The sequence below is a fragment of the Stegostoma tigrinum genome, chromosome 23 (genome assembly GCF_030684315.1).
Source record: "Stegostoma tigrinum isolate sSteTig4 chromosome 23, sSteTig4.hap1, whole genome shotgun sequence".
In the NCBI taxonomy this organism is placed as follows: Eukaryota; Metazoa; Chordata; class Chondrichthyes; order Orectolobiformes; family Stegostomatidae; genus Stegostoma; species Stegostoma tigrinum.
This window is the reverse complement of record NC_081376.1, coordinates 16,755,897-16,900,075: the sequence shown is the minus strand read 5'-3', so window position 1 is coordinate 16,900,075 and position 144,179 is coordinate 16,755,897. Positions and strand designations below refer to the sequence as shown.

At 41.5% G+C, this 144,179-nt stretch overlaps 1 protein-coding gene across 2 annotated transcripts; it reads left to right on the top strand.

Moving 5' to 3' along the window:
- The first annotated feature begins 29,578 nt into the window (after nucleotides 1-29,578).
- Nucleotides 29,579-117,151, top strand: LOC125462601 (ATP-sensitive inward rectifier potassium channel 12). Of its 2 annotated transcripts, XM_048552807.2 has the most exons (3): nucleotides 29,579-29,588; nucleotides 32,107-32,236; nucleotides 113,447-117,151. In XM_048552807.2, exon 3 carries the CDS (start codon nucleotides 113,624-113,626, stop codon nucleotides 114,920-114,922), a length of 1,299 nt encoding a protein of 432 aa, XP_048408764.1. In that variant the 5' UTR covers nucleotides 29,579-29,588; nucleotides 32,107-32,236; nucleotides 113,447-113,623; the 3' UTR covers nucleotides 114,923-117,151. The 2 variants fall into 2 exon arrangements, with proteins under 2 accessions (XP_048408764.1, XP_048408763.1); XM_048552806.1 differs by lacking the exons at nucleotides 29,579-29,588; nucleotides 32,107-32,236 and adding an exon at nucleotides 45,049-45,377.
- The last annotated feature ends 27,028 nt before the right edge of the window (nucleotides 117,152-144,179 follow it).

Below are 144,179 nucleotides of genomic sequence, written 5' to 3'. Positions count from 1 at the left end.
GTTACAAATACTGCTTTACCTTTCTCAGTTCATATCTGTCTCTCAAACTCTGACTCTTTCCTCAGCTTTTTCAATTTATAGACTTGTTAAATAAATGGCCAACGTGGAGGCAAATGAAATATATGAATATCTGAAGGTGAATAGTTAATCACTTTGTTAGCAAGAATGGAAAAGCTGAATATTTCTTATAAAGGGTGAAATTTGTAAATGTCCATGCATAGATGAACTTAGATGTACTTGTTCAAAGAATGCAGAAAGTTAACAAATGAGTCAAGCAAGCAATTAGGAAAGCAACTAGCATTTTTATTTTATTGAGAGATATTAGGAGTCAAGGAATAAAGAAATCTTGCTACTGTAGTCCAGAGATTTAGTGAGACCGCGTGTTTAATATTTAATATTCCTGGTCTTGTTGAACTGCTAAAGAATATTTACAGATTCTGGTGAGGTAGGAAAGCATTAACTTTTATATAAGAGCTATCTTACGATAATTTTTCCTTATCATGAGGGCTGCAAAAAATTTGTGTGACATTGCATCTCTTCCTGTTTTGAGATATGCTATCTCATTAGTAACAGCCAGCCTTAACCCCTTGTATTTCAGCTTTAGCCTCCAAATTTAAGAAAGGACATACTTAACTCAGCATAGTCTCTGGAATGAGGAAGGAATGCCACAATGAAAGTGAATTGGGCCTACGACACCTGGAGTTCTGAAGAGTGAGAGGTGATCTCATTGTAACATGCAAAAGAGGGAACACACAAAGGTTTATTGCCTGGGGAATCTAAAACAGAGTGGCACAGTCGCAGGATAAGATGCCGGTTAATTAAACTGAGAGAGGGAGTAATTTCATTGCCTAGAGTGTTGTGAATTTTTGGAAATGCACACCCCAGGGAATTGTGGATGAATATATTTAGGTCTGGGGTGACCTGATGTCTGACCTCTCAGAGATCAAGGGATATTGGAAGAGCCTGGAAAGTGGAGTTAGGGCCAAAGATGAACCAAGGGTAGAACCTGAAAGGGGTCTGAGAGACGCGGGCCGTGGTGAGATTTGTGCTAGAATCGGGAGAGATCAGTGAGGCCTATTTGGCACTGGAGAAATCTTGCTGTTTCTTTTTGATTTCTTTTTTTTAATTAGCCTGATTAGGGATGTTATTATTTACCTCTGGAGCAGAGAGGGACTTGAACCAGGTCTTTTGCTGAGAGGTAGGAACACTACCATTGCTTTTGAGAAATGCTGTGGTGAGTTTCACCCTCTGCAGCAGCGAGTTGCTGCGTGAGGGAAATTGTTCCTTTTTAGAAGTCCTGTTAATAGCCCAACTCACTCCAACACTATCCGGCTTCCTACCTTACCACACAAACTATACACTGAAATGGAAATCAGAGGGGGTTCCTCTGATTCAGCTCGCTGCTTACTCTGAAGGACCTCCACACTGTGTACGACCAAACTGCAGCTCAGATTGTGACCCCCAAGCACCAAGTTCATCCCTCAACCAATAACATTGGCATTTGCCATCCTGGCACCTCTCAGATACACTGGCAGGGCATTCAGACTTGCATTGTAGGGTGCACCAGCTCCTCACATTTGAAAGGCTGCAGCAGGGACAGACACCCAGCTCATGGCTGGGACCAGGCTGCATCACAGGGCTGTTTGTTGGCTCCCTTAGCTTTCACTCACTTATGACCTACCTGTATGCTCACAGCATCCCTGCCCTGCTTTTCATTGCCTCTTAGCACTCTCACACAATCAGGCAGCTTGCCTTCCCTGTCGGCAGATCACATAGAATACAGGAAGAACTAGTCATTTGGATACAGAACTGGCTCAAAGGTAGGAGATAGAGGGTGATGGTGGAGGGTTGCTGTAATCGTGTGACCAGCAGTGTGCCACAGAGACCGGTGCTGGGTCCACTGCTTTTCATCATTTATATAAACGATATGAATGTGAACATAGGAAGAGAGTATCTTGTAATGGGAGAAAAGGTGTTAGAGCCAGGACTCCCTCACACCACAAGCAGGCACAACCAATTTTGATGGAGTCAGTGAACCTGCTTCCTTTTTTCATTCTCTCCTTCTCCCTAACAAGTGACAGATATAGAGTAAGAAAGTATAAGGTTCACAGCTGCATGTTTGAGTGTTTTTAGCCTTAGACTCCATTCATTGCAGACTTACCTGCATGTTCCTCTGCTCACAGTCATTAAGCCATAGGTAATTGATTGTAACTTGTTCGTTGGCAGCAGAAAGTGTGTAAGGCATTCAGCTGATTGCTTGCAGCATCTCCTGCCAGATGTATAATTGAAAATTGCCAATAATAGAACTCAGAAAAGCAATCGGAAGGCTAGGGCATTTTCATTCAATTTTCAGATCTCAGTTTATGAAAGTACCTTGACTGTATTTTGTAGCCATGCACATGTAATACTGCTGGGCATTCTATTGATTAGCATTCTGGCAATGGTTAGACAATGAAGACCAGCTCATTGCTTTGCTAATAGAGAAATTCAGCACTCATGGGATCAATTGTCAGATGCTGCATCTCCCATTCATTAATTAGCTGCATCTTTTATGTGTGTACCTGAAAAGATACAAACCAGCCTTAGGCTTGAATTTCTGCAGTGGCTTTAAAAACTCAAACAATGTGATCACTGAAGTGGCATAGTCAGCTGGCGCACGGTGCTTTTATCTCTGTAACTTACTTTGAAACAAGTCGAAACAAGTAGGATGAAAGGGTTCTCTCTCTGCCAGCTGTAGGAAAGAAACGTGAGTCATCCGAAACTCAAAATCTAATGGCTGTAATTGACGACATAAAATTATGGTGCATTTTATAATGCAGAAACAGGCCATTTGGGCCAGCATGTCTGTGTTAGTATTTAGGCTGGCACCTCGTCTCACTCACCTTAGCCTTTTTATTTATTAACCTATTTTTATAATCAAACCGTTCAGAGATTTTATCATACCTCGAGAGCAGGTGGGCCCCCCCCAGACCAGTATGGAGACACAATCACTGTATCGCAAGAGGGCCCCACCGTAGCCTACTGCTAATCCTTTGTACCTGACGGTTTTACCGAGCTCCCTCTTAATAAGTGCACATAATTAGTAACAACTGAGCTTGTCGGAAATGAACTGAACTTCAAATTCTTGTGGAGTTTCCAGCTGCTTTCAGTGTTTTACTTGTGACTGCAGTTCCAGCTCATTCCGCCTTCTGAATAAGACTATAAATGGTGGACTCATCTGCTGTCCCAAGTGAAACCTAAATGATCCCAGGACACTATTCCAAAGTACAGCAGAGGAGTTATCCTGGTGTCTAAGCCAACATTGCTCCCTCAATCAACATTGCAAAAAACAGCTTGTTTGATCATTATCACATTTCTACTTGTGCGTTTGCTGTATACAAACTGGCTGCAGTGTTTTCAAAATTGCAACTGAAGTACATTTCAAACATGGTTCACTGACTGTTTGGGATGTCTGGTGGCATAAAGTACACTACATAAATTCCAAGTGTTTCTTTTCCTTTTTGATTTTAATTGTAATTGTGGATATTCCTATTTTGGCATCTAAGATCCAAAAGGATCATAAATTTTGTAATTGGAGGTGTCCTCGTCTTCCTTATACCTTCCCATTATAATAATCAAGCTTCAAGATCTGACCTGGTAAACCTCCAGCATAAAGTGAGGCAATCCCAGATTTGCCCATCTGTCTCGAAGTTTTAACTCTGATTCTGCCTCCACAGATCCTGTCCGACCTGCTGAGTTTCTCCAACAATTTCTGTTTTTATTTCAGACTTCCATCATTCGCAGTTCTTTGTCTATTGAAATATCTAGCTGTATTATGCTTTGCAATGGAAAAAAGACAACATTTTCAATAATTTGTCAAGCTTTAACTGTCCACAGCTTTTTCAGAATCCTGGGTCAATGTGGTGCATCAAAAAAAAACTTACACTTTCATTCACAACTTCAGGATGCCTTAAAGAGCTTTCAAAGTCAAGATGATGAAGTAATTTGAGGTGTTGTCACTGTTAGGATATATGAAATTCAGTTTGACAGTCATTAATCCTATTTCTTCCAATCCATGTGAAATTGAACTGATTAAAACCAGGAAGATCCAGGTTCGCCAATCCAGGACTCAGCTTGGTAGGATTAAAGTCAAAACTCTTTGGCTTGTTAAAAGTAAAATGAGGTCTCTTATCTACCTTGGTTATACAGAGCACAGAATAGAGCTCACCTTTGACTCATCATCTATAGACAGAATCGAAGAGCAAACGACAGCAGATGCTGGAAGCCTGAAAGAGAAACACAAAATGCTGAAAATACTTATCATTTGGGGAATGGGAAATAATGTTAACCTTCCAGGTCTATGGCCATTTTATACACACAACCTACTGTGTATTTCCAGCATTGTCGGTTTTTATTTTAAAAAAAGGTCACTTGAGCGGTGTACTGAAGGTACAGGTGGAGTGCAGGGGGCCGATGTTTCTTCAGAAGATTGGGCTGCCAAAGTACTCAGTTATGTCTAGAAATCAAGGTTGATTTAGATAGAATGTTCCCTCGAAGACTAAATAGTTACAGTGAACTTCAGACTGGATAAATAATGATATCAATTGAAGCTGCACAACAGAGCTACCAGAAATGCAAAGGCGAGTGTTTATCTCCACCACTCTCTTCCAACTATGTTTCACATCCTGGGAATAGAATATTTACAATGGGCTTGTGCCTAGCAGTGGAGAATCTTCCACTGACCAATCTGTCTCGTGATGGAGGGACTTACTATGGCTAAATTAAAGATACTGGGATTTCAGAGGGTTTTAGACTTAGAGGCATACAGTTGTGCATTAGGGAAACAGACCCTTTGTCCAACACGTCCATGCTGACCAGACATCCTAAATTAATCCAGTCCCATTTGCCAGCATTTGGCCAATATCCCTTTAATCCCTTCCTATGCATGTACCCATCCAGATGCCTTTTAAATGATGTAATTGTACCAGCCTCAACCACTTCCTCTGGCAGCTCATTCCAAACACACACCACCCTCTGTGTGAAAAAGTTGCCCCTTCAGTTCCTTTTAAATCTTTCCCCTCATCTTAAACCTATGCTCTCTAGTTTTGGACTCTGCTACCCCAGGGAAAAGACTGTGTCTATTTACCCTATCTATACTCCTCATGATTTTGTATACCTCTATAAGGTCACCCCTTAGCTTCCAAAGCTACAGGGAAAATAGCCCCCACCTATTCAGCCTCTCACTATAGCTTAAACCCTCCAACCCCAGCAACATTCTTGAAATTATTTTCTGAATGCTTTTAAGTTTCACAACATCTTTCCAAAGCAGGAATGAATACGGTATTCAATAAATGGCCGAACCAATGTACTGTACTGTTGAAACATGACATCCCAACTGCTCTAGTCAATGCAATGATAAATAAAGGCAAGCATACCAAACACCTTCTTCACTGTCCTGTTTACCTGCAACTCTACGTTCAAAGAACTATGAATCTGCATTCCAAGGTCTCTTTGTTCGGCAACTTTCCCCAGGACCTTACTATTAAGTGTATAAGTCTTGCCCTGATTTGCCTTTCCAAAATGTAGCACCTCACATTTATCCAAAGTAAACTCTAATTACCTCTGATCAAGGTGCCCTTCTACTCTGAGTTAGCTTTCTTCACCATCCACTCCATGACCAATTTTGGTGTCAACTGCAAACTTAATAACCATACCTCCTATATTTACATTCAAATCCTTAATATAAATGATAAAAAGCAATAGACCTCGTACTGACCCTTGAAGCACACCACAATCAGGTCTCCAGTTCAAAAAAAACAACACTCCTCCATCGCCTTCTGTTTCCTTCAAGCCGAATGGCTAGCTCTCCCTGTATTCCATGTTAAGAATGTGGATGTAGCCAAAGTAAGAAATATTCCCTGGGAACAGCTTGGCAAATCATAGCAAGAACCTGCTCCAGGGGTCCATGGAGAACACTTGCCCCTGAACTTTGGGCTGAAAACGCATTCCAGGACTGGAGCACAAAATTTAAACCCATCACACCAGTGCAATATTGAGGGAATGCTGACCTGCCTGGAGTGCTCTCTTCTGGTCTAGATGTTAAACCAAGTCCCCACCTACCTCTCAGCTGTACGTACAAGAACATGTGGCCCTATTTCAAAAAATTATCTCTCATGATCTGTCTGATATTTATCCCACAACTAATGTCACAACACAAAATCTGGTTGTTATTGTGTTACTGTCTGTGCGAGATTGGTGACAGAGTTTCCCATAAGGCACGAGCAACTATGATTCAAAAGTGTTGTATTCCCGTAAAGCACTTTGGGATGGCTGGTGGTAATGAAAGGTGCTATATAAATGCAAGTCTTTCTTTATTTGCATGATGACATTCCTCTGTTTTGTGGAACTTGTTAGATGTTGAGCAGTGCGAGACCTTGAAGGTTGAAAGATCCAGGTGGCAGAATCAAAACGATCTTACAAAGTGTATTTTTACAATCAAGCCCACAGGTGAAGCTTAAGCAGTTAACTTACATCATCTGGAACCCTCCCCTGATGGATTGAACTACCATCTTTTGACTCTGAGTGCTGGTATTATTTGGTTTAAAATAAACTGTGTAGGGGGTGAAAATTACCCCATGTCAGTTAACACACAGAGTGGTGTGCGTCAACATAAAGTAATTTAAGGCATCGTTGTTAACAGACAATTTTTTTTTATCTGTGTGTAACATATAGTAATGTACAGAGCAAGCATTAATAGCATTTTCCATTGTTAGTATCCATTTAAAGAGGTAGTGCCCAAACACTCTCACCACCAGCAGGGGCTGCCCCAAAGCAAGTGTGAAATGGACTGACTGGTGTAGACTCTCTAGCATAGATCTATGTAATACCAGTGAATGGTAATGTCCCCTATAAATGTGCCATTAAGTGTTAAGTTGTGCACTCTGGGAGGTAGAGTGGCTCAGTGGTTAGCACTGCTACCTCACAGCGCCAGGGATGCAGGGTTTGATTCCAGCCTCAGGCACTATCCTTGTGGAGTTTGCATATTGTCCCCATTTTTGCATTGGTTTCCTCCCACGGCCCAAAAACATGCAGGTTAGGGTGGATTGTCCGTAGTGTCCAGGGATGTGTAGCTTAGTTGGGTTGGCCATGGGAAATGCAGGGATAGGGTGGGGGAATGGTGGGGGTTCTGGGTGGGATGCTGTTCGGACAGTCAGTGTACACTCAATGGACCAAATGGCCTGCTTCCACACCGTAGGAATTCTATATGCTCACGAGCTGCAGTGGCACAATGTGGCTGAGTTTGTTGCTGCACTTGGGGGAGGAAGGTGGAGAGTGGGCAAAGCAATTGGCAGCCTTGGGAAAAGATGTTCATGCCAGAGGCAGTGCGCGAAAACACTTTGAGTCTCTGTGGATGACAACTTTCAGTTTTTTACATTTTAAACTTACTATGCTCGATGGCAGAGTTTGGGCAAAAATTAGTCAGTTTTGTGTGAAATAGTGCTGAGTAAATTATAATCAAGGGAGTCTGCTGGGATGTTTGACCAATCCCCAAGATACAAAGGACTATTCCAATGTGGAAATGGATTGTGTGCAGTGAAGGTCAAAATGCAACAAGCAACCCAACCTTATTCATGTGATGATCCAGCACATCTCCAGCAATGGGAGGGCGTGGGTTACAGTTCCCTCCCTGAATCCTGGTTAAAGTTAGATGGGTAGAAGACCTGTTGATCAAAGTAGTTGACGAATATTGCTTTAAACTGTAATTGACAATTTCAGCCTGTTTTCCTTCCCCTTTTAAAGACTTAGAGATTTAAATAACTTCAGATTATGACACTGAAACATTATCCACCATTCTAGAATATTTAGTTGTACTTCATAAATTTGTTACAGCTACACTATGGGCTCAGGTCCTTGGAGTAACATCCATTATCGAATGCTTTGCTTATTTTGGATTTCCATCTCTGTAATTCTTGTCTCACCCACTTCCTTCGGTGATCAACCTGGGGTTTGTTAGAAATGAGGGCAGGCCCTGTGAATCACACCCACCATTTTTAAAGTTCTCCAAAACCAGTCTGACTCTGTGACAATCCAACTGTATGAAGATAAATGTTAAACTTTCCTGTGAGAGGACCTCTGCTCAGCGTGCAGCCTCTCAAGCGCTCTCAGAAGTTACACATTTTAACGAGATCAAGAACTCTACATGCCCCTCAATCTCCTTTCATTAAATATTTTTCTCACCTTAGAAATCAAAGCAGAGAGGTTAAAACCATACACAGCACTAAGTACATAAGTGTGGTATCACCTCAGCCCTACATAATTGCAAAAATAATTCCTTACTCTTTTGTTCACTTGCAATCGAAACTTATGTACAAATTGCAGTAAGCAATTTGGAAGGCAATCTACATTTTAGAAGCTCATTACCAGTTCTTAGCAAATAGCTGGAAAAAACCCACACATTTAGAATCGTAGTGTCATAGAAATATACAGCATGGAAACAGACCCTTCAGTCTAACTCATCCATGCCGACCAAATATCTGAAATTAATCTCGTCCCATTTGCCAGCATTTGGCCCATACCCCTCTAATCCCTTCCTATTCATGTACTCATCCAGGTGCCTTTTAATGTTGTAATTGTACCAGCCTCCACCACTTCCTCCGGCAGCTCATTCCATACACACATTAGCCTCTGCCTGAAAACATTGCTGCTTAGGGCCTTTTTAAATCTTCCCCCTCTCACCTCAAATCAACGCCGTCTAGTTCTGGACTACCCAACTTGGGAGAAAACCTTGGCTATTCATCTTATCCATGCTTTTTATCATTTTATAAATCTCTATAAGTTCACCCTTCTGCCGCTGATGCTGCAGGGAAAATAGCCCCTGCCTATTCAGCCTCTCCCTTTCGCTCAAACCCTCCAATGCTGGCAACACCTTTGTCAAACTTTTTTGAACCCTTTCAAGTTTCACATCTGAAGAATGTCACTGCGTGTGGGCAAATAATACTTCTGATGAACAGAGATCATCTATTGCAGGTAGACCATTTTGTCAGAACATTAATATGGTGCTGTGGCCAGCTAGCCTTCAAAGGAAGTGTATCCTTTTCCCACAACATGCCACGACGCAGAAGCAGCAGCACCAAGGAGGAGCTGGCGAGAGTTAAGCGACCATTGCTTGAACTTGCATGAATTCAGCTTTTCTCTCCCAGTGGGACTGCCTTCAGTGCACTGCTGTTTGTATGAAAGCCATTGATTTTTGAATATAAGTAATGACCACACAATGAAGGAGATGTGCCCTTGCTGCAGTGATGACTTTACAGTGTATATTTAGCATGATGCACTGTCAAGTCTGTTCACAGCATTGCATAGAATTTATTGCGTATCAACAGGCTATTTGGTCCGATAAGGTCTATGGTGGTGCTAATGCTTCACATGAGCCTGTTCTTACCCTATTTCATGTAACCCTATCAGCATAGATTCAATTCTTTTCACTCTCTTATGTTTATCGTGCTTTTCCCTTCAATTTTTTTTAACTCATAGTTTTTGACACAGTCTTACTATCTCCACAAGAAAGTGAATGAAATGCTGCGACTCACCAACACATTCAAGCATAAGATTGGAACTATGGAATGGGAGGGCAGGAAGTCATGCTATCATCTGTGTGACTCCTACCAAATGGCAGATGCGCTGCCAAACTACTTGTACCGGAACTAACGTGGCGTATTATTACTGCACGAGTACTCCTTTGACATTACAGTACTGGGCTTCCTGAGAGGTGCACTGCAGACCTGCTTGTGATTCATCTGGACACACTTCCCAGACCCAGATGGTCATGATTTGCCTGCCAGGAATAGCCTACCTGTCCTGTTGATAAGAGCTGTCTTGCTTTTGGGAATTTCTCTTAGAAATAGACACTGCAGTGTGGGATGTTCAGCCCATTATGTCTGTTTCTTGAAAAAGCTATCCAATAAGTCCCACTCTCTCCTGCTCATTCTCTGAAGTCCTGAAAAGTGTTCCTTTTAAAATATTACCCAACTCCCTTTTGAAAATATTGAATCTGCTTCCTCCACTCTGTACACCAGGTCATAATTGTGTCGAGAAAATTTGGCATTATTTCCATTCTGCTTCATCTGACAATTAGCTTGTGTCTTCTTCACCTGATTGCTGACCCTCTTACTAGTGGGAAGACTTTTGCTCTCCACCTGCAGTCCACCAAAACCCATCATAACTTTGGAACGACTTTACTCAACAAAAGATGTTCATGTTTGCCACAGACTTTGGCACTGGGTCTGTGGGAACTTATTTATTCTCAACTTTCTCTGATATCATGATTTGAGTGACAACGCAAAGGGAGAATTTGAGGATCTACCAGCCACTAAACATTCCACTATTAAGACACACCAACCATTTGATCCTCCATGCATTAGAAACCCCATCAATTAGATTCTCAGCTGCTTCGACAGCCAGTCCATTGTTCAATTGTTTGTGGCCTCCAGAGGACAATGTGTGAATAAAATCTCTCCTAGTTAACACTATTATTGTTTCCCAAAATTCACTTAGGTTCAGCCAGGCAGGTGCAATATGTGAGGTGTTGCATTTAATGCCACAGGTCAAACCAGGTCCGATACTCTTGGAAATTGTCTTCTTATACACGCCACTGTTAACCAATGAACTAGACTGAGGGTTGCTGATCCTCCAGATTTGTAATTGCATCACACAAATGCCAATCAATAACCATCTCCAACAACAGAGAATCAAATGACCTCACTTGATATATAATGGCATTCCTGCCACTGGAACCCCCTCCGTCAATATCCTAGGGTTATTATTAACCAGAAACTGAACTGGAACAGCCAAATAAAATCTGTGGTTACGAGTGTAGGTGAGAGAGGCTATGAATTCTGCAGCAACTAACTCATTTCCTGACTTCCCAGTGCCTTGCCCACCCTCTACAATATACAAGTAAGGAGTGTGATGGAACACTTAGCACTTGCCTGGATGGGGGCACCTCCAACAACATTCAAGAAGATTGACACCATCCAGGACAAAGCAGTGCGCTTGATTAGCATTACATCCACGACCTTCGACATGCACTTCTCCTCCGTTAACACACAGTGTCGATAGTGTGTACTGTCTACAAGATGCACTGCAGTAATTCATCACTGTCCTCTTACAGCACCTCCCAAACCTGTAAACTCTACCACTTAGAAGGACAAGAGCAATAGATGTGTGGCAACACTACTACCTATAAGGTTCTCTACAGGTCACTCATCAACCTGACTTTGAAATATATCACCCATTCCCTCAGTGTTGTTGGGTCAAAATCCTTGATCACAGTATTGTGGGTCCACCTACACTCCAACAACTGCTACAGTTTAAGTCAACAGATTGCACAACATTTCCCAGGGCAATTAGAGATGGGCAATAAATGCTGGCCCAGCCAATGAGGTCAATAACACATGAAAGAATTGTTTAAAAATGAATTGACCTGTACAATGGGTGAATCTCCTGGATATAGCCATGAACAACCCAGGACATAAATCACAGTCCTTCGATCAGACCGATGTTCTGTGCCCTGCGAGTAAGAAAACATTCCTCATGGAAATCATGCATTTTCATCCAATCAAAGGACCATCATAGGCTGTCACCATCGGCAACAATTATCGTTGTCATTGTCTCTATATTATCAAACATCACTGATTCTTTTACTGATTCTTTTGGGATTTTCCAGTGGTAATACTGTTAACTAAGATGTTGACCAGTTTATCTTAACTGAGAAAGCAGTTTCTGGGATAGAGCAGTATAAATACAAGGCCTTTGTGCAATATAATTACAAGTACGTGTTTCAAACTTTTCATAACCGTACAGTCTCCTGCTGCAATATGCGCTGTGATATCAACAGACCTTGTACATATCTCTGCCCTTTTGCAGTGAGGCTGGTGAAGTCTCAGTCACAGCGAAGTCTGGTAATTCACATCAAAAGCAATTTCTGGAAACTTCACCAAGCCTCCGGTTTGATAAAGGAATTAAATAATCGCCACCTGCTGGGATCTAACCACATTACAATTGAAAACTTAGCAGTGAAAACAAACAACTTGTATTTCTGTGGTGTCTTTTACAGTCTCAGGCCATCTGGCCACTTTTTACTGGCAACATGGTAACCTTGAAGTGAAGCCACCATTATCATGAACAAATGCAGCAGAACAAATGCCCGCAGCAAACCCCAGAAACAGATTAGCTACAATAACCTAATTAATAATCTTTTAACAATCTAATTTGGCAATTGAGATTCTAAGTCCTGTTAAGTCTGTGGTGTGTTCTTTTCATTTAAGTGGTACCTTGAGGTTTCTGAAGATATTGTACCATAGAAATACCAACTGCAAACCAAATTGCAACTAATGCTAACGTGTCAGATTAACATAGGAATATGACATGGCACTTTGCTGTGAGAAGGTCAAGGTGAAATAGCCTAGCCAACATTCCAGGATCATCCTGCACTATCCAGAAATTAAAGGTTAAGCTTCAAGACACTGTTACAAGCAATAGCGGACAGCAAAATCATGGAGGAATTAAAAGGTATATTTTTAAAACATACTTTCTGAACATCTTTGTTTATTCATGATAAACATGCTGAAGATAGTCAAAAACAACTGTTTGACTGCATGAGTAGGTTGGAGGTGGGATGTCATAGCAACCTAAGAATAGGTCGTTCAGGCTCTCAAGCCCATGCTGCTATTGAGTCAGATGTTGTCTGTATTATAACCAGATCTGCAAACCTTGGCTAGCAATAGTCTATCGATTCAGATTTAAAATTATTGATTGATCTAGCCTCTATTATATTTCAGTGGGAAAGAGATTCTGGCTTCCAGTACCCATTTGCATGAAGATATACCTCCTCCCTTCTCCCCTGAGTAGCCCATCCCTGATTTCAGTGGAAAAGGAACTTTCTATCTATCCTGTCAAATTGCTGAAGACCACAATAAAATTGCCACTAAGTTTCCATGCTCCAGGGTATATATGTTTGGTTTTTGCAATGTCCCACATAACCTAACCCTTTACTGCCTGGTTCTATGACAATAGCTTCAGGAATGTACCAAACCAGAGTTGGAAACCCTGTTGTCCCTGAGAGGGCGAAAGTGAAAATCCAGTGGCGATTAGGAAAATGGCAACAGATTAGATCTAATTATAAATCAAAAGAATGCTTCAAGTGCTTATACAATGGAATGCTACAGTTGGGAGCTATATAAGTATGATAAACAAGATAATAGTGCTATAATTTAGCAGTGATGCAAAAGGCACCTAAAGCACACATTAGAGATAAAAAGGAATGAGACTTGCACTTAAGAATGTATGAGTCATGTCAGATTAAACTTTTTGAATTAAAGCTAACTCAAAAAAGCATTTTATATAACGTGCATTGAAGATCATGACTTCGTTAAATGCGCTTTGCTTATAGCTAAGTGTCTGAGTTAAGTCCTGCCTTCTACTGAATGTGCGTGTAAGATACCAATTCTCTATGAATCATCACCTTTACATGGTGGGGAGGCTTCCAATAGTCCCCTCATAGATGCAGGCAGGAACTCCCTGCTCTAAGTAATACCACCCTTGGTGACGAGGGTGGGGAGAAGGTGCCAGATCAGGTGTGGTCCAAAATGTCCTCAACAGCAGAACAGGTGAAGGAAACCTATGCATCTCACTGGCCATGACGGCAGAAAAGGGCAAGGTTGTCCTGGTCATCTTGGTTCAACATGTTATCAAAATATGATCACCTAACTGTCAAGATCACGTGGGCTATGATGGTATGCCAAGGCCTCCATGTTAAACAAAATCACGTGCAGATCTCTACCAAAGATCATTTGCCAAGTCACGTGGGGATGGAGAATTTGTGACAGGCGTCAGGGTTGTGATTCTGGGAGTCCCGAGTTAAGAATCTGCACACAATGACAGGGAGGTCATTGGGAGACTATGATGGGGCAAAGTTGTCTTTGGGGAGCAGCATCTGAGCCTGAACACTCCTCTTCTGCATGCCCTCTGCTTCCCACAAGGAGTGCCCTAAAAATAGGTTGTCCTACTTTCTCTGGCTGAGGAATCACACCTTGTTGGATCACCGACTTAGAGACAAAAACTTCATGGTTTTGCAGCTTGTAATGTTGAAATATTCATGAATAATCTCAGGAGTGACCATCCAGAAAGATGAACTGCAATTTTATCATGTCAACTATCAAGTCTCCAAAGTGACATTGCTAACCTCAATGGTACTTGCCTTCCTGGAGAAATTAGGGAGAGGAATAACAGGGATACACCTTTGAGGGGCAAGCAAAAACTGACAGTGTCTAGAGAGATGGTTTTAGCACCGAGGATAGGATCATGGATCCACTACCAGAACTTCCTAATTGTATAAATGAAAGACTCATGACACTTGCTCTGTGGTTTAACTATAACCAATATGCCACCATCATGAATCTCCAGACACGCGAACCTAATAAAAGTGTAAAGCAGAATTATTCTATTCTGATTGTGATGAAGTTCCTCACTGCCATTCCAAAAAACAGAAAAGATCATTATTTGGGGGACTTCAGTGCTACAGTTTGCTGTGATTCCATTAGGGAAAATAGGTTGGGAAAACCAAGAGAAATGGAATTCTCCTTCCAACAAAATGTACTCAGCATGGCCTTGTGATAACTGATATCTCTCTCCGTCAGAAGAGCAAGTATAAAAATATCTGGATCAAAATACTGGCCTCTCCTGGATGATTTAATTGTTTGGGTCAAAGAACTAAATGATATTTGTATCAATTGATAAATTTGGGGGCTATTGCTTGTTAGATAGATCACTGATGTGTTCAGTCAGTGAAGTATATTCATCTAGCACCAAGACCAAAAGTCCAAGAGGAAGAGAATTCATGTCTCAGCCCGAAACAGCCTGTCAGAAGAGAGAAATATTCAGTGCAGCTCATGAACGGTCTGTGAAATCTTCATAGATCCACCTTAATTCTGAAGCATTGGGTTTGAAAGGTGCTGTATAAGACAATTGGTGAATTTCTGCAGTGCATTAGGCATAGACACACACTGCTGCGACTGAGAGTCAGTGGTCAGTGGCTGCTTTGTCCTGGATGGTGAGAAGTTTCTTGAGTTTTGTAGAGGCTGCACTCAACCAGGCAAATGGAGTGTATTCCATCACAATCCTGACTTGTATGTTGTAGATGGTGAGTACATTCTGGGGAGTCAGGAAGTGAGTTACTCCCAGAAGTATTTCTAGTCTCTAACCTGCTCTTGTACCACAGTATTTGTTTGGCTATGAAGGCACAGCTGCTGATAATGACATTATACCATGGGCAACATCAATAGGCCAACATGATGCACATTAAAAATGTCTTGTCTATCATTTTTACATCAGTTCCTACCAAGAAAAGAGGAATTTTCCTCTTCAATGAAGGATGCCCTCACCTGTTAGTTAGATTCCGGAGCCACAACCTTTCAATGTTACATTTTCTCTACCTTCCTGCCACTGGCTGGTATTATAGAAAGATACTGGGTTTGGAATTATACTTGCATACCTCATATATTGGTATGTCAATGTTAAAAGAGAGAAATTACCCTTATAAAGATATTTCATAACAGGATATTATAAAACAATTTAAAACCAGTTAAGCACTTGTGAAGTATAGTCACTGTTCTAAGGTAGCAGTGAATTTGCACATCAGGACATCAAAATGAAGTCCTCAACTCTTTGAAGAAGTGGGATGGGACCTTTATGCCCACCTGAGAAGGGAAGTGGGACCTCAGGACCTTTTACAGTGCAGCACATCCTCAGCTTCACTGTGAATAACCGCTTAGAACATGAGCTCCAATCACCAAAGTGGAGCTTGAACTCACAGCCTTGTTACTCAGAACCATGACTGACACCAACATTTCAGGTGAATAACTTTCATATCTGACACATGAATTCTCACCCAGCTTCATTTTAAGCCATATGTTGTGTGCAAAGAGTAGGCTCGTAAAATATCAAACTTTCTTAAACAGGCAGATAAACCATGTGCTAAGCTCACAGATTCCTCATATATCCTCCAGAAATCTGGTTTCTGCAGATAATGGAACATCTCTGACCATTTGGGCCCCTATCTATGATTCTGAAGATTGCAACACAATCAGCTGAAATGTATTAGTGGGATGATCTCATTTGTGCTCAGCGTTTGTTGCAAATTCGCCAGTCACCAGTCAGGTCGTAGTCTGAGGGACTGGGAACTCCCTTTGAGAGAAAGAAAGCAAGTTTTGCATTTATGTAATATTTTTCACAAAATCAGGATTTCCCAAAGTCTGTTAAAACCAACTTTTGAAGCGTATCCATTGCTGTAATCCTGGAAATGAAGCATTTAATCGACACATCAGATCTCACAAACAGCAATGCCAAATGACCAGATAATCTACGTTTGTGAAAAGCTTGGCTCTTCTGTTAAGGTTCTGAGTGATGGGTGCCATGAGCGAGAATTAGTCTGAACAGTTGCAGGAATTACAAGGAGAGTATGCATGGACCGGGAAGTGAAGCAGGGATGAACTGTGTGAGCAGTTGTAGGGACACTTTGGATTTGAGGCAAACAAACTTGGGAACAGCAGCGGCATGCAAATGATCTACAGAAACATGATCTCCAGAGGAAAAGTACAGATACTCTTGTACTAGCACAGCAAGTATATCAGCAGCGATTTCAGTGATTGAAAACACTTTCATTTGTCCCATGAATGTACAGGCAATAATGTCACCTAAATCTACTGTGATGGGAAATTTTAAAGAATGGATCAACACAGACAGATTCATAAAGGCATTTGAATTAATAGCAAACTCATATAAGTGGAACAAAGAAGGTGAATCTGAATGACTTGGAGTATCACTGAACAGTTATTCATCCAAATGCATCCTCTCACTCATAAAATTGACAATCGAGGATTGGAAATTGTAAAAATGTGCTGAAGACTAAATTTCAACTTCAGTGGCAGCAGAAAATGGGCAATTGGGAATCAGCAGCCAGCCTCTGTCAACCCCCATCCAATACTTGTTTGCAATGGAAAATAGCATTGGGGAAGGTGAGAGATTGGTTCTGCACTGATGATTTGCAAGTACCCATTTGTCCTGTCACCCAAGATGAATTTGATCTTTGATATATCTGAAACATAAAGGCAAAATTGGAGGGCACTGTTGAAATCTCTTTAATGCGTGTAGGGAATTGACCATGGAGTGAGAGTATACTTGGAAATACCATTTAGACGGGGAAAGTGCAACAGTTTAAAAGAATCTCTATCTATTGATGGAAAGGCTTTGATTTCTAGGAACAGCTCCCAGTTGATCTAAAGGCAGGTAATAAGGAAAACTGTAAGACTCCAAAGCATGTAACCATATGAACTGACCATCTTCTGACCAGTTAACTAGATGGGTGTTTCCCTGCAGGGTTAGAATTCCAGGGTCAGCACCACAACACTAGGCCCCAAGGACCTAGCAGCAGAGATTTCATATACTCCAGATAATAACCAGGACATGGTTTGCAGCATAAGCATAGTTCATTCTGCCCAGTGTGTCTGTGCTGGCCCTCTGAAGTAGCAATTCGTCTAGTGTCACTCCCCTATCTATTGCCTGCAGCCAAGAAAACCTTTATTTTTCAAATATGATCCAGTTTCCTTTTGAAAGCCTCAATTCACCCACCCTAGAGGCCAAGTATGCCAGATCCTAATCACTCATTGTGTTAAAAATGTTTTATTCTCATGTTCATCCAGCCTCACATTTTATTATCACTTTTTCTTCTTCTCAGTTACCTTAAATTTCTGTGCTTTCGTCTGTGGCCTTTCCACCAGTGAGAACAATTTCTCCCCATCCACTCTGGACAGCGCCCTCATGATTTTGAATATCTCAAGCAGATCTCTCCTCAACCTTTTCTAAGGAAAATATGCCCAACTTCTCCAAGCTTTTTACATTGTTGGAGTTCCTTATCCCTTGAACCATTCTTCTGAATCTTTTCTGCCTTCTGTCTAATCCCTTAATGTCCTTCCTAAAGAATATCCACGGGTTTATACAGGTTAACATACTGTCCTTAATTTTGTGATCTGTGCCCCTACTGATAAATCCCTGGATGCAATATGCTTTATTAACAGCTCTCTCAACCTGTCCTGACTCTTTGAGTGGTGTATGCACATCAACAGTGAGTTCTCTCCTCTTCTTAATTTAAAATTGTATACTTTGTCTTAGAGGTAGGAAGACATAGTGTGGATGACACAAAGAGTCTGCAGAGGGGTAGAGATAAGTTAAGTTGGTGGCAAAAACTTGGCAGATGAAATATAGTGTGGGAAAATGTTAGGTTACACACTTTGGCAGAAGGAATAGAAGAGGTGAAAGTTATTTAAATGGAGAAAGACTGAAGAAAGCTACAGCATGGAGAAATTGAATGTCCTTGTGTATGAATCACAAAGTGCCCCCAAACTAATTGATCAGGGAAGTGGGAAGGCAAATCGATTGTTGGCCTTTATTTTAAAGGAAGTGTAGTATAAAAATAGGGAGAACTTGCTTAAACTATACAAAGTTCTAGTTAGACCACATTTAGAATACTGTGAACAGTTTTTGTCTCCTCGTCTAAGGAAAGATAAACTGGCACCAGAAGAAGTCAAAAGGAGTTTCATTATATTGATTCTGGGTATAGAGGGATTTTCTTGTGAGGAAAGGTGAAGGGAATTGTTCTGTGCTCACTGAATTTAAGGAAATGAGAGAAGATTTCCTTGAAACATAAATACATTTTCAGGGGGCTTGACAGTGCAGATGCAGAGATGTTGTTTCCTCTTGTGGGGGGATTCTGGCACCAGAAGTCAAACACACATAGTCAGGGTTGTTCATTTAGGTCAGAGATGATAAGGATTTTTTTTTGTTTAAGAGGGTAGGGAATCTGTAGAATTCTTTACCACAGAAGGCTGCCAATGCTGGGTTGTCAAGAATATTCAAAATGTTCCATCATCTTTTATATAATAAGGGAATAAATGGAGTTGAAGATAATCAGATCAGCCATGATCTCATTGAATGGTTAAGCAGTCTTGATGGGCCAAATGACCTAAATCTGTTCATATGTCTTATCCAATTCACTTAATGAACATAATTTTTTTTAATTTGATAAATTTATCACTAAATCTGTTTTCATCACCCTTTCAGGTTACAGAATTTCACTGCAGAAATGCCTCTCCTCATTCTTTGTATTAAAATATGTAACTTGATGCTACTCTACATTAAATATATCTGCCATGTGTTTATCCATGTAGCTAGTCTGTATCCTCTTCAAGCCTATCTGTTCTTATCCTCCTCATTTCATTGCTACAGTTGATTTTTGGCTTGTTCTTCTGGCTAGACAAGAGTTGCAAAGGAGTTAAGAGAGGGTCAGTGCTTTGATTTTGTCCCAATACTGAGCAAACAATTGGGACAATTTGCATAATGAGTCAGTGAATGGAAATTGAAAGTACATAGCTCATTTTTTTTTATTGTCAGAGCTCCAACAATCCATCACATGATTATTCCATCCCTTCTACCCACCAGTCAGGAACACATTTCTATTTCATATTTGATGAAAGTCAAGCGTTTCAATTACTTAAGGAAGAGTTTTAGACTTCATACTCCACAAAGTGAGAGCCATGATTTAGGAACTCTTGTTTGTCATTTATGTAACTCATTTGGACAAGAATACAGGAGGCATAGTTGGCCGATAACACCACAATTGATGGTATTGAGAGTGAAGAAGATTACAAAGAGGTCTTGATCAATTGGTTCAATAAACTGAGGAGTGGCAGCTGGAGTTTAATTTGGATAAATGCAAGGTACTGCATTTTGGTAAAACAAACAAAGGCAGAACTTGTAGAATTAATGTTAGGGCCCTGGTCTGTATTGTAAAAATAAGAGACCAAAGGGTTTACGTACATAATTCTTTGAAATTTGCATCGCAGGTAGATGGGGTGATTAAGAAGGTGTTTAGCACGCTCACCTTCATTGCTCAGATCAGTGCATAGGAGTTAGGATGTCATGTTGAGGTTGTACAGGATGTTGGTGGGGCCTATTCTGGAGTATTGTGTCCAATTCTGGTCATCCTATTTTAGGAAGGATGTTATTAAATTGGAGAGGGTTCAGAAAAGACTTAACAGGATATTGCCGGGTAAGGTGGGCTTGTGTTATGAAGATATGCTGGATAGGCTGAGACTTCTTTCACTGAAGCATAAGAGGTTGAAGGGTGACCTTATGGAGATTTACAAAATTGTGAGGGGCATAGACAAGGTGAATAGCTAAGGGTGCTTTCCCTAGGGTGGGAGAGTTCAAAACTAGGGGGCATGTTTTTAAGGTGAGAAGTAGTTACTCCTAAGCGTGAAGAAAGCTGGGCAACTGTTAGAAGGGGGAAAAAGCAATCAGTGCAGGGATCCCCTGTGGCCGTTCCCCTGAAAAACAAGTATACCGTTTTGGATACTGTTGGGGGGGATGACTTACCAGGGGCATGCAGTAGGGTACAGGTCTCTGGCACAGAGTCTGTCCTTTTTGCACAGAAGGGATGGGGGGATAGGAAGAGAGTGATAGTCATTGGGGACTCAATAGTTAGAGGGACTGATAGAAGGTTTGCCGGGAACGAAAGAGACTCACGGTTGGTGTGTTGCCTCCCAGGTGCCAGGGTCCGTGATGTCTCAGATCGTGTCTTTGGGGTCCTGAAGGGAGAGGGTGACCAGCCCCAAGTCGTGGTCCACATAGGCACCAATGACATAGGTAGAAAGAGGGATAGGGATGTCAGGCAGGATTTCAGGGAGCTAGGGTGGAAGCTGAGAGCTAGAACAAACAGAGTGGTCATCTCTGGTTTGTTACCCGTACCACGTGATAGCGAGGCAAAGAACAGGGAGAGATTTCAGCTGAACACGTGGCTGCAGCAATGGTGCAGGAGGGAGGGCTTCAGGTACATGGACAATTGGGGCTCATTCTGGTGAAGGTGGGACCTCTACAAACAGGATGGTCTGCACTTGAACCAGAGGGGCACTAATATCCTGGGTGGGAAATTTGCTAGTGCTGTTCGGGTGGATTTAAACTAGGTCAGAAGGGGGATGGGAAACTGAGGTGTAGTTCTAGTACACAGGAGGATGAGTGTAGGGAGGACATGGACAAAATTATTCTGGGCAGGAGTGAAAAGAACAGGGTGGTCATTATGGGAGACTTTAACTTCCCTAACATTGACTGGAAATGCTATAACTCTAGTACTTTGGATGGATCAGTTTTTGTCCAATGTGTGCAGGAGGGTTTCCTGACTCAGTATGTCGAAGGGCCGACAAGAGGGGAGGTCACACTGGATCTGGTACTTGGTAATGAACCAAGCCAGGTGTTTGATTTAGTGGTAGGTAAGCACTTTGGAGAGAGTGACCGTAATTCAGTTATGTTTACTTTAGCAATGGAAAGAGCAAGAGTTATAGATGGGGGAAGGGCAATTATAATGCGATTTGGCAAGACTTAGGAGGCATAGAATGGGTTAGCAAAATGCATGGGATGGGATCAATCAAAATGTGGAGCAGGTTCAAGGAACAGATATTGCATGCCCTTGATAGGTATGTCCCTGTCAGGCAGGGAGGAAGCGATAAGGTAAAGGAACCGTGGTTTACTAAAGAAATTGTGTCTCTTGTTAAGCAGAAGAGGGAGGTTTATGTGACGATGAGACAAGATGGTTCAGATGAGGTGATAGAGAGTTACAGATTAGCTAGGAAGGATTTAAAGAGAGAGTTAAGAAGAGCAAGGAGGGGACATGAGCAGACATTAGCAGGTAGAATAAAGGAGAACCCTAAAGCTTTCTATAGGTATGTGAGGAATAAGAGGATGACTAGGGTAGGAATAGGGCCTGTCAAAGGCAGAAGTGGGAAGTTGTGTGTGGACACTGTAGAGATTGGAGAGGTGCTAAATGATTATTTCTCATCTGTTTTCACTGAGGAAGAGGAGAATATTGTAGAGAAGATGACTGAATTACGGGCTACTAGAATTGAAAGGATTAAGGTTAGTAAGGAGGAGGTGTTATCAATTCTAGAAGGTGTGAAAGTAGATAAATTACCTGGGCCAGATGGAATTTTTCCAAGGATTGTCTGGGAAGCTAGGGAGGAGGTGGCGGAGCCTTTGGCCTTGATCTTTGAGTCCTCATTGTCTACAGGTTTAATACCAGAGGACTGGAGGGTTGCAAATGTTGTGCCCTTGTTCAAGAAGGGCAATAGGGATGACCCAGGTAATTATAGACCTGTGAGACTTGTGTCTGTTATAGGAAAAATTTTGGAAAGGATTATAAGAGATAGGATTTATAATCATCTAGCAATCAACAATTTGATTGGAGATAGCATGGATTCGTCAAGGGCAGGCCGTGTCTCACAAACCTCATTGAGTTTTTTGAGAAGGTGACCAAGCATGTGGATGAGGGAAGGGCAGTTGACGTGGTGTGCATGGACTTCAGTAAAGCCTTTGATAAGGTTCCACATGGTAGGCTATTGGTGAAAATACAGAGGCACGGGATTGAAAATATTTAGCCTGGAGTACGGTTACTAGTGGTGTGCCTCAAAGATCTGTTTTGGGACCACTGCTGTTTGTCATTTTTATAAATGACTTGGACGCAGGCATAGGTGGATGGGTTAGAAAGTTTGCAGATGACACTAAAGTTGGTGGGGTGGTGGACAGTGTGGAAGAATGTTGCAGGTTGCAGGGAGACTTGGATAAACTGCAGAATTGGGCCGAAAGGTGGCAAATGGATTTTAATACGGATAAATGTGAGGTGATTCACTTTGGGAGGAATAATAGGAAGGCAGAATACCGGGTCAATGGAAAGATTCTTGGTAGTGTGGATGTGCAGAAGAATCTTGGTGTCCATGTACATAGATCCCTGAAAGTTGCTACCCAGGTTGATAGTGCTGTTAAGAAGGCTTACGGTGTGTTAGGTTTTATTGGTGGAAGGATTGAGTTCTGGAGCCGTGATGTCATGCTGCAACTGTACAAAATGCTAATGCGGCCTCATTTGGAATATTGCATGCAGTTCTGGTCGCCCTATTATAGGAAGGATGTGGAAGCATTGGAAAAGGTGCAGAGGAGATTTACCAGGATGTTGCCTGGTCTGGAGCGCAGGCACTATGAAGAAAGGCTGAGGGACTTGGGTCTGTTCTCATTGAAGAGAAGGAGGCTAAGAGGGGATTTAATAGAGACAAGATGATCAGAGGATTAGATAGAGTGGACAGTGAGAGACTTCAGCTTGTACAAGGGGGCATAGCTACAAATTGAGGGGTGATAAATTTAAGATAAATGTCAGAGGCAGGTTCTTTATTCAGAGAGTGGTAAGGGCATGGAACGCCCTGCCTGCCAATGTAGTTAGCTCAGCCACATTAGGGGCATTTAAATAGTCCTTGGGTAAGCATATGGATAATTATGGGATAGTGTAGGGGGAGGGGCTTAGATTAGCTCACAGGTCAGTGCAACATCGAGGGCCGAAGGGCCTATTCTGCACTGTATTGTTCTATGTTCTATAAAAAGAACATGAGGGGAAACTTTCTTTACACAGAGAGTGGTTCATGTTTGAAATGAACTTCCAGGGAGGTGATAGAAGCAGGTACAATTACAATATTTAAAAGACATTTGGATAAGTACATGAATTAGAAAGGTTAAGAGGGATATGGGCCAAGTGCAGCCAAGAGGGACCAGTTTAATTTGGGAACATGGTTGGTGTGGACTAGTTAGATCGAAAGGTCTGTTTCCACGCTGTATAACTCAACTAATATGCAGTGACTGGAAAGTAGTAACTTTAGAACTGTTACTAATGTTGCCAACCAACTATCACAGGAGCTATCTGAGTGGCAGTGTGTAAAAGTATGACTACAGGTATGAGGTCAGCTCTTCTCCCCATTCTACACGTTGGTTAAATTAAACATGACCAAATCCACCACTGACGGGACTTGCACCCTGCATACTCACTCCCCTGCCGAGGCACATTCAGGTCATTGTCCTTGCCATGATAGTTCTTTCAATTCAGAGATATTCCTTGGAAGACAAGTCCGTCACTGCTGAAATGATCAAAGGATTCAACCAGTGGCAATGGCACAAACAGCACTGAGATAGTAACAGTGAATTGTTGTTCCAATACAGATCTCAATAGCTGAGCTGGGCTAGGCCATTTGACAGCAAAGCAAATGAGTTTAATTTCACCAGACTGCAGGAGTGAATGTGAATATTTTCTCAAGTGGAAGCCACAAGGGTAGAGAAAGTGCCTGAAACAGAAGTGAGCAGGCAATGTTGGAAATCCAGGAAAGAGGGTGGGTGTCCTGAACTTCATGGATGAATAGCAAATTGAGTCCAGATTTGAAATTTAGGCATTTCAGCAAAAAAGAGAGCTTTCCTGTTAAAACTGGAATACTTAATGCGGCAAAAAATTGGAAGTCTTGCTCCCAAACACAGTATGTGAAATTTTTGCTGGGGTGGGAAGGATAAGGATGAGGTGGGGAGTGTTGTGAGTTTACAGAGGTTGTATTTCACTCATGTACTTTTTGCAGAGGCAGCTATTCATGTAATAAGCACACGACTCTACTCCTCTGAGACTGTGATGGCCTGAAGCACAAAGTGTGCAAATTAGACCTGGTAGCAACAGATCAGAACTTTGAGGATTTGTTTCGATAGACTGGGATCCTTTTTGGAGGGCTAACATACCCCTTTTGAATATGTGTCAGGGTATCTTTGAATGAGATCAGTTGTCCTTGGAGGGGTGGTCAGTGGCATTCGGGGGATATAAATTTCCATTTGGGATTGTTTAGGCAGGTATGAATATGTATAAAATACACATAAAATCATGGAACCATGAAGCTCGTCAAAAAAACTGTCAAAAACAGCAGTCAGATCTTGGACAAAGAACTGTCAAGAGTAACTGTCAAAAATACCAGTCAAATGTGTCAAGAAGAAGTGCTGAGCTGTCAAGTTATTTGAACGTCCCGTCCTTTAAATCTCTGAAAAACATCTGGGTTGAAAGAAATTGCTAACTGTTTCCACTCTGTCTGTTGACATGGGCCTGTGAGCTTCCATTATTGAATGAGAGCTAAATTAATGATTTCACAACAAAGGTTGGTGGGTGAGGAACCATACGCTGACATGGTTTGAACCAAGTTGGAACTGTGAAGGGCCATAAGGTTGGAATGAGAGGCTTAGCTTGGCACAGGAGTTATGGGGTATTATGGAGGGTGTGGGGCAGTGTCGGCACGAAGATATGAATATTGCGTACACACCATGAGGCGACATGGGTTGGTACGGATGGGGCATAGATAGTGTGGGCAGATGTGAGGGATTAGGGTTAGAGAGATGTTTTATATTTTATTCTTTCTTTTTGAAGCTTCAACATTGAGCCAGTGTCCAGAACTAGGCTTTTAGTTTCGCCCAGCTCTACACCTGGTGACTTCCACTGTTGTCCCATGAAGCCCCATTACTCCAGAGAGAAAGTACCAACATCCAGCCTGGGTCAGGTTTGCAGAGCTAGAAAATGTCTCCACTCTGCCCTGGGGTGAAAATCCGTGGTTATTTTTATCTTCTTTAAAAATCTTTAAATTTAAAAACAAAATGTAGAATATAAGCGAAGATCAGGGAATACACACAGGATATGAGCATGTTGCAAAAGGGGTTAGCGATACCAGAAGGGGTAGTTGACAAGAAGAACAATGAACATTTGGGAAAAAAAACCTTCTGGAGGCACCAGTAAGATATGGTTGTCAAGCTGGAGATGGAACTGTTAGAAAACTGATATGTTTTTCATAATAAGTTTAAATTTAATTCTTGCCTCAGCAACAATCAAAAATTGTACACTTTGATTTCAACAACCTGGAGAAATCTTAAAATACACTTATTTCAGTGAAATATTGTAAGGAGTCTACCATGCAAATTTGAAATATATTTAAACATTGGGATCAGGTCAGTGATATATTTAACTGACAACATTTTTTGCATAGTCGCTGGAAATTCAGGATGTACACTTTTTTGGAACATTTTTTCCAGATATAAGAGATAGAAATTTGTTTGAACTGGGTCAGTTGGAAAACTTCTGTTAAAGTAAGAAAAATTGTAAAATTTTACAGAGATTTGGAGACTGTTTGAATCCAAAACAGGCCATTCACCTTAAGTGGTCCATACAGATGATATCTCTTATCATCTTTCTTGATGTAAGCTGATCACAATATCCTTCCCTAATATATTTGCTGAGCTTCCCCTTCAACGCTTAGGGCGCTTTCCACAGGTTCCCCATTTGGGAGTTAGTTCTGTATTCTTTTCTGTTTAAATCATATTGTCCTAAATTACAAATATTGAGTTGTTTTGACTGTAGCGTGGCAATTCAGTGGTTAGCACTGCTGCTTCACAGTGCCAGGGACCTGGGATTGATTCCACACTCGGGTGACTGTGCGTAGTTTGCGTTTTCTTCCCATGTCTGAGTGGGTTTCCTCTGGGTGCTCCGGTTTCCTCCCACAGTTCAAAGATGTGTAGGTTAGGTGGATTGGTCGGCCTAAATTTCCCATAGTGTCCAAGTTTGAGTAGGTTAGGTAGACTAGCCAGGGGAAATGCAGGGTTACAAGGATCGGGTTTGGTCTGGGTGGGATGCTCTTCAAATGGTCAGTGTGGATTCGATGGGCTGAATGGCCTGCTTCCACACTGTAGGGATTCTACGATTCTGTGCAAAGAGCTGGATAAAACACTTCCAGTTCTAATTATCACTTTTAGACTGTTTCCTCGCCCTTTGATTGCTTAATAAAAATATTTGATCATTTAAATTTAGATGAAGTCTGCAAATAATGTTCTAATTATGTGGTGGTTGTGTATGGATTTGCTCCCTGAAAATCCTCAAAACACCTGCAAAAAAAACTCCCTCACAGGACGACCCATGGGAGAAATGGAACAGATGGTCTCACCACTTATAATCTGTCACCTCATCAACCTCCCAGCAGCACACCAGGAAGAGAAAACCTCTATGATTGATGGGGCAGAGAGCTATTAGAAAAGTTAGTGCTGGCAGTGAGGGTCTTTGCCAAGGAAGGCTTTACCAAGAGTTGAAGTCCAGGGGGCCTAGAGCTGGGACTGGGAGTCTGACAGCTGGGTCTAAGGAACTGAGAAATAGGGTGGGTGGAGCTAGAGCTGGGACTGGGGGCCTGTGAGCTTGAAGCAATGGGAACAGGAGTAGACCATTCAGCCCCTTGCTTCTGTTTACCATGCAATGAGATCATGGCTGATCTGTGACCTAACTCCACATAGTTGCCCTTGGCCCATATTCCTTAATACCTTTGCTTAAAAGTATCCATCTCAGATTTAAAATTAGCAATTAATGCAGCACCCACCACCACTGATGAAACACTTACTACTCCTGTGTATAGAAGTGCTTTCTAACACCTCTCCTGATGGCCTGGGCCTAAATCTCTAGTTCTAGAATCCTCAACTAGTAATAATGGTTTATCTTTATCTACCCTGTCTTTTCGTGTTGATACCTTGAAGACTTCAATCAGACCAGCCCTTAACCTCCTGAATTCTGGAGAAAACAGGTCTAATTGTACAATTTCTCCTCATATCTTAAAACCCCTGATGTCTAGGTATCTCTCTTGTAAACCTAAGTTTCATTCATTCCAAGGCCAATACATCCCTTCATGGACCAGGGGCCAAGAGCTGGGTTTGGGGTGGGGGAGTGTGGGTGATAGATAGAGATTAGGGGGCCAAGAGCTAGGTTTGGAGCAGGGGAGTGTGGGTGATAGATAGAGATTAGTGGGCCAAGAGTGGGGTTTCGGGTGGGAGAGTGTGGGTGATAGATAGAGACTAGGGGGCCAAGAGGTAGTGTTGGGAGGATCAAGAACTGGATCTGGGAGTCAAGAACAAGGCCAAATGCTGAATCTGGGGAGGCAAAATTTTAAACCTGTCAACAAATGAGTACTCAGCTAACAGGAATCTAAGACAACTTCAAATTTACTGAAGTAATAAAGTCTTTGCAAATAAATGTGGAATGTCTAAAACAAAGTTGCGTAAATTCAGGAGCTCCTTTGGAAAAAATGTAGTAGATCCTTCAACAGTGAATGATGTCAATTGTTCAACTTAAATCTGGGCTTGTGACACAAGATGCAGTAAATAATATTAAAACTTGCTCGTTAAACATTTCAGCTTTGCGTATGTGCGATGGAAATACATTTGCTGTAACCTTACTGGATAACAGAAGGTATGTTTAGGGTGATGACTTTTCATGTGTACGGGTATGTGTCAGTTAGTTTAAAAAAACTATCGTTAATTTTTCGTTAATTCCGTTTTATCTTGTACGAGTTTAAATCCTGTGGTGTCTTGGGAATTATCGCTGTCTTTGTGTGGTCTGGCTTTAAATTTAAAGGAGAGTTAATCATTGTTGAGGATTTTGGTGGCTCACTCTAATTCTGCTTGTGTGTGAGCAGAAATACACAGTCATTGTTATTACCTGACAGTATCAACTAATAAATTAATTGGTGAGAGTGAAAAAGTAGCTCTGAAGAAAATCTCAAGAGGAGTCCTCAAAAAAGAACTATTTTGAGTGCTTGTCTGCAACAGTCTTTTCTATTGACTTAAATAAAAAATTACAAAGCATAAGAGGGTTGAGTACTTAGTTAACTCCTGACACCTAACTGTGATTTTCCATCAGACAATCTGTGTGTTTCTAAAACCCTAACAAAATCTCCAAAAAAAACGCAACCATTTAGAAAGCGAAACTTCACTCACAGGAGCGACCTAACAAATAAAACATCAAGTCATCAAAGCACTTCTGTCCTTCTGTTGTACCTTTCACAATCTCAGAACATTTTACAGCCAGTGAAGTATTCTTAAAGAGTAGCCACTGTTGTAATGTCGGAAACGCAGTGGCCGTTTTGTGCGTAGCAAGATCCCCCAAACAGCAATGTGATAATGACCAGATAACATTTCACAGATGTTGGATGATGGTGTCAGACAGTACACCATGCTCTTTTTTTTCAAATAATGGCGTGGAATCACAGACATTGGCCTGAGAGGTAAGATAGAGGCTTTAATCTTATCAAAAGGCAGCACTGGGTACCAGCATGGAACATGTGCCCGACTCATAGAAGTGGCATTGGACCCATGAGTTTCTGACTAAGAGTACCAGCCCTAAGCCATAGATGATGCTTCGAAAGAGCCAAAGACTAGCCTGCAAAGAGATGAAGGAGACCTGCTATTTTTGGAGAGTGAGAATGGTAAGTGATATTGAGAGTCCGGGAACTCCATACCTAGCACTTGATGGCAACAATTCCACAAAGAGGTTGCCACCATGAAGGGTAACTAGAGATGGAGAATAATACTGACTTGGCTAGTGACACTCCTATCCCCAGAATGACATTTGCAAAAGTCAGTAACAACACCTGTGATGATGAAATCCAAAATGCTGTACAATATTTTGCAGAATGTTGGAAAAATTTGAGATGGGGAAAAAGGACTGATAGGGTTTTTGAATTTTCCAGGTGCTGTGGATATCATGGGTCCTAAGCCTCCCTTGTCTTCGAATGCCTGCCAGAACAACTCTCAACAAGCAGCTTCCTAATTGGCTAAGTTCAGACTCACTGTTCAACATAAGTAACGTGTGTATGTCTGCGATAGTGTAGTCATTTCAATAGCAACTGCAGTTAATAAACTTCAAGACATATGTCTGAACAAGAATCTGAGTCTCTGATGTATGCTATGTGGATTAACACACAGAAAACCATTAAGCATATCAGATTACGACTACTGCATCCAAAGCTCACACACCAACCACTCCTGGAGAGAGCAGTACTATATTTTACTTGAAAGTGCAGAAAAATGGCTGAGCTTGCTTCATTATTAGCACTCTCATATGTAATATATATCCCCTCTGTCTCGAAAGTTCTTTAGCCCTATCACTCTTGATGCCATTCACTTCAGTTTCAATATAAAGCATTCAGTCACCAATTTATCCTCATCTTGTCACTAACTGAAAGTGACACATGCTTATTTTTGGTCAACAATTTAACAAACAGGTGTACATGGCAAATAAACTAAAAGTGTGGTGTACACCATGTGTTACTCTCAGTAACGGGGCATCAAGTCACGCCTAGCTGTTATTTTCGTGCAAATGTCCCACTTCCAGCAGGGGTGAGATAGACCTTGAAATTGCACCTACCCCTCAGCCCTCCTGAGTTTTGGCAAGCCCCACCCTGGGGCAACCAGGACAAATCCTTACCTAATATCATCCAGCAGAGATGTCTAGGCAACAGTTGGGATTGTCAGGGCTACTGCAGTCAATGTAATACCACCAAAAGTTGTTGTGCTATGAGAAGCTAACTCACCAGAAACCTATGATAATACCTGGTCTTTGTAGTTCTACTTTATGTTAAATTCAAGGAAATCAATAACCACTTCTGAGAACCAGGTGGATTGTTTTGACTTATTTGCATGGTCAGAGTCAGAGGCTGAGAGGAGAACTCCAAACAGCAACAACTACTTACATTCATAGAGCACCTTTCAAAGTCATTGAGCAGTAGTTGGATTATCAGGAGTAACTGAAGGCATTGAAGATGCTTTTGAAGTTGGTCAGAGAGCAAGCAAGACAGATTGAGTTTAGGGGGAGAGTTCAGAGTTAAATGCCACTTTAACTTTACCCTCTATTGAAGGATGTGAGTGAAGGGAATAGAGAGTTGGAAGAGCTGACAGCATGTGAAAATTGCCAAAATATAATGGCATGACACCGTGCAATGGATTATAAACAAGGAAGAGGATGAGAATGTTGACTTTGATGTACTGAAGGCTGGATGATGAAGGAGGATACAATGGGAGGGTGGTAGTTATATGATTGCTGGCAGGACAAAGGCATTTCACATTTTTTGGAATAGAAAGGTTGTGAAAAGCTCCTTGAGCATATCATTGGAGTTGATACTGAAGGTGATGAATGTGTGGATGAGAGTGTTTAAGGTCTATAAGAGTTTGAGCTCAAATAGAGAGTGTGTAGTGCTGAAAATAGATCGGCTTGCTGTTGGGAATGGGGTTTTGAGTTTATTTTTGGCTCAGGCTAAAACATGACACTATTAGGTTAAACCTAAACAGACAGTGAGGGAGGGGAATGAATAATGTGGCCTCAGGTGTGAAACTATTGGCAGGGGCAAAATAAGATGACTTTGGTTTTTATAATATTAAATCGGCAAAGTTTCTGGGTCACCTGAAATCAGACAAGAGGCGAAACAGATTAACTGCAGTTATGGCCTCAAGGATGGGAACAAATAAGTGGCGTTGGTTCTTAATATTGTGCACGTGGAAACTGATCCATTCTCATAGTTGTTGCTGAAGGGAGACTTTTAGACGTGAAGTAGAAGTAGTGGGAGAGTGTGGAAGTTGAGGAGGGAAGTTATTAAGAAATGTAGCTGAGAGCACTTATAAAAGGACTGTGAAGATGTGGGATGAGAAGCTGTCACAGCAGCTGAGATATCTGGATTAGAATATGTAAGAATGGGACTATGCAGGGCAGTGCCTTGGAAGAGGATTATGGAGCATGAGACTCTAGAACCTAGAGTAGTGTTGATAAAATGAGAAGGGTAACAATGGAAAAAAATGCATTTAAGGGTTAGAAGTGAGAAAAAGACATTCATGCAGGTGTGATATTTTCCCTATACATTTTACAGGAATGTGGGTGGTGTCGGAATAACCTTTCTAGATAAAGGAGCATTTATTCCCAACTATCTACAATTCTAAGGATTAGAAAGGAAGATTCACATCTGTCACGACTTCGGTACATCCCAAAACAGTTGACGACCAATGACAAGCTTTTGAAATGCAGCAACTCTTGTAATGTAGGCAACTCTGGGTGAAGTATTCATATAATTAGATAGAACAGATATTTACTCAAGTACAGGTGTGCTTTAGCTTGAGTCAGCATGAGTAGGCTTCTATTTAATCTTCATCTTAAGCTTCTACAAATCAAATTTCCAAATTTGGCAGTGTAAATCTGAGTTGTTTTCTATTACTGCTTAAAAATGCTTCTGGGTTTCAGCAATATCAGTTGTGGATATTTCCTTATGAAATGCCTGTTATGAACACTCAGTATCTGATGTCAGACAATGACCATACATTTCTGCCTCACTTGGACAGGACAGATTGAAGCCCCACACAGGCTGCTTAGATCTGACTCCATCAAGGTCATCATTGTGATGGGCATCATCAGTTCCAGTCAAGCCATGAGATGGGATGCCTTGGGACAGCACAGCATTGTGATAGCCAGGTAATAGTAATGCCTCTGCCAATCACAGCCAATTCGCCATCCAATCTGCATACTCTTCTCCTATGCATACTTTGCTGTGATTGTTTGAAATTTGGTGTTCTTTCATCTGTCCTGATAAATACAAGAAAAGGTTAAGCAACATTTCCCTCTTTGCCAAAATGTACAAAATCTAATCAATCCTTACTCCCACATTTCTTATCTTCGAAGGACCTTGGATCGATTTGGAGTGGACAACACATTATGGTAGGGGCCCTGAGGATCACTATCATTTCCTGACAGAGAGTTTTTTTTTAACCCTTGCCCCTTTTGCTTCATTGTCTATTGTCAACATCACTAATAAATGATAATGGATGAATGTGTGCACTGTCTTTTTATATTAAGGACAGGCTGGATCATGTATCAAGGAAACTAAGAAGTCACAACTGATAATCTTCCGATTCTTGATTTCAAAGAAAAAAAAGTACTCATTGTACATACAAAACCCATTCTGTCATTCAATCACACCTTATATAATTTCACACCCTACTCAAGAATGCCCTCAGATTTGTAACAAATATATAATCTTTTCTCTTAGCTACTTCCAAAAAAAACCCTCAGTTTGGACCATAACCATCCTATTTTCCACCTCTTCAATATTTTGACACTTCACGTGCTCCCCATCACCACCACACATTTTTAACAAAATCCGTGAAGAATATTTCCCCTGATTGATTGTAAACTTATGCCACAATCACCATGACCCAACCTTGTGGCATCACCTGCCAAATTCACGCCCAGTTTTGGGCTTGTGGCTCACTGTGCACTGCTGATGTTCTTGGCTACTTACAGATTGTCAGGGGAATGGCTGGGGGAGGGAAGGCTTGTCTTTTTTTTCTTTCCTGTTGATGTCATCATCTTCCAAAATATAAAGACAACCCTTTGGAACTTGGTTCAGGGAAACAGGACAACTCTGTGCAGAAATCCTTGCCTTGACAAGATCCACATGCAACACACCACACATTGATGAAGTAAGCTGGGTAAGATATTTGGTCTTGAAATAGATACAAGCCTTGCTTGGAAAAACTCACCTGTTTGTAATGCTGTTTTCATCTTATATTATTGACAAGCTTGATGTGGACAGTTAGACAAGCTAAACAGATCTTTACCCTTACTAAATGTGGTATTTATTTTTGGTTTGTCTCAACAGGTTTTTTTTTGCCTTTGATTGGTGCCTCAGTTTCAAATAGGTTAATGTTTCTGTTAAACCTGCATTGGAATTTGATTTAAGTATATTATGCATCCGTATGACAACATTGTCAATGGTGAATTCTCGACTTGCATCTCTCATGTGACCTCAAACCACTTTGTGTGACTTGTAATTCACGTTAAACAGTACTTTAAATTTCAGTTTCTTAATATTGTAGCTGCTTAAAACAAGATCAGTTGATTACCTAAGGTTGTTTCACAAGATGATTCCTCATTTTCTCAAGCTTATCCTGTTTTGCCTCTTTCTCTAGTGAAATGTTGAGGTGGAGAGCTGAGCCTTTATTCCATTTGCAATATAAAATTATAAAATCCTAAGCTTTGTGCATTGCAATGAAAAAAAAATGGATAAAGTACAAATTGGTGAGCTGAGGGAGAAAACTGACTGAGAGTAACAAGTCCACATCAGCCATGGGAAAATGTAGTTGGAGGGAAATTGAGGAACCAACGTATTTGTTTATAATGTACATCTTGTAAACCAAACTGGGTCGACATGGAAAAGCAAGGCTAACGTTAAGTTTTAAGAGGGTGGAATGGAACAAAGTATTTACAGGTTGTTCATTATTGAGAAGCCATCATTTTTTTGTCATTGAAGGTTGCTTCACACAAACAAGCTGTAACTAAGGATTCTTGCCTATTGCTATCACTGCTCAGAAGTTAAGGCACATGCAAACCACTAAGTTCCAAGTGACTGGGGGAGAGGCATTCCCTGTGCATTAAAGTTTTCAGATGCATGCCATCAGTTGAGTTTATCTCCTGCATTGTAGTCAGATATAAGTAAAGTAGCTGTCTTGCCAAAAAGGTCATTTTCAACATAGCCAATGCCACCATGTTCTGATGGTTAGATATATTTCTGCTCATCTGGGAAGATAAACCTAGAGGTTTGAGTCACGCCTTTCAAGAATGGATGTAGAATATACCCTTTACATGTGAGCAGAGACAGAAGTTTGGAACTCTTTCTTCATAATTGGACGTTCATGTTAGTCAATAGCTCATTTCCAATTTATAATTGATCAACTTTTGTTAACTGTGGGTATTAAAGGATATTGGGACATTCCCACATACAGAATTTGTTCACAGTTTAACCATCATCTCATTTAATGATGAAAAGGGCTCAAGGAGCTAAGAACCACCCTCCACTCTTGAGTTCCAGTATTTCTGCAGCCATAGAACCCCTCCAGAAGCACTTTCTCAGAAAGGCCGCTATCTCTTCCAGAAGAAAGTCTCCCTGCTTATTTGAGTTTCCGCTAAAATACAGTCAATTGTAAAAACCAGACTGCAGTAGGAACAGGCAGAGACATGCAGGTGTGGCATGCCTGCACTGCAAGGGGAGGCTGAAACTAGGCTATCATGAGAAGCTAGAGCATACATCCCAAAACTGAAATGTGTGTTTATAAGGTGGGAAGGATGAATGTTTGGAGCTGGGAGAAGTAAGAAAATTTGAATAATTATCAATTAGCAACACATAACAGGAATCCTACATGCTGACAGTCCTGTTAAGCCAGCAGAAAATTGATGAAGTAGAAATGCAGAACAATGTTCTTGCTACCAGACTTAATTGGTGCCAGGAGCAGAATACATAACACAGTAGCAACAACATTCATTCATTGCCATTGGTTCAAGGCAGGGGGAGGGGGAGTGCGCAAGGTGAGATGGTGTCTGCACATTGTTAATTGTGTAAGACAGTTTCCCTTTCCCATGAGGTTTCTGACTGCTTTCTAAAGAGTTAATGATTTTCTCTGTCCTCAACACGCTGCCCCTGACACTCACATCTGCTGCTCCAATTCTCTCACCAAGCGGATTCGTAACCATCCCCATACCTGCGCTGAAAAGTGTTTCATAATGAGTTGAAACTGACACTAATTTCATGCAGCAGACCCCAGGTTTGTAACTTTGTTTTTTTTGAATAACATTTTGCAGATTAAGTTTTGGAGTTACACAAAGCCAAGGGCTGGCAGACAGTCAGCACCCAGACGGGTACTCAGCAAATAGGGCGAGTTTGGAATGTGTCTGCCAGACTTTTTTATATAATCTAATTATTATTATTAAGGAATACAAGAATTGCACCTGTATTAAATATGTGCTTCTGTGTGATTTTTTTTGTTTTCCCTTATATGTAACAGTTTTAATTCTGCTTAGAAAAGCAAAACAGTAATTTGGGTTGGGAAAGTTTTGCATTTAAGGACTGAACATGTTTAGGTTTCTGCAAAGGTTACTTACAGTAAGAGTCAATTAATGAACTAACATTAGGTGTGAATAAGCTGGATTGGTGTGCTTTGCTGTCTCTGCAGTCTAATCAAACCATCTTTTATTTAGATCACATATAAAAATGAAAGGTGCTGCTCTTTTAATGTGAGACCTTTTTTGATATCTGTTCGTTTCAAACTGAATAAAACCCCTTTAACAGCTCTGAGTTATCTGTGTGTATGTACATAATCTGTGAGACTTTGCATTTGTGTGTTTCCATGTGCATATAATAGACATTCAGTTTATTCAACGGCTTAGTTCTCAGGATAGGTTGAAAATTGTTGCACTTTTACTGATGTTTTGATTGCACCTATGCTCCAGGAAAAGCAACGCCTGAAACATATACCGTGGAGAACTGAGTGGATCGGGTATATTACTTACATGAGGGCATAATTTCCTCATGCATCTGACAGTGAGCAAAAAAGTGCTTCCTCTTTAGTTGATGAAGGTCCAGTGATATCTCAGCTCTGTTACATTGTCACTTTGTTGTCTTAATCCATCTGTTAACTTTGTCCTAATCAACTAATAATAAAGAGTTAAGTACATTAGTTTGGAATATTTGCTACTTTACGTATAAGACTGAAGGCACAATCTACATGCATCATTTATTATTCCCATTGTTGTGAACGAGCTATTGAGTTTTAAGCTTGAACTGAATTAACCTTAATTCTCAGTTTTGTTCTATTTTTAAAGAAGAGCCCTCTGGTCTTTTTGAGAATTCTTTTAAAGCTATGTGCTCTGCTTACCAACTCTCCCAACAGTGGAAAGAGTGGAGTAAGACATCACAGTAAGTTTCTTAAAGTGCCTAGGATGTCCATCAAGCACTTTCTGTCTGGGGCTTCACAATACACTGGTGATACATGTCCCATGGTGACAAGCTCAAATGGCCTGTGATTGCTTCCATGGCAATAGAGCTTTTGCTGCTGGCCAAGCAGCATCTCAGGAGCACAAAAGCTGACGTTTCGGGCCTAGACCCTTCATCAGAGCTGATGAAGGGTCTAGGCCCGAAACATCAGCTTTTGTGCTCCTGAGATGCTGCTTGGCCTGCTGTGTTCATCCAGCCTCACATTTTGTTGTCTTGGATTCTCCAGCATCTGCAGTTCCCATTGTCTCTGAGCTTTTGCTGCTGTCCAGTTCTTTCCATGTTTGCAAGGGACCTAATATTCTACAGAGGCCCTGTCTTCTAAGCCTGTACATGCCCACATTACAGTTTAACAATAAATTGTTTGAACACTTTAGTCTGGTGCCTGGACTATACTGTGCCCAATATGGATTCTCTCAGAGTGGTTTCTTCCATCCTCTGCCATCAATAATTGATGACAGAAAGAAAATAAGGTTGGAGAAATTACAGATTCCTTCAAGGATGACAGAGAAAATGTTAACGATCATGAATTATAGAGTACAATTCTAAAAATGGTGCAGGAAGAGAGAGACCCATGGGTGTGCATCTGCAAATATCTGAGTGTGAATGTACAAGTGACAGGAGCAGATTAAAAAATTGCAAGATCCATGGCTTCATAAATAGAATACAAAAGTGCGGAAGTTTGCTTTTTTTGAATAAATAACTGGCTAAGCCTCAGTGGGAGTATCATGGCTAATTCTGGGCATCGAACTTTAGGAAGCATATTAAGTCCTTAGAGATAGATGTAGAAAAGCTTTACAAGAATGGCAGCAGGAATAAGTGACTTCAATTACATGGCACGAGTACAGATACTGAGATTATTCTCCATAGTGCAGAGTAGTTTAAGAAAAGATTTAAATGAATACACAGAACTACAGGAGGTTTAAATAGAGTTCATTGAGGTAAATTAATTCAAATTGCAAAAGCTTCAATAAGCATAGAACATGGATTTAAAGTAATTGACAGTAGAAACAGGTGTGATGAGAATTTTATTTACACAGCACATGCTTATGGATTTATAATGCACTGCCTGAATAGGTGGACGAAGCTGATTCATTCACAATTTTCCAATATGTGGAGGTGGCGGTGTTGGACTGGGGTGGACAAAGTCAGAAATCACACGACACCAGGTTACAACCCAACAGGTTTATTTGAAATCTCAAGCTTTCGGAGTGCTACTCCTTCATCAGGTGAAAATCTGACAAAGGAACAGCACTCTGAAAACTTGTGATTTCTGATAAATCTGTTGGGCTATAACCTGGTGCCGTTTGATTTCAAACTTTCCAATAGGGGTTGGATATATAATGTAAGCTGAAACATCTGCAAGAGTGAAGAGTGGGACTAATTGTGTAACTATTTTAAAGAGACTTTGAAGGCTAAATAGCCCTGGCAGACTCCTCTGCTTTTTACAACCTAATGAAACCTGCAAGGTTTTTGGGAGTGTTCAGAAGTGCACATTGAGTCTTACAGAGCTCACTAGACCCATTTTGTATGCCATCTACCATCCAGGTAGTCAAATGATGCAATGATGGTAGAAATGTTGATTAACCATGATAATCAATGTCTATCAATTAGTCCTAGTAAAAAAACTTTAGCGATGGAAAGCTTTGGAAGCAATAGGTCAAAAATCACCACCGCCAATTGTGCCTACTAATGTAAAACTCCTCAATGTTTTATGGACAAATTTCGTTTTGGTTATTTCAAATAGATAATAGTTTCTTCAGCTGAGATCATATATTATGGACACATTGTTCAAGTTCCAGGATGTCTAGCATCATCACTGACAGTCGGACACCTGTAATTAATCCAAAATTATTAAATTTCACAAATAAACCTTTGGAAGTTTTGAGATGGCAGATACGTGAAATCTAATCTCATGAGACTGAGGAAAAAAAACTGAAGTATCTTAAATGACCAAATATCGGATCTAGATGTGCTCAAGAAGTGAATTGTTCATGTCATATTAAGGAAGCCTGATAATGAGTGTAATAATCTTTTTAAGAGAAAGGATACACCACACAGAATTAATATCTTGTTTAAACACAAACTCTGAAATTACATTTCAGGATCAATTATTTTGTTTCAGTCAAAAACTGAAAAAGTTTTGGGTTTTACAATATGGATAGTGGTGCTGTGTTACTTTAATACATTCATTTTAATATTTGGTTTAGTCTATTCACAAATAGTTTAGGTGGAGTTTACAGTTGATGTAATCCAGCATGTTTCAGTGGGACTGGAAACATATGACACACTGTGGAGCTGGAGGAACACGGCAGGCCAGGCAGCATTACAGGAGCAGGAGCCTTCTTCCCAACCTGAAATGTCAACTTCCTTGCTCCTCTGATGCTGCCTGGCCTGCTGTATTCCTCCAGACGCACACTGTGTTGTCTCTGATTCCAGTATCAGGAGTTCTTACTATCTCTGGAAACATACAACATTGCATTGGGTACAACCAACTAGCTAAAAGATGAATATAGCTGAATTTTCATTTATCTGAATTGTGCTTAATTTTTAATATTTCAATATATTAAAAACAAAAAAATCCTCTGAATTTATCCAGTTTATTGTTCGACTTTCCTCCCTGCTTAACCTCCTCCCAGTTTTCTAAGATAAAAGTAAAACTGGAAAAATACCTGAAACTAAACCTTTGAAAACTGACTTTAAAAGTCTCTTACTTATACGTACAATGAATTGAAATTGTAGACTGGATTGTCTTCATTGACACTGCTCCCTTCCTATCTCTGTCCCTATAGCCTAATAAAATCTACCTCCAATTTTGGCCTCCTTTACATCCAAATATTACTCCAAACATAGGCAGCTGTACCTTCAGGCCCCATGATCTAGAATTCCCTCCTTAACCCTTTCTAGCTCTACAGCTCACTCCTTTCATTTAAGAGCTTTTGGTCACATATTGGTAACTCTCTATGTAACTGAATGTCAAATTTGGTTTGATAATCATTCCTGTGAAGTGCCGTCTGATATTTTTGCCATTTTAAAGACTGCGTATATATGTAAGGTTCTGTCTTGCAACTCTAATAATTAAATCTGCTGAAAAGAAAAGGTCAGGTTTCTTTTTGAACCTTTTTAAGCTTTCTTCTTGCACAGTCCATGCTAGAAATCTGTTCCACATATTTACCACCAATTTAGTAATACAGTTCGCCTTGTGTTTCCTATTCTTTTGTTGCTGTTCATGAGTTATAAATGCCAGACTAGAGATGATATTGCTTTATGCAGTTGATGTCAATTTTTGTTAGATTGTTCTCCTGTGAAATGCTTTGGGTTGTTATAGCTCCTCTAAAGACACCATTTAAAGCATATTGTTATTACCATAGACAAATAGAGCTCAGTTGTGACACCACAATGCCCAGGTAACACACAGTTTAGGTCTTATACATGATATTGTGTGGAAACAGTGATGACTCTGACCCAGCATGGTTTAATGTTACAAGGAATGAAGGATGAAAATTGGATGTTTTGACAAAAACAAACAGGGCTAGGAGAAAATACATAAATATATATCAGCAATAAGAATCATGCATTGAGAAAGTGAAGGGGAGATATAAAAGAGATGTTCAATATTATTTAAAGTTTAGATAGAGTGACAACATAAATTGCTGGAAAAGCTCAGTAGTTCTAGCAGGACTGGGGAGAGAATTCGGAGTTAACATTTTGCGTTGAGTGGCCCTTCCTCAGAACACTGTTTGACGCAAAACATTAACTCTGATTTCTCTCCACAGATGCTGACAGACCTGCTGAGCTTTTCCAGCAATTTCTGTTTTTGTTTCTGATTTACAACAACTGCAGGTCTTTCAGTTTTTTTTATAGATGCAGCGAAACTTTTTTTTACAAGCAGGAGGTTTGCTAACCAGAGGGTGCTGTACAGGTTTAGAGCAATTGTTTAAGGAAGTTGGGCAGGTTTTTTTTCTAATAATGCAGTGAATTGACATGATCAGGAACGTGCTGCCTGAAAAGCCGATGAAAGCAGAGTTAAAAACAGAATTGGTTCAACAGTTGGAAAAGAAAATATATTATAGGCAACAATGAAAGTGCAGAAGGATGGGATGAATTGGATAGCTATTTCAGTGAGCCAACATTGGCCTGATGGATCAAACGGCCTTCTTACCTGTGGTATGACATAATGTTGCAAACCATAAAGCATTTTTGGGGTTTTTAGCAGCTACCGCAATTATGCAGCAGGTTCGATTAGTTTTTGTGTGTGGAGCTGTAGGATACTGCAGAGAAGGATCAGTCGCTGACTCTATATGACTTGTACACAGGCAATCTGAGAATGTAGCTGGAGGCTGGGGGTGGTAGGAGTTTTCTTATTGATGTAGAATTGGAGCATGACATATGAATCATGTGTGGTGTGGGTTTATTTGTTCGGATTTTTGTGCGGCTGATGTGATGTCTGCATTAAATCAGGGTGCCATCCACCACTCACAGCCTTAAGCAGCTCTTATATTCATAAAGGAGTAAACAGTTACTTTGAACAGAAGAGGAATAGGTTGACCCTTGCACACCAATTGTCATGTCAGAGTGAAACATTTTAGTGTTGCACTAATGCTGTGGTTCCATTGTAAATAATCTCGACCCTCTCCACGTAGCCAGGAGCAAGTGAAAAACTCCCTAGCTGGAATATAGACTGTGTCTGTGCCTGTAATACGCAGCCAGGTTATGAAAACAAACCTGTGGACTAAGACATCACAAACATTTTAGGCAAGAGTTACATCTGTCACACAATAAATCCAAACCTCCTTTATCTTTCAGAGCAGTCACTTGTCTCTCTGCCTGACCACATCTCACCAGAAAAATAGTCCCACACCCAAGTCACTAAGCTCCATCCATGAGTTTCCGACAACTGCAATCTCCAGTAAAGCTCAAATTATAAGGAGATCTTCAGCTATAAATGGCCATTTTTCTGCAATTTTATTGTAATTTTTAAAAAAAATTAAAAATTAATCCCCAATAAGATGCTGAACTATATTTTTGGTTCATTGAATGGATTTTATGATGTCAGTATAAGTCGAGTTAAAAATTGATAAGCTCTCCGATTGCAGGTTCTCACACATGCTGTGCCTTATATGTACAAATGATGGTTCAATTTTTAATTTCATACTTAAGGAATATATATAGTGTCATCTCAGAACTTTTTTAAGGCCTGCATTGTAAATGCTGATTTACTCCTAATTGCACAGATATTTTATGTTCAAACATATTCTAATGATATTTGGAGGCAACATGAACAAAATACTGACTGAATGGTCACAGGTCTGGATACTTTTGAAAACCAAACTTTCCATTTGTGCCCAAATCGAAGCCCATTTGTAATGTATATGTGCGTGGTGCTCTGGGTCACTGTGGATTGTGTATACAACTAACAATCAGTCATAAAAGTTTGTGTCAGTTGTGCATAAGGACACATTGTGTGTAGCAGGATATGGTATGCATGAGATTGTATCTATATGAGAGAGAAGGAGAGAGATAGTGTGTGTATCTGACTCTACGTTTGTAGCGTACAGTATTTCTAAGGGGTATGTGTGAGCTGTAGGATATGTGCAAGCATACAGGCATGTGTATGAGTGTGTATCAGTGTGTGTGTAAAGGTGTGAATGAATGTGTATGTAGGTGTAAGAATGTGTATGGACATCTGTGTGAGTGTGTGGGCATGTACATGAGTGTGTGTAGGATTTATGTGTGCATGTAGGCATGTATGAGTGTATGGGTGTGTATGAATGTGTATGTTAGTGTGTATTGGCGTAGAAGTGTAGCAGGGTATAATACTGTGCAGAGAGTTTGTTAGTCTGTATATATGTGTATGTGAGGGAGATGTGTGAATGTGTGTGGGTCAGTGGGTGAGGGGTTATTGTATGAATGTGCAGGGATTATGAATGGATGGTGGGTGTGAGCATGCAGGGGTGAGAGTATGAGCATGCAGGGCATATAAGTGTGTAAAGGTATGAACGTGTAGAGAGTATGAGCGTGTAGGGTATGAATTTTTAAGGGTATGGGTGTGTAATGGTATGAGCATATAGGGAGTATGATGGGTGTGTAATGGTATGAGCATGTAGGGAGTATGAACGTATAAGGGTATGAGTGTGTAGGAAGTATGAGTCTGCAGGGGATATGAACCTGTGTAGGATGTATGTGTATGTAGAGGGAACATATGTGTAAGGAGTAAGAATGTGTTGGAGTATGAATGTTGGCATATGAGTATGTTGGGGTGAATGTGTGTTGGGTTGAGAGTGTGTCAGGATATGAGTGTGTCAAAGTATGAATGTGTCAGGGTGAATGTGTGTTGGGGTGAGACTGTGTCGGCATATGAGTATGTTGGGGAATGAGTATGTCAGGGTGTGACTGTGTCAGGGTATGAGTGTGTATGCTTTTATTGGGTCTGCATCTGAGAGTATATGGAGACTTGGGATGGAGGGGAGGGGTAACTGTAAGTTAGGGGTGTATGTTAGGGATATCTTTGTAGAGAGAAGGAGAGAGGGTGTGTGTGTATCTGGGCGTGTGTCTGCCCATACGTGTGTTGGGATGTTGGTGGGTATATATCTGATTGTGTGTGTATGGGGTGTTTATGTGTCTCTTACTGTGTGTGTATGTGTGGGGTGTTTGTGTGTGTCTGACTGTGTGCGTGTCTGACAGTGTGTATATGTGTGGGGGCATTAGCATGTATGTATATATCTGACTGTGTGTATGTGTGTTTGACTGTGTGTGTGTGTATATCCAACTGTATGTATGTATAAAAACAAAGTTGCTGGAAAAGCTCAGCAGGTCTGGCAGCATCTGTGAGGAAAAAATGAGTTATTATTTCAGGTCTGATGACCCTTGCTCAGAACTGTTCTGATTTTTCTTCATTGATGCTGCCAGGCCTGCTGAGTTTTTTCAGCAACTTCTTTTTTTGCTCCTGATTTACATCGCCCACAGTTTTTTTGTGTGTATATCTAACTGGATGTGTGCATATCTGACTGTGTATCTGACCGTGTGTGTCCAACTGTGTGTGTATATCTGACACTATATGTGTATCTGAATGTGTGTATATCCATGTGCGTATCTGATTCTGACTGTGTTTATATCTGACTCTCTGTGTATGTATCTGACTGTATATGTGTACATCTGACTGTGGATGTGTGTGTGTCTGACTGCATGTGTGTGTGACTGTATGTATCTGACTGTGTGTATGTGTTTAGGGGTGTTGGTGTGTGCATTTCTGACTGTGAGTGTGTGTGTGTATGTGTGGGATGTAAGTATGTGTATATCTGACTGTGGATGTGTGTGTATCTGACTGTGGATGTGTATGTATCTGACTGTGGATGTGTGTGTATCTGACTTTGTGTATGTATGTGGGGGTTTTGGTGTGTGTATATCTGACCATTGGTGGGTGTGTGCGTGTCTGTGTGTGTATGTGTGGGGTGTTTGTGTGTGTCTGACTGTGTGCATGTCCTACATTGTGTATATGTGTGGGGGCGTTAGCATGTATGTATATATCTGACTGTGGGTGCGTGTGTATGTCTGACTGTGTGTATGTGGGTGGGGGTGTGTCTGCCCGTATGTGTGTTGGGATGTTGGTGGGTATATATCTGATTGTGTGCGTGTGGGGTGTTTATGTGTCTCTGACTGTGTGTATATGTGTGGGTATGTTAGGGTATGTGTGAATATCTGACAGTGGGGGCGTTAACGTGTGTAATATTTGACTGTTGGAGTGTGTGTCTGTGACTGTTTGTATATGTGTGGATGTGTTAGGGTGTGTGAATATCTGACAGTGGGGATGGGTGTATATGTGTGGGGTGTTGGTGTGCGTACATATGACTGTGGGAGTGTGTGTCTGACTGTGTGTATATGTGTGGGTGAATATCTGACTGTGTGTGTGTGTGTGTGTGTGTGTAGGATGTTAGTGTGTGTATGTATTTGACTGTAGGAGTGTATGTCTGACTGTGTGTATATGTGTGGGTGAATATCTGACTGTGTGTGTGTAGGACGTTGGTGTATGTATCTGACTGTAGGAGTGTCTCTGTATGTTTGTTTGTGTGTATATGTGTGTTGGGGATGGCGGGGGGTTGGTGACTGCCTGACCGAGGGTGTGCAGGCTGCTGCCGGAGGTGTTTCTGAGGCTGAGAGCTCCCAGTGAGCCCCGGGCACTTGGCTACCTGCAGGAATGGAGCAGCCTGCCCAGTGGGGGCCGGAGTCCGAGCTTCCCAAGGGCTGGTCACTGAGTGCTGTGTCAGTACATGCGCAGTCTGCAGCGCTTGGGATGCGATGGGATCGTGCGGGATCAGGTAGCGCTGGACACGGATAAACAAAAACCTCGTTCGGGCTGGACCAGGAGTGCGGGCTGGGGGCTGACACTCAGCAGCGGCAGCGGGAGGGAGGGGAGGGGAGGCAGAGACAGGGCTGGGTGGGAGGGGGTGAAATTGGAGAGCCGTGGCTTTGAGCTTATCACCGGGACCATGCGGGGAATCACATTGTGGAACAGTGTCATCTCCAAAGGGAGCAGCTAGATTGGGAACAGGCAGCTTCTCACCTTCGTCTCTGTCGTCTCCACCGAACTCCTGGGGGAATCTTTACCGGCTTCCGAGGATGAACAGGTACAAGCACTTCCCAAGTTTTGCTGTGGGCTCAGTTCCCGGAGAGAGAGCCGTGGCTGTAGTATGTTCCCAGAGCACTGGGAAATGAGGAATATTTCACTGCCGCCGCCGCCACTCCTCGCCTGAAGAAGTGGTGGGGAGGAGGAGGAGGAAAGCCTGGAAGCAGGTGAGCAAAAGACTAGAACAAAAATCTGATCGAATAAACCCAGTCGTAACTTGAAGTGGATCAATGCTGGAAGCTGAGCGCGGAGTAGCGAGCCAGCACTCCGGTGCCTTATTTTTGCGCACTTTAAATTAGCGAGAGGGAACCTGTGCTTTGCAATTGAGTTTTGGCCGAGCAAAACAAAAAAAAAATGAGGCAAGTTGTCAATAAAGGACGATTGCAAATGTGTACGAATTGAGGGGAATTCGTTAGCCAACGCTAGACCTGGATTGAAGCAGAGATAGCGGGCCAGTGTAAAACACACCGTTAACTGTGGAACAGTTTCGCCCCATGCTCGGTATTAGAGAGAAGCTGATTCCGAGACGCAGTCCCGCTATCCGATCCAAGGCTCAGCTGTCCAGTCCCCTGTATGTTTAGATGAGATTTGTATACCTAGTGTGAATTGAGGGTTCGTTCCTCCCGAGCTGCTTTTTATGAAGTGCCTTCATTAAATACAAGGCACTGTCGCAACATTTTATTCAAAATCAAACTGTGCCAAAAGTTAGTGGCAAATAACTTTCAAAATAATTCCGATTTATTTTGGAACCTGGCATCAGTCGCCCTTTGCCTTCTTTCCATTAAATTGCCACAAAGCGTCCTCATCAACTCAGGATCAATAACCTTCGTCAGTACATTTATTGGACACACTGTAAAGTAAATCATCTCCATTACCAGAAGCCAGACATACTGTAGCAAATCTGTCAGGGGAGATCTTTAACTTAGTGAAGGAGAGCATGCACCTGCATGCTTCTGTATCTGTATCTATTTGTCTGCATCTTATATCTGTATCAATATCAATCTGACCCACTGGATCTGCCTGTCTGTCTAAATGAAGCACAGTTGGGAGGATGCTATTTCAATTTATTATAAGGCATTCAGTAGCAAACCTCTTGACTTTGGAGTTAAAATATCTTCAATCCTAATTGTGGAATGGGGGTTCTAAGTTGTGCTTTTATCTGCAGGCTGTTTTCTATGAATTTTCATTTGTGTATTAATCATTGCTTCACCTGGAGTATTGCCTTTCCCAGTGTTTGCCTATCTACATAAATAATTGTGAGATAATCCCATACAAGGCTCATTTAGCAACATTTGTTGAAAGGAATGGTCCATTGAGGAGACACTAGTATTTTGAAACAGTTGAATTGTACTTGGATTTGCAGCATCCCAGGTGATTAGCTCTGCTATCTGGGATTTTATCTCCTCCTGTTCCCGCCTCTCCTACACCTCTACTTCAGTCTGAAGGGAACCTGTTGATCCTCAGACCCAATGGCAACTTTTTTCACTCAAGCATTGATCACATGGTGCAAACATAGACGACAAGAAGATCCAAAGAGAGAAGAGCTCAGTGGTGAAAAGGTTGGAGGATGGGGACAGGGGCAAGATTCTGGCTGGGAAGGGGTAAAAATCAGGTAGTAGAGACATTAGAGAAAGAGTGTGAAATAATGCAGGTGGAAAGATAGAAAGAGTTCACAAAGAACTAGAAGGATACAAAGTGGGGTAGGTGTTGGCAATGTTGCAGAAATATGACAAGCAGGGAAAAAAATCATTGGAACAGGATGAGCAATTTTTAAAAGTACAAAGAGTACAGGGGCAAAAAGAAAAAAGCATTAATACAGAAGATGTGGTCCATCCAATTAAAAACAGAAAGGATGGGAAACAGTCCCAAGTATGAAAAGAGATTAAAGCTCCTGGTCATTCTTCACGCAGATAGTTCCAGAAAAGGAACAGTCTCAGTAAATTAAACAAGCTAAGAAGAGACGTAACAAAAAGGGAAAGGGGTGAAGAAGTACGGTAACAGGATGGGATACAGGCTTCAGACGAAATAAATCTCAAGCCACAAAGTATTAAATTGTGAACTCATCCAGAATCTTCTGTACTCTTTTAAAGAAAGTGAAAAAGAAACACTTCAGTACATTATAGAAGGAAGAAGGAATGTTATAATGGGATATTTATAGGCATTCATCAATATGTAAAATATAGAAATAGGAAGATGCCTTGACAGAAGTGTGGCCTGTTAAATGCTTGAACTGTTCAGGACCCAGAATTATATTTTGTCAATACTATCTCTATTTACAGTTTCAAGAATTTTTTAAAATAGAAAACATACATAATTAAAACTGCGTTCTGGAAAAAAAAGCTGTTTTCTAACTTAGTTCCCTCAACAGAGAGAAAATATCTCTCACTTATATCTCACAGAAGACTTCTACAGGAAAAGGCTCTTCATTAAAATTAACATTTAAGCTGTTCTCTAAATCCAGCCCTTTTATGTTTTTTCCTACAATGTTATTCAGCCCTTGATAGATGTCATACCTGACATCCCCGGAGTATTGCATGCTGTTAGCAATAGCTTTCAGAAAAATAAAACCTAATTGCAGGGAGAATGTCTGAATAGATAAAATTGTTAGATGTCTATCATAAGTTATGTTAGTGATTCAGTTTTAAAATATTGGTGTATTATAAGCAATTAGCTACAACATTTTAATAAGCTGATGAGAGCTCTTATTTTGAATCTTAGCCCTTTGACTGACATTCAGCAGAGCCTTGGGTACAAGTTTGCCAGACTCAACTAAGACAAATGAGGGGTGAGAGGTAAATACAATGGTGGGCTGGCTTTACTGATGAACTGATTTAAAGAGTGGATTTGGACAATGTCTGCTCATTAATACACAGGACAAAGCATCCAGGCACCTGATCCAAGAGCACGGTATTAACAGAGGACACTATGTTAGTGAAGGGAAAGAAATAGAACTTAGTTTGAATATAATGTTCTTAACCAATTTGGTTGTGATACTTCAGTGAATCTTGGGATAAAAGAAGCAGGTGGGAGAGCCGGGTTGACCCAGAATCATTGTGCTGAAAGGTGGAACCAGCTCCATGGACCATGTGGTCCGCTCGTCTTCTAATTCCTCTGCTGTTCTGAGGGAATTCCTGAGTTCAGGGCTTAGACATCTGGAATCATTACTGTTAATGATGGTACAGAATTAAAATCATGGAAACATTTGAAGTCAGAATTGAAGATCTTCAGAAAGCTTTGGAGGCTTCTGGGACTGGAGGAGGTTAGCAATAGCAATAGATAAGGTGAATTTGAACAAAAACCACCATCATCTTTCTTTGTAAGCTCACAGGTCCTTTCTGTTCAACCACGTTCTCCCTTCTTCTGTCAAACAGGGTCTGTGCAGAGGACCAGTGTATACCAGGCCTCAGGTAGAAGCAGTTCTGGCTTTTCAGAAAGGAACTACCGTTGCTGATAATGATTTCTTCAGAATATTGATGCCTCTTTGATTGGTATACGTAGTAGGCCACAAAAAAATGCCAGAGGTCAGGATGATTTTAATTCTAAAACTCTGGTTTCTGCTGAAGAGTCCCAGACTCAAAACCCAAACTGTCCTGAACAAGACAAATGAGTCTGTGCGCAGAATATGCCATGCTGTTTCAAGGAAGGCTATTGAAAGTCCAGCACAAGATCCCATCAATTACCCCTACGAACTTAACCAGTGCAATTTTGATCAACTCAATTGAAATGAACCACATCACACAGTAAATCCATTCATTTGTCCTTTGGTTTTTCTTTCGTAGAGTAATAATTTTTAGCATGACGAGGTCTTTCAGAATGGGCCAGTGATGTAAACATTGGGTTATATTTAATATAGTCCATCATAGTAGGAAACACGGTGGCCAAGTTACTGGCTGGAGAGGCCTCCTGGCAGTTGCAAAACCCATCATCCCCATTCACCAAACTCCACCACCCCCCACCCCCAACTCAAATAGGTGGGAGGGCAGAAAGGGCAATGTGGGATTCTGGCTACAAATGGCGGAATATTATTAGGTTCATTAGTACGACAATTGAAAGCCCCTAATTGATTGTACCTAAATTTAGTGGTAGTGACAGATTAGATGAGGGGTACCGGACTTCCTGTTGCAAGGCACGGAGCAAGCAGCATTCCCCACTTTGATTATCTGCTCCTGTATACTCCATTCATTTGTACCATTCTGTCTCCAAGTAGGACTCAAAGAGTTGTTGCATTGTGAGTATACAAAGCATAAGCAAGGCAGCCAGCATTGGGAAGATGGTTATGGCTGAAAGTCATTGGCTTGCCCTTGCTTCTGAAACCCCTCTCCTCCCTGTCCCAAAACTCCTCACTCCACAATTGTATTGTCATTCACATTTGGTCCGGGGCCCCTCGACCACTTGGAGAGGCCCCACAGCTCACTGCCACAGCATCCACCAACACTGAGGGCATGAGGAGCCTCAGATTAGCCAGCAGTTCTCACCAGGCAGGGCTTCTTCATCACAGTGAAGGCCAGCTGGTGGCTACCCCCTAAGTGCCTGAAAGGTACATAACTTTGTCAGCACACCCCCCCCCAACACACACACACACACACACACACACACACACACACACACACAGAATTGGCAAAGGTCCTCTGCAGGTTCCACAACTAATAGGTGGATCTGTCTCCCTGACAAAACCCAAGCCATTAGCTGCTACATCATTCAACTCTTTCATCACTGAGTATATGCACTTTTGGGCCTGCATTGTTACTCGGTTGCATTGTTTAGAGTTTATGGCACAGGGAATTTTTCCCAACTGGCCCATGGCTGGCACTTATGTTCCACAAACCTCCTTCAGTCTTCTTCAGATTCTCCCACTGTCGCTTTCTATTCTTTTCTCCTTCATATGCTTACCTTCATTTCTTAATATACATCGTGCCACATTCTTACTAGATCTCTCTAGGTAAAGAAGTTCCTACTTAATTCCCTTTTAGATTTATTAGTGATTACTTAGTTTCTGGTCTTCCCAATAGTGGAATGTTTTCCCTATGCCAACGCCATTCATTTGGACCATTATGTCTCCAAGTAAGACTTAAAGTCATTGCATTGTGGATACAACAAAGCTTCTTTTCCATCTGAGATTGTTTCGACAATTTGAAACTTCAAGAATGATCCTATTTTCAGCATGTAAGGTAACATCCTTGGAGAGAAACAGCTGATATTTTCAAGTTAATGATCTTTTATCTGATACGGATAAAAGCTCATCAACCTGAAATGTTAACTTCGTTCCTGTCCACAGATGCTGCCTGATTTGCTGAGTATTTCCAGCATTTTAATGTCTTTATTTCAGATTTCAAGTATCCACAGTATCTTGATTTTGTGAGTTATAAACGTGGGATTATTCTAACAAATGTGCTGTAGTGCAGCAATAAATCTTACCTGAAGACAGTTGAAGATCAGAATGTAATTCAGTGATTACCATGAGAGGATGTGTTTGCCTGATAGATTTAAAAATGGCCTTTTGCCCAGATGGCTTTGTGGATAATGCAGATTGCAGTGTGTAACTGTGTCAGATAGACCAAGATCTTTCCAGGTCCAGTACCCAGTCCACATTGGTCACCTGATCTTAGCTGGCATGGCAGTGAAGTGCTCCAGTGGGTCTCAATGACCTCAGTGCAGGAAGTGCAGAAATATATCAGAAGGCAGTGGAGGCCAAGTCTCTGGATAGTTTCAAGAAAGAGATAGACAGAGCTCTTACAGATAGTGGAATCAAGGGTTATGGGGATAAGGCAGGAACAGGATACTGATTGTGGATGATCAGCCATGATCATAAAGAATGGTGATGCTGGCTCAAAGGGCCAAATGGCCTACTCCTGCACCTATTGTCTATTGTCTATTCTTGTAATCAAATAAGTCAAACTAAGAATGTGCACTCTGGGCAAGGGAAAGACTGCTTTGTGTTGTAAAAACATTTTATGGTCAGGTGACACTGCTGTTATCCTCTGTCTACACAAGGGATAGTTTTTTAGAGGGACTCTTGGAATTTGTAGCATTGTCTCCACCAGTAATCGGCATCTGTGTTTGGAATGAACCAGAAAGGAAGCATAATTTGTGGACGCCACAGGGGCTGGGTTGTATCATCATCCTGGATAACATTTATTTTGTTTTGATTTTGCTAAGTTTCCCTTCCACGTCTGAAGGTTTTCATTAACTGTTTGATTTTGTTTCTCTGACAGTGCCTACCAGGAACTATTTAAACTGTTAAAGCTCTTTTTTGAAAAGAGTGGAAAGGAAGTTTCATTAAGAGTGACAAGTTTTCAAATATTGCAATGCACAGAAAAGTGCCAGCAATTATGGGCAGGATTATGAAGGTTTACGAGAGGAGTTGGAACGTATTTCTTTTCGCAGTATAGGACAATAATAGCTTGAATTGATAGCAATGGCCAGGTTTTGGGACTAATTGAAAAGATAGCTAAGAGTTCTAACAGGAAGGTAGGTATTCTGGAAGGAGGTTCCAAATGCTGTGTTCGCTTGAACACACCCAGAGATCATAACATGTTGTATCATTGAGTACTTTTTTAATGACTTCACCCAAATGAAGGTGTCAAATTTGAAATGAAAGATTCACATTTTATCTCTTGTCCTCTCAGCTACAATTTTGTGGAAAATACTGGAATATTTACTTTTCCTTGTTCTGTAGAGAATGTCCAGATCCAGGCTACTTGGCCTAAACAGTCCATGATGTGTTAATGTTCCATTTGGGCCTTCTCTCAGATCTTCTCATCAATCGTAATTAGCATAACTCTCAGTTCCCTTCTTTGTCAGATGTTCATCTTGGCCTCTCTTACATGCGTTGAAATTATTCAATTCAACTACTCCTTTTGATAGCAGCTTCCATGATTTTCACTGTGCTCTGGTAATGAAGTTTTGTTCTGAATTCATTTAATTTCTTCATAGTTTATGCTACCACCTTCTCAAGGGCAACTAGGGACCAGCCAGTGATGCCCAAATCCCACAAATGAATAAGAAAAAAGCAAGGTGGCATGATGGATCCTTCTCCACATCTATAATCGTCACGGGGTGATAGCTGCAGTTAGTCACTGTCACCTGGAGGAGTTGCCTATTTGGAACCATGCCAGACAGCTGTGATGTTTGGAAAAAATGAAAATATTCTTGTCCAAGCAGCACCCACCTTGGAAAGTGAGGCTTACGTTTTAAGTTCTGGAGGGCATCCCATTGGGCTGCGCATTGGGAGTTCATGTCCCATCCCGATCTGGGTGATAAGGTCACTCCTTGCCTTTAATTGGCTGAATGTTTGTAAATCAAGGTGGTCATCTCTGTCCAAAATAAAGATATGGAATTAGTTTTCATACTCATTACCCTTGGTACCCCTGAAGAAATCACTTCAGGCCCCTGTTCTAGTTGATCACAACTATATGTAATTTCAACAACCTGTACTAATTGACCCCTCCGCCTTCTCTTTTCATGAGAAAAACCATAAGTCTGCTCTTTCTTTCCTGATATGTAGAACCTCACAATTCTGATATAATCCCTAAATCTTTCTGCACTTCTATGCCTATTTTGTAAAATGATGTTCCAAAATATGCACAATAAACCAGGTGTGATCTGTCCAAGTTTCGATACACGTTGAACGTAACATCACTCTTTTCAAATTCAAGCTGTCTAAAACAAAATGTAGCTCTTGTTTTGATTTTGTTGTGGCTATTTTGACCTGCTTCATAGCTTTTTATCTCTGTATTACTAGTCCCTAATCATGTTTTCCAAGGAAAATGTGACCTTTTTGGTTAATACTTTAGACTTGACTAAGTTGTAATTTTTTTTGCCAAACACATTAAGGTTCTGCAAGTTTATCATTACCTTATTTTAATTTGTTGCAGTCCTCCTTGGTGTTGACAATCACTCTCAGTTTGGCCTTGTCTACAAATGTAGGAACTTTTTTTTTTAGTTTGAAGTCCACATCATGAATATAATTTTCGACTGACACTGGCCCGAGCATTAATCCCTGTTGGACCCCACTTTTGACCCTTTTTCCAATCTGAGCTGCCACTCTATAAACTCTGCTTTCTGCCTCAGAGCCAGCTTGCTATCCATTCTGTTACTCGTCTGGCAACTTCACGCACTCTAACCTTATTAATTAGTCTATTACATACTACCTTATCGAGGGCCCTTGGGAAATTATATATATGTTCACATATCTACTCTTCATGATATCTCTTCAAGGAATTCATTATATATGGTCATGCAAGAGTTCCTCATTTGAAATCCTTGCTGACAATCGTGATGATATTTTCATCTAGAATTTTCCTCTATGTTCTCCTTTTGTAAGAAACACATTATTTTTCCGACTCTATTGAGGTTGTACCAACTGGTCTATAGTTCCCAGGATATGCTGCATTTCCCTTCTTAAAATTCTATGTATAATGTTAGCTGTCCATCAGGCCTCTAGCAGTACATCTTTTCTAACAAATTATTTAATATGTGCAATAGTACCCCTGCTAACTATTCAATGGTCTCTTTTTAAATGCATGCTTTTACATTGACCACACCAAGGGTATTACTGTGGGTTTGATAAGTTTATTTAATACTTCACTTTTTGCTTTTAAAAGCAGTCATCTTGATGTCTTGTCAACCTGGCATTTACTGAAGCAAAATAATTATCTAATATTTCTGCCACTTCACTGTTGCTTCCTGCTACTTAATCCTGTCTGTCCCTCAGTGACCCTATTAACAGTCTCACTTCTTTTTGATTTGCCCATGGAATACCTTGCAGTTCCTTGAGAATTAAATTAATATAGTTCCTCTTTTTCCCCCTTTTTTCTTTTTCTTTTTATAAAAAAATTTCTGTCTAACCTCTTTGTATTCTTGTTTACCACGCTTTTCCTAGGTGTCCAATTATTTAGTGTATGTCTCTAGCCTTCTGGTCAGTTTTCCCATATATCTCATTAGTGGTTTTATGCTTAACTTTTAGAAGAATATATATTCCCTGAGCTCTGCTAGACTGTATTTTAAATGTTCCCTGTTGTTTTTACAAATCACTTTTGAGCAAGATTATTTTCCAACGGTTTATTTTCAGCCCCTCAAATTTATCTTTTCTTTAATCTAGACCCCCGTCCTCTGCATGCCCTTGTCCTTATTAATTATTACCTGGTGTTATATTACTTGGCTTTGAATTTGGAGATTGACTTTTAACTTCTGTCTGCTCCAAGACATTTTGAAGAATTGGCTAATCAACGTCACACTCTCAGGTCAGAGCACAACTGGTTATGAATAAAGCTCTGCCCAGTCTTTGAAGAACATTCAACTCCCTTATAGAAGTTTAAGTGTTTCACGTTATTTTAAGGTCACTCTACTTACAAATAAGATTTAAAATTTGGCACTAATGTGTAACATGCTGTAGAGGTATAGAGAAACAAACCCTTCGGTCCAACTAGTCCGTGCCGAACATAATCCCAAACTAAACTAGTCCAATCTACCTGCTCCTAGCCCGTACCTCTCCAAACCTTTCCTATTCATGTACTTATTCAAATATCTTTTAAACATTGGAACTGTACCCACATCCAGCACTTCCTCAGGAAGGTCCTTCCACAAATGAACCACCTTCTGTGTAAAAAAAATTGCCCCCATGTCTTATTTTTAAACCTCCCTCCGCTCACCATAAAATAAGTAGCCCCTAGCCTTGAAATCCACCATCCTAGGGAAAAGACAACCACCATTAGTTCTATAATTTAATAATGTTACGTTGTGCCCATTTGGAATTGGGTTCACTGTCACCAACTTTATGTCAATATAGGGCCACAGCATTCAGTTGATGGTGAGAAATGAGTTCCTTTGAAACCCATGTCTCATAGGTGTATGGACAGTGTGCTAACCCAACATACCGCTCACATCAGCTCCACTCTTGCTAGCTTGTGAAACCTGATATTGTCAGATAAGCAGCAAGCTTTGAACTTTGCATCATTTTACCTTCGTATTCTGAAACTGATGTTTTTCGGAACGATAATGAAATACAGGAAGACTGTTGTCAGGGCAACATTTCACATTCTAGAACTAATGTGTTTTCTTATTTTTCTTCTTGTGGTTGGAAATAATGGCTATGTGTCACAAGCAATCACCCAGGAATGCATATTGGCTATGGGACTTTTGGCAGTGGAAGAAATTACTGCATTGATTTACTTTAGATCACTTTAAGATCTAAGTGACATTTCTTTATTCCAATTTATCCCCCTTCTCGCCCCCAACTGAGGTGTGGTACAATCCCATGGCAGCTGGTGTTCTCTGTCATGATAGCTAAGCGTATGATTTTCAACTAGTTATTCAACAAAGTGTTCTAGTCTAGATTCATCCATGACATACACTGCTAACATGTAACAGATTACATTACAGTTTAATTTATTGATGTTCACAGGACTTTGTAGTCCTCAAATGGACTTCCACATTGTGACAGTAACTGTTCGTCAAAATAACTCGATGGCTGTGGAATGACTTGAACAGTGAAACCTGGTATAGTTCATTCTTTTCGGGAATGTCGAGGCTGAGTATGGGTCCAATCCTTTTGACATTCGTTGTGTGATTATAGGCACAGTTACCAGCTGGCGTAATCGGATCTGAGAGGGACATGCAGGAGCCCAGAATGATTTTCTTTCTTCCCCGAGAAGACAGTCCAGTCCTAGCTCCTGTTACATCCACCTGAGATGGTTCATCTGGAAGCCAAATGCACCTTAGCACTGCAGAACTCCCTCAGTGCTTCACTGAGCCATCGGCTGCTTGATCCGTAGGCAGGAGTCACAATGGAGCATTAGTAGAGGTGGAATTATCCAGAGCTCCTGCGTTGCTGGCTATTCAGCGACCCCTAATGGAACTGTGTGTATGAACACTGTGCTTCCCCTCCCCCACACCCCCACCCCCTGCCCGCCTGCTTGGGCACCCACTTTTGATGATTGTACATGAACAATGAATGGCCTACTGGAAAAAGTAGCTTCCTTACAACCACACCTTAGCTTGAGGAAGCATTTTATTGAGTGGAGAAGTGAAAACAGAAAGGAATTTCATTTGATGAATTTGTATTGTCAGTAATTTTTCTGAACCAGTTATTTTCCAGTCCTCGCCTGCAACTTTGACTTAATTGTGTCATTAGTTATTATACTGGAAATGCAGAGCGACAGAGCTCCTCAATGCAGTTCGTATTTCTTTATACATTCAGCACATTCAGGCAGCAGCAACATCAGACGCAAAATATAATGTAACAGTTATTTTTGTTGGTGGAATGTTCTAGAAAAAGCTGCAAGCCCATGTTGCACCTTTAGAAGTCTGTAGAAGCAGCTGTAGGAAGAACAAAGCTATCTGCAGAGGATTAATAAAAGGGGCGCTAAATCTAATTGGCACATAAGGCTACTTTGATATAATAGGTGCTTATTACTTGTGTCTCTCGGTGCTCCTTCATTTTGTGTTTTATTCTTTTAAATTGCAGGCTAGAAGCACACATTCTGTGCAGTGTCTTCGTCTTCTCAGTGACAGCATGAAGTTGTTGCCCATTGGCACAAATGGACAGTGCAATGTAGTCAAGGTCGGGGGAGTCTATTTAGTCTTTTGTCCTTCTGTGGTCCACAGACCAAGTGAACACCACATTATTGGATCTGTGGAAGTAACAGAACACAGCAGCTATCGATCATTGTTTGCCCCAGTACCGTTGATGGATGTGAAAGATCATCACTGTTTAAACTAATGTATGCTGGCCTCCATGAGTGAGATTATCGCAGAGAGCGCCTGTTGCAATTTGCGACAATATATTCAAGCTTAATGTCAAAATCATCTTTGGGCATTTTAATGGGACTTGACAGTGTGTAGGTTAATGGATGAATGAAAAATAAAGGTGTGGAAGGACCTGATCAATAATTAGAGAAAAGGAGGCATGCCAGAGCCTGGACCGAAAGCTAAGTGGGCAGAAGTCTGAGTGGCTTTACATTGTCCTTCATGACCTCAGGATGTCTGAAAAGTTTTTACAACCAGTGAAAAGAGATAATGTAGGAAACGCAGCTAATTTGCACACAGCAAGGTCCCAAAATAGCAATTCAATAAACTACCGCCTCACCTGTTTTCAGTAATATTGGTTGAGGGATACATATTGGTGAGACCCTCTTGTGGTGCAATGGTAGTGTCCCTACCTCTAGACAAAGAGGCCTGGGTTCGAGTCCCACATGGTCCAGAAATCTCTAAACAATTTGATTAGGAAAATTAAGACATTGACGAGGACACCCTGAGAACTCGCTAGCTGTTCTCCACTGGAACATTGACATTTTTGGCATTAACCTGAAAGAGCAGCTGGGGCTTTTGGTTTAAAACCCCATCTGAAAGACAGCGTCACTAGTGACCAAAGTGATACAAGGCCAGTGAAGCTGATAAGGTCATGAAAGTATTCGAAAATGAGAATAGGGATGTAAAGTTCAATGCATTGGTGGACAGGTAAATAGATGTAAATGTAGGTCATGTTCTGTTCTGGAAAGCCAGTTTGTGACGGAAAAATACCGGAGTCTAATCTTTACATATTTTATTTATAAAGATATATGCATTGTGGTATATATTCACATACACCTCCAAATACAAAAACCTCAATTTCAGGATGTATAAATTATTTTTAAATCAACCTGTTCAGACACACATCCAGGTGAGTTTAGATGTGAACTTGGACTTCTGGCTCAGAGATAGGGACTTTCCACTGTGCCACAGGACCCCTTTCCAAGAAATACATAGATATGCAAGATATTTTTAATCATCCAGTTTGGAAATGTTACAACACACCTCTGGAGCAGGTGGGACTTGAATCCCAAGCTTTCCTGACCCAGAGGTAGGGACATTACCACTGTGCTACACGAGCCCATAATACAGGCAATGCAAATGAATCACCAGTTAATTGAACATCACTGAACTACTCACTTAATATATAATTAACATCCATCAAGGACAGGGAGTAACATGCAAATAGGACATGATAAAAATAACTGCAGTTTAGACAGGTTGAAGTTTGTGGAGGATGAGAGGTTGGCAAGGAGAACATTGGATATATTGAGTCTAGAAATAACAAAATTATAGATAAAGATGTCAGCGGGAGCTAAGGCATCTAGGAACAGCACTATGGTAGTTGCACGTAAATGATTTTGTTGCTGGGTAGGATGATGGGAAACTGTGGTCATATTCCCAAATCTTGATGGGAGAGGCATTTAGTAATGTCAAAAATATTTTACTTACTCTCAGAAGCTAAGAGATGATTGATGCAATTTAGTCAGCAAAGGTTAGAGAATAAGACATATTTCTGAGGGAAGTTTTCTGGTTTCAACAAAATGTGACAGTCACATTTCTACAGAGAAATAGAGATAAAAACATGTGAGGGAAACTAGGAAGCGTCGTCTGCCAATTTAGGCTTCTGAACTTGTCTGCTGTTGACTTAGATCTTAGCTGATGTGCAACCCAATTCCATACGCCTGCCTTATACCCCCGATCCCTTAATACATTTGGTTCACAATAGTCTATCAAATTTCAGATTTAAAATAAATAATTGATCCAGCATCCGTTGGAATTTATCAAAGACGTTTCAAGCTTCCACCATCGTCTTTGTACAGAAATGTTTCCGAGCATCACTCCAGGAATGCCTGGCTGAAAGTTAATTATGCTGTCTAGTCCCAGTCAGTGGAAACAATTTCTCTACCCACCCTATCAACTTCGCTTAATATTTTGCTCACATTACCTCCGTAAATTTTAAATTTCAGTAGATAAAATGCTCCTTTGTGTAACCTTTCCTTTTAATTTAATCCTTGGAGTCCAGATATCGTTCTTGTAAGTCTGCATTGCCCTTCCTCCAAGGTTAATGGGTTGGATTTTACAGTCTCCCCCCCCCCCCCCCCCCCCCCCCCAAATTGGGTGTGTTTTTTGAAGGGTGGTATGTAAATAGGTTGGGTAGCTAGCCCACCAGCTTCGCACCCAGCCCTGAGCTAACCTCCATAATATGGTTGGCGTCCTGGCTGCCTTCCCTCTACTGAATTGAATAATGGAATGTCTAAACAAACCCTATTGATTTGGATAAGATGGTGTTGGCAACATTAGAAGTTCAGTGTAGACTGGGGAGTTGGAGTGGCCAAAAAGAACAAAGGCAGGGAAGTGAGCCTTTGCACATCAGGGGCAACCCCCAAAATGTCACACCACCATCCTTCTGTGCAGCATGTTTGTTATAACCCAGCCTTCGCCCACTGCCCATCTCACCATTCTCTGGATTCTAGGAGCCCTATCCAACCTAAAGCCCTGATACTCACCTTCATGAGGCAGCCTGATATTTCTGTGCCCACCCTTCCTACAGTCCTGGCAGTGCCTACTACTGAGCTCAGGTGTGAAGAGTGGTGAAGCTGGCAGCCCTGAGGCTGGAGTTCCCTCCCGAAAGTAAGGTAGACGTCACATTCGCAGCCAGTTTTGCCTGCCTGAACTATATTGTCGTGGACAGACAAGTTGGTAAGGAGTGAGTTGACCTTCCTTCCAGGGAGCAGTCCGCACATATTTTTCTGTTTTTCACTGTCCCCCACCCCGGAAAACTCCATCAAATACCATTAACTCCCAGACCAACATATCGTTTTAAAACTGTTGACAGCTTTAACTGTAGCAAAACTCCTTTTCCTTTGCATTCTCATCCTCTAGAGACCAGTGATCTATTAGCAACTTTTAAGTTATTTTGTCTTGCAGAATATGACATATCAATGATTTATGTATCTTGAATTCCAAATGTCTGTAACCTCCTTTGTTTCCAGATTTTCTTCATTCAGAAAATTTAATGTTTTGTCCATTTTAGGTCAAAATTTGATGACTTCAAATTTTCCTACTTCGAAATCCATTTTCCTGTTTTTCCATACACGTCCTCTATTGATTATCTGTTAATAATCGTATCTGTCAGTTTAGTTTGCTTATAATGCCACCTTTATTTGTGTTTTGGAAAATTTGGATATTTGGCTTTCTACCCCAACATCTAAGTTGTTAATAAACACAGTGAATAGTTGAGGCCCCAACACAATTCCTTGCACGTACCATAGTTACATTCCGACCAGAATCTCTACTCTTTGTCGTTCAATCAATTTCCTAAGGAGGTCAATAAGTTGCCTTCACCTACTGGGCTTTTAAAAGGGACAGTATGTATAAGGACTCCATGAAAAGCTTTGGCAATTGTTTCTGATTTGGGGAGGATCTGAAAAGCCATTAGCTCTGAAGATCCAAAGGATTATTTTGACACAATTTATATTACCAAGTTATGTGTTTCTGAAAGCACAAGAAAAAGGTTTGGCAAACGCTTTGTTGCGTAGATGCAGCCTATTAATCCACCTAGAATTCTGTTTTGAACCTTTGAATTTCTGTGGAATAGAATAGTTGAATCATAGGCCATAGAAAAAGGCCAATCTGAGACCCCTCTGAAAGATCTATCCAATTAATTCTTCTGTCTCGCTCCCACTCTACTTTTTCCCTATAGCCCTGCACCCTTTCTTTTCCTTTTCATATACATATCCGACTCTGTTTTACTATTGTAAAGGTAATATTAAATCTGTTTTCACTGTTCTTTAAGGCTGTGCATTCTAGATGAGAGCAATTCATTGCATAAAAACATTTCACTTCATCTTTCCTGCAGCAGTCTTGCTATTTCATGACCAACCCTCCAGTTAGTGTGAACAGTTTCTCCTCATATTCTGTGAAAATGTCTTACAATTTAACAATAATCCGAGAGAGGTGAAATTCTCTAATGCAACATAATGGTCACTTTAAGTGCAGTGGTTAAGCCATGGAGAGCAATCATTCAGTCATCGTGCATGAAATTCCATGGATTGTCCTAGATATTGACATTTCACTACTAGTGCTCAGTGCCAGAAAAATGGAGTATTGTAAGTGGACAAAAGCTGCTCCACCTGCAGCATATTAATTAAAAATAAATTACCCTGACAGATACATGTGATGATACTTTGGTTCAGTTCTGTCTTTACTCTTGTTTGTTAAATCCTTAAATGTTTTTAGCACCTTAGAATCAACCCCAGAAGCCCATTCTTAATGTAGCACCTTCCTGTTGAATATGTAACAATATCTGTCTGCATTTTGTTTCCCTACATCTTCATCCAATGTCACCACAACTTGTGACTGGTTGTTGACTTCATTTTACTAAGACTATATAGACACTGACTTCTTAAAGACAGAGTTTATGCAACCAAATTGCCGTGATGCCTTAAATGATTTGAAGAAGAGCCATTCATTCACTTACCAATATTTATATTAATCCCCAGTTTTCCTTTTCTTGATGATAGAATTCAAGGTACAGTGAGATGTACTTCAGTAGGTGAATGAGTCAGCCTTTTAACATGCTGGTTCCCACATCACTTAGAGAGTGAAAAGACTCTTAAATGAAATGGATGAGCTTGACTGTAAGCCAAACAGCCCCTTTTCTTTTTACCCCATTTTCAATGCTTTTATATTTGGTAAAGAAAAAAAAAGTGCAAACAAAGTGATGATGTGTTACTTTAATGTCCATTTTATTCAGTGTTGCACACAGCAGTGTCCTAGAAATTGATCTTCAATTCTAGACCAATCCTGGAAAATTAACAATCCTTTCACAGGGGCACTGATCAGGGAAGGAATGCTTTATACCATCCGTGCCTAAGGGTGTTTGGTCCCGAATAGTGTCACTTGACAAAAATCAACTAAATCAAAAAATATTCAAGAATCATACCTACAATCTTCTTGTCCTCATAAAGATGTCAGGAGGCCATTCAACACCCCCCAGGCCTGCTTTGGCATTCATTTAGATTGCAATATGTCAACATCATTTAGCTCTTATCAAACAAAAAGAGACTGAATCTCAGACAACAAAGTGTGGAGTTGGATGAACACAGCAGGCCAAGCAGCATCTTAGGAGCACCTAAAATGCTGCCTGGCCTGCTGAGTTCATCCAGCTCCATGCTTTGTTATCTCGGATTCTCCAGCATCTGCAGTTCCCATTACCTCAGAGACTGAACCTCAGTCTTGACAACTCCAATTGAGAATTCTGGGTCTCTCTCCTAAATAACCTAGATAGGATTTTAAGTTTATATTTTCTCTGATTCCCCATCAGAGTGGTTTCTTTTTATAAAGTTTATTGAATCTATTTAGTGTGTGATACACCTTGATCAGCTAAATTTAATGGAATAATAACCATTTTTTTGTAAACTGTCCTCAGAACCAAGCTCTCTAGGCCCTGGTAGGTTTTTGGTGATTCTGCATGACATTAATTGCAAAACTAAACGTGAGGTCTTGTGTTAAAAACTGGATACAATAGATGAGGTCTGGCCAAGGAACTATGCAACTAAGGCATTGATTTGTCCCTTTGATAATCAGCTCCTTCTAGGTAAAGAGCTTTTGCAGCTCAGTCGCTCCTTTGGCTGTAGGCGCATTTATCTGTAATAATTAAGTTTAGTTATTTAGTGGAGAAATCTCCATAACTCAACATACCATCAGAATGTTCTTGTTCTTCATTTCAGAAGTATGGGGCATCCAAAGCAGTTGCCTTCAGACCATTTCCAGATGGTACTTTTTAAATAAGAAGGAATTGAGAGACCCCAGCAACTGTGTAGATTTCATACGGAGTTGTGTGACTAAGCGACAGAATCTTAAATGAAACTTTTTAGAACTCCTCCACTACCTCCCTGCCAAAGCAGATTGTGATGAAGAAAGCTAATTGTATTTGAGGATACCAAACCTACTACTAGCTAGTCTTTAACTAAGCCCTGTTTGCCACTCAAAATTGCACCAGAACGGCTTTATGCAAACTTATATTTGCGCACTTGCACGTGATAAAAATGTTGTTCCATGCAAAAGGATCTAAATTCTATGCAATAGGCTTCCAGGCAAACTTCAAAGACTTTCTTGCATTTATATTACATCTTTCACAACTGTGGGACATCCCAAGTTACTTTACAGTATATGAAGTACTTTTACAATGTAGTTATGGTTCTGATGGAAAGCAAAGTAGCCAATTTGTACAAAGCAAGGCCCCACAGAGAGCAATATGAAAATGTCTAGATGTTATCCTTGTGATGTTAGTTGAAGGATAATTATTGTCCAGGATAACAGGAAAAACCCCTGAGCTCTTCTTCAAATAGTTCAATAGTATTGCTAAGTCATAGTCGTGGAGCCATTACAGCACAGAAGGAGAGTGGTAGAGGCAGGTTCATTTCAAGCATTCAAAAAGCAATTAACCTGTTGTCTGAAAAGGTGGAACTGTCAGAGTTATGGGCGAAGGTGGGAGATTGGCACAATTGCTCATTTGGAGATCCAGTACAGACATGATGGGCTGAATAGCCTCCTGTCTTGCAACAGATTTGTGATCAGGACCATTGAATCTACAAAACATGTAATCAATCTCATCCTCCTACTGCCTAGCCCTGCAAATTTATACCCTTCAGGTCCCCACCCAGCTCCCTTTTGAAGTCCATAATCGTCTCGTCTTTCCCCCATCATCAGAGGGAGTGAACTCCAGGCCGTCACCATTTATTGTGTAAAAGGGATCTTTCTCACCCTCTGCTGCAGGACTTGGCCAGAAGTATAAATCTTTGTTTTCAAGTCCTTTGTAGCTTTAGGTAACTGGGAATATCATTTCTTTATGTAAAATGACTAAGCTTGCCACAACTTCGTGCACCCTTATCAAATCAAATCAGGGAGTGAGTTGGGTAGTTTGCAATGCAGTGATACCCACAGCATGAATTTAAATTCCCACTCCCACTGAGGCTACATTCTCAACCTCTCCTTTACCTGAGGTGTGAATGTTTGGTTAAACCACCACCCTTTGGCTCTCTCTCTAATGGGAGCACAGCCAATAGTCTGATAGACCTATGGTGAATTTACCTTTTTAGCAGATCACTCTTTAACATCTATTGTTCCAAAAAGGAATGCACCTGAGGAACAGACAATCCCTGGTCTCAGCCTGGCTGGAGAATGGAAGGATATGTTCTCCACATCTGGATATTTTCCAGTGACAGTTACTGGTCAGTTCATTGTAATCTGCTTGGGTAGCAGTCGGCCGGGGGCGGGGGGGGGGGGGGGGGGGGGGGTGGTGGTTAGCGGTGGGCCTGGAGTAGCAGTAGGCCCGGAGTAGCAGTGGGCCCAGGTAACAGTAGGCCTGGAGTAGCAGTGGGCCCAGGTAACAGTAGGCCCTGGGAGCAGTCATGAGTCCCCTGCAATCCTGCTGAAACCATTCAGGCTCACGCACATACAGTGGGCCAGCTAAGGAGCTCAGCGTTGGCAGAATCATTACCTTAGTACAAGCCAGTGTCTTCGGGAAAGGAAGAAAATAGGATGAGAATTTTTTTTTAAATGTACAATTAGGAAAGCTGTAATTTTCTAGAAGGCAACTACACCAGTTCAGACGCAGGTTGACTTCTTTAAATTGCTCAGGGCATGTTATTGAATTCCCCATTCCCTTCTCAACACCCAAAAAGCTTACGCACGCATTATGCCTCCCTGTATTTAAAAAATGAGGCATTGAAATCAAACATTATGCCATACTTAATCCCTGTTTAATTGTCATATTTCACTTTTAAGGGCTAATTTTATTTTCCATTGTGGTCTTGCAGTCTGAGAATGTCAGGAAGCCACAGGTACAATGCCACAAGTTTCCTCTGTTAAAATTACAAGTGGGAAAATGTGTGGGTGGCATACCCATCATGACTTGATCAGAACAGCTAACCAAAAGGCCGGCCCCATCCCCACCCAAATAAACTCGAAAGATAATAGATGTGGGAAATAGGCTTCGTGGTTTGAAGGAAGGTCATTGGACCCAAAACGTTGACTCTGATTTCTCTCCATAGATGCTGCCAGACTTGCTGACTGTTTCTAGCAATTTCTGTTGTTTTTGTTTTATCTTTCTACGTCTCCATCTCACTCATTGCCTGATCTATGGATTGCTATAAGCCGTAGATTGTCATTCAGCAAGGAAATGACTCACCTCTGGACCCTTATATCCTTCCGATAATTGGATGAAAAATAAAATTCTATATTTCGATTGTCTAGATTCAAACTCAGTTCATAGAGCTATGAAGATACTAAGAGAGAAGGAGTCAGATATTTTGCATTTATTTATTGCCTGTATAACTTCAGGATGGCTTAAAATGCTTTGTAGCCAATAAAGACCTTTTTGAAGTGTAATTATAACTGTAATGCAGGAGCCACAGCAATGATATGTGTACAGCATGGGCCCACAAACAGCAATGTGGCATTGACTGTACCCTTTGGATTTAATGCTGTTGGTTGGGCAAATATTGATGAGGAATATAATACCTCAGACCTTGAAAATGGCTCCATGGAATTCGACACATACAATTTAAACATCACAGAAATGTCAGTCTACATGTTATGCTCAAATCCCTGTAAAAGCACTGGGCCTGACAACTTTTCTGAATCAGAGATGAGAGAGAGCTACCCACTGAACCTCAGCTATGGTCTAACATGCCCCTAAGCCCTGAATTATCATTTATTGCCACATTTACCACTTTACAATCTGTAATATGGCACTAAAGTGTTGGTCTCTACGTAATGGACGTCATGATGAGCACTAAAAAGAACAAACTTCCACATATTGTGCAGTAAATATTAAATCTCTAAATTGTGTCATCAAAAAAATAAAAAAAACTGTTCCAGGCACTTAGTCATAAAAATGGTGCCATTTAGTCATCTGTCATTTCATGCAAGGATCATTGACTCAGTTGATCAGAGGTACATATCCAGCCTTGAAAATGAATCTTTGAGTAGAACAACTAATTTCTCTGACTGAAAGCTGTTAAGAGCCTGGAAGTTCAATGCTGAGTAGGCCAAATGTAACAAAAGGATGTCTGTGCTTCACGCAAGTTAGTGATTTCAATAACGCAGCTCTCAAAGGTTTGGCATTCATACAAAATGCATAGATAAATACCAATGTAGACAATTGCAGGAACTATAGACTCAATGTTGGGATAAAGAGTGGGTTAGAAGTTGGGAGAACGGGTGTTGAGAAAGCATGCGATAGACATTGAGGTGGAGTTGTTGCAGAACTTACTTTTCTATCTGTGCAAAATTGGTTTTGCAGACTAGGGGGCTTAAGGAGAGCATCGGCAGGATTTTCAACTCCAATTTGGGCCAGGATGGAGATGGACAGACTGGTTATTTCATTGCTGGCATGCATGTTTGCCAGCACAATCCTGCCCTTGTGTAAGGCTACATGGCTATAGACAAGTAGCTAAAAGGCCAATTATGGCCACTGATCAGAGGAGAGGATACCTCAAGCCCCAAAATCATTGAACCCGATATTGAGTCCAGAGGCTGTAGGGTTCCCAAGCAAACAATAAGGTGCTGTTCATTCAACTTGCTCTACATTGGGGAAATGAAGCGTTGACTGAGTGACTGCTTCACAGGACACCTGCATTCTGTCTGCAAAAATGACCCTGAGCTTCCAGTTGCCTGCCACTTCAACACACACACCTGTGTTCTATAGCCAACGCCTCTGTCTCAGGCTTGCTGCAATGCTCCAGTGAAACTCAGCGCAAGCTGGAAAGACAGCATCTCGTTTTCCACTTGGGAACCCTGTAAACTTCTGGAATCAGCATTGGGCTCAACAGATTTAGGGCTTGAGGCTCCTTCTCCCATGTTGTTACCCCAATCCCCACACACCAGGCTACTGCACACAACCCATTGTTAGCCGCTAATAGTGCCCATTACCAGCTATTCGCAGTATAGTACTTATGTAGATGAAGTCCTACCTTCACATTGAAGGAGAACCTCCGTTTTGCTGTGTGACACCACCATTGTGCTAAATAGAAGAGATTTCAAACAGGCCTAGAAACTCAAAGCTGGGCATCCATGAGGCATACTGGGCCATCACCCACAGCAGAACTGTACTCAACGACAATCTGTAACCTCATAACCTGGCATAAACCCCAATCTACCATTACCATCAAACCAATAAGCCAACCCTAGTTTGATGAAATGTGTTAGAGGACTTGCTGGGACCAGTGCCAAGCATACCTGTTGAAGCTGCAGCATAGGACTACTTGGTGTGAAAGCGTGGAAGCAACATGAGATCGAGCTGAACAATCCCACGACCAACTGATCGAATCCGAGCTCTGCAGTCCTGCCACATTTAGTAACGAATGATGCTGGACAACGAAACAACCAGCAGGAGGAGGAGACTGTACAAATATCCCCACCTTCAAAAGATGAGGCTGCAGCTTTTGCAAGCATCCTCAGTCAGAAGTGCCGAGTGATTGATCTATCTTGATATCTTCCTGCAATCTCAGCATTAGCCTTGGATTAATTCTGAAATGATACCAAGAAATGGCTGAATGTTGGGACTCTGTCAATGCTGTGAACTCTGACAGCATTCCACAATTGCAATGAAGATGTGTACTCCAGGGTTAATCACACCCATGGCCAAGCTGTTCCAGTGCAGATGTGACAATGGCATCTACCCAACAATGTGCAGAGTTGCCCAGGTAAACACCATTCGGTGTTTTAAACATTCATTTCCCACACCACTAATACCCCGCTGGCTGCATTGTGTGTGATCCACAAGATACATTGTAGGGAGACAGTGGCCTATTGGTATTATCACTGGCCTGTTGACCCAGAGATCCAGGTAATGTTCAGGGATATGGGTTTGAATCCTGCCACAGCAGATAGTTGAATTTGAATTCAATTAAAAAAAATCTGGAGTTAAGAATCTAATGATGACTACAAATCCTGCATCAAATATCAGTAAAACCCATCTGGTTTGCTAATGTCCTTTAGAGAAGGAAACTGCCATCCTTATCTGGTCTGGCCTATCCAGACCCACAGCAATATGGTTGATTCCTAACTGTCCTCTGGGCAATAAATTGTATCGGAGATAATAGGAACTGCAGACGCTGGAGAATCCGAGATAACAAAGTGTAGAGCTGGATGAACCCAGCAGGGAAGCAGCATCCTAGGAGCAGAAAAGCTGACATTTTGGGCCTGGAGAAGGGTCTAGGCCCAAAACGTCAGCTTTTGTGCTCCTAAGATGCTGCTTGGCCTGCTGTGTTCATCCAGCTCCACACTTTGTTATCTCTGGGCAATAAATACTGGTCTAGCCAGTGATACCTGTGAATGAATTTTTTTAAAAAAAGCAACTTGCCAAACCTTCCTCGACAGCACTTTCTAAACCTGTAGGCTCTACCACCTAAAAGGAGAAGAGCCTGAAAGCTCCAGGTTCCTCTTCCAGCCACACACCATCTCTGATTTGGAACAATGTTGTTCCTCTTTCAGTTTTGCTGCATCAAAACCCTGGAACTCCATCCCAAGTATGACTATGGGTGTACCTACATCACAAGGATGGCAGCTTCTCATGGACAGTTAGGGACAGGTATTAAATGGTGGGTGGGCCAGCAATGCCTGTTTCCCATGAACAAATAAAAAAAAGAACAGGGATACATAATGCAATCGAGACAATGGGAACTGCAGATGCTGGAGAATCCAAGATAACAAAGTGTGGAGCTGGATGAACACAGCAGGCCAAGCAGCATCTCAGGAGCACAAAAGCTGACGTTTCGGGCCTAGACCCTTCATCAGAAAAGGGGGATGGGGAGAGGGTTCTGAAATAAATAGGGAAAGAGGGGGAGGCGGATCAAAGATGGATAGAGGAGAAGATAGGTGGAGAGGAGACAGACAAGTTAAAGGGGCAGGGTGGAGCCTGTAGAGGTGAGTATAGGTGGGGAGGTAGGGAGGGGATAGGTCAGTCTGGGGAGCCTCGTATTCCCAAGAGGAGCTTGAACAGTTCATCCACTTCACCAACACCTTCCACCCAACCTCAAGTTCACCTGGACCATCTCCAACACATCCCTCACCTTCCTGGACCTCTCTGTCTCCATCTCCGGCAACCACCTAGAAACTGATATCGATTTCAAGCCCACCAACTCCCACAGCTACCGAGAATACACCTCCTCCCACCCACCTTCCTGCAAAAATTCTATCCCCTATTCCCAATTCCTTCGCCTCCGCCGCATCTGCTTCCAGGATGAGGCATTCCACTCCCGCATATCCCAGATGTCCTCGTTCTTCAAGGACCGGCAACATCCCCCGCGCGGTGATCGAGAACACCCTTGCCTGTATCTCCTGCATTTCCCGCAACTCATCCCTCACACACCGCCCCTGCAATAACCGCGAAAAGAGAATCCCATTTGTCCTCATATACCACCCCAGCAACCTCTGGATACAACGCATCATCCTCTGACACTTCTGCCATCTACAACCTAACCCCACCACTAAAGACATTTTTCCACCCCCACCCTTGTCTGCCTTCCGGAGAGACCACACTTTGTTATCTTGGATTCTCCAGCAGGAAGTGCTACACTTGCCCTACACCTCCTCCCTCACCCACATCCTAGGCCCCAAGATGACTTTCCATATCAAGCAGATATTCACCTGCACATCTGCCAATGTGGTATACTGCAACCGCTGATCCCGATGAGGCCTCCTCTACATCGGGGAAGCCAAGCAGAGGCTTGGGGACTGCTTTGCAGAACATCTACGCTCAGTTCGCAATAAACAATTGCACCTCCCAGTCGCGAAGCATTTCAACTCCTTAGACAGCATGTCCATCCTGGGCCTCCTGCAGTGCCACAACAATGCCACCCGAAGGTTGCAGGAACAGCAACTCATATTCCGCTTGGGAACCCTGCAGCCCAATGGTATCAATGTGGATTTCACAAGCTTCAAAATCTCCCGTCCCCCCACTGCATCCCAAAACCAACTCAGCTTGTCCCCACCTCCCTAAACTGTTCTTCCTCTCACCTATCCCCTCCTCCCACCTGAAGCCCCACCTCCATTTCCTACCTACTAACCTCATCCTGCCCCCTTGACCTGTCCATCCTCCCCGGACTGACCTATCCCCTCCCTACCTCCCCACCTATACTCACCTGTACAGGCTCCATCCCCACCCCTTTAACTTGTCTGACTCCTCTCCACCTACCATTTCCTCTATCCATCTTTGATCTGCCACCCCCTGTCTCCCTGTTTATTTCAGAACCCTCTCCCCATCCCCCTTTTCTGATGAAGGGTCTGGGCCCGAAACGTCAGCTTTTATGCTCCTAAGATGCTGCTTGGCCTGCTGTGTTCATCCAGCTCCACACTTTGTTGTCAGGGATACATAATGCAACATGTTTTTAGAAAACAAGACACTTTTTCAGCCGATAGCTTCCGGTGAGAATGTGAAAGAATGGACAATTTGGATTCATTGTTCATTGTACACCCCATTCCGTTAAGGTATTCATTCAACAGGATTTAGGATTCCATGTCAGCTAATTCACACTGCAGCCTAAAGTTAAAGAACCGTGCCGCCTCCCCCCACCGCCAGCCGTTGACAGAGATGGAACTTGTCTAAATGTTTCAAGCTATAAAATGCTATACCTGGACCAGGATTTCTCTGTCCCACTTGTGCTGGTTCCTGTGTCACACTCGCAACTAAGTGGCACAAATTCTAATGTTTCGAATGTGTGAAGCAGGAAGAAACAGGCAGGGATTAGTCGTGAAGGTGAAAACAATTCCAATCAGCAACAGCTTCCAATTCGAGGCAAACCAATAATACTTTTCTCAATATGATCCAAATGATGCAATTGGCCATTATCTTGGGATCTGGACTGGAAATAAGCTCTCTAAGAAGAAATAAATTGCATCTCCACAGCACATTTCACAACCTCAACACATCTCAAAATGCTTTACAACCAATGAAGTACTTTTGAAATGTGAACACTTATAATGAAGGAAAGATTGAAGTCATTATAAACATCAAAAATATGATGCGAAATATTTCTCAAATAGCTGAAATGCCTCAAAGATTTCTTTCCATTGGAACAAGAAAAAGGTATGAGGCTGTTCAGTTTCTCTGATGTAACACTTTCAGTTAAATAAACTAAAGAGGATAACTGCCTACAAGTTCCACCATTCACCTCTGCCTATATCTTCCAGACACTATGATCAGAATACATGACCTGAAAAGGTGGAGGAAGTAGCCATAATTACATCATACAACGGGCACTGGAAAGGAATGGTTTGGTAGGCTATGGGAAGAACCAGAGTGAGTAGGAGCCCTTTCATACAGTGGATGCACAGTGGGCTGAATGGCCATGTTTTACGATTGAGGGAGAAAACAGCCCACCCAGCGAGTGTCTTGTGTATTAGAATGGATACATTCCACTTGCTTGCAGGAAAATATAGAGAATGAAAAGGTCAGAATCACCATGTAGAGAAAAACAAAGTCCAATTTCTTTCTCACTCTCAAACCTGAAGCAGCAAGAATCAAAACCCTGATGTTGAATGGTGAAAACCTTATCCGTTAGGGTGAAAGAGTCCTACAGTCAGTCAGAGGATATAATCACAACTAGTGAAGAGACTTGACCACTTCCAGTACAGACTAGGTTTGCCATGGTTAGTCAGCCTATCAGAGAGCAAGGCTCCACGTCTTTGCAGCCCAGGCATTGGGCCATGGTCAGTCCTGCCAGTCAAGTTTAAGTCGTCAGCTGTTGCAGATCAATCAGTCAGTGTCCTGTTCAGACATCAGCCCATGGACATGTTGTTCCTACCGTGTGACTGAAGGAGTGTTGCGTATGATGGCAAAGTAATGAAGATCGATAGATGAGTTTGTGAGTGTTGTTAGCTTTTCCTTAGAATGGAGGAGGCTTAATCAGGTTGTACAAAATACTGAGGGACTTAGGTAGAGTGGACAGGAAGATGTGTTATCCTCAATGGAGAGCTCAGTTACAAGGGAGCCACAGATTTAAGGTCATTGAAGAAGGGTGAGCGGGAACATGAGGTAAATCTTTTCTCACCCAGAGAGTGGTGTGTGTCTATAATTTACTGCCCCATTTGGTGGTTGAAGCAGAATCACTGAACTCAGTTACAAGAAACCAGGATCTGCAGCTGAAGCTCTGTAATCTGCAAGGCTACAGGCCAGGTGCCAGAAGTTGGCTTTACACGCGTGGTGCACTCATGATGGGCTGAATGGTCTCTTTCTGTAACTTCTCTCTGGTTTCTACAATTTGGGAGGATGAGATGAGTGAGAGCCATTGAGTTGACATGATGTATGGACCAGAAAGCATTGTACCCTGAACCTTGGTGAGAGGTATGCAGCATGGCAGAGTTAGAATGAGTGCTGACCCGGGGGATGTGCAGTAGCAGAGAGAAGATGGTGGTTCCTACCCCTGAGAAGTGTAAATCATTGACCTTTCTCCTGTTCTGTTGGGCATTCTACTTCACCCAAGAAACAGCGTCAATCTGACTTGGTCTGGTACTGTGACCAATAGTGAAAATCTGAAGAAAAAGAATTGCTCTTTTCTCCATCATTCTGTTCCCCAAGACCTCCCAGCCCCATCCACACAACAGGGAGTTGGCTTTCCTTTCCACCAAGCAGTGTTTTGGGTGATAGCAATCAGGTATTGCAGGGTGAGGGCTTGAACCTAGCTTGCAGCATCTGAAGTGGTGTGCAGTTGGGTTTTAAGCAGGGAGCAGTTGCATGAGGGCCCTGAGTCCCTGCATTGGTGAACATGACTGTCTCTCTGGCCAAGTGATTCTCCCGGGCACGTGGTAAGGTGCTTTTTTTTTTATTCATTTGTAGGATGTGGGCGTCACTGGCTGGGCCAGCATTTCTTGCCCATCCCTAGTTGCCCTTGAGAAGATGATGGTGAGCTGCTTCTTGAACTGCTGCAGCCCTCCTGCTACGAGTTGACCCAGAATGCTATTAGGGAGGGAATTCCAGGATTTTGACCCAGCGACAGTGAAGGAATGGCGATCTATTTCCAAATCAGGATGGTGAGTGATTTGGAGGGAAACATGGAGGTGGTGATGTTTCCGTATGCCTGATGCCCTTGTCCTTCTAGATGGAAGTGGTCGTGGGTTTGGAAGGTGCTCTTTGGGGAACATTGGTGAGTTTCTGCAGTGCATCTTGTGGATAGTACACACCGCTGCTACTGAGCATAGGCGGTGGAGGGAGTGAATGCTTGTGGATGTAGTGCCAATCAAGCAGGTTGCTTTGTCCTGGATGGTGTCAAGCTTCTTGAGTGTAGGTTAATGAGGTTGCCTAGTTAATGAGGTGAGGATTGTGTGAGAAAAATCACTTGGGAACCTGGTGAACTAGGCTCCACAAAGCTTAGTCCACAAACCTCTTAAACATAAAATGAGAGAGTTCCACCCCTCCCCGCTGCCTAGTTCATGTTTGCAAGCCATTCTCCAATCTTTTTGTATTCTTGGAGAATTTCTAATGTTTGATAATGCAAAGGAAAACCTGTACTGGAAACTTTCAGAATAAAAAGGTTATCAATATTACCTTCCAATGTCACCAAATTCAGTTCAAACACGAGTTGGGGATAGGTGCAACCGAAGAAGAAAAAGCAGGTCCTGGTGAAAATATTTTGAAACAAAGACACTGTTACACACGTTTGGAACTCAGAGGTAGGGACACTCTCACTGTGCTTGAAGACCCCTAACTGCTGATTTTATCTCTAATTAATGGTTCGAATTACTTTTGTTTTAAATATACAAATTCTCCATTTGTTATACTTCTGTTCAGAAACGTGGTTACACATCTCTGGAGCAGGTGGGACAATTTGAACCTGCGTCCCCTGGTCCAGAGCTGGGGACACTGTGCTGTGCCACGGAACCCCTAACTCCTGCTATAGTCAAGGAGTTCCAAATTGTTTCAACTGTTGCCCTTATATAATGAACTCAGTGGAAAAGACCAAACCCCTAACTCCTGCTATAGTCAAGGAGTTCAACTGTTGCCCTTATATAATGAACTCGTGGAAAAGACCAAAAGACAAGCATTTATTTTTTAAAATGTTTAATGTATCAAGAAAATCTCTGCATAAATTAACAGGCAAATTATATGCAGTGAAGACTACAAGTTACTTTTCAATAGCTGATACAAGCAAGATAGATACTGACCATCCCTTTAATTAATATTTCAATTCAGCGCCAACCTGAGCCATATTTTGAGCCCCTGTAAACTTGGTCTTCCCAGTTACAACTCCAGTTACTTTATTCACAGAGGACTTTACAATGAGTCTATCTTACAACAGCTTCATGATTTCTGTTGGAACGGTTTCCACCTGAAAGATACTTCCTTTTGGATCCCTGTCTGCCTTGCTCATGGAACTAGTCTGTTTGGTCTTCTTATCCAGCAGTGCCACTCATTCCTTCCTCCCTCCGTTCCCTTTTCCCTTCCTCTTTCACACATGTGCAAATACTTTACAGCTACTGAACCATTCCACCCATTGGCTAAAATTTCATTTCTCGGCTTTGTGCTTTTTCTCCACTAATTAGCTTCAGTTTCCCTAGCAACCAGAAAATCTCAAGCTGATTTCTCACTGGTCTGGTGTCACGGCCAGGAAACTCTGTTTACAAATTCCCTCCCCAGAAACCTACAGTTTCAATATCTTTCCTAGTGAAGGAGTGTCTTGGAAAATAGAGGTTTTGAAATCCTAGTCAGTGCAGACTGTAGCTTTCATCACAAGCGATTTCAACCATTATTCAGTACAGTTTAAGATGTCAGCATTGCTGACTAGGTCAGCATTTATTGCTCAACATTTAATGCCCTTTGGGAAGATGGTGGTGAGCTGCAGATTTGCTCCGTTGCAGTCTGTAGTGTAGAGGTACACACACAGTGCAGTGAGCAAGTGGGTTCCAGGAATTACACCAACAATAATAAAGGAATGGCAATATAATTGCAAGTCAGGATGATGTGTGACATGAAAGGGATCTTGCAGGTGGCAGTATTCCCGTGTAACTGCTGTCCTATTCCTTCTAGGTGGTAGAGATTGTGAGTTTAAAAGATGCCACCTTTGGAGTTTTGCTAACTTGTTGCAATATGTCTGAGAGATGGTAGCACTGCTACCTCAGTGAATGTTAAAGGATATCAACATCAATCAAGCCGCTGCTTTGTGCTGGCTGGTGTCAAGATTCTCCAGTGGTGTTGGAGCTGCACACATCCAAGCAAGTGGACAGGATTCTATCACAGATAACAGGGAAGGGTCTAGACCTGAAATGTCAGCTTTCCTCTGATGCTGCTTGGCCTGCTGTGTTTATCCAGCTCTACACCTTGTTATCTCTGATTCTCCAGCATATCTCAGTATTCTATCACGCTCCTGATTTGTGCCTTGTAGATAGTGGATTGGCTTGGGGGAGTCAGGAGATGATATAAATGTCGCTGAATTCTTCTGACCTTCTCTTGAAACTACACTATTCATGTGGCTAGTCCAGCTCAGTTTCTGGTCAATGGTAACCCTCGGGATGTTGATAGTAGAGGATTCAGTGATGGTAAAGCCATTGAATGTCAAAGGCAATAGTTGGATTTTCTCTTGTTGGAGATAGACACTGTGTACCACATGAGTGGCACCAGTATTATTCCCTAATTATCTTGGCAGCCCAGTCCAGGTCTTGCTGCGTTCAGACACAGATTGCTTCAGTATCTAAGGAGCTACAAATGGTGCTGAACATTGTGTAATTGTCAATGAACATCCCCACCTTTGACCTGCTGGTGGAGGGAAGGTCATTGGTGATGCAGCTGAAAATAGTTGGGCCTAGGTCACTGTTCTGAAGAACTCTTGAAGTGATGCCCTGAGGTGATTGACCTCAACCAATCACAGATATTTTCTTCTGTGCTAGGTATGACTCTGACCACCAAAGGGTTTTCCCCTTGATTCCCACTGACTCTAGTTTTACTGATGTCACAAATGCTGCCTTGATGTCAAGGGCAGTCCCTCTCACTTTCCCTGCAGAGCTCAGCTCTTCTGACCATGCCTGAGCCAAGGCTGTAATCAGGTCAGCAGCTAAGTGGCACAGCCCAGACTGATTGAGAGTGACCAGGTTATTTTTGAGTATGTGCTGCTCGATAGCATTGCATATGTCATGTTTCAGTTTTCTGTTGATTGACTGTCGGCTGATGGGGTGGGAATTGGCTGAGTTGGATTTGTCCTCCTTTTTGCAGACAGGACATAGCTGGGCAATTTTCCACATTTCAAAATAGATGCCAGTGTTGTAACTGTATTGGAACGGCTTAGTTAGCTTCATGTTCCAGGGTATAGACGCTCTCACAAAGATACAAAGGTGGGGGGTGTGGTGTGGGGGTTGGGGGTTGGGGCGGGGGCGAGAGAGGAGGGGGAGTAGCGTCTTCAGTTAAGGATCACATTACGGCTATACTTAGGATATTCCAGTGAAGTTATATGAGAGAAATTCAGAAATAAGAAAGAGAGGATCACCGTAATGGGATTGTATTACAGGGCCTCCAAGTGTCAGTGGGAAATTGAGACTCTACAAATATATTTAAGGGCAAAAGAGTAACAAGGGAAAAATTAGGACCCCTGAAAGATCAATGAGGCAGACTATGTGTAGCACAGTAGGAGATGGGTGAGATACTAAATGAAAATTTCTCATTACAGTGAAGAGAGATAGGGAAGCTAGGGAACTTGTGGAAATAAATTATGATTACAGAAGAGGAGATGCTGGAGGTCTGAAAACACATAAAGGTGGATGAATCCTAGGACCCGATTGGGTGAATCCCAGAACTTTGTGGGAAGCTAGGGAAGAAATTGTTGTGTCCTTGCTGAGGTATCTATGTCATAGTCAGCCATGGGTGAGTGCTGGAGGACTGGAGGGTGGTTAATGCAGTGCTGTTATTTAAGAAGGGTTGTGAGGCAAAGCCAGGGGACCGTAGAACAGTGAGCATGACATCAGTGGTGGGTAAGTGGTTGGAGGAGATTTTTGGGGACAGGATTTACATGGATTTGGAGAAGCAAGGACTGATTAGGAATAGTCAGTAAGGTTTTGTGTGTGGAGAAATTTTGTCTCACTAACAACTTTTTTGATGAGGTGACAAAGAAGATTGCTGAAGGCAGAGCTGTAGACATTGTCTGTATAGGTTTCAGCAAGCCATTTGACAAGGTTCCGTGTGGTAGACTAGTCAGCAAGGTTAGATCATCTGGAATTCAAGATGAACTAGCCCACTAGATACAAAACTGGCTGAAGGTAGGAGATAGGAAAGTGGTGGTGGAGGAGGGTTGTTTTTGGACTGGAGGCCTATGACCAATGGTTTGCTACAATGATCGGTGCCGGGGCCACTGCCTTTCATTGTTTAATCAAATGAATTGGATGTGAAGATAGGTGATATGGTTAGTAAGTGTTCAGATGACACCAGAGTCGATGGTGTAGTGGACAGTGAAGAAGGTTATCTCAGAGTATAATGGAACCAATGGGATGAGGAGTAGCAGATGGAGTTTAATTTAGATAAATGTGAGATGTTGCATTTTCTTAAGGCCAACCAGCACAGGACTTACACAGTTCATGGTAAGGCCCTGGGGAGTGTTGCTGAACAAAGCGACCTAGGGGTTGCAGGATCACACCTCCTTGAAAGTGAGTTGCAGGTACACAGGGTGGTGAAGAAAGTGTTTGGCATACTTGTCTTTATTGGTCAGTGCATTGAGTATAGGAGTTGATACATCATGTTGTGGCCGTACAGGACATTGGTTAGTCCAATTTTAGAATACTGTGTTGAATTCTGGCCTTGTTGCTTTAGTAAGGGGTTTGTTAAACTTGAAAGGGCTCAGAAAAGCTTTCCAAGGAAGCTGCTGTGATTGGGAGGTTTGAGCTATACGAGAGGTTGAATAGGTTGGGTTTTTTTTTCCCTGGATTGTCAGAGGCTGAGGGGTGACCTTACAGAGGTTTATAAAATCATGAACAGCATGGATAGAGTAAAGAGTCAAGGTCTTTTTCCCAGGGTGGGTGCCTAATGTAGAGAGTATAGATTTAAGGTGAGAGGGGATAGATATAAGAGGAACCTAAGGGGCAAATTTTTCACACAGATGGTGGTGCATGTATGGAATGAGCTGCCAGAGGAAGTGGTGGAGATGGCTACAATTACAACATTTAAAAGGCATCTGGATGGGTACATGCATAGGGAGAATTTAAAGGGAAATGGGCCAAATGTTGCAAATGGGACGAGATCAGTTTAGGATATCTGGTTGGCACAGACAAGTTGGACTGAAGGGTCTGTTTCTGTGCTGTCTAACTTTGACACTATGAGTTAGGGGCATGGCTTGTTCTGGTACTTACGTTGCTAGTACTATCGTAGACTTGTATCAGAGCCCATTGCATTTGCAGTTTCCAGTTTCATAACCATTTCTTGTTATCACTAGTAGTAAATAATTGGCTGATGCCGAGGACCTTGAGAGTAGGTCAAGATGGATCACTCATTCAGCACTTCTGACTGAAGGTGGGAGCAAATAGTTCAGCCTTCATCTGCACTAATATTTGTGGATATATCTGCAGCCTCCTCCTCCATTGAATTGTTCCATTGTCCACCATCATTCCCAGCTGGATGTGGTAGGACTGCAGCCACTCTTGTTAATCGACATCAAAGTCTCCCACCCAGAGTACATTCTCTGTCCAAGCCACATTCCAAATGTCCTGCATGGTGCTCAACATGGAGGAAACCTGTTGATTCCATGAGTTTAACTGTGTCAGGCTGTTGCTTGACTGGTCTGTGAGGCAATTTTGGAACAGATACCCAAATGTTAGTGAGGAAGACTTTGCATGGTTGACAGGGCTGTGTGTGTGCCCTTATAGTTCCCACCGTCTTGGTGGGTGCCAGGTGGTTTATTTATTTTAATTCCTTTTATTAAACTTTGTATTGGTTAGATACAACTCAGCTATTTTAGCCAGTACTTAAAAGTCAACTGTATTGCTGTGGATCTCAGTTCTGTAGGCTAGTGGAGGATGTGGAAGACAGATTTCCCTCCTTTAAAGGATATAGTCCTTTTTTACAGCAATTAACAATGGTTTAAAGGTCAGCATTAGATTAGTTTTTCATTTGAGTTCTATTAGTTAAATTCAAATTTCACTGTGACCCATCGAACCCATGTTCCCAGGTCTTTAATCTGGGCCTCTAGATTACAAGTCTAGTAACAATACTACATTGGCACCACTCCCTCTAGCGCAAAAAATCATATGTTAAGCATGTTAATTTAAGTAGCACATCATGGTAACAGTTGCTGAAATAGTATTTAATTCATGTCGACAGATATCAGACTCTGGAAGAGATCCATTATTCATATCTGAAGAGGAAAATTTGAATGAAAATCCTGTTCAAACACAGCATGTATTATTCCAAGATATTTGATGAAGACAATCCAAATGATAAACTAACTCTACTAGCAGAGACTAAACGTGAAAATCAAAAACAAAATATTGTGAATGCTGAAAATCTTAAAATAAAAGTAGGAAGTTCTGGAAATACTCAGCAGGTCAGGTGGCATCAGTAGAGAGATAAAACAAAGTTTATGTTTCAGTTTGCAAACTCTATATTAGACACATAAATGTTTATATTTATTTAATTATGGTCTTCCATTACAATTGTTAAGGAACAAGCTATTTATTTATTTATAGGAATACTTTATTTCAATGTCTTTGAAAATATCTCCAAAACAGGAAAGATGCAGCTCTATTTCTACACAAGCTTATTTAAAACAGACAAATCTTTAACTCAATTAGCAACACCACAGGATATGTTAATAATAGTGGAAGATTCTTCTGCCATGCTAACCAATGGAAAGCTTTGAAATCAAGCGTGACAAGATACTGGAGTATATTTTTGTCCAAGAACAAAATGAGGAACCAGTTTTCTAGCTGTATCTATAGCTTCAGAACATTATTCTGACGAAGAGTCATACTGGTCTCAAAATATTAACTCTGGTTTTCTCTCCAAAGCTGCTGCTAGAGTTTCTTCAGCATTTTCTGCTTGTTGTAACTACATAGTTATTTTTTACTCAAATTAGCAATTTTAGAAGTATATATTTATCAAAAGGCTTGTATTAACTATAGATGTAGAATTCTAGTCTTAATCTCTATTGGATGGTATTGTGCACGTGATTTGTGGTCGTTAATGACCTCATTCAGAGAGGTAGCGAGGATAGTTAGTGTCAGAACGAGAAGCTCTGCACTGAGACGTTGGCCAGAAAAAGCAAGCTCGGAACAATACTTTCATATGTGCCAGAACAGTAGAAGAAGGGGGCACAGGTTCAGGGTTATAAAGGAGAACTGAGCGACAGACATCAGGAAGTATTTCTTTACACATTAAGTGATCAAAAGATGGAAGAGATTTCCAGTAAGGGTGAATGAGGCCAGAGCACTTGCAATGAAAGACATATCTGTGTGCTGTAATGAGAATACTGTAGCACTAGTGTTCTGGAATGATGACAGAAAACAGGACAAAAGCCCGTCTTCATTTATAACCTATTGTTCATTTTTGCAGTAAGTGTTCCTTTGAGGTTGGTTATTAGTGTATCTTCTCTCGGTATATTGGAGGAAATTCACTCTGCCTCTGGCACAGATTGTCTCAATTCAGGTCTGTTTGATGTCAAAATCATTGTCTTTCTATGTAAATAGAGATCCAATGAGTTAGAAAAAATGTCCCGTAAAAGCACAAGCGTTACAATAAGTTATTATAGAATTGATTTTTCTTATTCAGTGAAATAAACCATGCAATACTTGTGACAAAGCTGATACTATTGATTATATGTGAGGATTGGTAGCCCTTGGGTAACTATAGATGAACTAATGGTCATTGCAAATAAGTATGACCCAGGAGCAGGAGTAGTCCATTCTGCCCTTCAAGCCTGCTGCGCCTTTCAATAAGGGGTGTGGATAGGATAAATAGATAAGGTCTTTTCCCCGTGGTGGGTGTGTCCAAAACTATAGGGCACTGGGTTAATGTGAAAGGAGAAAGTTTTAAAACAGACCTAAGGGGCAACATTTTTACACAGAGGGTGGTGCATGTATGGGATGAGCTGCCAGAGGAAGTGGTTGAGGCTCATACAACTGCAATATTTAAAAGGCATCCAGGTTGGAATATGAATAGGAAGGGTTTTGATGGATAGGGGACAAATGCTGGCAAATGGGAATAGATTTATTTAGGATATCTGGTTGGCATGGACCAGTTGGACCAAAGGGACTGTTTCTGGGCAGTGTAATTTTGTGACTCTAAGGTCATTGGCTGATCTGATTGTATCTTCAAACCCATATTCACACCCATCCCTGAAAAACATACAACCCCTTGTTTAACAATAACTATCTACCTCTGCCTTCAAAGACTCTGCCTCCACGACCTTTTTCCGGAAAAGACTTTCAAAGACACATGACCCTCTGAGAGACAAGGGGGATTACCTCATCTCTGTCTTAAATGGGCAGTGTCTTTTTTATTTAAAAAAGACTCCTACTTCTAGATTCTCCCACAAGACAAAATATCCTCTTCACATTCCAAACTGTCAAGATTCAGCAGGATCAGGACACGTTTCAGTCAAGTCACCTTTCCTCAAACGACAGCCTACCCTTTCCAGGTATTTGTCTGGTAAACCTTCCTGGACCTGCTTCTGACTTAGTTATATCTTTCCTTAAATTAGATGACTAATACAATGCATGATTCTCCAGATGCGGTCTCCCTAGTGCCGTGCATAAATGAGGCAAACCTCCCAACTTTTGTATTCAGTTCCCTTCAAGATGAATTGTAACATTCTATTGGCTTTCCTAATTACTTAATGTACCTTCGTGTTATCATGCACTAGGATGCCCAGATCCTAATGCATCTCAGAGCTTTGCAATAGCCCATCATTACAATAATATGCTTCCTTTATGAGGTTGCTGATTTACTTGCCGAGCTGGCTTGTTTTCATTCAGACATTGCATCACCATTCTAGGTAACACCATCAGTGAGGCCTCCAATGAAACCATTGTTGTTCTACTCTGCTTGAAATTTATACTGTTCAGTCTGTTATGGTGAGTAGTGTCATTTCCGGTTTTGTTCTGCATGGGTTTGTATACGGGGTCCAATTCCATATGTTTGTTGATCACATTGAGGGTTGAGAACCATGCCTCTAGGAATTCCTGTGCAGGTCTATGTTTGGCTTCAGCTACTATGGTTATTTTGTCTCAGTTAAACTGATGGCCTTCATTGACGGAGTGTACTGATATGAAGGAAAGTTTGTTGTGTTGTTTTGCTGCTAGCTGATGCTCATGTATTCTAATGGCTAGTTTCCTTCCTTTCTGTCTGATATAATGTTTGTGGCGGTTGTTGCATGGTACTTTCTAAATGACATTGGTTCTGCATTTTGTGGGAATGGGGTCTTTAATCCTTGTAAGTGTTCGTCGTAGAGTGACTGTGGGCCTGTGGGCCACCATGATTCCTACTGGTCTTCGGAGTCTCGTTGTCAGTTCTGATATATTTTTGATGTCAGGCAGTGTGTTAGCGTGTACTGTGTTGTCCTGTTGTTGTCTCTTTAATAGGCACCTGCAGGTGAAGTTACAGGGATATCCGTTCAGAGCGAAGATTTTTATAGGTGCTGTTCCTCTTTCATGACGATGCAACAACCTCTCCTTAATATCGGTACACTTGGACAATGAAGGCCATCAGTTTAACTCAGACAACGTAACCATAGTAGCCCAAGCCAAACATAGAACACACAGGAATTCCTAGAATCATGGTTCTCCACCCATAATGCAATCAACAAACATATAGAATTGGACCCCATATACAAACCCATGCAAAACAAAACCGGAAATGACACTACTCACCATAACGGACCGGACAGTATAAATTCCAAGCAGAGTAGAATAACATTGCTTCATTGGAGGCTCCACTGATGATGTCACCCAGGTGATATGATGGTGATAAAACGCCTGAATGAGAACAAGCCAGCTCAGTGAGCAAGTCAACAACCTGACCCACAAGCCGAGCTACAGACTTTTGCTGAAACCTTAAATGTTTCTTTTATTCTTTCTGCCAAAATTGATAATTTCACATTTTCCCGGATTATACTCGATTTGCCAGGTCTTTGCCCACTCACTTAACAAATCTATACTCTTCTGTTGCATCCTTATGTTCTCTTCACGACTCCCTTCGCTTTTATCTTTCTATCATGAGCAAAATTGGCAACCATTCCTCGGTTCCTTCATGCAAGTTATTTATAAACAGTTGAGATCCCTGTAACACACTATTCACTACATCTTGCCAATCTGGAAAAGTCCTATTTATTCATACTCTCTAGTTCCCGTTAGCCAGCCAAACTTCTATCCAATCTAATATGTTACCACCTACACCATGGGTTTTTGTTCCTCAATAACCTGTGGGGTGGCCAGTTATCAAATGCCTTCTGGAAATCTTAGTACAGTACATTCACCAGTAAATATTTATCCACAGCACATGTTACTTCCCCGAAGGACTGGAATGGATAGGTGAAACATGATTTCACATGACCCTGTTGCTTCTGCCGAATTTCATTGAACTTAGCTTAGTGCCTTGCTATAATTTCTGCAATGATAGCTTCAAACATTTTCTCTTGAACAGATGTTGAGCTAACTGGTCTGTAGTTTCGTCCTTTCTGTCTCCCTCCCTTCTTGAATAAAGGTGTAATATCTTATATCATGTAATCAAATGGGACCTCCCTCAATTTTAAGGGTTTTAGAACAATTAAAACCAATGCATCGACTATCTCACTTCTTTTAAGACCCAAGGGTGAAATCTATTAGGACCCAGATATTTGGTAGCCTGCAGTTCCAACAGTCCACTTCTATAGTAATTGTCATTTTCCTGAGTTTCTCCCTCCCTTGAATTTCCAGACTTTTGCACTACTTTTGGGATGTTGCTTATATCATCTGTGGTGAAGACTGATGTCAAATACCTATTTGATTTATCTCCAGTTTCCTTTATTTTCCATTTTAAACAACCAGTCTCACTGTCTTTAGGACAAACACTCATTTTGTTACACAAACAGGAATTGCTGGAGAAACTCTGCAGATCTAGCAGTATCTATGGAGAGAAAACAGACTTAATATTTCAATCCATTGACCTTTCTTTAGACCTTTTCATTTTGTTAACTCTTTTTAAAATATTTACTGAAACTCTTACTGTCTGTTTTTACATTTCTGGCTAACTTTCTTTTGTATTCTAGAGAATTACAAAAAGAGGGAAAACATGGTCATTCTGGTGTGCGGCAGCTATCCAAGTGGCTGACCCACCACCTGTTTTTGCACAATAATGTTCTTGTTCTTTAAATTTTGGTGCCATCTTTAAAATTTCTTGTTAGCCACACACGGGGTTCTTGTCCCTTGGAGCTTTTCTTACTGGTTGCTATGTGTTCTGAAATAGCCACTTAAATGTCTGACACTGCATCTCTATTCACCTATCTTTTAACCAAATTTGCCCATATGTTTTAGGTGAGATTGGTTTCGTTCCCTCATTATTACACTTTTACTCTTTTCTTAATTTAATTTAAAAGTTGCCTCAGAGCCATTTCTTTCTCTCATCATTCGTGTTTATGGTTGCTGCTTCCTATGGGTGCCTGCACTGTGAGATCATTAACTCATCCTATCTCATTGCAAAGTATCAGGTTCAGTATAGCCTGCTGTCTGGTTGGCTCCAGAACATGCTTTTCTAAGAAACAATCCTAAAAACATTCTATGAACTCTGTTATTACCGGTGATATGGTAGTGTAATTCACTTTGCAGTTTCAGGGATAAGTTGAAAGAAACAAGAAGGGACAATGAGTAGGCGTTTCAGTACCTAGAAGGGTAACAATGCAGTTGCTGACTGAGCTGATTTGTGTGTTTCCATTACTCTCTTACTTTAGGTTGCACCTTTGATGTTTGCTGTTCTTTTGTATTGCCTGGTTGACATCCCACTTTACATAACTGCAAAAACTTGAAGCCAACCAAAACTCTGCTAGCTACGTCTTAGCTCTTTCAGCAATGCCATTCTCCCCTCGCAGCCATGGTCACTGACCTATATCGGCTCCCATCCAACAGTGCCTTAATTTAAGGGTTCTAGTCCTTGTTTTCATATCTTTCAACATTTTGCCTCTATTCATCTTTGTAACCTCCTCCAGCCCAGCAAACCTTGGGGATCTTTACACTATATAAATGCAGGTTGTTGCTCGCTGATTATTTAGTGGCCTCTTGTTTTTTCGCCTTTCTGCTTTGTGAGAAGGCGGCTACGAATTTGTACCATAGCGGCGAAACTACTTCCTTTGAGCGAGATAGAGATTCAGAAGGTGTGCAAAATCTTTCAGAAGTCTGCACAGCAAATCCATTGGGCTAGAGGTTTGGAGAAGAGGTAAAGCAGAAATGTCAGCTCCCAGACATAATGTGGCTTAAAGCAGTGGCTCAATTTTAAATACATTGCAAGCTGTGCTGAAGCTGGTTGAACCTTAAGCCTTCAGTCAAATGTTTGAATAAACCAATCGGTAGTGCCTGCTTCTGCTTTCCTTAGTTAGAGTTATGGGTTTTCTGGAATAACTGAGCACCAGATGGTATGGTGGCTGAGTGGTCAGCACTGCTATCCCGCAGGGACCTGGGTTCAATTCTAGCCTTGGCTGACTGTTTGAAATTTGCACATTCTCCCTGTGTCTGCATGGGTTTCCCTCCACAGTCCAAAGATGTGTAAGTTAGGTGGATTGTACATAGTGTCCAGGGAAATGCAGGGTTAGAGGGGATGGGATGCTCTTTGGAGGGTTCATATGGGCTGAATAGCCTGCGCCCACACTGTAGGGATTCTATGATTAATTCAAACAGCAGAATTATTTCCATCCCTTCCTCATTTTAGCTAAAACAAATGCTATTCTCTAATTCCAGACACACTGTGTTGAAAAGAGCAAAAAAAATTGGGTCTGTAAAGTATCTTTAACAACCACAGGGTGTCTGTAAATACTGTAATGCTGTACATCTGATGTGTAGCAATTATTATTATATAAGAAACATGACAGCAAATTTGAAGACATCCCAGAAACAACAATGTATTCATGCATCGATAACCTGTTCAAGTGAGATTAGCTGTGGGATAAGTATTGGCCGGGTCAACTTCACTGCTCTTTAAAAACTATAGTGGGACCTGCTTGAGAGGACAGGCAGGGCTAAATTTAAAGCCTCTTCTTTGGCCAAGCAGCAATAACTCACTGATACACTGCAGCATGAGCCTGGATTCTTGATCTCAGGTCTCTCAAGTGGGACAAAAGCCCACAATCTTCTATCGCTCTGGTGATCAGGCTGCCCACAGAGACGTAGCTAATACCTAATTACCAGTAGTGCTCAGCCTACTCTTCCATTAGTAGCACCCATTGTCTTTCTCTGTGTAGTCACTTTCTCTAAATTGGTTGCTGTTGTTCAGTGGCTGAGCATATTAGTTATGAATGTGTCTTCTTCAAAGTTGCAAATTCTCTAATATTTAGCAAAGCTAATATCTGGGTGAGGTAGAAAACTAACATACACTGTACAAGGAACATTAGTGGTGAGAAAGCCATTTCTCATCACAACCTACGATATGAGCCCAAGAATATTCAGGTTGGAGGTTTGGCAGTTGATATGGGGGATAGTGATGCAAGAGCTGTCTTACCTTCTAATCCTTCAGCCCTTTTTTTTCTGTTCTTGTCTTGGAAGATAGTGGTAAGAATACTAAGCAACACACTTACATATATTTGTGGGGTCACTTGATTACAACGGTGCTGGAGCCAACATCACCTTGAAAGGATCAGACTTGGCATCTCAAGCTAAAGGAGGAATATCAGAAAGATCCTCCGGGAACTCAGAGCCATCAGTTAGCTCCGCTCTGCAGTAACTGAAAAGGCAAGGGCCTTCCAGTGGTGAGCACATTTTCATCCTCAGTCACACATGCTACAAAACTGATTGCGTGATGCAATGATATGGAATAGGGATGTTAAAGTGTGACATAACAGATCTGTATTCTGGCAGGATGTTACTCTGACTAAGCTTTCTATCCAATTTGCTTTCTAGCAAATCTGATCTCATCACTAAGGGTGGACAGGATATGGAGACAAGAGTAAGCCATTCAGCCCCAGGAGCCAATAGAACATAGAACATAGCACAGTACAGGCCCTTCAAGTCTATCTAACCTCCACCCCTATCTATCCATATGCCTGTCTAATAGTTGCTTAAATGCCCCTAATGAGGCCAACTCCACTACCCTCTCCAGCAATGCATTCCACGCCCTGACCACTTTCTGAGTAAAGAATCTACCTCTGACGGCTCCCCAATACCGAGCACATTTGCTGGGCTGCTTGGCTATTTGGTCTTCCTGCTTAAACCAGAACCTCTTTTCCGTGATGCGAACTGATATTTTCTTTGTGGAACGACACAGGCCAAATGGCCTGTATTTGTGTTGTCGATTCTCAGTCGCTTATGTCAGTGTAAAAACTGAAAGAACTGCAGATGCTATAAATCAGGAGCAAAAAACAGAAGTTGCTGGAAAGGCTCAGCAGGAGTTAACGTTTCAGGTCAGGCAGACCTTTCTCAGAACTGGGAAAGAACTGAGAACTTCCCCAGTTCTGAGGAAGGGTCACTTATCGAAAGTTAACTGATTTTTTGCTTCACAGATGCTGCCAGACCTGCTGAGCTTTTCCAGCAACTTCTGTTTTTGTTGTTGTTGTGGCTTCTGTCATCGTTTGTTCCATGCAGGCCCCCATTCACAGCTCTTGTTCTCACCCAATTACCAAGTCTTTCTGATGAAGGGTCTAGGCCCGAAATGTCAGCTTTTGTACTCCTCAGATGCTGCTCGGCCTGCTGTGTTCATCCAGCTCCACGCTTTGTTAACAAGTCTTTCTATTCCCTTATCCTGCATGTGGTTCATTTCAAATCCCACTTGTGTTTGAAAAGAATTGTGAAGACTCTTAGATTGTTAAACTATTAAACTCGTTTTTGTACATGTGCAGAATGGGACAAGTAAAATACGGGGAAACCAGTGATACATTGTACTTTAAAACTGAAGAGAAGATTGGATCCAGTTGAATTCTGCATTCATTGTGAGCACAACAATCGAATTTTGAAAAACAACATCAATATGGAACCAAGAACGAGCCCTCTCTGAACTGCACTTCACTCAACTTAGTCTACTGCATTCGCTGTGGTCTCCTCTACATTGGGGAAACAAAGCGTAACTGGGTGACTGCTTCATGGAGTACCCATGTTCTGCTCACAAAAAAAATCTGAGCTTCCAGTTGCCTGCCACTTCAACACACCACTGTGTCCCCAGCCAACATCTCTGCCTCAGGCTTGCTGCAGTGCCCAGTGAACATTAGAGCAATCTGGAAGAACAGCAGAGATAGTAGGAACTGCCAATGCTGGAGAATCTGAGATAACACAGTGTGGAGCTGGATGAACACAGCAGGCCAAGCAGCATCAGAGGAGCAGGAAAACTTGATGTTTCGGGCCTAGACCCTTCATCAGAAATGGAAGAACAGCATTTCATTTTCTACTTTGGAACTCTACAGACTTCTGGACTCTATATTGAGTTCAACAATTTTTGGGTCTGAGGCACCTTCTCCCATGTCCCTATTCTAAGCCACACATACCTGGCCTTATTATCGTATGGTTTGCTATTACACACAACTCCTTGTTAGCCACTTATAGTCCCCATGAGCAATTAATCATTCTCCTATGTTGACAGCTATCCACTCCTTTGTCTGAACAACTGTCTTTCTCTCTCTCTTTGGGCTCTATCTCCACCAATCGTTTACTCCTTACCCCCTCTCTCCACTCTATCTTTTATATAAAAACAACTTTTTTTTAGCTCCTTTTACTTCTGTGGAAAGGTCATTGGATCTGAAGGGTTAACTTCACCTGGTGAAGGAGCAGCACTACGAAAGCTTGTGCTTTCGAATTTAAAAAACCTGCTGGACTATAACTTAGTGTTGTGTGATTTCTGACCTTGTCCAACCCAGTCCAACATCAGTATCTCCGCATCATAATTTTTAGACACTGTTTATTTCTAGACAAAGCAGAAGTAAGAAGCCGGGACAAAAACACTTGCAGTTAGATAGAACTTGCCGTGATGACCAGACACCTTTAAAATCACTTTGCCAAAAGTGACATAGCCTTTTGTTTTAAGTGTAGGATAAATGGCAATTCTTGCACACAGCAATGTGATAATGACCAAATAAATCTTTTTTTTTCTTTTAATGTTGACGCAGGGATAAATGTATTGGAAAAGACACTGGAGATGAATTTTGTGGGAGACAAAAAGACATTTTAGATCAGAAAGGTGAGAAATGGGGGAGAAGAAGACAGAAATTCGGATAAATAGGAACAGTGATGACAGAAACAGAAAAAGATAGAGATGAAACAACAGTAAAACAGACATTCAGGTAAAACGAGGGAAAGGGTTAGAAATGGATACCATACAATGAAGATAGGGAGGATAGCAAGATTTGAATACAGTGAAGAGGGAGATTTTGCAGCAACCGGAAGAAAGAGGATGCAGTATATTCAAGGGCAGACTTGCAGTAGAGAAAGAAAGCAAGCAACCAAACTGACAAGGAGAGGTTGACAAAGAAAGGAGAGGGCAAGATGTTTGAATTAAGTTGCCAAAGGTTAGAAAAACTGTTTTGATTGCTGGACTCCAGGGTCCAGTTTGTTCTTTGTTCTTGGCATTTCACAATGGAATTTAACACTAGTGTAAATATCCATATTTGCAATGGGACTGTGATTTTCTTGTACAGTTCAAATGCCTCTTGAAACAGGTCCTTCACATTCGTTTGGACAGAGTGGTGATTTTTGTAAGATAAAGAGAAATATGACAGTAAGGCATGCACATGGGGGGTGAACAAATAATGGGAGGGAAAGTGAGGAGCATCTTACTGGTGGGTGTAATGAATTGGCAACTTTGCGGTTTACAGGATTAAGGATTAATCTCATGGGAGGGGTTTCAGTTACATTTCCGCACAATATCCATAAATAATTCAAGACCCAAATTTTTTACATGCTTTGCAAAGATCTAGATGTCAAATAAATTGTTCTATTTTACATTCAGCAAAACTAAAGATCCATCTTTATGTATTTATTTAATTCTGTCCCTTTCTCCCTCTCTTTTCCTGAGAGATGACAAAATTATCTAGTTAAGAGGTTTCAAAAGAGTACTGGAAGGAAAATATTGCTGCTTTGAAAGTAAATTGATTCTTCAGGCAGAAAATATATAGTGCTGTTTTATTTGATGGAGATGTTGAAATATTGTAGGTGTGTGTCTCGGGGCCTCAGTGAGTGTTCTTCAGAACATATTTGTCCTCATGATTCACTGACAGTGGCAGCAGGATGAGATTATGCTGAGGATTGTTGTTCACCTTGATTTTGCATCTATTAAACCAGCACAGATGTGTACACCAATTATGTGAACTCACAAAGTGATGGGAGGGTGAAGAGCCTCTGATTCAAGCAGCCTGTCCTACACACATGGGATACTTTGTGCCTCAGAATGTACGTGCACCCTACCACACTGAAACCTGCCTGGTCTCCTGGAGGGGGCAAAAGAACCAGGTAACTCACACAGGCCAATTTGGAGAGAAATAAATGAGAATCTAGGAAATTCTTCTCTGCTTGTTAGAGACGACAGCCTGTTGTAGGAGTCGACTATATTGTTAGTAAGAAACCACCTTCTGATATTGAACCTAGGCCTGCCTTTACTCAACTTAAAATGATGGCCCTATTTCTCCCCAGTGTATCTTAGTATTCAGCCTTCAGCTGTGACATCAGCATATCATGCGTGTACTTAGGTCCATCCCATAAGGTATGTTTCGAATGGGATGTCATCAAGAAAGGATAGGGCTTAGCTGTGATACCCTTGCCTCCTGGGATTCACTCATAGCTTTACATCTTGATAGATTCTCCTTCATTGTTGATGCATAAAAGCATTCTAGAAATTACCTTTAACCATGACTGCTGGCTGGCACCTATGTTTGATTGCGTGCATGGGTTGCAGCGTTCTCTGAATTGACAACTTTTTCCTGTGTCTTTTTTCATATGTTTCATATGTAAGAAAGAGAAAAGGCTAAGGGTTGTGCTCATAGAATTGTCTAGAAGGTAAGGAGACTGTTCAATCAATCTTAATGGGACGGGTTGTTAAAAAGAGCTGTGCAATTGTGTCTCACATTCCAATCTTTTTCCTTAGAACCATGCAAGTTAATTCTCTTCATGTACATGTCTGATTGCCCCTTAAGAGTTCCTGTGAAGTCTGATTCCATTAGCTTTGCAAACAGCACATTCTGGATTTGAACATCTTCATGTGCAAGCAGATTTCTCCTCATCCCTTCCTATATAACAGCTTTCATAACCTGTTATAACAAGGGTCTATGCCCGAAACGTCAGCTTTTGTGCTCCTAGGATGCTACTTGGCCTGCTGTGTTCATCCAGCTCCACACTTTGTTGTCTCAGATTCTCTAGCATCTGCAGTTCCCATTATCTCTTATAACAAGATGTAGAACTGGATAAACACAGCAGGCCAAGCAGCATCAGAGAGGGCAGGAAAGCTGAAGTTTTGGGTCTGGATCCTTCTTCATAACCTGTTGTTGGCACCAAGTGTCATGGATATAATTTAAACATGTGCCAAGTACAGAGTAACGTTCCCTTTTTCCTTTCTCTGATTTGGACAGTTGTGGACTTGATGACAGGCTGGGGGTTGAGTATTTCATGCATTGCTGAGGGAGTGCTGCAATGTTGGAAAACAGTGCTTCAGTATGGCATTACATCAAGGTCCTGCTTGCCCTCTAAGGTAAAATATCCCATGGCACAATTTCAAAGAGGAATAGTGTTGTGGCCTAATTTATCCCTCAATTAACAATCATTCAGCAGCTGAATTGTCATTATCCCTCTCTGATGAAGGGTCTAGGCCCGAAACGTCAGCTTTTGTGCTCCTGAGATGCTGCTTGGCCTGCTGTGTTCATCCAGCCTCACATTTTATTATCTTGGAATTCTCCAGCATCTGCAGTTCCCATTATCTCTGTCATTATCACATACCTAATTTGTGAAAGTTCTGTGTTTCCCATGTTACAACAGTGACTGTACTTCGAAGTATTTAATTGGCTGTAAAGTGTTTTTGAAATTTTACATTATTGCAACTCTTTCTTTCTCATCTACTGCTTATTAATGTTGCGATCCTTTCCTTCCAATTCCTACTGCTACTGTTCTCAGTGCATACCCAAATGACTAATCTATTGTACCTAAGACTTTGTACTAGGTACGTTTGATCCAAAGATGGCACCAAGAATGGCTTCATTTCACTGTACTCATATACTCCTGTACTTGGGAGCATGTAACAATAAACTCTAATTCTAATTCTAAAACTTCTGTTCATGCCGTGAACTTGTGCTCAAGAGGAGCTGAATTGAGATAGGTCCAGGTCACTTCATTGAGGTGTCCTTACAGCTGTCAGAGAGGGGTGACTTGCACTGTCACCGAAGAGCTGAAAGGACAATGCCTCATTTCTTTGCATGAGGCATAGTTCAGGTCACTAGCAGCATTCCATCATGTCAGAAGATGCAGGGTGTGAACCTTTCTGCAGACAGTGTAGATCAATGCTCTGAATGTTGGGTTGACTATCCAGTGGGACAGTCTTGCCAAATGGGAGGATATGATTTCCTTGACCAACTTTGGGGGAATCTAGAAAATCCTCCTTTTTGTGTCGGGTTAAGCAGCCTGGAAGCTGGTTGGTCGCTATCATGTTGTGTCTTGTGACATATCCCCCAAATCTTCCTATACTTTGCACCGCTACCAAGAGAAACTCTGGTAAAATAAAAACAGCTGGAAGGCATGACCCAGGCCCATACACTAGCCTTTCCTTTTCCAATGTTCTTTGTATTCACTGAATGGAATTAGATGACTAACTCTTGGATATATGGAAAGTTTAATAGATATCACGGCCAACTCCACCACAAACTTAAAAGTCTGAAGGTTTAATAAAGGGGTACACACTTCAGCATAACTTTATGCTACAATATTCCACATCTATAGCAGTGTAATGTCTAAGTAATAATGGATGGGCACTGTGCTCCAGCAGACAATAGAGGACAATCAAGTCAATCTGAAAGACGAGAACCAGGTTAACGCTATTAAACTGACTTGCAACCACAGTCCCTGGTACAACACAGATTATTTTACTAGTTGTGTACAATTTGAATCATAGAATCCCTACCCACTCAGACTCGCCACCCCCACCGTCTCCCTGTGATACTGTGTTTCCCATGACCAATCCGCTTAACCTACACATCAGTTTGAGGAAACCAGAATCAGCTGTAAAATGGTACTGACATTTATCAAACAACTGAACCACAAACACACAACAGACCTGTCTGCATGCAGTGAAACATCCCAGCAAAAATGACTTACATAAAAGCAACATGATGCAGAAAGCAAAGTACCAAGATGGTTGAACAGAGTGGATGCTGTGGTGGCTCAGTGGTTAGCACTGCTGCCTCACAACACCAGGGACCCAGGTTTCTTTCCACCTTTGGGTGACTGTGTAAAATTTCTCCCTGAGTCTGTGTGGGTATTCTCTGGATGCTCTGGTTTCCTCCCTCAGTCCAGAGACTTGCAGGATGGGTGGATTGGCCATGCTAAATTGCTCAGAATGGGGATGTGCTGGCTCGGTGGATTAGCCATGGGAAATGCAGGGTGATAAGGATATGACAGGGAGGTGAGTCTGGGTGGAGTGCTCCTTATGGGGTTGGTGTGAACTTGATGGGCAGGATGGCCTGCTTCCACACTGTTGGGATTCTATGAATGGGAACAAAATCAAGAAAGAGCTTGCATTTCTGTAGTGCCTCCCACTACCATGATGCTTCATACTTCATGAAATATTTAGTAGCGTACTTTCAGCTGTAAGTTATGAAAGCCAGCAGACATATTGCACATAGCAAGTTCCTCAAACAGCAATATAATGACAACAAAATAACATGATTGTTTTAAAAATTAGGAATCTTTATTGGGGATTAAAGACAGTGAACACAACGGGAAGAATACCCTGCTGCTCTTCAAATGAGTGCCTTGGAATCAGTTCAAGCCTACCTGAAAGGACAGAGGCTGTCAGTCTAGCAGCCTACTTGACATGCAGCAACCCTATCTGTATTACAGAGATAGTAGGAACTGCAGATGCTGGAGAATCTGAGACAGCAAGGCATAGAGCTAGATGAACACAGCAGGCCAAGCAGCATCAGAGGAGCAGGAAGGCTGATGTTTCGGGCCTAGAACCTTCTTCAGAAAGAAAGGTCTTTTCTGAAGAAGGGTCTAGGCCCGAAACGTCAGCTTTCCTGCTCCTCCGATGCTGCTTGGCCTGCTGTGTTCATCCAGCTCTACACCTTGTTATCTCTATCTGTATTACCTTCAGTACTGTACTGGAGTATCAGGGCAAGTTTTGTGATTGGGCTGTGCAAGGGGAGTTGAATCGACACCCAATCTGACTCACAGCTAAGACTGCTTGCCACCGAGCCATGTCTGGTAAAACAGCCATAGTGGATTCATGTGGAAATTGCGCATGTATCAAAAGCCTAGGGATTTTATGAAGAAATATTAGATTTAATGACATTGATGCTGTGGGAGAAGGACAGCATAAAGGTTAGACAGGCACAATGGCTCTTTCTTACCATTTGGTGAGCATGTGAAGGGTTGTGGAGAACTAATATCTGCAAATAAAAGGTATCAGTGAGGTACTGAAGATATTAAACGCTTAAACGAGTTTAGCTGCTGGGTCAGACCGAGTACTGGATTTGGTGTACTTTATCATCTGTATTTTGTACAAAGTCTTAAGTATTTGACAAGAACTGCAAAGATAGGCTTTGTTAGCTATTATTATGTGCTTACCAGTGACACTGCTGGACCACACAGGAGCTACTGTATAATCTGAGAGCAAAACTACCACTTTGTACTTTCATAGTTTTTGCATTCCACCTCCGAGGTGCCTCCCTTGACTCTGTTTATTTTCTGTCTCAGTGCTTGTTCTAATCAAGGATTGGATGTAAACTATCTATTGTCTTCCACTCTAAGATATATTGATTTATCATTTCAAATATTTTTCATTTTATTTGCAAGCTTGCACTTACTTATGCAACAGTTTCCTGCTAGGCCTGAGGTGGCGCAAGAGAGCACATATGGGAATTGATGGAGGGTGGGCATTGAAGTGACCATGAAGGAACATTAATAATTATGTAGCATTTATGGCACTAAACAGAACATTTATAGGACAGCATTATTGAATGCAGTAACAAACTGAAATATAAGAACAAAATGAATAATGCAACTGAATTCCTTGACAAAACCATATAATAACAGAAGAACAAAGGATCAGGAGTAGGCCATTCAGCCCCTCTAGCTTGTCCAGCTATTTAGTGAGATTATGGTTGATCTGTTACCTAACCTCATATACTAGCCCTTGGCTCATATCCCTAAATATCTCAGATTTAAAATGGACCTGCATGAACTGCTATGCATTGGGTAGCTATGGAGAAGATATTTTGACTAGATGGGGAGTCCAAGATGAGCAGTTATCAATGTAAGATGGTTACCAATAAATTTAATCAGGAAACTAGGAGAATTATCTCTTTTTCCCCTCAGGTTGTTTAGAGTATGGATCTTTTCACCAAGTAGAGTAGTTAAGGCAAACAGTATTGAAATGTTGAAGGTGATGTTAAATAAGTACATGAAGATTGGGTGAAATGAGGACCCTGCTGCAAGGCATAAGGAGAGGAATTTGAGGGCATGAGGGTCGTTTGGTGGCTCAGTGGTTAGCTCTGCTGCCTCACAGAGCCAGGGACATGGGTTCGATTCCACCCTCGGGCGACTGTCTGTGTGGAGTTTGCACATTCTCCCTGTGTCTGGGTGGGTTTTCTCCGGGTGCTATGGTTTCCTCCCACAGTCTAAAGATGTGTGGGATGGGTGGGTTAACCATTGGAAATGCAAGGTTGCAAGGATGAGGTAGGTCTGGGAGGGATGCTCTTTGAAGGATTGGTGTGGACTTGATGGGCCAAATGGCCTGCTTCCACACTGCAGGGATTCTATGAAGGGACGAGGAAAGAGAAGATTTGGAGGAATTTGGGGTGATAAAATCAGCAGGTGTAAGAGCAAGTGATTGAGCTCATCAGAACAGCAGCTAAATCCCATCAGGAGCCTGTACTATTTGCAGGGACTGTCATAAGTAAGGAGTGCAAAGCAGACAGCTGGTAGTTAATAGATAAGTTGTTCACTGTTGTTCACTGTTTTAAAACAGCATTGAGGAAAAGTTAGAGTTACAGCTTCTTCTGTTTTTAGAAAAACTTCGAACTGGACTTAAAGTTAAGATAAGAGTATTTTTATTAAAGGTAGGGCAGGAAAGCTCAATCCCATGTATTGCATGGCCTCAAGTTTGTGAAAAGTTTAAAATGCTCCAGGCAGTCTGAAATAGCACATTTCCTGGAAGTAACACCCAGTCTGATCAGTTTTAACACCCAATATTGGAGCTTGAGGTTGGCTGGAAGCATAACAGTGTATTGTGAGGCAGAGGGATATGCGTATACCTTATTAATGTGGTCAACTTGCAGCTTAAGGGAACGTAGCCTGTCAGAGGGAGGGAGGCAGGTAGCAAGCAAAGCCGCAGAGTGCATCTGTGTTTTCCATGTTGAAAAATGATGAGAGAGAGTGAGAGTTCATCTGGGAAGTGGAGGGGAGGGATGTGGGTGAAGGAGTAAAAGAGGGGAGGAGCAATAGTAGGAGTTCACTCCATACTGAAGGATATGAACAAGTGTCTCTGTGGCACTGACAAGACTCAGGATGGTATGTTGCCTCCCTGGGACCATGGTCAAGGATGTCACTGCTGTAGGTCATTCTGAAAGTGGCAGAGGTTCACATAGACACCAACAACCTCGGTAGAAAAAGAGAATGGGGTCCCAGGACCTGGGGCTTGCTCATGCAGTTTGCCAGGGGGACAGGATACAGGGAGTGATGTGCAGAAAAGTACAGAAAAAGATCCAAGTCAGCCTGGAGGGCAGAGAGTGCATAGTCAAGTTAAGGCACAAGGATGCATGGCAAAATATGACTGAGGTAATTGATTAATGCATAGCAATACCATATGATTGCAGTTGTGGAGATTGAAGGGGGTTGGGAGCACCAGAACCATCGGCTCAATATTCCCTGACATAGACTCTTCAGGAGAAATGAGGGAGAGGTAATAAAAGAAGAGATGATATCACAATATTGATCAAGCAGTCAATCATCACAGTGAGAAGGGACCACATCTTCGAAGTTCACTCAAATGAGGCCAAATGGCTCAAAAGTAAGAGCAAAAAGGGAGCATTCACATTGCTAGGAGTGTAGTACATACTCCCAAACAGTCTGGCAGAGTTAGAAAGGCAGATATGTAGGCAAGTCTCGGAAATATTAGAGATAATGGGAACTGCAGATGCTGGAGAGTCCAAGATAACAAAGTGTGAAGCTGGATGAACACAGCAGGCCAAGCAACATCTCAGGACATCTGAGATGCTGCTTGGCCTGCTGTGTTCACCCAGCTTCACACTTTGTTATCTCGGAAATATTAACTGGGATAGACTAAGTGTGAAAGGCTTAGAGGAAGCTGAATTCTTAAAATGTATCCCAGAGCTTGATCAGCCAGCTCGTAGAAAGCCCTACAAGAAAGGGGGCACTGCTGAGCCTAGTTTTAGCAAACAAATCCAAACAAGTGATAGATGTGACTTGAAGTCTGTGTCCAGTGCTGTAACCCGGGGTTTGGTGCTGGGCCCCTAGCTGTTTGTTGTGTACATCAACAGGCTGGTCATGAATGCAGGAGGAATGATCAGCAAGTTCACATCAAAATTGGTGGTGCGGTAAATTGTGAGGAGGAAAACCTTAGACTATAGGATAATATTGATGAGCCAGCAGATGAACAGAACAGTGGCAAATGGAATATAATCCTGAAAAGTGTGAGGCAAAGCATTTTGGGAGGGCTAACAAAGCAGGGGAGCACACATTGAATAGTAGGGCCCTAGGTAATACAGAGAATGAGAGGATCCTTTATATCAACAGATCCTTGAAGGCAGCAAGACGTGTAAGATTCTTAATTGATGCACTGAATATTAGAGCAGGGAAGTTATGATGAAGTTATATATAGTATTATTTAGGCCATGGCTGGAGTATTGTATGTAATTTGTAACACCATAGGAAGACCATCAAAGAAATCAAAAACAATCAACAACCTATCTAACTCTGTCTTAATTATATAATGACCTGGCCTCCTCTGTCTTTTGTGGCAGTGAATTCCACAGATTCACCACACTCTGGCTGAAGAAGTTTTTCCTTATCTACGTTCTAAAAGGTCTTCCCTTCACTTTCAATATGTGCCCTTGGGTCCTGGTCTCGTCTGTGAATGGAAGCATCTTCCCAACATCCACTATGGCCACCCCCTTCAGTATTCTGTCAGTTTCAATTAGATCCCCACTCATCCTTCTAAAATCCAACGAGTATAGATCCAGAGTCCTCAAACGTTCCTCGTATGTTAAGCCTTTTTTTCCTGGGATCATTCTCATGAATGTCCTCTGGACCTTCAGAGCCAACACTTCACTCCTGAGGCGTGGGGCCTAATATTGCCTATGATACTCCAAATGCAGCCTGATGAGAGCTATATAGATCCTCAGAAGAACATCCCTGCTTTTACTTTCTAGTCCTCTCAGAAGGATGAGAGTGCAGAAAAGATTCAGCAGGATGTTGCTGGGCCTAGAGTGATTCAGCGAGGAAGAGAGATTGGACATGTTGGGATTGTTTTACTTAGAGCAGAGAAAGCTGAGAGAGGATCAAAATGGTAAGGGTCAGAGATAGGAAGAAACTTTTTCCCCATAGGACAGGGATCAGTGGCCAGGGGCACAGATTTAGGAAATGGGACAAGACGTTTCGAGTGGATTTGAGTAAGACTGAGGATAGGTGCATGTGGAGTTCATTGTCAGAAAGGGTGGCTGAGGCAGAAGTCCTCCTAACATTTCACAAACATTTAGACAAAAGCTTGAAATGCTGCAGCATAGAAGGCAAGTGCTGGACATGGGATTAGAATAGATGGATAGATGCTTGATGACCAGTGTGGATATCGTGGACCACAGGGCCTCTGCCCATGCTGTAAAACTCTCTGACTCTGTACGAGGAAAAAGGAACAGGAGCATATGTTGATGGGATCAGATGAAGTAAGACAGGAGAATGCTTGTGCAGACCTATGTTTGTGCTGTACTTTCTTTGCAGTCTTGTGTACAGTCTTAACACATACAGATCAGGAAGAGCAGAATTCTGAAAGAACTTGTCTCAAATGCAGGGTGCTGCAGTTGAGTTCCATCTTATGTTATTGCAGCATTACCGAATTGCATGAGCGCTCAGTCAACACTTTCTGGGTGTAATTTACAATCCAGTGTACCACCAAGTCACTATTATTTCAGGGCAATCCACTGCTCCATATTATCATCCAAATAGGCCTGATTCTTCTGGGACATTGATCATGACTGATCTGTAGCTACATGAGGTATTAGGGAAGGAGGATAGGGGCATAGGTGTAGAACAGTACCCTGAACAAGAGCAGCATCTTCAAAATACAAAACAAAATGATATTAAAGAATGTTATGCTAAATGCAGTAAAGGCTGTACAACAGGGATACAGCAAACTCTGCTGCAAAATGGTGCTGTCTTCTCACTAACCTCTAACCATTGATTTCAACTTTCAGTGCAGTGGCTTTCCAGAAATCAGCCAATGCTGCTTCAAAATTTTTCTAGTGAAGTTTACAAAAAATGTTTTGGTTCAGGCTAATCCATAGTGGGACTGTTATCTGATTATTTAAAAGATTGCTACGAGGCAGGAAGTCATCACACAGTTTGTCACAACTCCCTATAAAGCTCTGTGTCCCCAAAGCTATACAAGATAGCAACTACCAGACCAGCCAGTTTAACTTCAGGACTGTGGAAACGTCTAGAAACAACAATTAGGAACAAAATTAATAGTCACAATGACAAACGCAGGTTAATTAAGAAAAGACAGCATGCATTTCCCAAGGGAACTTCTTGTTTAATTAACTCACTAGGATTCTTTTGAAGAAGCTGCAGAGAGGGCAATAAGTGCAAAACTATAATTTCTGGAATAAAGTGGACATTATCACATGGGGACAAAATTGCCTGACAGTTGTAGTTCATGGATACTTTCAGGCTGGAGGAAGGTTTCTCGTAGAGTTCCCCTGAACCAGGTTGGGGATCTTTGCTTTTCTTGTTATACTGTGATGTCTGGATCTTGGTGTATGTAGCATTATTTTGAAATTTGTGGATGATACAAAACCTAGAATCATTGTAAACTGTGAGGAGGAAAGCATATAACTTTTGAAGTGCATAGATGCATTGGTGGAATGGGCAGATAGGTGGTACATGATGTTCAGTGTGGGAAAACTGTTAGGGGAGACATTTTGGCAGGAGGAATATGGAGACACAATATAAAATTTAGAGTATAGTTATGAATCCAGCTGATGGTAATCCATTATCACAGGAAGGCATACAAACATTAGGAACAGGAGTAAGCCATTCAGTTCCTGGAGCCTGCTCCATCATTCAATAAGGTCATGGTTAAGCTATTGTGACCTCAAATCCATGTTCTTGCCTACTGCTGACAGCCTCAGGGTCTTGGCTAACAAGGGAGTCAGTCTACTTCTGCCTTAAGTATATGAAATGACTGTCCCTCTACTGCTTCCTGGGAGAGAATTCCCGAAGACTCTCAACCCTTTGAGAGGAAAAGAAATCACCTCATCTTTATTTACAAAAGATATGAAGAAGGGGATCTGGCTGCAAATGTGCATAACCTATTGAAGGTGTGGCCAGGCAAGTTGAGAACACCATTAAATAATCATGCTTTATTAATAAGGCGAAGAGTACAAGACTGAAAAGGTTATGTTGAACTGTACAAAACACTAATTTAAAATATTGCATCCACATCTGTGCACAAACCTTGGGGAAAATGTAAAGGCGTTGGGGAGAGTTTAGAGAACATTGACAAGAATGTTTCCAAGGGTGAGAAACATAAGTTGAAAGGAAAAGTTGGTATTGTTTTCCTTTTTAAAAAAAGAAAGCTGAAAAGAGGTCAGATATAGATATTCAACATCCTGAGGGTATTGGACAGAATAGATAGTGAGAAACAGGACTGAAAACAAGAGGCACAAACTTAAAGTCATTGATAAGGCAAAGCAAAATCAACACGGGGAAAGTTGTTCTCTGCCAGTGAGTGGTTAGGGTTTGGAATTCACCATCTTGAGATGCAGGTTCACTTGGTGCTTTCAGAAGGGAATTACAGTAATAATGTGCAGCTGGCAGGCACAAGGCAGGAGAATGGGGCTAAGCTTTCAAATGTATGTGGAATTCCAGAGACGAATTAGTAGGGTTCCATGAAAGAGACTGTCAGCAAAAAAAATTAAAACTCATAAATTGATTGTATATTAATGACCTGGCTAGAAGATTAGTTAGGCAGTAGGAATCTGCAGTGCCAGCATAATGAGTATGTGGTCAAACTTGGAAGAAGTGATTATTGATGTTCCACAAAGATCTCTGTCGTGGCTTTAACTATTCACAATACATATTCATTCCTTAGATAATACAACGCAGTGGCTCCCCAATGACACAAAATCCAGTGGTATTGTGAGCGGTTGAATCAGAAGCATAAAAATACCTAGACATTAAATGATTAAAGAAATAGGCAACAATAACAAGTGAATTTCATGGTAAGTAAATGTAAGGTGTTCCATTTTGGAAAGCAGGCACAGCTAAGGAGACCTGACTGGCATTCTCTTGCACTGTAACAATTCTGTGAAGTATATGGAAACTCCTTCTACAAGCCATGAGAGAGTCATTAACTCTGTTTTAATTTGTCATTTATTAGCTGTCAATATCCTTCCATTAGCTCTGACTGACTGGTAGCTGTTTAATCCTGACACGTTTCGTCAATTAATCTTTCTTCAATGTTTCTTATTATCTCAGTGATATTAGTTTCACATTTTAAACAAACAGGGTGCCCAGGGAGAATATTCAATGTGGATGGACTTCCCCTCAATCTGAGCAAGTAATTATAAAATGGCTCATTCATTCAGCCATCATTTGGATTCTGGCAGCTTGTCTGTTAACACGTGGCATTAAGTAAGAGAAAGTTTTGTATGATATTGCAAGCTAACTGAAGTGAAAGTGAATTATTAGTTATTGACATGCATAACACACTCTTGCATGGGTCCATTTAGAGGCCATTTTGCACAGCTGGGCCCCAACAGTGTTTTCAGTTAGCATCTATTTCATAGAATCCCTACAGTATGGGAACAGGCCCTTCAGCCCACACCGACCCACCCCCACTAAGCTTCTCATCCCTGGGCAGTACGGGCAATTTAACATGACCCATCCACCTAACCTGCACATTTTTGGACTGAGGGAGGAAACCCACACAGACACGGCGAGAATGTGCAACTCCCCACAGACAGTCACCCCGAGGCTGGAATCGAACCCAGGTCCCTGGTGCTGTGAGGCTGCAGTGCTAACCACTGAGCCACCCCAGGTTATTTCCTTGCTCCTGTACTGTCAGAACCAATGAGAGAATGTGAAGATGGAAGGATCAATAAATAATCAATGGGGACAAAATAATGGGGAAAGCAAGGAAAGGAAGAGGAAAAGCAAAGGTAGAGAAAGCTTAGAATCAATTTCAAATATGTTCTTTAATATATTCGTGAAAAGAGGAAATTAAACATGGGGCAACTGTACATATAAAGGTAGGATAGGGCTAAAATATGTGGTCCTCCCCTTACCCAAGTTCCCTTTCAATTTGGTGCTACATTGGTAGAACGAGAGAACTAAGTTTGGCTGAAATATCTAATATTTCATCTCAAATCTCATTTTAGTGCAAGCCCTGATTTTATTTTCAATAATGGTTTGCACTCCATCTAAGTACAGACATCTCCGAGAAAGATCCTAAAGTCAAAGCAAAAGATAGAAGGAAGGGATAGATCTGGAGACATTAAGTGTTCATTGGTATAAAGAAAGGGAGTGACTGACAGAGTAGAAAATGGAAACAGACCATCCGGAGCATGAAATAAACACACTTTCAAATTTATATGAACTTCTAGAGAGGGATTAGTAGGGTTTCATGTGAAAGACAATGAGAAAAAAAACCCCATAAATTTGTTGTATATTACTGACCTGGCTAGAAGATTGGTTAGGCAGTAGGAGACTGCAGTGTCAGAACAATGAATCTGTAGTCAAACTTGGAATAAGTAACTAGTGGTGTTGCACAAAGATCTGTGCTGTGGTTTTAACTAGTTACATGTGTATTCATGACTTAGATAGTACAATAGTTACCCAGTAACACAAAAACCAGTGGTATTGTAAGCGATCGAGTCAGGAGCGTAAAAATATCAAGACATTGAATAATCAAGGGGATAGGCAAAAAAAGCAAATAGATTTCATGATAGTTAAATGTCAGCTCCTCTGTTGTGTTCCAAAACAGGGCAGATAAAAGTATTATTTAAATAGTGAAAATCTTGGAATAATGGAGATTCAAAGAGATTTAGGGATCAAAAGCAAACCAGAAAGGCTGATGGAGTCTGACTAGAGACTAGAATACAATGGTGAAGAGGATGCTAAAACACAGCTATATAAAGCCTCAAACCTGTTCTGGCAATCATTTACTTTCCTAACTTTGGTTACCACAACTCTTATCAATCTCAATCTCAGATTTAAAATGAACAATTAAATGGAGAAGAACAGGTCAGAGAAAGTAGGACAAAGGAGTATAATCTGGTCACTGTGGGAGTGCCTTCTCTAGAAGGATTGCAATGGTTTAAGAAACTAGCTTGTCACTGTCTTCCCTAGGACATTCAGCACTGTTCCAAAAATGCTGAGTTTGCCTATGAGCCCAAATCCCACGGATGGATGTAGGAAAAGAGGCTTAACTGAGGGAAAATAGTACGGATGTATGTCGGGGCAAGCTGAATAAAATCTTGCAAGTGATAAGGATAAAACAATGTATTAATAGGGTTAAATGAAGCAGGGTCACATGTGGAGCATGAACAGCAGCTGGAATAATTGAGGTAACTGTGCCGTAAATTCAACATAATTTTAGACAATATACAGTCGTGACAAACTTGACAGGGAAAGTTGCATCTCTCGAGAGGACCAGGTCAGCTGATGCCTCAAAGTATTGTGTCCAGAGCATAATTGGCCATTATTCTGTGATATAAAGCTCAGGGCACTCGATTATGACTGCAAATCTGTAAACACCTACCCTCTTCCTGCTGTGATTCTGTTCAGACACTGCAGTGCTAGATCACGCATGATGCACAAATACTGTCAATAATTCAAAGATTTAAATATTTTTCACTGCAAGCTGTTTATTTTTGCAGCAGTGGGGGTAGGCTTTACAAGTACCAAAGCGTTTGGCAGCGATGAGAATTCCACCATACAGTTCACGACGAAGTCTGTCAAAATAAAACTGACACGAGAGACCTGAAATAATAATTGAAAATGCTTGAACTACACGGCAGGTTTATCAGTGCTGGGAGGTAACTGGATTCATGAATTCAAGTTGCACAGCTGGAACGTTAAACATTACTTCTCTTTCAATTGCTGATCAATTTGTCTTGAGCTTCCAGGAGATTTTAAAATAAAATTATTAATAAAGCACCTGACCTGATACCAAATAAATATATTCTATAGAATGCCCCAATCCTTAGCTAATTCTCATTGTGTAGAACAGCAAGTACTGAATGCCTGCCCTTTTAAGACCAATGTATAATAAGAGAAACTTGGTTTTCTATCGTAATATCGTGATCTCAAATGCACTGAGGCAGATTCAACCGTGGATTTCGAAAGGGAACTATAGGAGTACTTGAAGTGAGAAAATTTGCAGAGCTACAGGGCAAGGACTGAGTGGCAATTTGCTCTCCTGAGAGCCAGCACAAACACAGTGAGCCAAATAATCTGCTCTGTGCTTTGGCTGCAATATTATTCCATCAAATACTAAGGTTTTCGATTTTTAGGTGCCGGTTGGGGGATAAATGTTGGTCAGGACATTAGTAGTTTTTTTAAAAATAGTATCTTGGGATCTTTTATGTGTCATTTTAAAAGCAGTACCTTCCAGACAGTCTTATTTCCAACAAGGTATACAGCTTCAGCACTGCACAAAGTTGGGATAATTTTGGCTGGGATATGAACCCAAAACCTTCTGACTCTAAGATAACAAGGTGTAGAGCTGGATGAACACAGCAGGCCAAGCAGCATCAGAGGAGCAGGAAGGCTGATGTTTCAGGCCTAGACCCTTCTTCAGAAACTTGTTCAGACCCTTTTTCTGATGAAGGGTCTAGGCCTGAAACGCCAGCGTTCCTGCTCCTCTGATGCTGCTCGCCCTGCTGTGTTCATCCGGCTCTACACCTTGTTAGCTCAGATTCTCCAGCATCTGCAGTTCCTACTACCTTCTGACTCTAGGACAGTTTGGAGCTTTGAGATGACACTTCAAAGGTGCTGTAATTCATTGACTGTAAATTACTTTGAGGTATCCTGTGGTCATGAAAACTGTTATATAAGAGCTAGTTCTCTCTTTGTTCTGCACAGAAGATGCAGCAATAGATGTTGAATCATCATGTTTTAAACTCAGGGCTTTGTATTTTATTCATTCTTATTTCAATTGAATCACTGAAGAGCAATTAAATTAGCTTCGGTGCAGCCATCATGTCAGTTGTGTTTTAAGTCCTGTCTAAGGCGGCCATTTCTTTTCACAAACAAATACAAAAGATTAAGGGAGCTAATGTGAAGCAACTCCTTCCCTCAAGCACCCGGTGTAAAGGATTTTAGGAACTTTAAAGAAATGGTGTGCCACAGAGGGGGAAAGGCGATTTTACTCCCCTGAGACTAACTAGGTTTATCGTAATGACATAGACATCTTTAAATGGTCTGAATTCAGGCTTTTCTAGAATTTATATTTTTATTTTTAATCATCTCAGGTACAGTTCGTCAACAAAAGCCGAATGCTGAATGATGGAAATTGGAAATAAAAGTAGATTATCTTTGAAGGAAGTTTGCCAGTCTGACTATATCTGTGGACAGAGATATAGAGTTAATGAATCAAGACCCATGAGTCTTCTTAAGAATCCTATTGTCATACGTTTTGAGAGTACACAGGCTAACCAAGCAGTCTTTGCCCGATAATGTTTAATTCCTGTCTTTTCTAGACTGAGGAAGCCGTTTGGACTCAGAGTAGGACTGTATCAGCTGGAGCACCAATGTTTTAGGAACTGGAATAGTGATGGCTCAGTATTTAGCACTGCTGCCTCGCAGCGCCAGGGACCTGGGTTTGATTCTACTCTCAGGCGACTGTTTGTGTGGAGTTGGCACATTCTCCGGGTGCTCTGGTTTCCTCCCACAGTCCAAAGATGTACAGATAGCAACGTGTAGAGCTGGATGAACACAGCAGGCCAAGCAGCATCAGAGGAGCAGGAAAGCTGACATTTCGGGCCTATGTAGACTTGTTGGGCTGAAGGGCCTGTTTCCACGCTGTAGGGATTCTATGGTATCAGAGATAATGGGAACTGCAGATGCTGGAGATTCCAAGATAATAAAATGTGAGGCTGGATGAACACAGCAGGCCAAGCAGCATCTCAGGAGCACAAAAGCTGACGTTTCGGGCCTAGACCCTTCATCAGAGAGGGGGATGGGGGGAGGGAACTGGAATAAATAGGGAGAGAGGGGGAGGCGGACCGAAGATGGAGAGCAAAGAAGATAGGTGGAGAGGGTGTAGGTGGGGAGGTAGGGAGGGGATAGGTCAGTCCAGGGAAGACGGACAGGTCAAGGAGGTGGGATGAGGTTAGTAGGTAGCTGGGGGTGCGGCTGGGGGTGGGAGGAAGGGATGGGTGAGAGGAAGAACCGGTTAGGGAGGCAGAGACAGGTTGGACTGGTTTTGGGATGCAGTGGGTGGGGGGGAAGAGCTGGGCTGGTTGTGTGGTGCAGTGGGGGGAGGGGATGAACTGGGCTGGTTTAGGGATGCAGTGGGGGAAGGGGAGATTTTGAAACTGGTGAAGTCCACATTGATACCATATGGCTGCAGGGTTCCCAGGCGGAATATGAGTTGCTGTTCCTGCAACCTTCGGGTGGCATCATTGTGGCAGTGCAGGAGGCCCATGATGGACATGTCATCAAGAGAATGGGAGGGGGAGTGGAAATGGTTTGCGACTGGGAGGTGCAGTTGTTTGTTGCGAACTGAGCGGAGGTGTTCTGCAAAGCGGTCCCCAAGCCTCCGCTTGGTTTCCCCAATGTAGAGAAAGCCGCACCGGGTACAGTGGATGCAGTATACCACATTGGCAGATGTGCAGGTGAACCTCTGCTTAATGTGGAATGTCATCTTGGGGCCTGGGATGGGGGTGAGGGAGGAGGTGTGGGGACAAGTGTAGCATTTCCTGCGGTTGCAGGGGAAGGTGCCGGGTGCCCTCCAACCCCACCACACCCGGCACCTTCCCCTGCAACCGCAGGAAATGCTACACTTGTCCCCACACCTCCTCCCTCACCCCCATCCCAGGCCCCAAGATGACATTCCACATTAAGCAGAGGTTCACCTGCACATCTGCCAATGTGGTATACTGCATCCACTGTACCCGGTGCGGCTTTCTCTACATTGGGGAAACCAAGCGGAGGCTTGGGGACCGCTTTGCAGAACACCTCCGCTCAGTTCGCAACAAACAACTGCACCTCCCAGTCGCAAACCATTTCCACTCCCCCTCCCATTCTCTTGATGACATGTCCATCATGGGCCTCCTGCACTGCCACAATGATGCCACCCGAAGGTTGCAGGAACAGCAACTCATATTCCGCCTGGGAACCCTGCAGCCATATGGTATCAATGTGGACTTCACCAGTTTCAAAATCTCCCCTTCCCCCACTGCATCCCTAAACCAGCCCAGTTCATCCCCTCCCCCCACTGCACCACACAACCAGCCCAGCTCTTCCCCCCCACCCACTGCATCCCAAAACCAGTCCAACCTGTCTCTGCCTCCCTAACCGGTTCTTCCTCTCACCCATCCCTTCCTCCCACCCCCAGCCGCACCCCCAGCTACCTACTAACCTCATCCCACCTCCTTGACCTGTCCGTCTTCCCTGGACTGACCTATCCCCTCCCTACCTCCCCACCTACACCCTCTCCACCTATCTTCTTTGCTCTCCATCTTCGGTCCGCCTCCCCCTCTCTCCCTATTTATTCCAGTTCCCTCCCCCCATCCCCCTCTCTGATGAAGGGTCTAGGCCCGAAACGTCAGCTTTTGTGCTCCTGAGATGCTGCTTGGCCTGCTGTGTTCATCCAGCCTCACATTTTATTATCAGGGATTCTATGGTATTGTGTTCACATATCTAATAGTGTCCAATTATGGTTCCTGCCCTGACACAACTGAAGAAGAGAAAGACATGCATTTGTACAGCTCTTTTCATGATCAATGGATGTTTAATAGCATTTTACAATGAATGAAGAACTTCTGAAGTGTGTGGATTATTATCAAACGGGAAATGCAGCAATCAATAAACACATCAAACTTCCACACAACAGCAGTGTGTTAATGAATGGATAATATTTTTTGTGATATTAGGACTAAACCTTTGACCAAGACATGGGCATAACTTCCAAGCTTTCCTTTGAAATAGTGCCTTGGATTTTTCACATCTATCCATGTATCCAATCAGCAAGCATTGATTCACTGTCCCTAAAAGACAGGGTGTCACTTCTGCAATGTTGCACTATTGTGTCAACTTTGAATTTTATTTTTGTGTGTGGATTCAAGCCCTGGATTGGCACTTCAACATGGAATTCTGAGACTCAAAGGTTAGCCACAGTTAACACTGGGACACTGAGGCAGACGTTCTCTGAGGAAATGGGAAAGAAAACAGTGGAAAGGAATTAATGCCCACCTCCATGGCAAAGTGGGGAGGCATTTAATCAAAAGTGATAATGGCAAGTGAGAATTGCATTGTCTTCCCTGTCCACCTGCAGTTAAGCTTGTGGTGGGAAGATCTGTAGATTGTGGTCCCTCAAGCTTTCTGCCAATTGAGGCCTTTAAGTGTGCAATTAATCCTGCAGCTTGCATTCTCATCTATTTCTCAGCCCAACCTCAAATAATCTCTTTTATGGTATTTAACTGCACACTTCCAGTTTATTTAGAGCCTCGGTCTCAGTAAAATTTCTCAAACTGCTTCACAGGAGCAATTCTCAAACAAAATTTGGTACTGAGGAATTAATACAATAGGTTTTTGATTTAAATCTTTCGTCAAATAGAGAGAGAGAGAAAGATTTTAATGACGATCTTAAAGGGGAGAGAGGTAGAGAGGTGAACAAGTTCAGAGAGGAAGTTCAGCAATTCAATGCTTTTACCACTGAGAGGAACAAGGGAAGCAGATGGATTAGAATGCTATCAGCTGCAAGTTCTCAAGCTACAAGCCACTTTGACTTGAAACTACATCACCATTTCTTCACTATCACTGGGTCAAACACCCAGAAATCCTTTCCTAACAACACTGCGGGTATACCTACACCCACTGGGACTACACCAGTTCAAGAAGACAACTTGCCAACATCTTCAGAAGGGCAATTAGAGATAGGTAATAAATGTTGACATTGCCAGCAAATCCACATTCTGTGGACAAATAAAAATAAATAAAGCATCTGTACAACACCCACTTGCTTATATAACTAATTCAATCCAGCTGACCTGGGAGGACGATTTTATTGATCAATTTTTCCATTGAAAGGTTTCAAAGTTTTATGGCTTGACCTTCTTGAATCTGCAGCTGATTTATTAATTCCCACATCTTGAGATCTTGCAGCTGTCAGTTGCCTGGTGAAGTCATCACGTTGCTCAATAAACCGCTCCACAGGAATCCCACTGTACTGTTGAAAATGTTCTGAAAATGAGCACTGACCCTGATTTGCTGGCTCACTGCCAACCCTGGGAGCTCGTGGCTGCTGTTGTGGGCAGCAGAACCTACCCCTTTAAGGCAGCATAGAGCAGATAATGGCTGTCAACCCTTGAGGCTTGTCCTCAAGTCCCCAGGAATTAAAGGTTAATCTCCACGACACTGCTGTGAGCAACATTGAGAAGAGAAATCATCTGAGAATTGGTTTTATTTTAAACTTTGTCTATCATAGAAATATTGGCGATGTGAAGAAAAGGCTGTTTGAAAATTAAGTAAGATCCAGGTGGCTAATGCATAGCCTATTCAATTCCCAACTGGCTGTGAACTACTCGCATGCCATGGATTGACATGGCGGGGGACCAATGGCATGATTGCAGTGGTGGCTTAATTAGAGGCAGGAGACCTCACAGGTGATGACATCACCAGGAATGTGCCCATCTTGAGTTGGCAACCTTCAGGCATGCAGATATACCAGTAGTGATGCAGGCCCACCATCAATGACAAATTAAGAGTGGGCAATAAATGCTGGCCTCGTTAACAATGCCTGTATCCCATGAATGAATTTAAAACAAAACACTTGTCAGCCTCCTGTAAATCAGGTGTGAAACCAGGCAGAAACAAGAATAGAAATTGTTGGAAAAGCTCAGCAGGTCTGGCTTCATCTGTGGAAAGAAATTAGAGTTAATGTTTTTGGTCCAGTGACCTTTCCTGGGAACACATTCAGAATCTGGTAGGATTGGCCCTGGAGGCCACTTATGGACATGATCTCAATCTTATATTTAAAACGGAAATGAGGACACATTTCTTCAGGCAGTGAGTCGTGGGCCTGTGGAATTCAGTGCCGTGGAGGCAGGGACGTTAAATGCCTTCAAGGCAGAGATTGATAAATTCTTGATCTCACAAGGAATTAAGGACTACGGGGAGAGTGCAGGGAAGTGGAGTTGAAATGCCCATCAGCCATGATTTAAATGGCGGAGTGGACCCGATAGGCAGAATGGCCTTACTTCCACTCCTATGTCTTATGGTCTTATGTAATCAGCCAGATCATAGCCAGCAGATATTTGGGTTCATGATATTTAGAAAAGTCTTTTTTAAGCTCTGGAAATTATTTAAGTACAATTCTGAGACTGATGCAATAAAGTGTCCAGTTTCTGGGAAGTTTCTAATAAGGTAGCACAATTTCTATGCACTTTTGAAGTGTTGCAGTATGGAAATGTGGCAGTGGATTTGTATTTCACAAGTTTTCACAAACAATAATGTGAAATTGATAGATAATCTGTTCTTTCAGTGACATTCATTAAGGAATAAGTAATGACCCGAACACCAGGAATTACCCTTCTTCAAAATAATGCCATTAAATTGAGTAAATCCATCAAAAAGGGCTGATAGGACCTGAGATGAATATTTTGCTTGAAAAATGGTACTTTGACAGCGCAGTACTATATACTGTACTGGGGTGTCAGCTTGCATTTTGGTATCCTCCCAACCCAAAGGCAAGATTGCTACTCACTGAGCCACAAAGAACGGTTTATGCTGTTGCATATTCTAGACCAAGTCAAGGTCTAGCCAAAAGTGTCAAATACGAGGCACGTTTTGACAGTCCTTATTCAGGATTTTGCTGTGTCAGGGTTACAGCTGAGGCAAATCATTGCAACAGATTTCAGCTTTATTCTGAATTTAGATGCATGGTACCTGATCTGGGAGTGATTGATGCAGACCTGATATGGAAAAATGTTCCAATCCCCAGTGCAGTTACCACTATAATTCACAGATGATAGAGCATTGACAATGTATAAGATGTTTTTTGGGGGTAAAATAGATATGCTGTCAAAAATCATTACTTTGCAAACAGCAAGTGACTTTTTTATATAAATATGTTTAGGAAGTCATGATGATTTGGGGCACATTCAATTCAAGGAAGCTAAAGGTTGTAATTTAGGAAACAAAATGTTTGAAAATTAGATTATGGCTTGAAACCCTCGCAGGGAGCACAATCTCAATGCAATAAAACTCGCTGTAAGAAATTGTTGCTGCTATTGAGTTGAAAGATAGTAAACTGAAAAAATAATATTACCTCCAAAATAAATGAGTTCTCTGCCCCTTGTAAAACAGAAATCAGAAATGTACTTATTGTTAGCTACTCTTGAATTACCAAACACAAAGTCATTAGTGTTACACAGCTTGTCACGTAATATCATGGGACTCTGATGTATACAGTGTATTATTACCACAGTTCTTAGCTACAGACTTGTCATTGGTGCACTGTTGGTCCAAACTGGTGAGCCAAATGCCAATATTTAGTTCTTTTAATAAACAGTTAAAGTGTATTCACATGCATTTTTATTTATACCTTTTTCTCCCCTGATGAAACACAGGAACAGGAGTAGGTTATTTAACCCCTCAGTTCTGCTCCACCGTTCAATCATATCTTAACAGCTCTGTCTCTCATCCATATCTCCTAATGCCCTTACCCAATAAATATCTTTCAAGTCACAATCTTGCAAACCTTGTGCAAGATCTACCTTGCTAAAAGAACAGGGAGACATTCTTGCTCCCAGGCCTTTACCAGTGGGACAATGCATCCTCTACTAAGAACTGCATAGGAGGGGTTTACTATAGACTTTTACATCCACTTTCACTTGAGGTGACTAGGAATTGAGCAAAGTGTGGACATATGTCCCTGTTTCATTTCACAATTTTGTATATCCCTCTAACACTACGTTACAGAATTAAAGGGCTTTGGGCAGCTGAATGGTGCATTCCCTTCAGATATTCACATAACCCAGCAGCAGGCCCATAGGAGCTTTGCTGACTACCTTCGTTTTCGAAATTTTGTTTAAATTCTAACACAGCTTAAAAAAGCAATGCAAATGAAACCTATTACAAGTTTACTTTTATAAAACAACGATAAAACAAATCAGTTTTGGAGTCCTGCGATTTGAGCAGAGATGTTTCTTGGCAGCACATTGAAAAATTACTCCTTAAACTTGACGGCTTCCCAGTTGACTACCATTTAATTAAAACACCTAAGGGGTTTGCATGTGCTGAATTGTACTTACCTTGGGCTGAATACATATCTGTCCGACCCAGGTACTGTTTTGCTTGCAGCCCTTCAGCAAAGTTGCCAATGGCTGACTGTGAGCTCGTGTTGAAGAGGCTGTGTTAACCTTGTGTTTACAGTTAACCAAATCCTGTAGGGGAGTGGGATTTGTGCCTGGCAACAGTGGCACATATTGAGTTGAGAACTCACATAAGGTACCAATCCATGATCTGATTAAATGGCTGGAGCAAGCTTTAGGGAGCTAGATGGTCTATTTCTGTTTCATGCATTTTTAGATTGGATAATTCCATTGACCTCAATTCTAGTGATGGGAACCAAAACTCGACTAAACTTTCTTAGAGTGTAACATTTACATTTCTATATATTGCACATTTTAAACCACAATTGTTTTCATTTCAGGGTGCTACGCTGAGAAGACAGAGCGAGCCAAGCTGCCTGGACTCTCTCTTCAGTTGTCAGAGACTCTACCTTGTTTGTTTATTTTTCCCCCTGGGGGTGTGGGTGGGGGGCTGGGGGCCTTGGGCACTTGGCAGACAAGGCCCCTCAGCTTAAACGAATCCTGCTGTGCGCACAGGAATGACTGGTGTCCGTGACAACTGTTACAGCGTGGTGTCCTCGGAAGAAGACGGGTTGAGGTTGTCAACCATGCCAGGGATCAACGGCTACGGCAACGGGAAGATCCACACCAGGAGGAAGTGCCGCAGTCGCTTCGTGAAGAAGAATGGCCAGTGCAATGTGCAGTTTGCGAATATGAGCGACAAGCCTCAGCGGTACATTGCTGACATTTTCACCACGTGCGTGGATGTTCGCTGGCGCTACATGCTGCTGATCTTTTCGCTAGCCTTTGTCATCTCGTGGTTGGCTTTCGGCCTGGCCTTCTGGCTCATTGCGCTGATACATGGTGACCTCGAGAACCCTGCTGGCGATGACAACTTCATGCCCTGTGTTTTGCAGGTGAATGGATTCATCGCTGCCTTCCTTTTTTCCATTGAAACCCAGACAACCATCGGGTATGGTTTCCGCTGTGTGACGGAAGAATGTCCATTGGCGATTTTCTTGGTGGTCTTTCAGTCCATCGTAGGTTGCATAATAGACTCGTTCATGATCGGTGCCATAATGGCTAAAATGGCACGGCCGAAGAAACGAGCCCAGACCTTACTTTTTAGCCATAATGCGGTAATAGCCATGAGGGATGGTAAGCTGTCTCTTATGTGGCGGGTTGGAAATCTGAGGAAAAGTCACATAGTGGAAGCCCATGTCCGGGCTCAGTTGATCAAGCCAAGGATCACTGAGGAAGGAGAATACATACCCCTTGACCAGATAGACATTGACGTGGGTTTTGATAAAGGATATGATCGTATATTCTTAGTTTCCCCTATAACTATCCTCCATGAGATTGATGAGGGAAGTCCACTGTATGGTATTAGTAAGCAGGACCTGGAGATGGCAGATTTTGAAATTGTGGTCATCCTTGAAGGAATGGTGGAAGCTACAGCAATGACCACACAAGCTCGTAGCTCGTATTTGGCTAGTGAGATTCTATGGGGCCAGCGATTTGAACCAGTGCTGTTTGAGGAGAAGGACCAGTATAAAGTGGACTACTCACATTTCCATAAAACCTACGAGGTGCCCACAACCCCTCGATGCAGTGCCAAGGAACTGATGGAAAGCAAGTTCCTCGTTCCCAGCACAAACTCCTTCTGCTACGAGAATGAGTTGGCTTTCATGAGCCGAGATGAGGATGATGAGGGTGATGATGATGACAGTAGGGTCTTGGATGATCCAAGCCCAAATAGCAGTCGTCATGAATTTGACCGATTACAAGCAACTTTAGCCTTGGATCAAAGGTCTTACAGAAGAGAATCTGAGATATGACCTTTGACTGTTATAATGACCTTTTTTTTCAAATGTAAGGAATGGGATACCAATCATCACGAGTGCCATAAAGGATTTTAAAGCTTGCGTAAAATTAGGAATTTGATTGTAATGGTGGAGGGAATTCTCACATATGGAGTCTATCTGAATGGTAAATACAAAGCAGCAGAATGAGTTAACATTTAATGTGAGTAAAGATAGAATTATTACTGTCATGCTTTTTAGGAGATTATGTAACATTGATAATTACCTTCCATGGATTAAGACTTAAATTGAGAAGGTCGAGGAATTGGTTCAAGCAAGACATTGGATCAAGTGTTTTTGGTGATGTGTGCAACAATGAGCTTTAAGAAGAATAGAACTAGAACAAAACCATGATGTTTAGACTTGCAAATAGGCAATTTCAACTTGTCAGACCAGATTTAATACACCTTCAGGGGTTTCTTTTCACTATTTTGACATTTTCCTTTGAAAGAAGGTATCTTTGTACCAGCTGGCAAATGAACAGAAAGCAGAGATGGAAACTGAAACCTGCATCGATTCAGCCACAGAGTGCATATGTCAGTGTATGTCAGCAAGCACAGTTACCTGTGCACCTCACTGGTATGCAAAGCTAGACATTGGATGAGGTGAAAATTGTGCAAAGCTCCTGAGGCATACAAAAAAAACAATGTCATTTGCGCTCAAGGTGTCACATCAATGTCAGTCAACCAGAATACATTTTTGTAAAAATTAAAGTTCTTTATCTTTAAATACAAAATGCTACGCAAAATTATACTATTGTACAGGCCCAGGCAGACTGAGTGCTATTATATATAATGTATATGCCTAGCTAAGGAGAGTGCTGATTCCATATATTTTATAAATAGGTACATTCATACATGCATACACACCCACATGCACACACACGCAATATGTACACTGTACAGTTGGGAGAATTAGTGTTCTATACTGTGTAGACCTAGCCTGGCTGAAGGCTATGGTTAATTACTACTGGGGTAATTGAAGGGGAAGGAATACCTGGAGGGATAGCATTATTCCACTTTAAAATGGAAATAAAAGGAATTCTGCAAGGAACAACTCCCAATGTGCAGCATCAGTGGATGGCAGCCAACGTTGGAGTATTGGCCATTTACTGTCATAGCTTCTACACTCTCGTTTATCAAGGCACTACTCTGTGTGTGGGGGACCACAAAATTACTACTGTGATGTTCAGGCTAGAATTTTGATTGATTTTGTTTTTACAAAAATGCCAAATTGCAAGGAAGCACCCTGAATGAGGTGCTCCACTCTGCTTCAGTGATACCACTGGTGAGATGGGTACCTTTACAACCAAGAACAACTTCATAAAGAACCAAGATGACCGTGACTTCAGAGATGAATCACGAGTATTGTGCTGGGAAAATCTACACCATCAGCTGGATTGATAGGCTTCCCAACTACTCTTATACTGGGGTCCAATGGAACAGTCCGAAATTCTGATTCCCATCAATTTTCTTTTTTAAAAATGGCTTTCAGGATTCAGGCAAGGTTGACATCTGAAAACCATCCCTTACCATTTGTGAAGATGAGATCAGCCTTCTTTTACTCCTGCAGTCCATACGATGAAGACTTTCCGATAGGGCCAAGGCTCCTGCTGAATCACTTCACAACGCTGTAGGCCTTGTCATAAAAAACCATTAACCGAAAATTCAGGTGAACAATGCATAAATGAGAGAGTACTTTTAAAACAAACGTGCTCTCCCCCACCAGGACTTCCCTACCCTTTGAGCTTTTCGTTGATTTTGGTGCACTCTTTAGCATTTGCCATGCCTTCTGGGAAGGCACAGTCTTTGACACCTGTTGTGTGAAAACCTTGTACCTACTATAGGGGTGTGATACCACTGGGATGTTTGTGGCTTGTCTCACACTAGGTAACCATGGTGACAGCATCATCAGCTTCTCTGCTGCAGCCTTGCACCTGTAAGACTGAGTTAATTGCTTTAACTATCTTTGATTGTGCTAGCCAATCTTCTTGTTTTGGACGTAGCTAATCAGCTTAACCTTGCAGTCCCGTTATTTTGGCTTTCCTCCTTTCTCAATTTTTGCGATATGTCTCAGCATAGAAGCTTGTGATTAAAAATGGTATTTCTCTTAAAGGGATAAGGTGAACTTTGACCTCTGTAGAAGTCTTCCTCTTCACCCAGATTGTAAATGTAAAGAATGATTCTGGGTTCTGTTTTATTTTATTGGGTGATCAAAGAATTTATTAAATTAAAGAATTCTAATACAAATTGGCATTTGTCTTTCTTCTGCAATATTAGCTCATCAAGTGATGGAACAGATGATCAAAGTATTTGTTAGATCAGATTAGTGACCATCAAATAATTCTGCACATGACAGAGCCAGAAAAAGCCATAATCATATTTGAACCAGGCAGAAGACTTCCAGGCTGGTTTATCTACCAGAAAATCAGACTGTTTCTTAAATCATTCCACCAGCTTTTGCTCAATCACCATTACCTCAAGTCCATGGGACAGAGTTTCTGAACCTTTCTCTGGATTTCATCAAAGATAGCACAAATGGAGACACTTTCCACCATATTCAAACACACTACCTTGAAACATGTGTAAGGGTAAAGATTGTTGAATAATAAATTGAAAATAGTTTGCAATGATATAGTACCCTTCACATTCTCAGGATTTCCCAGAATGTTTTACAGTCAATGAAACATATTTGAAGTACAGTCAATGTTGTTTTGTAGGAAAACACAACATATAATAAGATGTCATAAACATCAGTGAGATAAATGGCTCAACGATATGTTTTGAGTGATATTATGCCATAAGTGGTATAATAAGAGATGATACTCTGAATAGTGTTGTGGAATCTCATAGGCTGGCTAAGTAGGTAGATGTGGTTTAATGTCTCTTCTACTGGAGCAGGTCTGAAACGATAACCTTCTGACTCAGTAACTGACAATAACTAGCAACAGCTGACACAGTGAGGAAGCAAAGTGAGTACTTCCAGTAAAGGTTTTGTTCCAAAACCCTCTGTCCTTCTATTATGTTCTGTGGACGTATGCAATTCAGATGTAAAAATTCCTTATGGTGCAGTCCAATGGAATAAAGGCACATCTAAAGCCAAGAGGTAGTTAGTTGGCTCGATGGTTAGACCATGATGCAGAATGATGATGCCTACAATTCAAGATCAATCAGTCAATTGGCTCTAGTAGTTTATGGAGGCCTACCTTCAGATTTTGTTGTGGAAAACTGTCCCTTTGAGCCATATATTCAATTGTATTTAATGGGGAGAGATGCCTGTGGTCCTTTGTGGATTATCCAGTGTTCACTATTACCTTGTCTATAGAATCATGTAAACTAGCAAAACAATTTATAGAATAATAATTTGAATGCAATACACAATATTGGAATTGGATGAGAATATAAGATACATGGTCAGTAAGTTTGTGGATGACAGCAAAATTGGTGGTGTAGTGGACAGTTAAGAAGGTTATCTTAAGAAGGAAAGACCTAAAGAGAGAGCTCAGAAGAGCCAGGAGGAGACATGAGAAGTTGTTGGTGGATAGGACCAGGGTGAACCCTAAGGCTTTCTATAGGTATTTAAGGAATAAAAGAATGACGAAAGTAAGATTAGGCCCAATCAAAGATAGTAGTGGTAAGTTGTGTGTGGAGTCAGAGGAGATAGGGGAAGCACTAAATGAATATTTTTCAACAGTATTCACTCTAGAAAACGACAATGTTGTTGAGGAGAATGCTGAGATACAGGCTACTAGACTAGATGGGATTGAGGTTCACAAGGAAGAGGTATTAGAAATCCTACAGAGGGTGAAGATAGATAAGTCCCCTGGGCCGGATGGGATTTATCCTCGGATCCTCAGGGAAGCCAGGGAGGAGATTGCCGAGCCTTTGGCATTGATCTTTAACTTGTTATTGTCTACAGGAATAGTGCCAGACGACTGGAGGATAGCAAATGTGGTTCCCCTGTTCAAGAAGGGGAGTAGAGACAACCCCGGTAATTATAGACCAGCGAGCCTTACTCCAGTTGTTGGTAAAGTGTTGGAAAAGGTTATAAGGGATAAGATTTATAATCATCTAGAAAAGAATAAATTGATTAGGCATAGTCAGCACGGTTTTGTGAAGGGAAGGTCGTGCCTCACAAACCTTATTGAGTTCTTTGAGAAGGTGACCAAACAGGTAAATGAGAGTAAATCGGTTGATATGGTGTATATGGATTTCAGCAAGGTGTTCGATAAGGTTCCCCACAGTAGGCTATTGTACAAAATGCGGAGGAATGGAATTGTGGGAGATATAGCAGTTTGGATCAGAAATTGGCTTGCTGAAAGAAGACAGAGGGTGGTAGTTGATGGGAAATGTTCATCCTGGAGACCAGTTACTAGTGGTGTACCGCAAGGGTCGGTGTTGGGTCCACTGCTGTTTGTCATTTTTATAAATGACCTGGATGAGGGCGTAGAAGGATGGATTAGTAAATTTGCAGACGACACTAAGGTCGGTGGAGTTGTGGATAGTGACGAAGGATGCTGTAGGTTGCAGAGAGACATAGATAAGCTGCAGAGCTGGGCTGAGAGGTGGCAAATGGAGTTTAATGCAGACAAGTGTGAGGTGATGCACTTTGGTATGAGTAACCGGAAGGCAAAGTACTGGACTAATGATAAGATTCTTAGTAGTGTAGACGAGCAGAGAGATCTCGGTGTCCATGTACACAGATCCTTGAAAGTTGCCACCCAGGTTGACAGGGCTGTTAAGAAGGCACACGGTGTTTTAGCTTTTATTATTAGAGGGATCGAGTTCCGGAACCAAGAGGTTATGGTGAAGCTGTACAAAATTCTGGTGCGGCCGCACTTGAAGTATTGTGTACAGTTCTGGTCACCGCATTATAAGAAGGATGTGGAAGCTTTGGAAAGGGTGCAGAGGAGATTTACTAGGATGCTGCCTGGTATGGAGAGAAGGTCTTACGAGGAAAGGCTGAGGGGCTTGAGGCTGTTTTCATTAGAGAGAAGAAGGTTGAGAGGTGACTTAATTGAAACATATAAAATAATCAGAGGGTTAGATAGGGTGGATAGGGAGAGCTTTTTCCTAGGATGGTGACGGCGAGCACGAGGGGGCATAGCTTTAAATTGAGGGGTGAAAGATATAGGACAGATGTCAGAGGTAGTTTCTTTACTCCGAGAGTAGTAAGGGAATGAAACGCTTTGCCTGCAACGGTAGAAGATTCGCCAACTTTAAGTACATTTAAGTCGTCATTGGATAAGCATATGGACGTACACGGAATAGTGTAGGTTAGATGGGCTTGAGATCGGTATGACAGGTCAGCACAACATCGAGGGCCGAAGGGCCTGTACTGTGCTGTAATGTTCTATGTTCTATGTTCTATCTAAGATTTCAAAGAGATGTTTTGTGGAGTCAATTGACTCAATAGGCTGAGGAGTGGCAAACGGTGTTTAATTTGAATAAATGCGAGCTGTTGCATTTTGGTAAAATAAACAAGAGGTGTATTTTGGAGGAAGTTTTACAAAGGACATTAGGGGCAACTTTTTTTACACAGAGTGGTTCGTGTGTGAAATGGACTGCCAGAGGAAGTGGCGAATGCAGGTACAGTTACAATATTTAAAAGACACTTTGACAAGTTCATGAATAGGAAAGGTTTGGCAGGCTATAGGCCAAATCCAGGCAAGTGGGACTAGTTTAGTTTGGGAACAGGGCTGGCATGGACGATTTGGACTGAGGGGTCTGTTTCCATGCTGTGTGTCTCTAAGAGATTGAACACATTTTTGTTATCCGATTATATGGATCAGTACACCCTGTGAAAACGTAAAAAACCAAAACCAAAGCATTAATCCACATGGGCTTCCAAATTACCAGCAGTTAAAAATGTTTTAACTTACTTGCTAAGTCATTCATTCAGCTACATTAAGGTAACTCATGATGACTGGACATTCGACTTCCATGAATTTCATACAAGATTTGTGCAGTAAGCCAGTAATCCAAAACCTGCTGTCCTGTGGGCCCCTCGACATAGAAGCTAGGAGCAGGTGTAGGCCATTCAGCCCCTCGAGCCCTCTCTACCATTCAGCAAGATCATGGCTAATCCTCTATCTCAAAACTGTAGTCCTGTTTCCCTCCATACTCTTCAATGCCTATATTTAAACATTATCAATTTCTTTCTTGAATATACTCAGTGACCTGACTTCCACAGTGTTCCATGGCAGTGAATTTCACAGGTTGGCCATCCTTGGAGTAAAGAAATCCTTCCTCATCTCAATGCCAGATAACCTACCCTATCCCTGAGACTGTGATCCCTGGGACTAGACTCCCCAGCTGAAGAAAACTTCTTCCTTGCTGCCAAGCTGTCAGCCCTGTTAGAATTTTATACATTTCAATCAGATCCCCCCTCACCCTTCCAAACTCTAGTGAATTTTGTCGTTTATCTCAAGAGGGTTGGAATATAAAAGCAGTGATGTTCTTCTGAGGCTTTATAAGGCTCTAGTTAGGCCCCATTTAGAATACTGTGTCCAATTTTGGGCCCCACACCTCAGGAAGGACATATTAGCCCTGGAGCGCGTCCAGCGGAGATTCACATGGATGATCCCTGGAATGGTAGGTTTAACGTATGATGAACGGCTGAGGATCCTGGGATTGTACTCATTAGAGAAGGTTGAGGAGAGATCTAATAGAAACTTACAAGATAATGTATGGCTTAGAAGGGGTGGACGCTAGGAAGTTGTTTCTGTTAGGCGGGGAGACTAGGACCCGTGGGCACAGCCTTAAAATTAGAGGGGGTAAATTTAAAACTGAAATGAGATGACATTTCTTCAGCCAGAGAGCGGTGGGCTTGTGGAATTCATTGCCGCAGAGTGCAGTGGAGGCCGGGACGTCGGATGCCTTCAAGGCAGAGATTGACAAATTCTTGATCTCAGAAGGAATCAAGGGCTACGGGGAGAGTGCAGGGAAGTGGTGTTGAAATGCCCATCAGCCATGATTTAAATGGCGGAGTGGACTTGATGGGCCGAATGGCCTTACTTCCACTCCTATGTCTTATGGTCTATGGTCTAATACAGTCCCAACCAAACCAATTTTTCCTCGACTGAATGTCCTGCGATTCCTGGCATCCAGCTTGGAAACCTTTGCTGCAATCCCTCTATATCACGTATACCCTCTTACATAAAGAGAGCATATCTACACACAATACTCCAGAAGCAGTCTTACCAAGACCCTGTACAACTGCAGAAAGGCATCCCTACTTCCGAACTCAAGACATCCTGTACTGAAGGCCAACAACCATTTACCTTCCTATGGACTTGTTGCGCCTCACTTTACTTTCATTGACTGGTGTACAAGGACACCCAGATCCCTTGCTCATCTGCATTTCCTAAAATAAATGTTCTCAAATCAACCTATTCTGACATATAACTGGGATTGATCCTGGCCCTTCTAGACCAGAGATAGGTACTAAACCACTGTGCCACAAGAGCGCTACATTTCTGAGAAGTAAATATTTTCTCACCAACTTGTTCAGATGTGTTATTACACGCCTCTAGATCAGGCGGGTCTTGAAACCAGACCTCCTGACACAGAGGAAGGGACACTATCACATTTGGTTTTGAAGCAACCTGTTTGGAGATTTTATTACATGCCACTGGCACATGTGGGACTTGAACCCAGGTCTAACTAGTCCAGGGCACGGACCCTATCACTGTACCCCAAAAGAGGCCATAAAATTTCCCTTCATATCACCATGTAAATGCTAGTCTGCAGCTGGCCAGTTATTAATGAATGGAGAATTAACCTGACCTCAAGATAAACCAGTCAGCAGGTCGGAGGGTAATTCTGATCAGTCTGGCCACATAAAAATGGAAGATAATTTGGGGGATGCTTACAATATTGTTTGCTAGTGGTGATTCCACTAATTAGGGTACTTGTTCCCTGCCAGAAATGGGCCTGGGATCCTGACTTGTTTAATTAACCAGCCCCTGTCCTGGGCTTGTTCTTCATTTAATTAGGGGCCTTAATTAGGGCCTCCTGAAAATTTCAATTTGGAATCTGGATTTCTCTAAAGTGTTTAAAGTACGCCCTCTGATTTTTAGCAATGAGGTTGCCCGGTTTTCTGGTGAGAAGCAGGTTATCAGTAGTTACAAATTGTTCTCGAGGAGTTGTTTAGAGTCATTAAGCACTGAAACAGATTCTTCAGTCCAACTTTCCCAAAGTAATTAATCTCATTTGCCTGTGTTTGGCCTATATCCCTCTAAACCTTTCCTATTCATGTGCATTTCAAATGTATTTTAAATGTTGTAACTGTGTCTCCCACTTCTTCTGGCAGTTCATTCCAGACATGAACCTCTATATGAAAAAGTTGCCCTCAGGCCCATTTTAAATCTCACTCCTCTCACCGTAAATTATGCCCCCTAGTTTTGAACTCCCCCACTGTAGGGAAAAGACCTTTGCTTTTCACCTTACCTATGCCCCTTATGATATTATAAACCTCTATAAGTTCCTCATTCAACCAGTGAGAGAAATCCCAGCCTAACCAGTTCTTCCTCATCGGGCAAACCCTCTAGTCCCGGCAACATCCTGGTAAATCCTTTTTGAACCGTCTCCAATTTAATAATATCCTTCCTATAGTGGAACAACCAGAACTGTATACAGTATTCCAAAAGTGGCCACACCAACTCCAGTAGCTCAATGTGACGTCCCAACTCCTATACTCAATGGTCTGAGTAAGGCAAGTGTGCTAAATTCTTTCTTAAACACCACATCTATGCATGTGATGCAATGTTCAAAGAACTACGAACATAAATTCCTGGGTCTCTCTGTTATATAACACACCCATTAACTGTATAAGTCCTGCCTTGTTCACTTTACCAAAATACTGTACCTCACATTTATACAAGTTAAACTCCATCTGCCAATCCTCAGCCCATTGACCCAATTGATCATGGGGTCCCTTTGTAATCTTACATAACCTTCTTTCCTGTTGATTATACCACCAGTTTTGAGCCATCCACAAACTTACCAACCATGCTCCTAAATTCTCATCCAAGTAATTTATGTAAATGACAAATAACAATGGACCCAACACCAATCCCTGAGGAACACTGCTGGTCACAGGCTTTCAGTCCTAAAAACAACTCTACCCTCACTCTTTGTCTCCTAGTCGAGCCAATTTCATATCTAATTCGCAAGCTCTCCCCGAATCTCATGTGATCTAGCTTTACTAATCACTCTACTATGTGGAACCTTGTCAGAGGCTTTATTAAGTTCCATGTAGACAATATCTACCGCTCTACCCTCAGCAATCTTTTTCGTTATGTCCTATAAAAGCTCAATCAAGTTTGTGAAACGTGATTTCCCATGCACAATACCACGGTGACTTGTTGTGCTTTAAGAGGCCCTATTCTCTCCCTGATTACTGTTTTGCTCTTAATGTCTTTCTGGAATCTCTTTGGATTATCCGGAATCTACTCTGCCAAGGATGTCTCATATCCCCTTTTAGCCCTCCTGATTTCCCTTGTAAGAATTCTCCTACACACTTTATACTCTTCAAGTGTTTTACTTGATCTCAGTTCTTTGTACCTAACATTTGTCTCATTTTTATTTCTTACAAGAGTCTCAATGTCATTATTTGTACATTGTCCCTTGCTGTTACCAGCCTTACCCTTGACTCGGACAGGAACATAAAGCCTCTGAACTTTATTGTCTCACTTTGGAAATTGTCCCACTTGCCAGTTGTCCCTTTACCTGAGAGCACAGCACTCCAATCAGCTTTTGAAAATGTCTCTCTCATAATGTCAAAATTTGCCTTACTCCAGTTAAGAACTTTATACAAGGCCTGTCTTCTCCTATAGCTATTTTAAATTATGATCCCTGGTTCCAAAATGTTCCCCCACTAAAAATTCATTCATTTGCCCTGCCTTTTTCTCAAGAGAAGGTCACGTTTTGAGTTTTGAGATGTATGAGCATTCAAAAAGTTGTTTGTAGAAGCACAATGGATAATGTACTACCAATAAAACTTCCTCTGAACTAACGTGATAAATTGAGCTGCTTGACTTCATTACAGCCTTGCACTCACTTTCAGCTATTTATATAGTTCTAAATCTATATTTATTGCAAATCTGTTATTGCTAGATTCACATTTTTACAGCGTTGTTTCATAAAAGTAAAAAAAAATTAAAATGGTAACAGTGATTTGTCAAAGCAACACTTTCAGTCTAGTAAGTGCTACAGCAGTGTTGTGTTGACACGCTATGACTAATTGGGCAATTATTTTATACAGTTGGCATTACATTACTGCATTGCAGTTAACCAGTGACTAATTGACTTATTATAGTACATTGTTTGCACTGTCTTAGGGACAAGAGCAGACCATTCAGCCCCTCAAACATATTAGACCACTCAGTTAGACCGTGATGACCTGTAGCTTAACTCCATTTAGATATGCTCACCCCATCAAAACACCTATCAATTTTGCTCTTGAAATTCCCTGAGATTGACCTGCAATTTTAACCTTTGAGGGAAAGATGCTCAAAAAAAGGATTTAAGTCCATTGGAAGTTGTTGATTAAGGGATGGGAAACATTTTAGAATTGTTTAAGGATGCGAAAAAATGTTGTATACAATCTTCTTACTTCTTTAGATTTGGGCTGCAAATCTTTGGAAGTTCATCTGCAATCTTTCTTTCCTCAGTGGAGTTGGCTTTCTACTCATGTTGAAACCTAACTAGAACATCAGTGGCAGACAGTATAGCTCTGGACTTGGGTATAACTTGGGTTTGACCTCTCACATCATCCTCAATGAATACCCCTCTCATGTTGGCAACTGAATCTTGAGATTCCTTTTGTTTGCTTGCACACAAGCATTTTTTAATGAATTATTCTTGAAATGTGGGCATTCCTGACAAAGCTGATATTTGTTACCTTTGGGATGAACAGCAGTAATCATAGTGCTAACTGAATGTTGGTATGAAGAGAATTCCAGGATTTTGACCCAATGATGACAAAAGGAATAAATAGATCCTGAGTCATAATTGTGCGTTACTTGGAGGGAAGCATGATGAAATGGAGTTTTCATACATCCACCAGCCATGTTATTTTACGTGGTCCAGGTAACAGGTTTGGGACATACTGTTTGTCCATGCAATGAGGGAGTAGTGAGGTGGGGTCTAGTACACACAACAATTATATTGAACTAGTGATAGATGGAATCTGTAGCTATTGTATCAATTTTATACTTACATTTATGATTTGATTATACAAATGGAGCAGTGAACACCATTACTGGATGTATGTTCTACATTGCTCCAAACTTCTCTTAATTCAGAAAATTACCCTAAGATAAAAAAATATACTGGGGCTTTTTTCCCTGGACCGTAGGAGGCTGAGGGGTGATATTATAGAGGTTTCTAAATTCATGAGGGGCATAGATAGGTAAATGGACAAGGTCTTTGCCCCAGGGTTGGGGAGTCCAAAGCTGGTGGGAATAGGTTTACAGTGAGAGGAAAAAATGTAAATGGGACCTGAGGAGCATCTTTCTCATGCAGAGGATAGAGCACGTATGGGACGAGCTGCCAGAGGAGGTGGTAAAGGCGAGTACAATTACAACATTTTAAAGGCTGCTAGATGGGTACATGGATAAGAAAATTTTGCTGAGATATGGACCAAACAGAGGCAAAGGGGGCTAGTTCAGTTTAGGAAACCTGGTTGGCATGGATGGGTTGGACCAAAGGACCTGTTTCATGCTGTATGGCTCTACATTAGGCAATGTTGCCATGGAAACGACCACGAGAGGCTACAACTATTTAAAAAATATATGATTTAAATCTTCAACAGTTCTTTTTCACTTTTAAAGTTTTGGCACATTATCATGGCACTGGAGATGGTTCATTTCATTCAGTGATGAACTCACTGTTCTAGATTTTTCTTATGAAATAGATAACTACCAGACAGTAAACAGGCAAATTATATATTATTTTCTTTCAAGATCTTCAGAGAATAAGTCCTCACTTTTCTGTCTTGCCCTTCTCTATCTCTATATGTGTCATTCCCACCCACTCTATAACTCTCTATGTTCTCATTGCCATGAAATCAAAAAGCAAATCTCATTGCCTCGCATTTTCAATCATTGTTTTCCAGAACCTTGCAGCACTTTGGAACTCGGTCTTTTCTTTCTTCTGGAATATAAATAAAGAGCTTGCCTTTATGAAGCATTTTTCACACATTCAGGACAGTCCCCAAAAGTTTAATGACCAATGAAGTACTTTGTGAAGTGGGGTCACTGTTCCTGGGAAATATGGCAACTAATTTGCCCCCAACAACAGTGAGACAAGTGATCAGTTAACCCAATTCAGTATTGATGATCAAGGAATAAGTATTGGCTGTAACTCGTAAATAATTATCAAAAAATATTGAGCATGGAATATAATCAGACCTTCTCAGGGGCAATTAGGCATGAACAACAAATGCTGGCCTTGTTAGTAATACTCAGCCCAGGGAGAAATAAAGCAATGCCAGTCACATTTGGAAGGGTCAGCATTTCTTGCATCTACTAGATGACAAATTTTACACGCATTATAATTATAATTTTTCAAATGTAATCCGTTGATTGTAAAGCACTTTGGAGAATCCTAAGTGATTAAAGATTTCCTCCCTGGTATGTAAATAAACATGCATCAAATGAAGAAACCTGTAAGCCTTACTACCATGATGCTTTCCTTGCAAAGTACATGGAGGAGGAACTCAGGAGAATGGGAGAGTCACCACATTGAGTCAAAAAGGAACTCGGGGCTGATGTTGGAATGACTTCTTCACATGAGTGATTACCATTTTAGCAAACAACCCAGTAAATGAATGGCAAATCCTTGCTATAATTTTTGAGACAGTTGAACCCTGTGATTTTAAGACACTAGGTTCTTCAAGACAATTGACTAACGCTGGTGTCTTATTTGCCCCATAACCTTCTAAACATTCTCATCTGCCACCCTAATTAATTTACTCCAAAGATTCTGCAGTGTGGAAATTAATTTTCTCTTTGTTTAAACATTTGGCAGCATTAGCAACTTGCATTTGTAACAGTATTTATAACAGAATAAAATGTCCCAAGGGTTTTGTTTTTTACGTGATTGTTATGGAACAAAATTTGACATCAAGAAACAAGATTTAAAGTCCAGAAGGCAGGGTTCCAAAATCCTTAGCTTGGTATCCTTCACCATCTTGACTTACCTCATTTTCTTGCCAACTCTTTCTCATCTCAGTTATGTCCTGCATGATGAAACTTTACCCTAAACTAAGAGCCCCTAAGTATGGATCACTTGTTGTCAAAACTGGAATATGTGCAAAAATATTTCACCCAAGGCATGAATTCAACACATGCATTTAGATTGTTCGCATTGTTTTGTGACTGTTGGTATGATGTTTTTAACAGTTTTACTGGATTATTTCCACACGTGTTGAACCAGAGCAAGGAATAATTAACACGTCTGAAAGAAATAAACAGTTGTTGGGCAGTTAGGTCAGCGGCGACAATCAACATCTACCACACTAATTGCTCACAAATCCAGGAAAGGGCATTGGCTAAAATTATTGACTCTGTTTGTCTGTCTGTTACCCATGTATTTCCAACCTTCTTGCTTTTTAGTTGATGATATTCCCCACTCACTAATTTTCTATCTTCAAATCATACCAAACCATGGTGGGCAGGTGAACCAGCTTTAGATTGTTCACTGATTGTGGAATCAGTTACTTCATTCAATATATTGCAATTGTTGAAGTATGCTTTTGTTCTTGAAGAATCATAGCATATTTACAGCACAGAGGGAGGCCATTGGACCCAAAGTGTTCATGTCAGCTCTCTTTAAAAGCTACTCAACTACTCCCACATTACCCCTTTCTCCATAGACTTGAATTTTCTCTTTGCGTGTTTATCCCTTTCAAAAATTTTGATTGAATCTGCCTCTATTACTCTCAGTAAGTGCATGCCAAATCCTTACCATATCTTGCTTAAAATCAAAGGTTTCCTCATTTTTATGCCAGCCTCCTTAAATCAAAGCCCTTTGGCCCCTGAAACTTCTGCTATTGGGAACAACACCTCCACATCTACTTTCTCCAGATGCTTCTTGATTTTGGAAGCCCCCATCAAATCTTCACTCAAATATTTCTTCTGTAAGATGAACATCTCCAGTTTGCCCTATCTATCTACTGTACAGAAGTCTCTCATCCGTAGACTCATTCTTGTAGATCGATTCTGCACTATCCCTAAGGCCCCCACACACTTTCCAAAGCCTGGTGCCCAGAATTAGATACAGAGCTCTGGTTGAGACCAGGCTTGTATTCCCTAAAGGCCAACAGCAACCTCCCTGCTTTTGTACTCTCTACCTCCATTAACAAAGTCCAAAATCTCAAGAAGGGTCTAGGCCCGAAACACCAGCTTTCCTGCTCCTCGGATGCTGCTTGACCTGCTGTGTTCATCAGCTCCACAGCTTGTTATCTCAGATTCTCCAGTATCTGCAGTTCCTACTATCTCTGCTTTGTTAACCTGTTTTCTCAACCTGTTATGCCATCTTTATTGATTTGTGCACATAAGCTGCCAGTATCCTTTTTTCCTGCACACAACCCCCTCTCCCTCATTAGAATGGTACCATTTACTATTCTTGCCAACGTGTATCATTTTGTGCTTCTCTGCATTAAATTTCCTCTGGCACATGTTCACCCATACCTCAAACCAGTCTATATCCTCTTCAGAGTTCATAATACCTCCCTGTGTTCTGTCAGTTGCAAATCTTGAAATTATGCTCTGCACACCCAAGTCTGTTAACATAAACAAAGAAAAACAATGCTTCTGATACTGAGCTGAATAGAATCCCACTACATTCCTTCCTCCCATCCAAAAAATAACAATTCACCACCTACAGTGATAATGGAAACTGCAGATGCTGGAGAATTCAAGATTCATCCAGAGAGCCTCTCTGATGAAGGGTCTAGGCCCGAAACATCAGCTTTTGTGCTCCTGAGACGCTGCTTGACCTGCTGTGTTCATCCAGCTCCACACTTTGTTATCTTGAATTCACCACCTACATTCTGTTTTCTACTACATTTCCATGCTGCTAATATCCTTTTTATTTCATGGGCTCCAACTTTGCCAACAGGCAGTTATGTGGCATTTTATCAAATGCCTACATCTGAAGTCAAAAGGCAACTATCACAGACAATAAAAGAAGTGCAACAGAAGACCAAAGGGTTGGAGGATTGTGAAAAGCAGTTTGGATTATTTAAACCCTCAGGTTTCATTTAAACAGTAGTTCGGGCAATTCCCACAACAACAGGGGGGAGGAACCCATACATTGCAGGCCCATATATTAAATATTTGCAAAATTAAAAGAAAACATGACCAACAAGGCTTCCTGCACAACAGAGCTCCAGAGAAGTAATAGACGATTTCTGAAGGACTTTATCGAGGGAGCGTGGGTGCCACAGCTTTCCTTCTGGAACCTGGTGGATCGCTTTTGGAACCACAAAGAGGTTATCTAAATCATTTAGAAGGCTTCCCACATGCCAGCTTTCATCTGAATAGGCAAGCCCTTGTCAATCTGGCTTTGCCAGATGTCATGCCAGCATCTGTCTGTTGCACAGTGCTCCTTGAAAAACGCCGACCGAAGAAATATCATACAGCAAATTTTGCAACTCTGTCTACAAATCATTCTCAAATGTCTGTAATTATACGTTGAAGCTACCTGTATCCCTTTAATTTTACAGTTGCTGTAACTTGATCAAAAGATTTCCATGATTGTATATGTAAACCCTTATTACAATACATCTCTCTAAATCATCCATAAGCATCTATTACTCCTAAAAGCATTTACCATCCATTGCCTTCTTATATTTTCACTTGATGTATTAAATGATGCAAAGCTATCTCTCTGAAGTGTGCCATCAAAACATCATTATCAGTGTCACTCATCTGAGCAGAGTGTTATTAGAGATAAAAGTTTTCAGGGCATTTCATTCTATATTACAACAGTAGTTACTTTTCAAAAGTGCTCCATTGGTTGTAAAATGCTTTGGGCTTGCCTGAGATTTAGTAGACAATATGGAAATTCAGCTTTCCCTCTTTTATCCACAAAATGATGGACCTGATTTTCGAATCAGATTAACTTGAGGCTGAGACTTGATATGATATGTACTATAGCATTAGTGATTAAACATTAAGTAGTGGTATTAACAACTTTGAAATGAAAGAATTATAACCGTTGCTTGGTCGTCTCAGGTTTGATCCTGATTGATTTGAGTGGTGAACTCTGCATGGTGAGCTCTGAAGAAGATATAGACTGGGTTGAGGTATGGGTGAACACGTGCCAGAAGAGTGGCGTGATTAGCCTCGGTGTGGTTAGCAAAGAGCGGGGGCAAGATATCTTGGTTTCAAGCTTTGAGGATTCTGGTGGAGAATCCAGATCTGTCCGGAAGGAGTCACATAAAGAAGCCATATTTGAAAATTACTTTGGAGGAGTAGAAATACAATTGAGAACATTCCTAAGCCCTCTCCGCGTGCTCACCGCCTCCCTCCCAATCCTTTCACTGTAGAAATAAAACGTTAGTCTCCCCTCCTTCCACTGAACTGCTTCCAACTCTTTTCTGGAACAAAGTGAGACTGATTTCCATGTGAAGGGAATTCTGCAACCTGCCTGTCTTGAGGTGACCATTATTGCTTTCCTTCTGGTTAAATTCGTATCAATTATTTCCTTTGTAACAAATTGTTCAATGATTATATCTCTTGTAAATTTTACCCTAAACATAGGGGCCAACCCAGGCTTGTACCTCTTTCCAGAAGTGGAAAGACCTAACATATCTCTGTAACATTCACACTGCAGGATGGTTTCACTGGCATCACTCATTCTACTTTTTCACCCAACTGGTCATTCAGGCCTGATTGGCTACTCATTTATATAAGGCATATAATTATTTGCTTGTTCTGTATCTACACACAAGGACATACAAATTTCCAAAGTTGAAGGGATTTTGTGTACACATTCTGAGTTCACCACATGGGCACAAACACTATTCTTGCTGTTGAGACTAATACAGCCCGGGATTGTTACAGGCCAACAGGGTTAGCAAGAACTGTAGATGCAGGAGTGAGAGACAACACAGTGTCGAGCGGGAGGAACACAGCAGGCCAGGCAGCATCAGAGGAGCAGGAAAGTTGACGTCAACCTTCCCGACCGGAAATGTCAGCCTTTCCTGCTCTGCTGATGCTGCCTGGGCTGTTGTGTTCCTCCAGCTCCACACTGGGTTGCTACTGGCCAACCTCTGGACTGTGTACCTTAGTAAGCACATCAGGCAGCATGCCATTAGTTTATTGCAGAAATAGGTTCACTCCAAATTGCTTTCACACTCTACTTAGATGGAAATATCCACTTAAATGAGGGACATATTATGTTGTTGTATTTAAAATAATCTTTAACACATTGTACTATTGGGGCTTCATTGGCAGCACAAAGAAGGCACTATAACTTATGCTTTGCACAAGGATGTACATATGATACTCTCCATTGTTAACCATCTGCCTCTATGTCTTGAAGCCTCTGCTCGCTACTGAATAACTCTCCTTGTTTTGCACTACTGAATAACTCTCCTTGTTTTGCACTAACCACCTGGAGCCTTGTTTGATTAGCAGTAGCATTAAGCCACTGAGATCACAATGGGTGATAGGGAAATGGGTTTATCACAGATAAGCTTTATTTTGTCAGTGTAACAAAAACGTAGCAACATGATCCAAACAAAATTCAGCAATTGTAGAGCACTGTGCGAATTGAGTCCACACTGCTTAAGGTGGCGACAACCCACTGCTACCTGATACTTAATGTATTGTGCCCTCTATCAGCATACGGTGTCTAATGTCACCAGAGTGAATTAATTTTTAAATGTGAATTAATAAAGACAGCAGGCTCTTGATATGTGTGAGCTGCTCAGAAGATCTCACCAATGGATTTGAAACAATACCAGAAATTGTTTTCAAATTTATAAAGTGGAACTTGTGGAATTCCTCCAGTAAGAAAGACTTGCGAGTCTAATCGTCGTTTGCAATCTTTAGCTGTCCTAATGTGTTTGGCAGCCAATGAATTAATTTTGAAATTTGTCGCTCTTGACATATATGAATTGTAGTAACTAATGTGCAGTCAGTACAATCCTAGAGAGAAACACGCAAACATATGAAATTAGAGCCGAAGAAGGCACAGTGGCACTGTGGTTAGCACTGCTGCTCACAGTGCCACGAGCTTGGGTTTGATTCCAGCCTCAAGCAACTGTCTGTGCGGAGTTAGCACATCCTCCTTGTGTCTGCGTGGGTTTCTGCCAGGTGCTCCAGTTTCCTTCCAGAATCCAAAGATGCGGAGGTTAGGTGGATTGGTTGTGCTAAATTTTCCCATAGTGTCCAGGGAAGTGCAGGCTAGATGGATTCATCATGGGAAATGCAGAGATATGGGGATGGGGGATGGGGGATGGGGAATGGGTCTCAGTGGGGCACTCTTTGGAGTGTCTGCTTCCACACTGTAAGGATTCTGTGATGGTGATGATGATGATGATGAAGGCCATTCATGGCTTTGACCCATTCAATAAGATATTTTTATTCCACATTCTCATCTACCTATGACAACCTTTCACTTTCATGCACAGTGAATGCCGTCCACTCAAAAACGTTGGCATTGTCAAAGCACCAGCCTCAACACATCATTACGCCACACCTTGACTTCAGGTAGCGCAGTTCAACATTTCAGTATGGAACTCCTGCTCATGTGGGGTCTTTCACATTCATCTGAAAAGCAGATAAGGCACAGAAATTTGTTTTAAAAGGTGTTGAATAGATTTCCTGTGTGTATGGCCATTTTATATAATATCTTTACAATTTATGAAATTAATTAACAAGTACTGTGTATAACATGCAGCTAGTTCGATAGTACTCATGGCAAATACGAGTCCAACACCTCAGTTTAACAACTCATCTCAAAGATAAACCTCGAACAGTGTAGAACTCCTTTATTTCTCCATCTTGCTGTCAACCTAGATCTTGGCATATAAAGGAAGACTTTTGCAGACTTGGGCATCTTTACAAATGGCAGACTTCTATATACAAATCCTGCTTGCAATTCCAAAAAATCCAAGAGGGAGGGTCACTGGACTGGAAACGTTAACTCCATTGTTTTCTTCACAGATGCTGCCAGACCTGCTGAACTTTTCCAGCAACCTCTGTTTTTGTTCCAATATTTTGCCAGTGGGGGAAAGAGCCTATGAACTTCATAGGTGGTAAACCAGGATTCATCAGTGCTATTAGAAATGATTATTGTTAAACAGAACCCACGTTTTGCTGTTCAAAGGGCTTCAGATTAAGTGAGTCACAAATTTATGGATAATATTGAAGGGAAATAGGGTCTGTTTAAGTGTCACAATCTGAATTTACTTAAATCTCCACACCTGTAGAAACGACTAAAATGTTGGCTGTACTTGTTAGTTACTATACAAATAAAACAGCATTTTGATTGTTAGGTAATTCAGTGTAGCTTCAGATTATGCCAGGGCACTCCGTTTCTGCATTTTCAGTAGACTTCATTGTTGACATTCTCCAGAGGATATGATTAAAGTGAAGCCCATTATGATTGTCTGGCTGGCTTTTAAATGTTCCAAAAGCACATATCTCAGCATTGATATAATTGGAGGCTGAGTTCACGTTTAGATTCACAGTTTTAGGAAGCTGTTAAAGGATTAGCTGTCTTTGATGTGTTTGGAAAATGGAAGCGGCTTGGCTTTACCAGACTAACTATTTGAGTGGATTTAAAACTTTTGAATTTGTTTCAGAAATGAGAAGTTTTTTTCTGTGTAGTGTGTGTGAATATGAGCTCTACTGGATTGCTAGAAGCTTATGCTTTTCATCTGCAACCCAGGGAGGGTCCTAGTTTCCTGACATAGCAGGGAAGAGCTCTGCCACTGCCTACATGCCAGATTCCTCAGAAAGTCATTTCTTATAGAGGCTTTAATTATTTAAGTTTCTCACCCACCTCCATTTGATTGATCTGCTTCAAATCCCTTGGTAACAGCACTGCATCAGGGATCAGTCCTAATCTGACACTTTTTTATAACTTCCCCATCTCCTAGTGTACCACACCAGGGCTGGGAAAGTCTACCCACTGTATGTGAAGAGCTTTGGACTTTTGAGGAACACCATAAATTCATGTACAAAATGCATGCTTCAATTATATAAAAAAGTTTGCCCATTTATTTGGGTGTGAGCTGGGTGAACACAGCAGGCCAAGCAGCATCAGAGGAGTAAGAATGTTGATGTTTTGGGTCCGGACCCTTCTTCAGAAAATTTATCTCAAATTCTCTAGCATCCACAGTTCTTACTATCTCAGCCCATTTATTTCATGCTTTACTTGAAAGAAGTAATAGAGAGATTAGACAACTTTCAGTTGTGCACCCACCACAACAGTGACACAGCACTATGCCCTCATTAGAAGTGATTATACTTTGAGTAACAGGAGACAATTGACATGATTTCAATAACGTGTAGAGCTTGGTTCTTAGTACACAATTTAGCGACTGAGCTAATGTGCAAAATTGAAAAAATCAGAAGGACCATGCAGTCAGTTGAGTTTTTGGCAATAAAAACGCAAGAAATAAGGGTAGACCAGTCAGCCTTTCAAACTTGTTCTGAACCTTCCCAACCAGCCAATCAGTTGGATCATGGTTGATTTCACCTTGGCCTCGACCTCACTTTGCCACTTATTCATCATGACCCTTGACAATACTATATTTCAAAAATCTCATTTTATTCAAGGCAGAGACAGATAATTTTTCAGCCTGATATAGAAAATTCCAAATGTTTACGCACATTTCTTTTAAATGGTTGCCCCTTATTCTGAATTATTCTGTGCTGCTCATTCTATGCTGAACCATCCTCACAACATTGATCCTGCCATATCTCCTCAAATCTCATATGTTTCAAAAAGATCACCACTTAAATGCCTAGTCTCCCATAAGTGTAGATCCAACATACACAACCTTTCCTGATAAGACACACCCTTTGCCCCAGAAACCAATGTACGTGTCTTCTCTGAATTGCCTCCAATGCAAGCATTAACTTGCTTGCGGAAGGATATCAAAACTGTATGCAGCACTCTATGGGCCGTCTCATTGACTTGTACAGCTGCAACAAAACTTGCCTATTTTTAAACATAATTCCCCTTGGAATAAAGACCAACATTTCATTCCCTTCCTAATGACTCACTGTTCTGGTAGGCTAACTTTTGTAATTTCATGTACAAGAACATTCATATCCTTCCATTCAACAGCATCCTGGAATGTCTCCCAATTTCAATTACATTTTGCTTTACTATTCTTTGATTTAATTTCATTTATTGTAGTCACATGTACCAAAACTTTGTTTGCAAACCGTACAGGCAGATCATACCAAACAAGGACATTCAGATCATAGGGTGTTTAGACAGAGCAAAGGGCAGACTACAACTGCCCGGGGGGTGCACAAAGCAAGATCGACATTAGCAAGATTGACATTATTTGAAGTTAGAGAATCTATTCAGCAGTCTAATAGCAGGAAAGAAGTTATTATTGAACTTGTTGGCATGTGTATCTTCTGCCTGATGGAAGAGGTTGTAGGGGAGTATTGGGAGGGGTCGTTGATAATGTTGTCAGCCTTTCCACTGCAATGCAATGTGTAAATGGAGTCCATGGATAGATGATTGGCTTTCGTGAGGGTTTAGGCTGTGCACACAATGTTCTGAATGTCTTAGGGCCCTGGGCAGAGCAGTTACGCACCAGGGTAGTATACTGTCTATGGTGCATCTTAAAAGTTGGTAAGGGCCATTAAGGATGTGTCAAATTTCCTCAGCCACCCCTGAGGAAGAAGGGGCATTGTTGTGCATTCTTGACCCTCACATATACGCAGGTGGTCCAGGACAAGTTGTTGGTTATCGTCACTCCTAGGAATGTGACACTCTCGACCCTCTCCACCTCTGCTCTGTTGATGTAGATGGGGTTGTGTCTTTCTCCATTCTTCCTGAAGTCAATGATCAGTTATTTTGTTTTGCCAATGTTGAGAGGTTGTTACCATCACACCACAACACCAAGCTCTCTGTCTTCTTTCTGTAATCCAACTCATCTAACCTATGTACATTCCTTAGCAATCTCTTTATATTCTCCTGCAATTACTTTCTGAATAATGGATTCCAATGTTTTCCCAATGACAAATATGTAGCTAATTAGCTTATATTTCCTGTTGCCTGCCTCCATCTTTCCTTGAATTCAGGTGGAACATTGATGGGCCCGTTCTGAATTTGAGGGAATGTAGTAAGATTACAATCAATGCACTAGAAACTGGACAGAATTGACCCAAAAACCTGCCTCAGTTGAAAGGCAGTGAAACCAACACAAAACTGCAGAATTGTTACCGTACAGAAGAAAGCCATTGAACCCATACTATCTGCACTGCTCTGAAAATTGTGACTTATTTCCAATTTCCTGTCTTGTCCTCATATAATTGTGCATAGCTTTCAGTTAAATAATCATCTAAAATCTTCTTGACTTTCTCAACTGAACCTACCCGTTCCAGATTTCCATGTAGTGCATACCACACCCTAGTTTCACATTGCGTAAAACAAAAATTCTCTATTCTTTTTCCTTCCTATAGAAAACCTCTTTAAACCTATGGCCCTGGTCCTTAATCCTTTTCCTAGTAGGAAAAGATTGTTCCCAGCTATTCTGTTCAGGCTTATCATTAGTTTGAAAATTTTTATCAAATCTCCCTCTTATTGTTCTCCTTCCCAAGGAAAACAGTCCCAACTTCTCCAATCTATTCTCATAATTGAAGTTCCTCATACCTGGAACCATTCTTATAAATCTCTTTTATCCTGAAATAACTGCATTTAGGCCAGCATCCTGTCAAAAAGTCACCGATTATTTACTTGTGCGCAGTACATTGGTTATAACCACCAGCTCAGAGTCAGTTCCCCTGAACTGAGCAGATCCCAAATCTTCTAAGAACAAAGAACAAAGAAAAGTACAGCACAGGAACAGGCCCTTCGGCCCTCCAAGCCTGCACTGATTGAGATCCTCTGTCTAAACCCATTGTCTATTTTCTAAGGGTCTGTATCCCTTTGCTCCCTGCCCATCCATGTACCTGTCCAGATACATCTTAAAAGACGCTAACATGTCTGCATCTACCACCTCTGCTGGCAACGCATTCCAGGCATCCACCACCCTCTGTGTAAAGAACTTTCCTCGCATATCTCCCTTAAACTTTCCTCCTCTCACCTTGACCTCATGACCCCTAGTAATTGAGTCCCCCACTCTGGGAAAAAGCTTTTTACTATCCACCTTGTCTATACCCCTCATGATTTTGTCGACCTCAATCAGGTCCCCCCTCAATCTCTGTCTTTCTAATGAAAATAATCCTAATCTACTCAATCTTTGTTCATATTGGTCAGCCAGGGCTTCCTGATTGGCCTAGGTTAACAACCCTAATCAAGGATCTTATATCAAGGCTCCAATCACTTCATTACGCTCTCCAATTTTTTTTATAAACTGTGATGCCCAGAACTGTACACAATACTCTAGCTAAGGTCTAATTAGCGTCGTATATAATTTCAGTATAGCCTCCTTGCTCTTGTACTCTGTGTTACTAATAATAAGTCCCAGAATACTGTATGCTTTATTGACGGCTATCTCACTATCTATTCTGCCAGTCTTAGTGACTGATGCATATACAAAACCTGGTCTCTCTGCTCCTCATAGAATGGTGTTCTTTCACTGATTTAATCAATTAAATTTTATTAGTTCAAGTGTCTCTATTCATGACAGCAAGATTTTGGAATTTTGTTTGAAGATTCCCAATCAATGGTTCTTTAAATCATTTTTCACTCTTTGACTGATTTTTGGGGAGTGAACAAAGTGCCAAGCGCATGCTTAGCTCCTTGCCCTAGAGTCACCTACATGGTTCCTCTTCATTCCCGCCTCTGTGTTTTATTGGGTAGTGATGCTCTCACTGGGGATGTTGTAGTGAGCCGAATGAGGTCATCCAGGTGGACCTCATAGAATATGCGTTCCCTAATTGGGGCTGTATATCTGGTCTACTCAGGGAGCCATGGCTGACCGATATAAACAGGAGTGTTTGGGAGCTGTATCAGTGTCAAGGACTCTCCACATGTAAATAAAGGATGACGTGGTCATGGGAAACTGGCCCCTGGGGAATTATTACAGACATCTTAATAATGACACTAATAGAGTAAGTGCAAATTGCAGGTTATTTGAGAAGAGCAGTGAGCTGTGGTTAACTGGATGGGCCAAATGGCCTCCGTCTCAGCTGTATCATTCTATAGTTCTGTAATAGATTTTCAAAAGATGCGAAGAGAAGGAATTCAGATAAACATGTTAACATTTCATACCATTTTATCCCCTGATGTGATTACAGAGCCCATAAGTTTGTCTGCTAACCTGCCCAATTGAATCACGTGGCAATCTTAATGCAGTATTACACATTAGTAAAAATTGTAATCCCATTTGGTATTACTTTGATTTTTCAAAGTTGATCAAAAAGTGCATTTAAATTGAAAAATAACTGACAATCCCATTGGAGCCAGGTTGTATATCAAATTAGAGAGAAAATGACTTGCCATTTATCTCCAATGCTGAATGAGTTGCCAAGCTCCCACAGATTGTCGGTCCTTGTTTAAGTTTGACTTGGCTTGCCATTCACATTTTTTCACATCTCCATTGCCTGGAGTGACACAGCCGTTGAGGTGGCCCAGGCAGATGGCACCTCTCTTCAGCACAGTTCCAAAGTCTTCCTCTTCTACCAACAATAATAGTGTTCAGGAGTGACAGATCCATTTGTTTCGCAAAGAGGAAAGGACAGTGAGATACATTTTGGTCCTTTGTGTATTTGCACAACTCTCGTTTGAAATTTGCGAATGAATTAGTTCACCCGCCCCCATCCCTTTCCCACCATGCATGCAGGTCACAAAATCACAAGGACCTTACACAAGCCAATGAAATATCTGAAATTCTGTCCCTGCTTATGGCTTCATTTTTTGTGTTAATGTAATATAAGCACAGTACACCCATTTCATGTTTCTCAATAAGAATTTCTTCTGCCTTTGTCATTAAAGGGAGGAAGCTGATATCAAAAATACAATAAAGTAGCAACGTTGCTTGAAAACTATTCCAGTTACTCAACTACATTCACTGTTCACAATGCTGTTTTCTATCCAATGGTGAGTGCAATGTAGATTAGTTGATTGCTTTGCTGGACACTTTCTTTCAGTCTGTATGTGTGACTCTGGGCTTCTAATAACTAGGCATTTAAATTCTGTCTCACTCCTATGGCGTACTTTCTGTCCTCATCTCCCAATAATTAAAATGAAGGTCAATATAAGCACGAGCAATCAGAACCCATCATTCAGTTGCCCAACTTGCAGCCTTCTGGATTCAACATTCAGCCTAACAATTTCAATCAGTGCTGCTAATGATTCTACTGTTTTCATTCATACCTCCTCAAGAACTATTTTGACCCAGAAACTCTGCTTTGGTATTTGCTGAAAACCGCATATCTCTAACTTTTGCCATTCTGATGACAGGTTTTCAACTTGAAACCTCCACTTTGCTTTACTCTCCAAAGATGCTGCCTGATGAGTTGATTATTGCATAGCTTTGCACAGCAATTGCAACATAGAAATGGGCTATTCAGTGTATCAAGTCCATGCTGGTCTACACAAGCCTCCATCCACCCTAGTCAATCTGACCTCAGTATCACGACCTTTGATATCTTTCTTTCTTATGTTGCTATCAAAAGTTTCAACTTAAATTAATCCATGGGATTTGCCCCAGTCGCTGCATATGGTAGCATTTTCCACATTCTTATCACTACTTAGGTAAAGAACTTTCTCCTGTTGAACCTTTCACATCGACTATCCACTTGGAATACAAAAGTAACAATAGTAAGACAAGTCAAAAGGTAAGAAGCAAGACAATTATGGAAAATCTCCTCTTTAAATCAAAGCAAAATACTGCTGATGCTAGGAGTCTGAAAAAAAAACACAAGAAGTGCTCAAGCAGCTGAGCATCTATGGGACGAGAAGCAGACGTAATGTTTTGAGTTTAATTTGATTCTTCTTCAGGAATGTCCTGAGTGCAATGATTGACAGTCTGAGGGACTGTCTTGAGACATTCTTTTCCAACACATTGTATTGTTCTTTTGCTGGGAATGCTAAATTATATTACATAAAAGAACGATATAAATGATCCCATACAGTTAGCCTGGAAAGAAAACTAAACAAATTATCATTTTTAACAATCAAAAAATCAAGAATAATGACCTGTACCTAAATAATATCTTTAAAAGATAGTAAAATACCTTGAAGTATTTCAGAGAAGCAATTATCTATTTAAGACCAAGCTACGGAAATAAATTTTAAGATTTTAGTTCAAAAAACTGAGCAAAAAGGTAGTTTTAAAGAGTGGCTATAATAAACAGAGAGAGGTAAAGTGGCAATAAAATTTATGAAGGAAGCCACACCTTGGAGTATAACAGCTAAAGGCAGTGCAGAAGACCAGATGTCGAGCTGTGCCAATATGTCAGAGGACTTTTGGAAGACAAAGAGACAAGGGATGGTGACGCCGTCAGGGAGCTTAAAGGCAGGTGTGAAAATTTAATAATTGAGCTGTTGCCAGATTGGGAACTAACGTAGATCAGCAAGCATAGGGGTATTTCGAGAGAAAGAGCAAAATACACAGGGAACGACACCATGAGGGTTAAAAGAAGAGAAACTCTGGATGAAAGATTTATAGGAATAACTACATCTCATAACTAGCAGCCAGATGGACTGATCCCAGTGCTGAGCTGCTCTGCCAGGCATGTCTGCCCTTCTTCAATTTGTCCATGTGTTACAATATACATAGAACATAGAACATTACAGCACAGTACAGGCCCTTCGGCCCTCGATGTTGTGCCGACCTGTCATACTGATCTGAAGCCCATCTAACCTACACTATTCGATGTACGCCCATATGCTTATCCAATGTGACAGATAAACCACTGCAGTCTGACCAAGTGACACGAAGTCTAATTTAATGTTGTTGGAGAAAGGAAAAATTGAGGAGACAGGTTGGACTGTCGTTAGGTTCTGAGAAAGAATGAGTTAGATCACTGCACTCGACAATGATGGATAACTTTGGTGCATGGGTTGATAACTGAGTAATTGCCCATGACCAACAACTTGTACTCTGCAACTTACAAATAGATAAACACTGAACCAGTGCCCAGGAAGTCCCGTTTCCACTTCTTTAGTAAATGTGCTGATCAATGTAATTTAATCAAGATAACATGTCAATCCTTCGCAGAGAGAGGAGACTGAAGGAAAAAACATTCAAGAAATAAAAGTGAAAAACTCAAGAGCACATTAGCTGCCCTAAAACATTACCAAAATGTCACAAATACTGGAAACTTAGAACACAAACAGAAAATACTCAACAGGTCAAGCATTACATGAGAGAAAAGCATGTGGCTAAGATTTCAGGTTGATGTCCTTTCAGCACAACAGTTCTGATCTGTTGAGTATTTTCAGCATTGTCTGGCACAGAATATAATACTTTTGATCGAGTAAAAAATGTAGACATTAAAGATTAGAGATGGGGTAGTCTTGTACAGCATTATAAAAGAGTTAGAAAGCCCTCTCCAGATATAGATCAAGTTGATTCTTAAGCAACACCAAAGCAAAGTTGTTACATTATCTAATGGTTCAAGAAAGGGGCTCTTGCCTTGAGTGACGATCATTTCTCTTTTGTGATAACTGACTGTTAAAATTCCCTACTCGGATTTTTTAACTCTTTTCTTGCATCAGAGCCGACAGTGTTTGAACAGTCAATGATAAGCGAATGCAGTATTGATGAAACTGACCTGAAATTGACAAGGATATTTCCAGCACAGTGCTAATCACTACTGTAAATGTAACTTCTGATGAGGTGCCTGACCTGAGGAGCTGCCCTTGCCAAAATGCTGACTGAGCTGTTATGAATCTCCTAATTTTTCTATCTTTAGTTCAGATTGATATAATTTTAATGAAACCTACAGTTAACCTGAAGGAGAAATAGGACTTGAACATAATTGAGCTATAATTCACTGTGTGAAGCATTTCGACATATTTCTATCTAATAATGTGCTATAACAGACCATGTGTATTATCTGTTTTCAAAGATAAATCACTTATTTAAATAAACACAGCCTTAAATCTTCTGAAGTGGTTTCATTGAATGCTTAATTGCATTCTCTGCTCTTGCTCTTTTACTTTTAGTTTTAAATATGGCACTGAAAGACATGATAAACTTGGATTTTATTATGGGCTGTTGTTCAGAGGATTAGAATTTCAGTCAAGAATATTGGAAGCCCACAGCATGCATCTTGCAAACTTGACTAGTTCTGGCCTGAAAGTCTGTACTAATGTCAGGCTGAGAGACTACACAGCGGGCTGCATGAGCAGACTGTTATAATCCCAGGATTCCAGGTTTTGGCAGCATGTTCGTTTGCATGGATAGTACTTGATCCTGGGGAAGGAGGAGCTGATCTCTCGGAGTGGGAGTTGGATCTTGTCTAATTCCATGGTGATCCATTTATGAGTTGAAGGCAATATTAGATTGCCCAGCTCCAGGGGTGTGAACCCAGACTCCTTGTAAGGGTAAAAATGAGCTGGGTCCAAGCACTCTCACTCTTCCTAGATCCCATCCGTTCTGTAATAGCTCTTCCATGAACCTATCCTCAACTCCCTTCAGCTACTAGGCTTTTAGGTAAAGAGGCCAAAGAAGAGGCTAAGGGGCTCATTAGTACATGTAAATTGTCTGATCATTTTCTTGGGAGTGTCTTTGCTGCCCATTTCTGTCAAACATAGAAGTGGTCTTCAAGATGGATTGAAGGTTTGAGTTTTAGATTTTAAAAAATTTAACTCCCAACCTGATCACCATTCACCAAGTTTTGTAAGGTTCACTCCCTTATTGAACCACATGCCAATAGTGTAAGGTTTGACAGAGAAAACACTCAATGAATGGCTTGCCAATACCAAATGTGGAACTCACTATCAATGAATAACTGTTGTGGCTATAATAACACTAACATAAGAAATATGCAGATAAATCCAGCATGTGGCCTTTAGGTATCAGAGAATAGATCTGGTCTTGGAGGTGTTGGCTATGGATATGGTTC

What these genes read in the sequence shown, in the direction of transcription:
- LOC125462601 (XM_048552807.2), top strand. Translation starts at nt 113,624, where the DNA reads ATGACTGGTGTCCGTGACAACTGTTACAGCGTGGTGTCCTCGGAAGAA.